The sequence below is a fragment of the Oncorhynchus clarkii genome, chromosome 12 (genome assembly GCF_045791955.1).
Source record: "Oncorhynchus clarkii lewisi isolate Uvic-CL-2024 chromosome 12, UVic_Ocla_1.0, whole genome shotgun sequence".
Lineage (NCBI taxonomy): Eukaryota > Metazoa > Chordata > Actinopteri > Salmoniformes > Salmonidae > Oncorhynchus > Oncorhynchus clarkii.
Genome location: NC_092158.1, coordinates 39758063 through 39879560, shown reverse-complemented (window position 1 = coordinate 39879560; position 121498 = coordinate 39758063). Strand labels below are relative to the sequence as shown.

The following is a 121498-nucleotide window of genomic DNA, read 5'->3' as shown; positions in this document are numbered from 1 at the left end:
CACATGCGTACAACAAGGCCTGAATATAGGATACCCTCTAGAATATATTTCTATCAAGCCAAGTATTTTTCATAACAGGTAGTGTTATGTAGTTTACGATGGTTCAATCAGTAAGGCTGGTCTGAATGGCTAGCTCGCTTTATCCTAATACAGTAAGCATACTATAATTAACATAGTTTCCTATTCTACAGGCATAGTGGGAATATATATATTAGTGATTACAAAAGTTATCATAATCAGCATTGCTTAATGTTTTTCCTCTTTTCTATTAGCAACGCGTGTTATGTCATTCACCTATTTACCTTATAGTCTATCAGCACGGCACAATAATGCATATTCCTCACGTTTGCTGTTTAACCTATGGGCACACTCTTGCAGATATCACCTTCCCCTCTTTCAACCAATGGGCATAAGTCTTGGGATGCATTTAAATGTTACCCATGTTCTCTTACTTGCTGTGTTACGGAAAAAGGTACCCAACAACCGTCTACCACCTCACCACCACCGGCTAAGGTCCATCATTGGAACTCCTTTCTCTCAGCGGTTGGTTTCTATGCCAGCTGCTCCGCATATGGCTACCTGCCATCAAAGCATCTGGCCCTGATGATCATCCCTGAGAGATGAGGCCATTCCTCAAACTATACTGAATTTAAAAAATATACGCAAAATGAAACAATTTCATCTATTTTACTGAGTTAGAGTTCATATAAGGAAATCAGACAATTTAAATTAATTCATTAGGCCCTAATCTATGGATTTCACATAACTGGGCAGTGGTGCAGCCATGGGTAGGCATGGGAGGGCATAGGCCCACCCACTAGGGAGCCAGTCCCAGCCAATCAGAATGAGTTTTCCTCCTCAAAAGGGCTTTATTAGAGATAGAAATACCCCCCAGTTTCATCGGCTGTCCGGGTGGCTGGTCTCAGATGATCCCACAGGTGAAGAAGCCGGATGTGAAGGTCCTGGGCTAGCGTTGTTACATGTGGTCTGTTGTTGGACGTAATGCCAAATTCTCTACGGTGAAGAATTGTGGTGGCCGCATCATGCTGTGGGGATGTTTTTCAGCAGCAGGGACTGGGAGACTAGTCAGATTGAGGGAAAGAGGGATAAAACAAAGTACAGAGAGATCTTTGATGAAAATCTACTCCCCTAAGCACACAGCCAAGACAATGCACACCATAGTACCCTCAAAGCTCATCACTAATCTAAGGACCCTGGAACTCAACACCTACCTCTGCAACTGGATCCTGGTCTTCCTGACAGGCCGCCCCCAGGTGATAAGGGTAGGTAACATCCGCCACACTGATCCTCAACACGGGGGCCCCTCAGGGGTGCGTGCTCAGTCCCCTCCTGTACTCCTTGTTCACTCATGACTGCACGGCCAGGCACGACTCCAACACCATCATTAAGTTTGCTGACAACACAACAGTGGTAGGCCTGATCACCGACAACGATGAGACAGCCTATAGGGAGGAGGTCAGAGACCTGACCTTGTGGTGCAAGGACAACAACATCTCCTTCAACAACAACCTCTCCCTCAAAATTCTCATTGACGGAGCTGTAGTGGAACAGGTTGAGAGCTTCAAGTTCCTTGGCGTCCACATCACCAACAAACTAACATGGTCCAAATACACCAAGACAGTCGCGAAGAGGGCACAGCAAAACCTTTTCCTCTCAGGAGACTAAAAAGATTTGGCATAGGTCCTCAGATCCTCAAAAGGTTTTACAGCTGCACCATTGAGAGCATCATGACGGGTTGCATCACTGCCTGGTATGAACTGCTCCAACCGCAAGGCACTGCAGAGGGTAGTGCGTATGGCCCAGTACATCCCCGGGGTCAAGCTTCCTGCCATCCAGGACCTCTATACCAGGCAGTGTCAAAGGAAGGTCCTAAAAATGTTCAAAGACTCCAGCCAACCTAGTCATAGATTGTTCTCTCTGCTACCACATGGGAAGCGATACCGGAGCACCAAGTCTAGGTCCAAGAGGCTTCTAAACCGCTTCTACCCCAATCCATAAGACTGCTACTCTCTGTTATTATCTATGCATCGTCACTTTAATAACTCTACCTACATGTACATATTACCTCAATTACCTCAACACAGGTGCCCCCACACATTGACTCTGTACCGGTACCCCCTGTATATAGCCCCGCTACTGTTATTTACTGCTCCTCTTTAACTATTTGTTATTCTTATCTCTTACTTTTTTTTAATGTCATTTCTTAGAACTGCGTTGTTGGTTAAGGGCTTGTAAGTAAGAATTTCACTGTGAGGTCTGTTGTATTCAGCGCATGTGACAAATACAATTAATTTTGATTTGATGTGCTCTCTAATGTCACAACGGCCATTAATAACCTCCATGCTGCATCACGCTCCATCATTATCCAGTAGCAAAGTGAGGCCTTCTGCTGTACCCACCACTTGGTAGGGTAATTTAACCCTTGATGGAGAGCGGCGTAGGCCTATGAGTCAGCAAATACTGTCTTTATCTTTGCCATTAAATAGAGTGGGTGATGACTGTCATGAGTTACTGGGTAGACCAACTTGTGTTGTTTGGTCTTTACTTCTGAAGTGACAGACACTTGAACACAAATGTAAGCTGCTGACCGCTTACTCCATGCATCACTTTTCAGTTCCAGGAATGGAATATGAGCAGCATAATCCTTTCTCTCCCCCCTGTCTGATGGTACATAATTACATAATGTGCAACATTAGAGGGTAAAGTGGTATTGTTGAATAGTGTCTTATGAACGTTAAAGTCTTGGGACAAGAGAGGATTATTCCTGCAAGTCATCATTTAATAGAAGGCGGTTATTGATCAAGATCTCTTACCTACTTTTAATAAGGCCCGGCTAGCCTGTAGCAATGCATTCTCTCATTAGCACTGGCCCTGAATAGTGCATACCGTCAGTTTGTGATATCACTGCTATCGGGGTAATATGAATTTGCTCCTACTGCACATTCATTTTAAAGGCAGTCCTTATTCCCTCCACTCCACCTAACGGTTAATGTTATACATTGGGGAGGGTAAACTAATCCTAATTTTGGAAGAAACTGCAGTCTGACTTGCTTTTCAAGCTATGGTGTTGACTAGAAACATATTTTTAGAGAAGAGCTCCCTCTGCTGCCTTCCATGCAGACTTACAATTGATATGGCATTACTTAAAGAAAATGTTCCAATGCTGGCCCATGTTGAATCCAATGCGTCCCATGTTGACTCCAATGCTTGCACAGTTGTGTCAAGTTGGCTGGATGTCCTTTGAGTGGTGGACCATGCTTGATACACACTGGAAACTGTTGAGTGTGGAAAAACCCAGCACCATTGCAGTTCTTGACACAAACTTGTGCTCCTGGAACCAACAACCATACCCCGTTCAAAGGCACTTACATCTTCTTTTTTGGCCATTCAGCCTCTGAATGGCACACATACACAATCCATGTCTCAATTGTCTCAAAAAATCATTCTTTAACCTGTCTCCTCCCCTTCATCTACACTTATTGAAGTGGATTTAATAGGTGGCATTAATAAGGGATTATAGCTTTCACCGTAGATTCACCTGGTCAGTCTATATAATGTAAATTTAAACCTTTAACCTAACTCCTAACCTTAACCCTAACGCTAGCCCCTATCATAGCTAACGTTAGCCACCTAGCTAACATTAGCCACAACGATTTGGAATTCGTAACATATTATACAGTTCTCACATTCTGTTTTGCAAATTTGTAACACATCATATAAATTGTTATTCGTAAAATATATTAAATGCATCATGGACATCCACAAATTAATACATACGTTACGTAACATATCACACTAAATGTGTCTCGGATTTACGTACGGAATAATAGTAAATGCACCGAGACCAGGTTGTTAGATGGCAAAATGCCCTGTTGAACAGGTCAAGTCACAGTGAATAGCCGGGGCTGAAATACTACACAGATTCTACGCAGATAATCACTGTAATTTCTTGCAGACATTCTTTTTAATTGGCGTCAAAATGTTTCAAAAAAAAGAAAGTCTGTTTTGGACAGTTTTGAACAGCGTGTAATTGGACTCACATTTATTAATAGGAACCAGAAAATGAGCCTGACAGCTATATCCCCCCCTCCCCACTTACGGCTATAGGAAATAGATCTGGTGTAATTTAATGATCTGTTTATTTTAACCTTAATAAATCTTAATGGCTGGGCTTGTTCTCTAATCTGGGAGGCTGAGCAGTAGGCACTGTGTGTTTATTGTAAATGTGCGAGAGGACCCAAATTAGGGCGAAAGCTAGTGCAGTTGAGAGGAGGGTGGAGAGGGCTTGAGTACGGATAGACCTGTTATTGTTATCTTTAGCACGACGTAGCGGATGGAAGCCTGAGAGGCAGCCCCAAAAATTTCTTGGGGGGGGGCTAACAGGGAGTATGGCTACGCCAGGTAGGAGACCTGGGCAGACTCCCTGTGCTTACCGGGGGGCTAGAGAGACCGGACAGGCACCGTGTTATGCAGTGGTGCGCACGGTGTCTCCAGTGCGGGTGCATAGCCCGGTGCGGTATATTCCAGCTCCGCGTGTCTGTCGGGCTAGATTGAGCGTCGAGCCTAATGCCATGAAGCCGGCTCTACGCAGCTGGTCCCCAGTGCGTCTCCTTGGGCCGGCTTACATGGCACCAGCCTTGCGCTCGGTGTCTCCGGTTCGCCTGCATAGCCCAGTGCGGGCTATTCCACCTTGCCGCACTGGCAGGGCGACCGTGAGCATTCAACCAGGTAAGGTTGGGCAGGCTCGGTGCTCAAGAGCTCCAGTGCGCCTGCACGGTCCGGTTTTTCCAGTACTGCCAGCACCACGCATCAGGCCTACAGTGCGCCTCGCCTGTCCAGCGCTGCCAGAGCCTTCCTCCTCTCCAGCGCTGTCGGAGTCTCCCGCCTGTTTAGCGCTGTCAGAGCTTTCCGCCTCTACAGCGCTGCCGGAGTCTCCCGCCTGTTCAGAACTGCCAGTTAGCATAGAGCTGCCAGTTAGCATAGAGCTGCCAGTTAGCATAGAGCTGCCAGTTAGCAAGGAGCTGCCAGTTAGCAAGGAGCTGCCAGTTAGCAAGGAGCTGCCAGTCTGCATAGAGCTGCCGGTCTGCATGGAGCTGCCAGTCTGCAAGGAGCTGCCAGTCTGCATAGAGCTGCCAGTCTGCAGTCTGCAAGGAGCCGCCAGAGCTGCCTTTCTGCAGGATGCCGCCAAAGCTGCCAGTCTGCAAGGAGCCGCCAGAGCTGCCAGTCTGCAAGGAGCCGCCAGAGCTGCCAGTTAGCATGGAGCAGCCAGGGCCGCCAGTGGGAGCAGCAGGGCCGCCAGTCAGCATGGAGCAGCCAGGGCCGCCAGTGCAGCCAGTCAGCATGGAGCAGCCAGTCAGCATTGCCAGTCAGCATGGAGCAGCCAGTCAGCATGGAGCAGACAGAGCTGCCAGTCGTCCAGACTCTTCCAGAGCTGCCAGTCGTCCAGACTCTTCCAGAGCTGGCGTCCAGACTCTTCCAGATCTGCCAGTCGTCCAGACTCTCTCAGATCTGCCAGTCGTCCAGATTCTCCCAGATCCGCCAGTCGACCAGATTCTCCCAGATCCGCCAGTCGACCAGATTCTCCCAGATCCGCCAGTCGACCAGATTCTCCCAGATCCGCCAGTCGACCAGATTCTCCCAGATCCGCCAGTCGACCAGATTCTCCCAGATCCGCCAGTCGACCAGATTCTCCCAGATCCGCCAGTCGACCAGATTCTCCCAGATCCGCCAGTCGACCAGATTCTCCCAGATCCGCCAGTCGACCAGATTCTCCCAGATCCGCCAGTCGACCAGATTCTCCCAGATCCGCCAGTCGACCAGATTCTCCCAGATCCGCCAGTCGACCAGATTCTCCCAGATCTGCTAGTCGACCAGGATCTGCTGAAACCGCCAGCCAGCCAGGTTCTGGTAGTTTCTACTACCTGCCTGGGCTTCCTCTCAGTGCTGAGCTTCTTCTCAGTGCTGAGCTTCCTCTCAGTGCTGAGCTATAAATGGTGGGTAACCTACACTGTTGGTGTTTACTTTGTATTTTCTATGTTTTGATTGGTCAGGGTGTGCTAACCCAAAGTACTTTGCAGGTGGTCGATCACGTTCTTTAAGTGTTTGCATTGATTCGTGTTTTACGTTTGTTCATTAAAACATGAAGCAAAACAAGTGAGGTAAAGAAGGAAAGGAATAATTATATTCCTAACACAAACGTTACGACATTTCAACGAAACGTTTCAACTGACTTAATTAAAGCTGAATTTGGAAAAAATGTTTTGATTGCATGGCTACCCAAATCACTTCCATTTATTTTTTAGCTAGCTGTGGCTCAATTAAACTGATTGAATCAGCGTTGTTTCAACGTAATTTGTCAATGTATTGTGACGTGGAACTATGTGGAAAATACATTGGATTTGAAAAAAGTATCAAAATGTTGTTTTGAGGGTGAAATTTCAACCACAGGATTATGTCATCACGGTAACCATTTTTTAACATAGCCAAACCTTGCAGTTTGCAGTTCTTGACACAAACCAGTGTGCCTGGCATCTACTACCATACCCAAAACATGTCTCAATTGTCTCAAGGCTTAAAAATCCTTCTTTAACCGGTCTCCTCCCCTTCATCTACACTGATTGAAGTGGATTTAACAGCATTAATAAGGGATCATAGCTTTCACCTGGATTTATCTGGTCAGTCTGGGTGGAAAGTGATATTAGAGACACACAGAAAATGCTAAATACAATAACAATAAATACAATAATCATGAAAAAACTTTTTACATGAAAGAGATTTTAACCACAACTATAAAATAATGAAGGAATTTTATGGCTTATATTTCTTGTTGAAGTTGATAAATAACACTAATAATAAATGCCACTAAAATGTGCACTTTTGTCACACAACACAATGTCACAGATGTGTCAAGTTTTGAGGGAGCATGGAATTGGCATGCTGACTGCAGGGATGTTAACCCGAGCTGTTAACAATGTCATTTTAAAGAATTTGGCAGTATGTCCAACCGGCCTCACAACTGCAGACCAGGTGTAACCACACCAGCACAGGACCTCCACATCAAGCTTCTTCACCTGCAGGATCATCTGAGACCAGCCAAATCAAAGAATTTCTGCACAAACTGTCAGAAACCGTCTCAGGGAAGTTCATCTGCCTCGTCCTCACCAAGGTCTTGACCTGATTGCAGCAAAAGCTCATCTTCGAATGCCATTGGCAAGCTGGAGAAGTGTTCTCTTCACCGATGAATCCCAGTCTCAACTGTACTGGGTAGATGGCAGACAGCATGTATGGTGTTGTGTGGGTGAGCGGTTTGCTGCTGTCAATGTTGTGAACAGAGTGCCCATAGTGGCGTAGGGGTTATGGTATGGACAGGCATAAGCTACGGACAACAAACACAATTGCATTTTATCGATGGCAATTTCAATGCACAGAGACACTGTGACGAGATCCTGAGGTTCATTGTCGTGCCATTCATCCGCCACCGTCACCTCATGTTTCAGGATAATAATGCACGGCCCCATGTCTCAAGGATTTGCACACAATTCCTGAAAGCTGAACATTTGCCAGTTTTTCCATGGGCTGCATACTCACTAGACATGTCACCCATTGAGAATGTTTGGGATGCTCAGGGTAAACGTGTATGACAGCGTGTTTCAGTTCCCAACAATATCCAGCAACTTCGCACAGCCATTGAAGAGGTGTGGGACAACATTCCACAGGCCACAATCAACAGCCTGATCAACTTTATGGAAAGGAGATGTGTCGCACTGCATGAGGCAAATAGTGGTCACACCAGATACTGACTGGTTTTCTGATCCACACACCTACTTTTTTTAAAGGTACAGTTTATGAACATAAAATAAATCTGAGTTTGTGCATTTTTAAATTGATAAGCTCGAAAGGAATTTGTTTTTTTCTCTTCTGTAAATCCTAAAACAGTCTGATAAACCTGTTTATAAGCGCAAGAGTTTATCTATTTCAGTGATGAAGACATCATGAGTTCATTTATGGGCTGCTTTGCCCAAAGATGACATCTGTTGTATGGCGCACAAAAAACTGGAAGCCCTATGTCTGCCATTGGGAGGAGAGCAGGGTCTAGGGGCCCCCTAACTGACTAATAACTATTATTCCCCAGGGTGTATGGGCCCCAGGATCAAACAGAGGCCACAATATTATAGATGCAGAACTTCATTTTCCAGAGCAAGTCTTCCATCCCGTAGAGTATTGATAGGAGGGTCTGGATTTCATCAGAACTAATACCCCAGCTCTTCGCAGAGAAAGGACCACTTGTTAAATGTTATACCAGTGACAATTAGTTACCAGTGACTATTGTTTTTCTTCAGCAATCAGAGAGTGTGTGTGTGTGTGTGTGTGTGTGTGTGTGTGTGTGTGTGTGTGTGTGTGTGGCAAGACTAATGAAAACATTCTTTCATTTCAGGATTTGTCTTTTTCCTTTTCCCTTATTTTCTCTTCTGATTCGGGGAACAAGTTATTCAGCTCTGGCTGCCGTCGTCTGCTCTCTGATCAGTGCCTGAGTCATTTGGACACTGGCCTGTGGAGTTTGGGTGTACCTGTGTGATGGTGTGTCTGTGTGTGTCTCTGTGTGCGTTAATAGCCTGTGGTCTGTGAAAACACACTCCCCGTCGGCGAGGTTAAGTAAGGCTAATTAGACAGGGCTTTGCACATGGGTTGGTTCAGAGGCAAAGCGCTGGTTCTGGATTCACACAGGATTTCCACGGCCTGAGCTCTAAATGTGTTCCACATGCCCCACAGATGGGCTACCATCTCTAACATTGTGAGATGAGGGACATCGACCTCCCTGAGAGAAAGAGAACTTGGGTGAGAGAAAGACACAAGAGAATGTGTTTTGTGTAAGAGAGGGAGAGAGGTTGTGTGTTTGAGAGAAAAAGAGTGAGAGGGAGAGAGAGAACGAGGTCCACCCTGTAACACCCAACACAAGCCAGCTGGCCAGCCCCAATAAACCCAACCCTCACTGCAGCCTGCAGGCATGTCTCAACACGCACATGAAAGGGCCTATAATACGGCACAGGTGCAAACCTGACCTGCCATACATTTCTACTCATTACATCCCTTTAGTGAATTAATGACTTCAATTAAATGACACTCTTTATGGAGAAATAATACCGCATCATTGGAAAAATCGACCAAGCACCTAGTTATCGGTCACGAACGCGTGCGTTGCAACATTAGGCGCAAGCCACTTAAGGTTCATCAAACGGCCCTAAATGACCAGTGTAATGGTTAAAAAACAAACCATGACCACTTGTATGGCTGCGTAAACAGCCAATGGAGCTCTTTAGCACTGAGGCCCTGGAAGGCATGGCACAGTCCATTAGCTAATCATTAGGATTAACAGATGGGTAAATGCATCACTAACACAGCTTGTAATAACCACATTACATAGCCATGTTTTGCTTATTTTATGTGTTCACGGGTCTGGAGGGCGGCAAAAGCAACATGGTGGACGCCAGAACGACAAAACCATTAAGGCAGCCAACTCATTCCAAGAGAGCGAGAGAGTTGTTTTATCTGATGAGACACTAAGGTGAGGCATGGTGACCTAACAACCCCCTCTAGGCAATATAGAGGTTGAAACTGAAACAAAAAGGTTCTATAGAAAATCAGACGTGTTCGTCACTCATAGGCCTTATTTTCACATTGTTCTTCCCAGCACGATTACAGCAACTATGGCAGATGCTTAACCAGGCCAGCTCAGTAGCTCAACTTGGGTTGGCTAGGTTTGGATCAGTAATGTGGAAAAGGTATAAGGCATGGTAGTAGGCAACCCTTGTCCGGGAGTGCCAGTTCTTGTTTTTGATTGAACCAACCTGGAAGACCAGGTGTGTTGAATTTAGGCAATTACTGAACTGATCAATTAGCTCAGTTAGTCAGGCGTGGTGCCTAGTTGGAAGAAAATCCTTCAGTACTGTACTTGCGACACTCCAGGAACAGGGCTGCCTACCCCTGGTGTAAGGGGTATAAAAGGGTGGTATGAGTTTCACCCAGGTAAACAGCAAAAGTTGGCTCTTGTGGAATTACTCAGTTCAAGTCATATAATTCTGTAACAATTAAATGAGGATCATTATCAGATTTCCAGGCCACAATTATGTCATTGTGTGCAGTTGAACATGTGATGTTGATCTTCAAACATTTACCCTATTAAAGATGAAAGAGTAGTGGATTTATTGACAATGCCCAAATACAGTAAAATGTATTTCATAAGAGGCTATTATGAACGTTGTATCCACTAGGGGGAACCCTTGTTTAAAGTACTGTTTAAAGTCCTACTCCAGTCTCCTTTTCACCTCATTTAACACTTGATTTACATAACAAAAGGTACATCTCAACAGGTGGTCCAGGTATGTCATGACGTGGCATAAGTGGGGGGGTGGGCCTTTCCTCTTTTCTACTCTATTGCTCCTTTATCGTTCCTCAAGCCTATGACATTAGTCACCATCAGACCAACTCCTTGAATGCCCTACTCCTTGAAGTTTGCAGGTGTGTCTAAAAAACGTTATTTTTCTCAAAACATATAGATTTTTTACCTTTAGTGTGTGTACAATACTTTATACTTGGAATATTGCTTTTACATTTGTATTTTTTTAAATAAAAACTTCAAGAAATGTGTCAGTGTATGCATGTGCGTGTGCAGTAGCCAGTTATATACCATCACTCACAATGTTTCATAACTGATAGCACATTTGATAAAACTTGAATGGGCATCTTTGAAAAGCACCAGAAATACTGCCACAAGGCTTATCAGTGGCCTAATCAGTGGCCACTTATCAGTGGCCTAATGTTCAATTTGACCTCACTGATCCCGTTCAATCACTGATTTAGGACTATCCAAAGTAGTACAAATCTATAGCCTACCCACCATGAAGTCAGAATCCTGAGTAAGAACACTTGAGCAAGCATTTATTTATTTTCTTTATCTTACCTTATTGATGAGCATGTGAATTGGTGTAGTGTGAGTAAGTGGGCTACTGTGCTGCACTGTCAGGGTTGGCCAGAGGCTGAGATGGAACTGAAGGCTGTCTCAATCTAAGCTCAATAAAAATGGATATCAAAAGTTTGACACAAGAATGTGGATTATTAACAAGGCTATAGTAGCCTACATCAGCACTATTACAGAAGCATTGGGCTATATTACCAATATTATTAAATCAAATCAAATTTTATTTGTCACATACACATGGTTAGCAGATGTTAATGCGAGTGTAGCGAAATGCTTGTGCTTCTAGTTCCGACAATGCAGTAATAACAAGTAATCTAACTAACAATTCCAAAACTACTGTCTTGTACACAGTGTAAGGGGATAAAGAATATGTACATAAGGATATATGAATGAGTGATGGTACAGAGCAGCATAGGCAAGATACAGTAGATGGTATCGAGTACAGTATGTACAAATGAGATGAGTATGTAAACAAAGTGGCATAGTTTAAAGTGGCTAGTGATACATGTATTACATAAGGATACAGTCGATGATATAGAGTACAGTATATACGTATGCATATGAGATGAATAATGTAGGGTAAGTAACATTATATAAGGTAGCATTGTTTAAAGTGGCTAGTGATATATTTACATAATTTCCCATCAATTCCCATTATTAAAGTGGCTGGAGTTGAGTCAGTGTCAGTGTGTTGGCAGCAGCCACTCAGTGTTAGTGGTGGCTGTTTAACAGAGTTATATATGGACACATTAGTAAGATATTATTAATATTGTTATTATTATTATAACAATAATAATAGTAGATTAGTCTAAATCATCAGCATCATTGTTTGTTATTATTTTACCATCACTATTTATTATTCATGTAATTGTTAAAGTTGAACAATTTAGTCAATGTAATACAGAAAAATACTTTTCCCACAAGTAAAATCATGGATTTATGTGATGTGAAAAAATATCTAGGCATAAATGCATGCATTGTTTTCAACCCTTTAAGTTAATATTCAGTTTATGTGAGGTTATATCCTTTGTGTAAAATCAGTAGCTCCAAAAAGTGGCCTAAATTATGCAAACATTTAAATTCTGCATCGGATGTGACTTTTTATATCTTACATGGACTATATATATTTTTTTTTATTATCTAGAAATGTATTATTTTAAAGTATTAATTAATACAGGCCCATTGTGTGTGAAATTATAAACATAAGAGGACATTCCTTGAGTGTATGTCAATGTTTGAGTGTATGGTCAAAGTCGATGCTTGAGTGTATGGTCAAAGTCAATGTTCGCCAAAATATAGCCTAGCTCTACAGGGCTACATCGGAATTATACATCAACAAGGCCTACATAATTTCCGGCATAATGACTGTTGCAAAATCGCACTGATGAATCACTGCGCAATGTAGGCCTTGCCTAGCTGACACAGCAGACTGCGGAAAAGTTTACAGTTCACATAGATCATTTGACCTCTCTCTGAAGTAGGCTACTCCCGTGTCCACAGGTGTGCAAAGACGTTGTCACTACATTTCAGCACAGTTTACATTTAAGAGTTATATATGGACACATTCAAACAAAAGTCAACTGAGGGGCAAAAGTTTTAATCATGTGGTGCATGATTTCATGTAACCTAGAAATTACATTTCAAATTAGAGAAAAGTTCCTTAAAGCCGAATACCCTCTATGCGTTAAATACCTTTGCACTACTTTGGTAAATTGAACCTTTCAGTGAGAAAGACTGATTATTGTTTGTCCAATATCCATGTTTACAGGAGAGCATAGTGTCTCTGTTCACCTTAATATGCTGTGAGGTCATTTATGGAAGAATCTTCCTCGCAAACTGGGATTGCAGCTGTGCAATTATTATCTATATAAACTTGGCTCATTTTCTAAAGGTTTTAATAAAACTACCCTGGGGATCACTGTGTGTGTGTGTGTGTTTAGAAAGAGAGATATTTTCTCCCTTTAGAACTGAAACATATCTCCAATCTTTCTTGTTATGTCTAACTCTTTTAATTAATTAATTCCACATGGATCATCATCCATTGAAACAGAGGAGGATGCTTGAAGGCTATTTATAATATTGCCACACACTAAACCGTTACCCTTATCAAATGCCATGCCCCTAAATTTACAGGAGCTATTGGACAGATACAAATCATGTGAACAGTCCCAGAATACAAACAACATATACATCAATCTTTACTTTAAAAATGTTTTCTTCAGTTGCCGGATGCAGATTTTATGACAAATATTATAACTTTTCAAATCAAATATTGACTTAACTTTCTGGTACTGTCATGGGGCTATTTCCTTGGTATTCAACCACAGGAAGGGCCAACTGTGTGTAATCAGTCAAGTTCAAGTATAGAACATTCCCCACTATCACCAGGAAGCGTTTTGACATCCCTGACTTGCCAGAGCTGTAGGTATGATTCCTCCAAGACTTCACACAAGCTAAATGACATACTCATACCCTGTGGGCGGCATTACAGCAGGAATGGACATTGTTAATGGACTCAACTCTTGGACCCCGGAGACTCAAAAAAGGTATTTCAAAAAATCCTGCTTAGGAAAGTTAGAGTATTGCGTTTTCTTCTAACTGTTTGTCATTGGACTGCCTGTATTTCATCCTTTGAGTTTGAGTTTATTTTTACGGAGACAGTGCACATGAATTAACGTTTTAGTAAAAGTGACGATTTTAGTCAGCCGGCTAATTTTCAACCGCAGTCCCTGGGCAGGTTATTAAAAACAATTACAATACAGACAATCATTGAGCAGTGAGCACATGCAGAGCAACATAGGACAAGCAAGATGTAGCATGCAGACAGAGCAACATAGCACAAAAAGCAACCAAACAAAATCCATAAAAGCAACAAAGTGTTTCCACCCCTCACAAGCTACAGACAACAGACAACATGGAAAGCGGCAATACACAGCTATGGATTAGGTTCACAAATCTGATTGACCTTTAGCCATGTCTTCATGTTTTTTGTGAAAGTGTGGTAGGTGGTGCAGTTGTGTGTCTGATGGCAGTGCATTCCAGACATGGGAAGCTCTCACAGAGAAAGCAGATTGACTAAAGGTGTTTTTCCTTAAGGGAACTATACAGTCACCTCTCATGGCAGACCTTGTGGATCTGCTGGCACATGTTTGGGTTTTCTGTTTAACTGAAGTACTGAGTTGAGGGGGAGCCAGTTGAATACAAGACATGCGTCGGTGTATTGCACAAGATTTTCCCAACTCGGGAGCTCATGCTTTCTGAGGATGTAACGGTGATGATGGCTATTGGGCTTCCTATCAAGCACTTTGAGAGCCTGTTTGTAGACAGACTGAATGGGCTTTAATGTTGTACAGCAAGCTTGGCCCAAACTAGTCAAGCAGTATGTTAAGTGGAGGAGTATCGTAGATTTGAAGTACGTTTTTGCTACGTCTGTAGTCAAACAATTTCATATAAATCGAAATTAGCTAGGTTGAATTTGGTTATTTGAAATACCTTTTTCACCTGCTTTTTATAAGAGAGGTTGGAATCAAGTATGATGTAAAGGTACTTAAAATAAGATACCACCTGGAGCTTCTCCCCTGACACATAGACATCTGGCTCAGTAGCATCTGTTGCCCTCTTTGTGAAGAACATGCAGACAGTTTTTTTCACATTGAGATGCAAACACGGGTCACTGAGCCACTTTGTAACCTGAACCAATACAGTAGTGAGTTCCTGTGCAGCTTGTTGTTTGCTCTTTGAATGCACTATCATCTGCATACATTTGAACGTCAGACCCAGTACAGACAGAAGGCAGATCATTAATGTACAGGCTGAACAGGAGGGGCCCCAGTATTGACCCTTGGGGCACGCTCACATCATAGCTAAGAGTGGGTGACAGCTCATTGCTCACTCTGACACACTGAGTTCTGCCTTCAAGGTATGATTTCATCCATATCAAGGCATCGGGGGAAAAGTTGAGCTTGGACAATTTTGTGATGAGAACCTCATGGTTAACAGTATCAAAATCCTTCCTTAGGTCTAGAAACACAGCCCCAACAACGCCCCCTTTGTCCATCTTGGACTTCACATTTTCCAGAAGAAAGCAGTTGGCCGTTTCTGTGGAGTGTTTCTCTCTGAAGCCAAACTGCAAGGAGTGTAATGTGAAGGGGCTGTTGTTGAGGTGGGTAATCAGATGCTCTGCTACACACTTTTCAACAACCTTCGACACCACAGGTAGTATACTAATGGACCTGTAGTTACTCACGTCAGCAGGGTCAACCGATTTAAAGATGGCGGTCATTATGGCCGACTTCCATACCCTTGGAAACACCCCCTGACCAATAGATTTGTTGATGACCTTAGTAATGGTGCCAATGAGTGACTCTTTGTAGTTTGTAAGAAAGGTAGAATCCAGCCCAAACACATCTTTGGCTTTAGAGTTCTTTAGTGAGCTAATCACCTTGTTCACCTTTGACTCAGAAACCTCCCTTATGATGAAGACAGGTTGAGCGTCGTTCGCTAGCACTGAGCCCAAGAAACCAGTGGAGGGGTTCTGTGTCAGTACCCTGACAGAGTCAATAAAGTAGGAATTGAAGGCTATTGCTATTTCGACTGTATCCTGTGTTAGATTGTTATTCACCATGATTTCTAGTCTTTTTGCAGTGTTACTATGGTCTTTCCCTGTTCACTTTTTTAGATTCTCCCAGATCAATTAAGAATTTTCCTTTGCTTCACCAATTATGTTAATTAAAAAAGTTTGCCTTGGCCTGTCTGATTTCCTTCATCACCTTATTTCTCAACCTTGTAAACCTACGTCTGTCATGCTCTAATTTGGATTGTAGGTCTGTTTTTAGAGCATAATCTCGTTCTTTCATAAATTTCCAGATTTCTCCATTTAGCCAAGGAAGAGTGCTCTTTTGGCCAGGTTTGGATTTGATTTTCTTTAGGAAGCCATTTATTGTAGTCTGGATTGTGGATAGAAAAATCTGACTATCAGCTTCCACACCTGTGTAGGCCAAGAGATCATTCTAGTTAATTCCCTTAATTGCGTTTTCCAAATAATTTAATTCACTCAGGTATTCTTTGTTGATCTTTGCTCAAGGAACTTTCTGTTTTTCTATTAGGCCAGTTGGTCCGTACAGTATGAATGGGGTGGGTTGCATGCAGCAGGAATGAGTGAGTGAGTGTACGAAGTCCTTCTCTTTCTCACAGGACTGTGAAGACGTTTCCTCAGGGAAATCTGACACACATAAGCACCAATTTCCAGTCTTGCTGATAATGTGTGACTGAGAAATGCCACACATGCAACTAGAGGGGCATAAGAATCTTTAGTCAAAAAGTGAGTTTTCGGCTGTTCGGCAACGTTGAGTATTTAAAGGGAGGCCCCTTGGAGAGGTTACAGATGCCCCCAACGTCATGCGGGTGCAGATGGCTCTATGTGTCTGTGGATGTGGCCAGTCAGGGCTGCCTGATACTTTGGGGTCTTTATATCATGGAGGGGAACACATAGAGACTTCCCAGATAGTCTGCGTCATATTCAGTTTCTGCCCTCGCCTTCAGAATGACTTGAGGAATGAATTTCTTCAATGGAAGAGACTAGCAGTAATACAGCAATCTTACACCACTGGGCAAAAAATGGTTCAATCAACATTGTTTCCACATCATTGCAACCAAAAAATGTAATGGGATGACGTTAAATCAATGTGGAAAACATCAACGTAAAATTATTGTATATTTTTTTTTCACCCAATTTTTAACCTAAATCCAATGACATGGTGAAATGTTTTATTGATTTCACATTGAATTCACATTAGTTGACAACTCAACGAAATGTATATCAAAACTAGACGTTGAACTGGTGTCTGTGGCCGGTGGGACTGTACTGTTTTCTCAAGGTACTTTATGGCCTTGTAGAAATATTATCTTAGGCTGCAGATTTCTTGTTTTTAATAGTGGAAAACATACATAAACTTATTTTCCTACAATAGCAACATCTTATCTCTGCCTACTGATGTTCTGTATCTAACAAACACTCAACACCTTCAAAATACTAACACCTTCAAAATACTAACAAATTATAGTACAATTCCACGAAACCACCAGTTCTTCAGGAAACATCAGTCTTTTATAACTGACAAGTTATTGATTTATTTGGTTGACCTATCCTCAGACAAGCATTTGTGAAATGTTTGTGATGGCAAATCAAGCACCTCAGAATTAGCTATGTAAAGTGGCTCACAAGAACATCAGTTATGTCTGTTTTCATAATTAGTGGCGCGTCTAAGTTTACAGGCTGTGCGATGGCCAGGGTACCTGAAATCTTTCTACTTTTCTCTGTATCCATCACCAGCTGGACGGTGAATCAAGTCAACCCCCTACAACCACCCAAAACATTCCTATTACCACTACAAACCACTCTTATAGCCAGATGCAAGACTTAGCTGGGCAAAGAGAAAGAGAGAAAGGGAGAGAGAGAGAGAGCGAGAGAGCCTATTTGTTTGGCTTGATAGCTAGCTAGCTAGGGTATTTGGATTTAAATAATGCAGCACTGGCTTTTTTTGTTTCATTTGCTGAGAATGACAACAACAAATACATGCAGTGTCCGGGGATAGCAGAGAAGGGACTGTTCCTAACCACTGTCGATGCGTGATGGCTTTTGAACGGTTTTTCAGCAGCCGTGGCATCACCCAAATGGGTGCCACATTGTCAGCAATGGATGACCAGTACCTGTGCAGGAACTGAATGTCGGAGAAGCAGGTGTGGTGCACTGACAAAGAGCTCAGGGTCTGTTTGTTAGACTGTCTTTGTTTCTCTCTGGCTGTACCATCGATGCCCCTTCCACTCAAGCTATACTGCTTTTCCAGCCCACTGCCTCAACTCCATTTACATCACCCGGAACCGACTGCTAGAATGACTTTTCAATCCTCCTCACCATCAAAGAGGACCACTTTTCATTTAGGGACCACAATGGAAATAAGTCTAACTTTTTTGAGATATCCCTGTCACGTTTTTAAAATGTGTGTACTGTGTGTATGTGTGTTTTTTAACTGAAGAATAAAATACATCAATTTATCACTAACAAGCTCTCACAGTCTCACGTCAGAATTAGATGTTCATCCATGTTTCTCATGTATTCCAAACGTCAAATTTCTAAGTGTTTGGTTCCTTCTCTGTATCGTTCAAAGGATAAGTTTAGGCATTAACACCGAATTCTTAAGGTTAGGCATTAACTCCGAATGGTAAAGATCAGGGTTAAGGTTTGGGAAAGGCTTGAAAACAAAAATAACTTTCTATCGCAGGATTCAAACATGCAACCTTTGGAACCAGTGACAAGTGCTTACTCTCATTCTCCATCCCGTCCCTAGCAAAAACCAAAGTCTACACTGTTGCCCCCAGTGGCCAGTTTACACGTCATCTCCCGATGTCCTCTGAAAGGGATGGATGTCGAATACTGATTTGTATCATGGGTGACCTGCCTGCTGTCACACACTGTGCTATTCTCCATCTCTGATCTCTCCCCCTCTCCAGCCATCTGTGCTAAAAACCAATTAACCATCACCATACATTAACCATCACCATCTACCTCATCCCCATACTGTATTTATTTATTTAGCTCCTTTTGCACCACAGTATCTCTACATGCACATCCATCTTTTGCACATCTACCATTCCAGTGTTTAATTGCCATATTGTAATTACTTCGCCACCATGGCCTATTTATTGCCTTAACTCCCTAATTTGACCTAATTTCCACTCACTGTATATAGACTTTGTTTTCTTTTTTTTCTACTGTATTATTGACTGTATGTTTTGTTCATTCCATGTGTAACTCTGTGTTGTTGTATGTGTCGAACTGCTATGCTTTATCTTGGCCAGGTCGCAGTTGCAAATGAGAACTTGTTCTCAACTAGCTTACCTGGTTAAATAAAGGTGGGGGAAAAAAATGAGCACCACTAATCTTCTGGCCATGTACCTAATAAACCATACAGAATTCCATAGCAAAGGTACAGTCAGTTGAATTCAATTTCTGGTAAAATGAACACGGAATTTGCTCATAATAATTCTCTAGTTATTCTCTGCAGCTCCACAGGCTACAGTAGGCTATACCCAGGCTGTCTTTGCATATCTTAGGCCTAGTCTAAAGATCCACCATTCTAAAACAAGCTCCTTTGGAATCCACAACAGGCACTGTAGAGTGTAATTATAGGAGTGCTCGGCTCCCATGGACCGTATGGCTCAGCTGGGCGCACATGCTCCGTTATTGCAAGATAAGCATAACAGGAAATCAAGTGTTGATGGGGGGAGAATGATCTCCAGATGTTCATTTGGGAATCAAACCCAGTCATATATCATCAATCATCTCTCTCCCCGATGGCTCGTATATTTAGTTTTTCAAACAAATTCACCCAAGAACCAGAGAGACGTCCTGATCGAACTGGGCATATGCGTGTTTACCCCACTGCTTACTTTGACCAAGATGGAAGTTGTTTTGCTGTATTCAAAAGATTTTTAGGCTAAAAAAATGTAGGAAATAAACGTACAGTATTGAAATTCTAAAGACGTTTAGGCTTACTACATTAACTATCGTATATGTACATCAGGAGTATTCAACAGGGGGTCCTCGGCCCTAAGGTACTGCAGGGGGTCCATCAAAAAAATATATATATGTATTTCAATGTTTTTATGAATATCACGAGCAACAAAATAATAAAATGTTTTTGAATTACATACAGTACAAGTCAAATGTTTGGACACATCTACTCATTCAAGGGTTTTCCTTTATTTTTACTATTTTCTACATTGTAGAATAATAGTGAAGACATCAAACTATGAAATAACACATATGGAATCAACTAGTAACTAAAAAAGGTGTTAAACAAATCAAAATATATTTCAAATTTGAGATTCTTCAAAGTAGCCACCCTTTGCCTTGATGACAGCTTTGCACACTCTTGGCATTCTCTCAACCAGCTTCATGAGGTAGTCACCTGGAATGCTTTTCAATTAACAGGTTTATTTATTTATTATTTATTCATTTATTTAACTAGGAATGTTGTTATTTTACAATGACGGCCTACCCCGGCCCAACCCTAACCCTGACGACGCTGGGCCAATTGTGCGTTGCCCTATGGGACTCCCAATCACAGCTGGTTGTGATACAGCCCGGGATCGAATCAGGGTCTGTAGTGAAGCCTCTAGCAATGAGAACTGAAATGCAGTGGCTTAGACCACTGCGCCACTCTGGAGCCTTTTAAAAAGTTTATTTGTGGAATTTCTTTCCTTCTTAATGCCTTTTAGCCAATCAGTTGTGTTGTGACAAGGTAGGGTTGCTATACAGAATATAGCCCTATTTGGTAAAAGACCAAGTCCATATTATGGCAAGAACAGCTCAAATAAGCAAAGAGAAATTACTTTAAGACATGAAGGTCAGTCAATACAGAACATTTCAAGAACTTTGAAAGTTTCTTCAAGTGCAGTCGCAAAACCATCAAGCACTATGATGAAACTGTCTCATGAGGACCGCCACAGGAATGGAAGAACCAGAGTTACCTCTGCTGCAGAGGATAAGTTCATTAGATTTACCAGCCTCAGAAATTGCAGCCCAAATAAATGCTTCACAGAGTTCAAGTAACAGACACATCTCAACATCAACTGTTCAGAGGAGACTGCGTGAATCTGGCCTTCATGGTCTCAGAAGAAGAAACCACTACTAAAGGACACCAATAAGAAGAAGAGACTTGCTTGGGTCAAGAAACACGAGCAATGGACATTAGACCAATGGAAATATGTCCTTTGATTTTATGAGTTCAAATTTGAGTTTTACTGTTCTAACCACTGTGTCTTTGGGAGACACTGAGTAGGTGAACATATGGCTCTGTTAGGGATATTTGACCAAGAAGTAGAGTGATGGTGTGCTGCATCAGATGACCTGGCCTCCACAATCACCCGACCTCAACCCAAATGAGATGGTTTAGGATGAGTTGGACCGCAGAGTGAAGGAAAAGCAGCCAACAAGTGCTCAGCATATGTGGGAACTCCTTCAAGACTGTTGGAAAAGCATTCCAGGTGAAGCTGATCATCAAGGCAAAGGGTAGCTACTTTGAAGAATCTAAAATCTAAAACATATTTTGATTGTTTAACATGTTTTTGGTTACGACATGATTCCATGTGTTATTTCATAGTTTTGTTATCTTCAATATTATTCTACAATGTATAATAAAAATAAAGATAAACCCTTGAATGAGTAGGTGTGTCTAAACTTTTGACTGGTACTGTACCTACAGTAGAAAAGATGAGAATACCCACAGGGCAAAAACTGGTTGAATTAATGTTGTTTCCATGTCATTTCAACCAAAAAAAGGAATTTGATGACGTTGAATCAACGTGGAAAACTGATTGGATTTTCAAAAAGTTCGGGAATTCCATATTTTTTTCATTTATGTTAGTTGACAACTCAATCAAATGTAAACCAAAACTACACTATGAAATGAAGTCTATGCACAGTGTGTATCTTCTTTCGAAAGGGTTATACTTGGAATCAAAAAGGGTTCTACCTGGAATCAAAAAGGGTTCTCCTATGGGGACAGCCAAAGAACCCTTTAAGTTTCTAGATAGCACCTTTTTATCTAATCGTGTAATATTGAGCCAATTACAGTCATTGGAACAAATTACACTCACTGGAGTATCTGACATAGACTTTGAAAAAGCAGCTGTGAATAGGCTACAAATGTGGCAAGTGCCACTGGCTGCTGGTAAGCATTTTTTTTTACTTGGACATACATTTTTGATAACACAAAAAGGCTAGAGTTACATGTCTAGCTAATAGGCTATGTTATAGTGTTGGGAGGTCAAAATAATTATAAATGATCTACCAAATCTATTCATTTTTAAAATGTTAATTACTTCTTCTTTCCATTATCATTCACCTGAAGATAAGACAAGATGTGAGAAAAAACAATGTTTTGCTATTGTATGATGGGGGTCCCTGGGTTGCCGGTGTTCCTGGTGTACACTATAAAGCTTCAACATAACATTTACTGCAGTCAGAGTCAAACTTGTAAAGCTCTCTCATTTAAAATGTTGGGGATTGCACACTTTCCAATTCACTTATGCACTCCAACACTGTCTTTAGTGAAACTGACTGAGCAGAACTGTTTAAATGTTTCCTTTGTAGTTAAACTCCATAAGTAGCCAATCTTTGTTCCTTCAAACTACAGCAGCAACAGTTTCCTGCAGTAGAGACTATATGCCCAGAACTCAATGATGTACGAACCAAGTCTCAAGAGAGCATGTTCCTCCTGCCAGAATTGGATTTTACTTTACTTACTGGTGAAAAACAACTTTTCTGCATTAGTGAGTGAAGGCAGACTAAAATGCAATCTGAGAGAAGACTGACTAGGGGAAAGCAAAGTGCATACTAATACCATTTTGCATTTAGCTCCATTTTGTATCCTCATCACTCATCCCTCCCCGGCTGTTTCTTTTCATGCACTATTTATTTTCATAATCTATTTTATATTATTCCCCACCAGCCTAAACTAAATAATAAGCAATGTGTTCCACCTCAATTAATCTGAATGTCAATGAGATAAACATTGACAGCATGGAAACCCTCGAGAAAAAAACATCTCATGTGAGCGGGAGAATCCAAATGAATTCACTCTTTTATAAAAGTGATATGGTATTAAATCATGTAAAATGACATGTACATTTCCATGGCCATTTCTCCACACGTTTCAATTTATTGAGCTGCTCCAAATATTGTAACGTGCTTCTTTGTAAGAATCTGCTACCACAGTGAGTGGCATTAGAACGTAATAATATTTCTGTAGTCCCAAACATATCCTTCAACTTGCATGCTCATTATCAACTGTAGTCGAAAATGATGTAGTATGGAATACGTGTGTGTCACGCCCTGACCGTAGAGAACTTTTTATTCTCTGTTTGGGTGGGAAACTCTATGTTCTTTATTTCTATGTTTTGGCCGGGTATGGTTCTCAATCAGGGACAGCTGTCTATCGTTGTCTCTGATTGGGAATCATACTTAGGCAGCCTGTTTTGACACCTTAGTTTTGTGGGATGTTGTTTTTGTTTAGCTCTGTGAAGCCTACAGAACGTGACGTTCGTTATTCTTTTGTTGTTGTGTTCTGAGAAATAAAGAATCATGAACACGTACCACGCTGCACCTTGGTCCAATTCTTCTGACGGGTGTTACAGGGTGTGGACAATCCACATTTCTGTTACATCGCATAACTAATTTATATAGAATGGTATTCTGCTGATACAAGGGCTGCAGTACTGTGGTTCATATTGGCTGTACTTGTGAATGTTGGTGTGTGTGCAGTAGTCTGTGTGATATCAGGTTGAGGTGAGGCTAAGCTCAGAAGCTGCTGTGAACAAAATGACCTGGGCAGGAGCTGCACACATGGAAGTGTGAAAGTTAAATTAGTGTATAAAATTCCCCAAACAGAGGTTAATAAGGGGTTAAACTACTCAGTCTCTGCTCCATTTCATTCTCCAGCACTCTTCAAGCTTCCTCTGTTACTCGCTCCCTCTCACACACACACACTATAAGGGCACAAGGTGAGACCCAGATACAGACACAGGAGGCAGATGGTTAGAGTCCAGGATGGTTATTAACAATCCAAAAGGGGTAGACAAGAGAATGGTTGTGGACAGGCAAAAGGACAAAACCAGTTCAGAGTTCCAGAATCGCAGGCAGAATGGTCAGGCAGGTGGGAATGGAGTCCAGAAAAACAGACAAGGGTCAAAACTGGGAGGACTAGTAAAAGAGAATAGACAAACAAGAGCACGGGAAAACCACACTGGTTGATTTGACATTACAAGACGAACTGCCACAGAGAGACAGGAAACACAGGGATAAGTACACCAGGGAAAATAAGTGACACCTGGAGAAGGTGGAGACAATCACAAGGACAGGTGAAATGGATCAGGGCGTGACACACACACACACACCTACTTATCAGACTTTTATTCAAGTTAGTGTCTTAGTACAACATGTAGGGTGATGACTGCTGGGATCACATTTTATCTTGGAACACAGCTTGGTTTTGTACCCTCACACCCTCCAGGCCAGGGATGGGCAACTTTTACGGAGGTGATGACCACAAAAAATCTGAGCTCATCATGAGGGGCAGCAGTTGCTCGCTGGTCTGTGTACCCACATCCATAACCCACCTCCTCCCACATTGAGAGCAAAACATTTTAGCTTCCCCCCCTCTTGACAGCGGAGAGAAAACATTTGAAGTTTTAGAGTTAGTTTTGTGCAATTCTACACATTTTGCCATGGGACATAGAGAAAATGTTGCCGTTTTAAAGCAAGTTTGCTGCAATTTTACACATTTTGCCATGGGGCGGAGAGACAATTTAGTAATTTCTTAACTAATTCCCTGCAATTCTACACATTTTGCCATATGGTGGAGAGAAATGATTGCAATTTTTTATATGATATCTGAGTGAAACTAACTAACAAAATCAGTGGGGGCCCCAGCTGGTAATTCAACCATGATTACTAAGTTTGGATAGCTGACCACTAGACTAATTTACCAATCATTTCTTTTTTAGCTGAAATAGGCTAATTTAGTGACTATCAATGACTGACATAGCAAGAGAAAAACTGGTGATGCAAAACAAAATAAAACAATTCAGCCTTAGTGTATTCTACTATTCTACTATTCTAACTCGCAACAGTAAGTTGAGACTGCGACTGAGTTCCTAAAGAAAAAATACAAATAAATCCAAGGGCCTTCAAAAAGGGGTTGCCAATCCCAGCTCCAGGCAGTACAACTCACTATCCTCCATTCACAGTTATTCTAGAGTCCAATAGATCCACATTGGCCAGTCCAGGAACATAGATGGACGTCTTGGATGGGGAGGGCGAGACGATCGTGCGGGCAGATGGGGGAAACCACAAGTGTTGGCCTTTAGCGTCTACTCCAAGTTCCTCTTCCAGCAGGATTTTCCATATCGGCACAGCGCTCTGTTAATCCATCAGCGGTGACAGCCAGGCAGAAAGCGATAGCCTGAGTATCACAGCCAACACTGGAACATAAATAAATGAGCTGATTAGGCCCTTTTCAAAAGGCTGCACTTCACACTGTGAAGAACTGAAGGGATGAAGGACTCCCATGTTTTATTTTCTCAAGGAGCAATTATCCATCTCATTTTATAGTGCCATATGTGTGATAATGTGTTAAATGTCAGGTTAAGGAAAAGATGAGAGGCGTTGCGGAGTCTTCTATGTGTATTGGATTTTTTTTTTAATTGACCTGCCTGATAAAATAAAGGTAAATAAAAAAAATACACACACACAGCTTCCAGTTTGCACAGCTCTTTCGTGTGAGCGGTACAGTAGTGTGCCAGGTATGAAAACCATATTCAGCATTTTTGTTGAAGCTGGCACATTGGTGAGGACACAGGGTTGGTGGTTACAGAGTCAACGTGTTGGTATACGAGGTAGTTTAGTTAATTGAGGTCATATGTCGATGTAGGTAGGGGTAAAAGTGACTAGGTAATAAGAATAGATAATAAACAAAGTAGCAGCAGCGTATGTGAAGAGTGTGAAAGAGTGTTTATGTGTGTGTAGTCATATGTAATCTGTGTGTGTGTGTGTGTGTGTGTGTGTGTGTGTGTGTGTGTGTGTGTGTGTGTGTGTGTGTGTGTGTGTGTGTGTGTGTGCGTGCGTGCGTGCGTGCGTGCGTGTGTGTGTGTGATTGTCAGTGTAGTATGTGTAAGTGTGTGGATAGAGCCAGTGCAAGAGATTCAGTGCAAATAAATAGGGGGTCAATGCAAATAGTTAAGACAGCTATTTGATTATGGCTTGGGGGTAGAAACTGTCAATGAGCCTTTTGGTCAGTATCAGATTAAATTGCTCTTAAACCTAAGCTATGTTTGAAAGATTATTTGTTTGCTGAATGGATTTTGAATGAATGCACAGATTTTTTAAAAGTATTTTATATTAGCCTACCACAGTTACTTTGATTTCATCCTTAATTTTCATAACTTTACCTGACTGCATTATCTTTTGCCAAGGGACTTCTTGTCAAACGTTTGGGCTGATTTCATGTGTACAGCTGCAAGTTGACCAAATACTAAACATGTTCTATTTGATATCAAGCTAGAGCATTTCGCCATATACAGACATCAATACAACTTGCATGCTTTAGAATTAGGTGATGTTCCGTAAACATAATCTTGGTGTATTTAGTTGTAGACTACAATAGATTTTTATTGGATCATTAATTGCATAAATAGTGGTAGGCATATGTGAATTATTTTGGCAACCGTAAACATAAATATGTATGAACCAAAAATATAAAGCCAATGCCATTTGAAAAGATATCTAAATAATTAATTTAATTTGTTGATTAAATATTGAGCATTTAAGAACTTTTCCAGTTCACCAAACTACAAGCCTATTAAAACGGAATTCAGTTTTCTTTTAGGCCTATGGATCCGGAATAGATGTAGGCTATCCTAATGAGAAGAGATCTAGTGGCAAATTAGTTGAATTAACATTTTCATGTTTATTATGACCCTAAAAGCGCCATTATATTTATGACCCTAAAAGTGGCAACAAGGGTCATTGTTTACCCCATATCGGTAATGATTGCAGAGATACTGTCTGTCAAGCAGTAACACTTTTTCTTGGATTCATCTTTGGTAACACAAGTAAATGGTTTTAATTCCCCAAATAAGCATACATTTTTAAATGTTCACATATTTATAGACACATTTGATGTAAAAAATATATATATATATTTTAAAAGGTTTTGAACAGTTATTTTTATATATTTCATCAATAGCAACTTGTCATTAACATTTTTGTGTTATTTGTTGAAAGTGTTGTGTTTCTGTGATACTCAGAGGCTGAGAAATTGGTGATTGAGCTCATCTGATATACCGGTATGACCTAAGATGACCGCCCATGTGGGCGATATAGACAATATGGGCACCGGTGCCATTAATCTTTTATCTCTAATTTTGGAACGCTATAGGCTATCAACTCAGTTCCAATATCATCTGAAAGATGAGACTCTCACCTTGGTATAGAAGCATTGGCTGAAAGCTAAATATTAATTTACAATTTTATTTTTTTGGGGTTGGCTCCATATTTACAGTTGAAGTCAGACGTTTACATACACTTAGGTTGGAGTCATTAAAACTCGTTTTTCAACCACTCGACTTTGGCAAGTCGGTTAGGACATCTACTTTTTGCATGACACAAGTAATCTTTCCAACAATTGTTTACAGGCAGGAAGGAAACAGGAAGGGAAATCATGTGGATATATTGAAGGAACATCTCAATACTTCAGTGAGGAAGTTAAAGCTTGGTCGCAAATGGGTCTTCCAAATGGACAATGACCCCAAGCATACTTCCAAAGTTGTGGAAAAATGGCTTAAGGACAACAAAGTCAAGGTATTGGAGTGGCCATAACAAAGCCCTGACTTCAGTCCTATGGCAAATTTGTGGGCAGAACTGAAAAAGCATGTGCGAGCAAGGAGGCCTACAAACCTGACTCATTTACACCAGCTCTGCCAGGAGGAATGGGCCAAAATTCACCCAATATATTGTGGGAAGCTTGTGGAAGGCTAACCGAAACGTTTGACACAAGTTAAACAATTTATAGGCAATGCTACCAAATAGTAATTGAGTGTATGTCAACTTCTGACCCACTGGGAATGTGATGAAAGACATAAAAGCTGAAATAAATCATTCTCTTTACTATTAGACTGACATTTCACATTCTTAAAATCAAGTGTTGACCTTGAATTTTTACTACGATTAAATGTCAGGAATTGTGAAAAACGTAGTTCAAATGTATTTGGCTAAGGTGTATGTAACTTCCGACTTCAACTGTATATATTTTCAGGGTACTTACATCTACCTCTGTGCCAAATTTAGTGCTTTTATCACAAAGTTTACTATTGAGTCAAAATGGACTCACTCTGTGTGCAATAACAGTTTTTAACATGATTTTTAAATTACTACCTCATCTCTGTACCTTACACATACAATTATCTGTAAAGTCCCTCAGTCGAGCAGTGAATTTAAAACTCAGATTCAACCAGAGACCAGGAACGTTTTCGAATGCCTCGCAAAGAATGGCACCTATTGGTAGATGGGTAAAAAGTCAAGGAAAAAAACAGACATTTAATATCCCTTGGAGCATTGTGAAGTTATTAATTACACTTTGGATATTGTATCAATACACCCAGTCACTAGAAAGATACAGGTGTCCTTTCTAACTCAGTTGCCGGAGAGGAGGAAAACCACTCAGGGATTTCACCATCAATCAATCAATTTTTTAACAAAGCCCTTTTTACATCTGCAGATGTCACAAAGTCCTATACAGATACCAAACCTAAAACCCCAAACAACAAGCAATGCAGATGTAGAAGCACATGAGGCCAATGGTGACTTTAAAACAGTTACTGAGTGTAATGGCTATGACAGGAGAAAACTGAGGATGGTTCTCCACAATACTAACCTAATTGACAGAGTGAAAAAAAGGAAGGCTGTACAGAATAAAACATATTCCAAAGAATGCATCCTGTTTGCAACAAGTCGCTAAAGTAATACTGCAAAAAATGTTGCAAAGCAATTCACTTTTTGTCCTGAATACAAAGTGTTATGTTTGGTGCTAAATAATGAACTCTCACAATGCTTGTTTTAGTACATTACAAGGTTAATTACATTTTTAATCAGGGTACACAGTAGGCCTGCAAAACAGAAATTACAGGCTAACAACAAAATAGAAAATGAATGACAGACCTAGATCTATAGCCTAGGTAATGGTTTTCCTGCTTCTTACATCGCATTGAAATTGACACAATGTGGCAGGGGTGGGGGGGGTTCTCGAATTTGAATCATTCTCCTATTTGTTTAAAATACAATGTTGTACTGCTACAGTGGTAAATATTAAAACAAAAGCGTATTCCAAATTAAACCAACCCCCTCACCTCTCTCTCATGGTTTAAACCAGGGATAGTTGGCTCTGTGTCTTTCAATCACATTCTACTCTCTTCCCCGCACCAATGACCTCCAGACAGACACAGCTGTATTTGTGTCCCATAGGCTTTTCTAGACCCTTTTCAGGTGTCCCAACTTTTCTTTTTACAAGAAAGGTCCACTTGTCAGCAAGACACATCAATCAATTCAGGCTACAAGATCGTAGGCCTAATGACAATCACAGAATGGCATATCACTTTTTGGTGTTTTGTAACAGATGTCTATTTCCATTCATCAAATGGCGGGTGCACGGTGAACTGTTTGGATGCTGGAGTGTGCAGTTCAAGATTCTGAGCAGATTATTACAGCAATTGAGAAGATTTCACAGACCTGCGACAACCTATGCATGCTATCTTGAACATGAACAATTTATATAATTAGCCTACAGAAGAAATGTATAGTTACAGTAACCTCAAATTGTGGCCATGGATGTGTTACTCATTTTAATGTTGAATGTTACATTAGTTTGTAAGATCGCCTTAACTTTAGGCTATTTAGGCCTACTATAAAAGCAATGTTGAATTTGGTTGACAATGCGACAACATATAAACATTTAATTAAAGGAGTTGTATCTACTGTTTGCATAGTTCCATTTGAGCTACTGGCTTAATCCCATTCTTCAATTTACATTTTTGGTTGAGTTGGAGAAGTGAATCCAACATATAATTTGTTAACAAGTTAATAGGCTATTTATTGCATTTCAAAAGTGATATTGAAGTGTGTTTGGTTGTCAAAGCAACAAAATATCAACATTTGAAGGACATTAATCTCCTGCTTGGATAGTTCCATCTGTACCACTGACTTAGTCTGGCTTTAATTCCAATTTGTCTACAAATTAATCATTGATAGGCCTATGTTTTTTTCAAGTCTCCATCTCAACCAAAAATCAAAGTTAAAGAATAGGACCAAATCAAATCAAACTATAAATGTGCTTTAATCAAAGATTGATTTGATTCAGTCCTTTTCTTTAACTTAGATTTTTGGTTGAGATGCAGACCTTAATTCAACATATCAATGATTCATTTGCAGACCAAATGGAATTAAAGCCAGACTAAGTCAGTGGCACAGGTGTAACTATCCAAGCAGAATATGAATCTCCTTCAAAGGTAGATATTTGGTTGTTGGCAACCAAACACAATTCAATATCACAAAATATCATAACATTTGAAAGGTTGAAACCCTTGGCATATTGTATTGTCTATTTATTTATTTTTTAATTCTGGGTTGAATTGAAACTAACTCTTGATGACTTTGCAAATGCTATATAAGCCTAAATAACATAATTGGCGATAAAGCCTACTGTATAAGTGATCAAGTATGGTCACATTTGTTAAACTTACCCTTAGGAATTACTTCGACAGCAACAGTGAATATATTTCGTTTTTAAGTGGAAAGAAAACAACAATCATTCTCATGATAGAACATTGGTAATAGTCAGTGACACATGTCATAGCTAAGCAGGGCTGAGCTTGGGTACAACCCTGGGTGGGAGACCAAAGGGTAGCAGTTGATATATTTACTCTCCAGTAAGATGCGCTACCCAGCCTATATATATAAAACAATATATAGTGGGTATAACATTTAAGATATGACGTTGTTCTAAAGATACAAATTCAATATAGTTTATACACGGGTTGTCTTTGTTGAAATATGGTTACCATGATGACATGATCCTGTGTAAGAGGTTTCACCCTCAAAACAACAGTTTACCTTTATTACTTTTTTCAAATTCAATGTATTTTCAATGTAGATTCCACATCACAATATTTTGAGAAATTACGTTGAAACAACCTTGACTCATCCAGTTTGTGCCCAGGAGCCTACATGTGACCAGATGAATTAGGAGGAGACATGCAGTCTATTGTCATGTATTCAGCCCCACACTAGAGTTGATGCATAGTATTATTATTTTTGTACAATTTATTTGCACTGAAGCTACCTTGCTTTGATCCAGGCGGTAGAGATTCCGTGATGTAACTGTGCCCTCTTGCCTGCGCACCGCCCCTCTCCCTCAGTCCGCATTTGGTTCTGCAAAAGGAATTGACGGGTGCTGTTTGGAAAATCGGTCTGTCTTTAAGGATTACTGAAGCCAAAAAACGAGACTTCTTGAAGACGAAAAGGTTGCTTTACTATTCCTAGCACTGTCTGAGTCAACTGAGACAACTTCGCATGCTCTCCATTGGTAGCCTAGTTATGTATCCTTATCCTGGCGTTGAAATAAGGAAATGGAGAACTCAGTTGATGTCTTCCCGAGTCGATTAAACAAGGTGGACATTACATGGGAAGGACATATAGTCGTTATTCACTAATCATCATAACTGCAGTGCCCGTGCGTCATCGAAGACAGGTTTCTGGTGGTTATGGCAGCTAACACTCTGGAATGAAGTGTGAAAAATAACATTGCAGGCGCAGGTAACTTCAAATTGATATGCTGTAAAACATCTACATCATGGATGTCTTTAAATGTGTCTTGGGCATGGATGTTGTAGTTATTCGACAAGTTGAATAGTTGGATAGCCTACACATTGCCATTACGCACGAATATTTTCGCGTCCAATTCTTTACAAACGTTAACAGTATGCTATAGTGTTTATATGGGTTTGTTTTCGTTAATGAAAATATTAAAATGAGCCTTTTATTTACGCAAATGAATAGGCCTACACCTTCGCACCGATGAGGTATAGCGAATCCAACCAAATCGTCTTTTGATGGTGTGCCTGAACTTGAGAGGTTTTCTGATACTTCAAGGGAGTCTTTTCTGTTTAAACGGGGCGTTCATCCGTGTGATATTTGACAGTCTACATATTCCGGAGTTTACTTGCTCGGTAGAGGGCAACCTGTTTCTCATGCCACCACTTGGAGACTGAAGGGATCCTACCCAAGATTTGACCTCACAGACTCTTTTGAATGAAAAGTAGCCTAGTCGAAGAAAAAGCTTTTCAAATGATTACAGGGCTCTGGTAACTTTAACGTTGTTTACCACCTAAATTGTGTTATGCACAGGCGTCGGAAAGCAATGTTTTGGAGACCAACATTTCGAACATTCAATACATATCAACATGTAGGCTAATGGTTGTAATATTTAATTGGAATTAATTACATGCAACAGGTTGTTTTTAGTGAACATGCAAGTTTCTGCAATCTATAAGGAGACAGGAGAGTGATTATTTTTCACTAGATCGTTCAATAAATTGTAAAAATATGTTACAATATCGTTATGATGTAATTGGTAAGTGCATTTTCTGATTCAAAGATAAAAAGGAAAAATCTACGTTTTGAGGGCGAAGAGGAAGGTGTTCTGTGTTGCAACAGGAATTAATTTACAACAGTCAGAGATGAAGGAAAAGTCCAAGAATGCGGCGAAGACGAGACGAGAGAAAGAAAATGGAGAATTTTATGAACTGGCGAAATTACTGCCTTTACCTTCAGCCATCACCTCACAACTGGATAAGGCTTCAATAATTCGGCTGACAACCAGTTACTTGAAGATGAGAGCCGTGTTTCCGGATGGTAAGTTATGCTACCACTATCAATTATGATTAATCATAATTAGGCCTATGTCTTCAGGAGAAGAGGCACATGTCAGGTTTTAAAACATAATATTAGTCTTTGTATTATACTTTTAACAAATACATATTAGAAAGGGCCAGAAAATATAAGAAAATGTATGCCTTTTCATTGTGTTAATTTTGAAATATATGTACATTTTCGGGGTCATGTAGGTTACCATTGTCACTTCCCCTAGTTAATGTTTCTATGGACAAGGAGAGTGATTTGTCGGAAATGAATCTCCAGTAGAATTTGCCAATTATAAATATCTAAAAGATATGCATGCATCCCACTGAGCACAGACATCAGTTCAACGTCTAGTTGTGATTTACATTTGGATGAGTTGTCAACTAATGTGAATTCAATGTGAAATCAAAAAAATGTCAACATGTTAATGGCTTTATACTAAATGTTGGGTACACAATTACGACAATTACAATTACATTGATGACTTTTTGCAAATCCAACCAATTTTCCATTTTGATTCAACGTCATCACATAGATTTTTTTTGGCCAGGAAACAGCGTTGATTCACCCAGTGTTTGCCCAGTGGGATATGACCATGCATGCCTAAAAGTGCCTTTATAATTGTCACCAACTTTCCTCTTTCCCACCTGGTCATACAATTTAAAAAAATACTCATTTTACAAGTTTGTAACTTCACATTAATAATGTTTCACTGCTATACATGTGGCTCTAGATTAGGAGTTATAATAAATCATCCAATTATGGTCAATAAAAGGAGCACTTCGACAGGCTAAACCTGAGGAAAACAGCCCTCTTCCTCCCTTGGAATTGATCTGTCATCACTCATAAAGTCACAGAAACCTTTAGGCACGGACTAAAAGGGCCACCCGTTAGTTCTGGATAATAGTAGCTAAATGTATGACCATTTCACCATTAAAATATTGTGGAATCTATAAATAATTAACCTGTATAACAATATTACAAAAATAAAAAGTGTAATCCTACATCTATTATAGTCTTGATCATATTTAATTATAGTAATCAAAAATGTGATTGATGTAATTTCAAATATTTGGAAATCAATTAAATTAATATTCTCTTAAATGATTAGGCCAATTCGTTGTTTTTTTATGGAGCAAAATCAGACACTACCCTAAAACAACTAAATAGCATTACTATTGTAATTTAAAATAAACGCAACTATCATGACAAAACAGAAATGGATTTATGAACTAATTAATAAGCTATGAACCTACTTCGAGAAAATGATTATGCTGCCTCTTTCAAAAGTACAGACCATAGGCCTCCGTTTTAAATTACATTAACTTACAGGTTAAATATTATTTAAGCACTCCAAGGTATAGCAAATATGATTAGATAGGATTGTTTAATCTTAATTACAATGTTTCACACGAAATATAGGCCTTCGTTTTAATTAACTGTAGAAATTAACAGTCACTTCAAATTAATAAATAGGCCAAGGCTAGGCCAAACTACAGTCTGCCGTAACATTTTTGTTTTTACTTTCTCGTTTGACATTTTGATTATTCTAACATCAGATGTATTGAATATTTTTGGGGTTTACATGTAATTCACGACATCCTGGTACTGAGAGAGATGTGACCTCCGTCCAACGAGTCTATTAATGGCCACTGTCCCTCACATTGTCAAATCTGTAGGCTTATTTTGCAAGTAACCAATGCTTGATTTGGGGATGACCTCATCGGAGCTGAGTACCGGCACCATCATTTTTCTACTGGTTGAGCGAGCTCCTGTTCCGATTCTAGAATAGTAAATCAAAGTATTGTGGGGCACCTGCACCTAAATATAAACAGTAGGCCTACTGGAACCCAAATAGAGTACCGGCACCTATTTCAGTCCAAGTCAAGCACTGCAAATAACTATTCTGGGGATTCAGAAACTTGGACCCGAGGCAGATTTCAATATGATGCGCAAAAGTTTGTGAAATATAGGCCTATCACCTCACGCAAATTATGCATGTTTATCTCGTGCATTCCATGTGCAAAGTGTGCAAATTACGCAAATATAGGCCTAATTTATTTTAGTTTGAGGCAGTTCTTTTCTTTAAAAAGAGTAATAAACACATTTTTTTCACACCACCTCAAATTGCTTCCATTTATGCCTATAGCGGGGGTGCAAGTGCAACGTCTGTTGCAGCCACTTACGTGATTTGGGTCTACAGATCCGTAAAAGGCCTGTCCTGCACAGCACCTAATCCCGTCTATCAAACCAAGACACAGGGAATTAAATGGATATTGATGGTGAAAAGTATGAAAATATAAGAGTTAAAACTGTGACCTATTAACCCTGAATGTTTGTCCAAAACATATTGTGCAATAGCCACTATTTTGCATATTTTCCCCAGTTTTGCAACTCAGTCAAATCAAAGCACTCAAAGCAAAGTTAAATTGAGAAAATGTAGGGTGCTCAATGCTCATATGTTTTTCTGAGAACCCAGACTATACAGTGCATTTGGAAAGTATTCAGACCCCTTGACTTTTTCACCATTTTATTACATTACAGCCTTTATTAAAATTTTTTCCCCTCATCAATCTACTCACAATACCCCATAATAATGACGAAGCAAAAACAGATTTATAGAAATGTTTGCAAGTTAAAAAAAATTTAAACTACTGAAATATCACATTTACATAAGTATTAAGACCCTTTACTCAGTCATTTGTTGAAGCACCTTTGGCAGCAATTACAGCCCCGTGTCTTCTTGGGATTATGCTACAAGCTTCGCACACCTGTATTTGGGGAGTTTCTCCCATTCTTCTCTGCAAATCCTATTTTCAGGTCTCTCCAGAGATGTTTGATCGGGTTCAAGTCTGGGCTCTGGCTGGACCACTCAAGTACATTCAGAGACTTGTCCTGAAGCCACTCATGCGTTGTCTTGGCTGTGTGCTTAGCATAGTTGTCCTGTTGGAAGGCCTGAGGTCCTGAGCACTCAGGAGCATGTTTTCATCAAGGATCTCTCTGTACTTTGCTCCGTTCATCTATTCCTTGATCCTGAGTCTCCCATTCCCTGCCACTGAAAAACATCCTCACAGCATGATGCTGCCACCACCATGCTTCACCGTAGGGTTTCCTCCAGACGTGACGCTTGGCATTCAGGCCAAAGAATTCAATCTCGGTTTCATCAGACCAGAAAATCTTGTTTCTCATAGTCTGAGAGTCCTTTAGTTGCCTTTTGGTAAACTCCAAGCTGGCTGTCATGTGCCTTTTACTGAGGAGAGGCTCCCGTCTGGCCACTCTACCATAAAGGCCTGATTGGTGGAGTGCTGCAGACATGGTTGTTGGTTGCCTCCCTGACAAAGGCCTCTTCTCCCCCGATTGCTCAGTTTGGCCGGGCGGCCAGCTCTAGGAAGAGTCTTGGTGTTTCCAAACTTCTTCCATTTAAGAATGATGGAGGCCACTGTGTTCTTGGGGACCTTCAATGCCGCAGAGATTTTCTGGTACCCATCCCCAGATCTGTGCATTGACACAATCCTGTCTCGGAGCTCTATAGACAATTCCCTAGACCTCATGGTTTGGTTTTTGCTCTGGCATGCACTGTCAACTGTGGGACCTCATATAGACAGACGTGTGCCTTTCCAAATCATGTCCAATCAATTGAATTTACCACAGGTGAACTCCAATCAAGTTGTAGAAACATCTCAAGGATGATCAATGGAAGTAGGATGCACCGGAGCTCAATTTCGGGTCTTATAGTGAAGGATCTGAATACGTATGTAAATAAGTTATTTCTGTTTTGAATTTTTTATACATTTGCGAACATTTCTAAAAACCTGGTTTCACTTTGTCATTATTGTATGTAGATTGATGAGGAAAATGTTTTATTGAATCCATTTTAGAATAAGGCTGTAACGTAACAAAATGTGGAAAAAGTGAAGGGGTTTGAATACTTTCTGAATACACTGTATATGAAATAAGTGACACTGGCCATTGAGTTCACAGCATATGACAAATTCCACCCTTCTACAAATTAATAAGATGGACAACCTGGCATGCTAATATTCAACTTCATCACACATCATAATACATTTCAAATGTAGGTTTTATATTTTCAGATGACAGTTTCTTTTAAAACATGTTTCACATGTTTATTTTTCTTTTCTTTTTTCTGGTGATTTTGTCAAGTCATAATTTGCAAACAGACTTATTGAGTATAAACACACAAAGGTTCCCACTGAGCACACCATGTCATTTCAACGTGGATATTTGGGAAATATTTGGTTGAGATGTTGATCAATGAGATTAAAACCTATATTCACCCACTCAAAAAGAAAGACAAAAGTTAGTTACATTTCCAATGTGTTATCATTATGTTTCAACCATCTAAAAGCACAACCAAATTCCAATTCTTTGATGTGTTATTCTGGTCACGATTTACATAGCTAGTTTGATAGCTAAGCAAGCCACTTGTAGCTAGACAGTAACTCCTCTAGTATGTGTTGTTGTCATTTCACAGGATTTGTTTTTGGTTACAGTTTAAAGCCGTAACTTTGAGTTTTTGCCGAAAGTCGATCTTTAAAGTAACTGTCCAGTGTTTCCAGATTTGTATGAAATATGACCTTTGATAAATTACAATATGAGTGAAATAGTTTTCCTTCCAAAAAATGGCAATTAAGTGTGTTAAAAAGCAGCTTCTCTGTGTTGGAATGGTGTGGGTGTATACCGGTCATTTAAAATATTAATGCCAGCTCATTACCTCTAGGAGGAAATAGCAAGCATTTTTGAAACGATCTGTTTGAGATACAAGCTTGAAGTGGGGTTTTTGAAGTGTTTTCTTTTTCTTCAATTAATGCTTTGGTCACAAAAATGAGTATAGGATGAGTCAACAACGTTATTTGGGTGTAAGTTAACAATATATGAACTTTTTCACTGGACAGTTACTTTAAAACTGCAACATTTTCTCTCTGCCTCATGGAAAAATGTGAATAATAGCATGAGATGAGCTATAAAACAGCACACTTGTCTTCGTGCCCCATGGCAAAATGTGTAGAATTGCAGGAAATTAGCTTTAAAATGGCAACATTTTCTCTCAGACTCATGACAAAATTTGTAAAATAGCATTATAAAACGGCACTTTATAAAACTGTAAAATGTGTTGAAATGCAGGAAGTTAGCTGTTTCCCCCTCAAAAAAATCAGTCCCCACCTCAAAAAAACATATTTTAATTTTTATGAGGGTTGGAGGGCCTTCCAATTATCCTTCCACTTATACCGTTTTTTCAAAATACCCTTCCATATAACCCCCATAGGACCACTCAAGAGAGACATAATACTGTATGCCATGTCAAACTGTGGAATTGCAGGAAATAGGTTCTTAAAATGTACTACATAAATCTGGGGGCTGAATTTTCTGTTAATACATACACCCCAATTTTGCCTGTGTTTCAACCATTTAAAAGCACAGCAAAGTTCAAATAGGAATACAATAACAGATTGTTTTATGTTCTCCCGATTGGCGCAGTAGTCTAAGGAACTGCATCTCAGTGGCGTCACTACAGACCCTAGTTCAATTCTAGGCTGTATCACAACTGGCTGGGATTGAGCGGCACACAATTGGCCCAGCGTGGTCCAGGTTAGGGTTTGGTCAGGGTAAGCCGTCATTGTAAATAAGAATTTGTTCTTAACTGACATGCCTAGTAAAATAAATTGGAGATTCATGTGTTATATCTGTGCTTCATATAATAGCAGAACCAAATTATTGGGATTGCAGTTGAGACTACATTAAAAATACATGGTGCAAGTGATCAGTGCCATTTGAGTTTCAGCAGATTAATTGTAAAAATCTCCACAGACCTGCAATGGCCTATGCATGCTATTGATGAAATGAAAATACATCTTCATCAATCTACACACAATACTCCACAATGACGAAGCGAAAACAGGTTTTTAGCAAATGTATATAAAATAAAAAACAGAAATACCTTACTTACGTAAGTATCCAGACCCTTTGCAATGAGACTCAAAATTGAGCTCAGGTGCATCCTGTTTCCATTGATCATCCTTAATAAGTTTCTACAACTTGATTGGAGTCCACTTGTGGAAAATTCAATTGATTAGACATGATTTGGAAAGGCACACATCTGTCTATATAAAGGTCCCACAGCTGACAGTGCATATCAGAGCAAATACCAAGCAACGAGGTCGAAGGAATTGTCCGTAGAGCTCTTAGACAGGATGTCTGCAGCATTGAAGGTCCCCAAGAACACTGTGGCCTCCATCATTCTTAAATGGAAGAAGTTTGGAACCACCAAACTGCACTCCATTAATCAGGCCTTGGTGGTAGAGTGGCCAGACAGAAGCCACTCCTCAGTAAAAGGCACATGACACCCCACTTGGAGTTTTCCAAAAGGCACCCAAAGGACTCTCAGATCATGAGAAATAAGATTCTCTGGTCTGACGAAACCAGGGTTGAACTCTTTGGCCTGAATGCCAAGCGTCACGGCTGGAGGAAACCTGGCACCATCCCTACGGTGAAGCATGGTGGTGGCAGCATCATGCTATGGGGATGTTTTTCAGCGGCAGGGACTGAGAGACTAGTCAGGATCGAGGGAAAGATAAACAGAGCAAAGTTCAGAGAGATCCTCAATGAAAACCTGCTCCAGAGCGCTCACGACCTAAGACTGGGGTGAAGGTTCACCTTCCAACAGGACAACGACACTAAGCACACAGTCAAGAACGCGCAGGAATGGCTTCGGGACAAGTCTCTGAATGTCCTTGAGTGGCCCAGCCAGACTCTCCCCATTCAACCTGACAGATCTTGGGAGGATCTGCAGAGAAGAATGGGAGAAACTCCCCAAATACAGGTGTGCCAAGCTTGTAGCATAATACCCAAGAAGACTCGAGGCTGTAATTGCTGCCAAAGGTGCTTCAACAAATTACTGAGTAAAGGGTCTTAATACTTATGTAAATGTGATATTTAATCTTTTTTCTAAAAACTGTTTTAGCTTTGTCATTATGGGGTATTGCGAGTAGATTGATGAGGGAAAACATCAGTTTAATCAATTTTAGAATAAGGCTGTAACGTTACAAAATGTGGAAAAAGTCAAGGGGTCTGAATACTTTCCAAATGCACTGAATATGATAAGAAGAAATGTATAGTTACAGTAACCTCAAAATATGGCCATGGATGTGTTACTCATTTAAAGGGATACTTCAGGATTTGGGTTTATCTTACTCTTCCCCAGAGTAAGATACACTCGTGGATACAATTTTTATGTCCCAGTGTGCAGTTTGAAGGAAGTTGCTAACTAGCATTAGCTCAATTGCTAACTAGCGTTAGCGCAATGACTGGAAGTATATGGTAACTGCTATCATGCAAGTAGATACCATAGACTTCCAGTCACTGTGCTAACACTAGTTAGCATTGGCTAGCGAAACTACCTATAACATCCTTCATACAGTATGCAGACATAAAAATTGTATAATCAAAATGAGTTCATCTAACTCTGGGGAAGTAAATAGTGGGCTTCACTGCCATAATACTGAAGTATCCCATTGTTTAACTTTAGGCTATTTACTGTATTTATAAAGTTATATATCGAACTGTGTTTGGTTGACAGAGCAACCAAATATCAGCATTTAAAGGAGATGTATCTACTCCTTGGATAGTTCCATCTGAACCAATGGATTAATCTCATTCTTCAACTTTTATTTTTGGTTGAGTTGGAGACGTGAATCCAACATATCATTTCTTAACTTGTCAACAAGTTAATAGGCTATTTATTGTATTGCAAAAGTGATATTGAATTGTGTTTAGTTGTCAAAGCAACCAAATATCAACATTTGAAGGAGATGTATCTTCTGCTTGGATAGTTATATCTATGCTACTGATTTAGTCTGGCTTTAATTCTAGTTTGTCTACAAATTAATAATTGATATGTTGAATTCACATCTCCATCTCAACCAAACATATAAGTTAAAGAATAAGACTGAATCAAATAAAACTTTAAATTCACTTTAAATAAAGTTTGATTTGATTTAATCCTATTCTTTAACTTAGATTTTCAGCTGAAATGGAGACGTGAATCCAATATATTAATTATTAGTGATGGAACTATTGAAGCAGAAGATACATCTCCTTCAAACGTTGATATTTGGTTGCGCTGACAACTGAACACAAGTCAACATCACTATATATTGCTAGATTTGATATAAACCAGAGCTTGAAACCCAAGGCCTATTGTATTGTTTATTTTAAGTAAAATTCTGGGTTGAATTGAAACAATAGCTGTTGATGACATTATAAATGCTATATCGGGCTAAATAGCATCATTGAGTGATAAGGTATGGTCACACTTCATTTGCTCTGTTATACCTACCCCATGGAATGACTATTTAGTGAATCTATTTAGTTTTTTAAAAGTGGAGCTCTCTTATCAATCATTCTAACAAAATCACAATAATAGTCAGTAACAAATATAAAGCAACCTGTTTGTGTCCAGTAGGTTGTTTGCATGTCCCAGTGTCCAGCATAATAGACATATAATATCACAGCAAGTGAGAGTGACTGTAGGAAAAATATATCTTGTTCTTAGTGACATAGGGGATTATGGATGTGGGCATGAGCAAATAATGGGATCTGAGTCAAGCACAAACTAAAATAAAATATTTAAATACAGCAAAAGTACTGCATAAGGGTGTGTTTCTGAAATCTACTCTCATATGTGACATCTCCCATTAGTCCAACCTTATACAGGACTGGTGGACATGTGTGCTTGTAGGATTCTGTGCACTCACTTTGCATCAGCTGCAAATACATACACTACTTTCAACCTATGTGATTTAAAACAAATACACACAACATAATGAGACAGGATGGAGCAGCTTGAAATCCTTTAGTATTACCATGGTTCAATATTTCTCAAACCTTTATGAGCAGCATCTCAAGGGACAGTTGTCGTGATTGATGTCCCCTTTAACGCTGGCTGGTGTCCATCTTTTCATTTGGCGTAGAAGACATTGTGTCATTAACCCGTACCATTGAGATTGCAGTATCTGATCAGACCAGTCAAAAAATAATGTAAGGCTATATATTGGGTCCTCTTCATAGTGTCCTCTTCTCCTGGAAGCAGCTCGGTAATGTATTCTACACCTATTGTGTGTTTCATCTACAGGGCTGGGGGAGGCCTGGGGCCAGCCTACCAGAATCAGCCCTCTGGACAACATGGCAAAAGAACTGGGATCCCATCTACTGCAGGTGGGATATTTTTAACACAGATATATGACCCAATATACACAACACAAATATGTAACACAATATTTCAGTACTATATATACACAATATACAGTACCAGTCAAACGTTTGGACACACCTACTCATTCAAGGGTTTTTCTTTATTTTTTATTATTTTCTACATTGTAGAATAATAGTGAAGACATCAAAACTATGAAATAACACATATGGAATCATGTGGTAACCACAAAAGTGTTAAACAAATCAAATTATATTTTATATTTGAGAAAAGTAGCCACCCTTTGCCTTGATGACAGCTTTGCACACTCTTGGCCTTTCCTTCAACAGCTTTAAGGAAAGGCCAAGAGGTTAATGCATTTGAGCCAATATGTTGTGTTGTGAGGTAATGGTGGTATACAGAAGACAGCCTTATTTGTATGGTACTGTATGTATTTAGGACAATTGTAGTGTTCTGAAGAGAAAATGCCATTGATGTTACAATGTTTTTGCTATGGAATTTGTAGTGGATTTCATGCCATGATTAGAGCCAGATGTGATAGAACAGAGTGTGGTTTTTGAAAGACTACAAAATAGTAGGCATAGAAGGCACTCTTAAGCATACGCTTATGCTGATTTATGCACAATGCAATGTCTATATATCTACAAATCTAACTGACCTTCTATGTATGTTATTATCCAAAATGGATGGTATATTTTTGGGTCTAAAACGTTTTGTTCCCCAGACTCTGGACGGCTTCGTATTCGTTGTCGCTTCAGACGGCAAAATCATGTACATCTCTGAGACTGCATCAGTCCACCTCGGCCTATCCCAGGTAAGACATCACTCTGCCTCCATTTTGGTCCTGGGCCATTGCGTATGCCATGAGCTTTGTGTCTGCCTCTCTCAACACAACCAAGGTCAACTAAAGGGCATCTGCCTCCTGAAATGCCTGTTCAACCATTGATTTGACAGTCAGTAAAACAGACTGCAGAATGTTACATAAAGTTTGCCTAAGTTCACCTAGCACAGATAATTGAGAAGGTATAGGGTGGACACAGAATATGATCTGTCAGTCTATTCTAGGTGTTGAGTTATTTTCCTTTGTGCTTGGGCGCTGTTCATTTCACAATTTGTAGGCAGTCCACCCACTCTGCCCAGAGAGGGTGAAAACGGGCTTTGGTGATGAAATTTCACTTTACATTTTACCCAGACAAATATGATTCTTCATGTTCTGAATCTATCAGTGGGGTCTTTCTCTAAAATATCATTACCAATCCAAAAAGTCGGATTCCGTAACCTAATACATCCGATAAGAAGCACCAAGCTCTGTTGAAAGAGTGGTGCCACTTCTCGCAGTGACTTTTGAGGATTTTCATTGTTGTGGTGGTCTTCTGCAAAAAGTGAAATGAACATGGTAGCCGCTTGCGCTCACTTCTCACAGAGATATGCTTGTTTTTCTGATACATTTTTACGAAATAACAGGAATTTTGCATTAATATGAAAAGTGTATACTAAAATATGAAAACAATACATGTCATGTGGTGGTCTTCCCATGAGCCTGTTAGTTTGCCTTACCCACAACATCCAACTTGTTATTTTCCAGATTTTTGACCACTTTGATCTTGGCCATCCTACAAGGGTAAAAACCCCAATAACTTTCGAACAGATTATGATAGAGAAATTTGGTGTGGACCATCAGTTTTTCTTAGCGGAGTATCTACACAATTATACTGAACAAAAATATAAACGCAACATGTAAAGTGTTGGTCCCATGTTTCATGAACTGAAATAAAAGATCCCAGAAATTGTCCATACGCACAAAAAGCTTATTTCTCTCAATTTTTCTGCACAAATGTGTTTACATCCCTGTTAGTGACCTTTCTCCTTTACCAAGATAATCCATCCACCTGACAGGTGTGGCCTATCAAGAATCTGATTAAACAGCATGATCATTACACAGGTGCACCTTGTGCTGAGGACAATAATAGGCCACTCTAAAATATGCAGTTTGTCACACAACACAAAGCCACAGATGTCTCAAGTTTTGAGGATGATTTTACCCGCTTCAGCACTCAGTGGTCCCGTTCTGTGAGCTTGTGTGGCCTACCACTTCGTGGCTGAGCCATTGTTACCCCTAGACGTTTCCACTTCACAATAACAGCTGACAAACTGACTTGTTGGAAAGGTGGCATCCTATGACGGTGCCACTTTGAAAGTCACTGAGCTTTTCAGTAAGGCCATTCAATGTTTGTCTATGGAGATTGCATGGCGGTGTGCTCAATTTTATACATCTGTCAGCAACGGGTGTGGCTGAAATAGCCGAATCCGCTAATTTGAAGGGGTGTCCACATACTTTTGTATGTGTATTTGTATACTGTATTTTATTCTGTTTACCCTGCCTTAACTGAGGTCCAGGCAGTTTGACTGAGAAGCAATGTATCATTGCTGGTTTGGCTTATATATATATTCCATTAGGACAGTGTGATCAGCATTCTTTGCTGCTTGACATGCCCACTTCATCAGTATTGGTGTTCCCCCAGAGAGAGATGCTCTGTCTATCTAACCCACTCTCCACACGTGGACTCCCACTGAATCATCTCATTATTCACACGCAGTGACTGAGAATAGCGAAATGGAGTCAGCGGCAGCCTCCCTCAAAACAGAGGTTTATCCTTAAAGTACTGTCTCTGATGTGTTATACTCTTGGCCTCCACTTTCAGCATACCGTCATTCTATCTGGTTCACTTTCCAAAAGGGTGGAACATAGACATTTGGGGGTGCCCTAGAAGTAGTGGTCCTGACCAAAGCAACAATTTTATGAATCAGTTTTTTTAAATGGAGGTGCCCACATTGATTTTAGTTGAGCTACTTACAGTATAGGGGTGTTCTGCTTACAAAAGTGTCCAGAACCTAAATTATGGAACCGCTGTCATCCTAACACTGCACTCATGTAAAGAGATTGTGTACTGAGCTGTGGATAGCAAACAGAAATGCTGATGTCTTGAATGTACCTCCCCTAAGCAAACTTGGACAGACACATTGACGGCTGTGCTCAGAAAGCAGTCGAGAGAACAGGGGGGCTGAGCAACAGCAATAACTCAATCCAATAAAAACAGCCCAACCACCCACTCTGAATGTAGCACTGCACGCAGACCTGATGTAAATTATGCTTGTGCACACCTGTGTACGCTGTCAAGCTTATTCAAATGGACCATCCATTGTTGTTGATATCTTGTGTGTGTGTGTGTGTGTGTGTGTGTGTGTGTGTGTGTGTGTGTGTGTGTGTGTGTGTGTGTGTGTGTGTGTGTGTTGGAGTGTCAGTGTAGTATGTGTGAGTGTGTGGGTAGAGTTCAGTGAGTGTGCAGGGCCAGTGCAAGTCAGTGTGTGTGTGTGTGTGTGTGTGTTTAGTGTTGTTTTAAAATTAACTGTGAAAGACAAAACAGTATGTTGAGAATGCTTCTGTTTAAACACTGAGGTTAACCCATCTTCCGTTATAAAATCTAGATGCCTGTTAAGTATCAGTAACCCACATATCTTAACTTACATTGGTGCTTTTACACACCAGTGGCGGTCAGCGCCGTTTAAGATGAGGTCCGATTTTTTTTTTTCATGACCATGGCCTTATTTCTATTACATCATATTGTATGGCTCTCATTCACATTCCATTCACCCAGTTCAATGTAACAGCGATAGGTTTAGGCTACTACATGATACTCAAATTTTCCATATACCCATCATAAGGTTACAACCTAGCCTATGAATGAAAGTTAACAACCTCGGTGCACACAGGTCGAGAAACAAATTTGAGGTGACAGACAGTGAGACATGGACAGACAGTGATATTCAATACCGTTTTGCACAATCTTGCCTGCAGTTGCAAACAAGAGTTTATATTGGACAAATTCAGGTATGTTTAGCCCTGTTTTGTGCCGTTTGCTTCCATTTAAGAAATGTTTTTCAACAGAATCAGCGGAATGAATACACCCCTGATCACTCGTAAACACAATTCACTTTCGTAGCAGCCACGTTGTATTCCTTCTCACATCTATGCGCTCTCCTCTCACCTCTTCCCTTCACTTGTGAACTTCAATGCACAACACATCAGCTGTATGTGACCAGGCAGAAAAAACTTTCCAAGCTAAACCACTACGCACAGCCTACATCGTTGTCACCATATTAGCTAAAGTAAAGTTATAGTCAGCATAGCTAATAGCACTAACGTGTTAGTAAACCCACAGTCAGTAAGCAGTTACACTGATGGGCCCCGGTGGTAATAAATTAGTAATACCAAAAGCTTACCTTGACTTGGAAGAGTTCCAGTGTCATGTTGGGAAAGTCATAGCCAGCTAGCTAACATAGCATCCCTCTGTTTGAGCAGGGTGTTTCAGTAGGCTAAATTAACTAGCTGCATTTGCTAGCAAAGTAAGTGAAACTGAAAGTGAAAAAAAGTATGAAATCTATATTTCTGTCTTGCTTCTCCTTCATTTTGGAAGATATTAATTCGTTCAAAAATGTTCAACTATTGTCTTTCTCTCTCTTTAAGTCAACTACTCACCACATTTTATACACAGTAGTGCTAGCAAGCTGTAGCTTATGCTTTCAGTACTAGATGAATTCTCTGATCCTTTGATTGGTTGGACATCATGTCAGTTCATGCTGCAGTTCATGCTGATTGTCACGTTCGTCGTATTGAGGAGACCAAGGCGCAGCGTGATATGAATACATACTTCCTTTAATAAAGAAAGAATACTAAACAAACTAACAAAATAACAAAACTAACGTGACGCTATATAAACCGAGTGCTGACAGGCAACGACACATAGACAATAACCCACAAAACCAAAATGGAAGATGGCAACCTAAATAGGATCCCCAATCAGAGACAACGATAAACAGCTGCCTCTGATTGGGAACTATTTCAGGCCACCATAGACCTACAATAAACCTGGAATAACAAACACCCGTAGATATACAAAAAACCCTAGACAGGGCAAACAAGTATACCCACCCTCGTCACACCCTGACCTGACCAAAATAATACATAAAACATAGAAAACTAAGGTCAGGGCGTGACACTGATAGGCTGGAGGACGTCCTCCGGAAGTTATCATAATTACTGTGTCTATGGAAGGGGGTGAGAAACAAGCGCCTCCTAGGTTTTGTATTGAAGTCAATGTACCCAGAGGAGGACGGAAGCTAGCTGTCCTCCGGCTACACCATGGTGCCACCCGAAAGAATGCTGTTGAGGCTACTGTAGACCTTCTTTGCAAAATAGTGTGTTTTAATCAATTATTTATGATGTGATTAAATTTAGTATAGTTTTATCTAAAAAGGATAGCTTTTTACATTTTTTACAATAAAACATTTTATGAAATTCACTGAGGAGGATGGTCCTCCCCTTTCTCCTCTGAGGAGCCTCCACTGTTACACACATATTTCACTTGTTGCTCCTGAACACCATTTCTGTGACACCAAAAAGCAGAGCAGTCCTCTATGCTCAGTCCCAATGCTCTCTCACTACAAAGCATGGATTACCCGAGCCTAACTGAAGAAACCAATTTGTTGTTGAAGTGGGGAGCAGTGACCCGCTCGCTGAGTGACCCAGCCCCCAAATTTGAGAGGTAAAATAGATCAGAGAGGAGCCTAGACGGTGTTCTGTGTTGTCATGCAAATGATTGGTTCTTTCATAAATTAACCCGAGTGTTTCCTGACATCATCCGCCTTTGAGGCGGAGCTGAAAGTGATGCAGAGATCGATTTTTGTCCCCTTCCTCACTTCCAACACACACACATATGCATGCAGGCACAGGCACTCACACACACACACACTCACATGTACGCACGCGAGCACACACATGTACGCACGCGTGCACACACAAACACACACACACAAAGTCAGTGCCCCCCTTCAATAGGCATTTCTCTTTGATAATGTAATCACTTGTAATGACAGAGTATCATCCTGCTAAATGATCAAAAGACCTCAAAACACCATTCAGAAAGACTGTCTTCTTCACTGTTGTTTTAAGATGGAACCAGAGAAGAAGGCAGACATTTTACGTGTCCCCAACCGATTGTGTTTTCTTGTTTGTTTGTTTGCGTTGTTTATAACTTTTTTTTTCTTATTCTTATCCATATTTTTTTTTAAACTGCGTTGTTGGTTAGTTAGGGGCTCGTAAGTAAACATTTCACTGTAACCTGTTGTATTCGGCGCATGTGACTAATAACATTTGATTTGATTTGTTAGGGGTGACATGTCACTGAAGAAATGATATGCTGGTCTCTAACGTATATAATGCAACTTGTCATCTTCTCAAATTTCAGGCTGATAAAGCTTGATGTGATGTGATTAACCGGTGCCCCCACACATTGACTCTGTACCGGTACCCCCTGTATATAGCCTCCACATTGACTCTGTACCGGTACCCCCTGTATATAGCCTCCACATTGACTCTGTACCATAACACCCTGTATATAGCCTCCACATTGACTCTGTACCCCCTGTATATAGCCTCCACATTGACTCTGTACCGTAACACCCTGTATATAACCTCCACAATGACTCTGTACCGGTACCACCTGTATATAGCCTCCACATTGACTCTGTACCGTAACACCCTGTATATAGCCTCCACATTGACTCTGTACCGGTACCCCCTGTATATAGCCTCCACATTGACTCTGTACCGGTACCCCCTGTATATAGCCTCCACATTGACTCTGTACCGGTACCCCCTGTATATAGCCTCCACATTGACTCTGTACCGGTACCCCCTGTATATAGCCTCCACATTGACTCTGTACCGGTACCCCCTGTATATAGCCTCCACATTGACTCTGTACCGGTACCCCCTGTATATCGCCTCCACATTGACTCTGTACCGGTACCCCCTGTATATGGCCTCCACATTGACTCTGTACCGGTACCCCCTGTATATAGCCTCCACATTGACTCTGTACCGGTACCCCCTGTATATCGCCTCCACATTGACTCTGTACCGGTACCCCCTGTATATAGCCTCCACATTGACTCTGTACCGGTACCCCCTGTATGTAGCCTCGCTATTGGTATTTTACTGCTGCCGTTTAATTATTTGTTATTTTATTTTCTATTTTTTATACATCTATTTTTTACTTAACACTTATTTTTCTTAAAACTTCTTAAGCATGGTTCGTTTAGGGCTTGTAAGTAAGCATTTCACCTGTTGTATTCGGCTCATGTGACAAATAACATTTGATTTGATTGATTTGTTTCTGTCAGGTGGAGCTGACGGGCAACAGTATATTTGAGTACATCCACCAATCAGACCATGATGAGATGACGGCCGTGCTCAGCGCCCATCAGCCCCTCCACCATCACTTCCTGCAAGGTGCCTAACATGCTAGATTCATTCACTCTCCTTTTCTATTTTCTCTTTCTCCTTTTTTCTTCCTCTCTTTCTGTCTTTCTTATTCTTTCTCTGTCTCTGTCTTTCTTTCCATTTCCTTTCCCTTTCTACTTCTGTCTCTCTCTCTCCGAACCAAGTCAGTTGATCACGATTTTCCCTCATGCAAAATGTACTCAACTCTCTGTACGTTTCTAAGTAACAGTGTTGCTACTTCAATGAGGTCTACCTCTACCGTAAGAAGGAAGGCAACTATAACAACATAGTACAAAGTACAATGTGTAGCACCATGATGCATAATACAAGATAATACTCAGGCAGTCTCTCTCTCTCTCTCTCTCTCTCTCTCTCTCTCTCTCTCTCTCTCTCTCAGAGCAGCAGGCAGGTTTTCATTATCTTAGTCTAGGAGCAGCATCTTAAGTTTTATGTGATAACAGCACTCGACATTCTGTGGAGTACCATCTTTGGGGGAGTTTAATAAGACCAAAAGCAGCAGCTACTCTTCCTGGGGTCCACACAAAACATGACATAATACAGAATATTAATAGACAAGAACAGCTCAAGGACATTTAACCAGGGTTTGTGTGTGTGACTGTGGTGGTGAAATGTTTTTATTTTGTCTATGTCTCCTCTCTCTGTCTGTGTCTGTGTCTGTGTCTGTGTCTGTGTGTGTGTGTGTGTGTGTGTGTGTGTGTGTGTGTGTGTGTGTGTGTGTGTGTGTTACAGAGTACGAAATTGAGCGCTCTTTTTTCCTGAGGATGAAGTGTGTATTGGCCAAGCGTAATGCAGGACTGACGTGTGGAGGATATAAGGTACTACTATAATGAAATTAAATATTTGAAATCACATTTCCTAGTTACTGTATTCCATGATAATCTGCGACTCTGGAAGTAGTAAACATGAATATCAATATAAGAGAGAAATATAAGAGAGAAAGTAACTAATTCAAATTAAACACCTACAATTGAAATGTGTCAGTTCAAAACAAATATTTCTTCTTTCTTCTATTTTGAGATTAAAATGTTGTTGTTCAATTGAGGCTATAATGTTATTATAGTGTTATTACAGTGTTAACAAGTTATTTGAAACTGCATATTGTTTGTCTGAGAGTCTCAGCAGCTGCAGCATTTCCACTTGACTCACTCAAATCTCCAACAACAACTACCTCTTCTAAAACCCTCCTCTCTGGATGCAACGGCAATATTCTTCACTCCCTACTTCTTCCCTCTCTTCCCCTCGTCCCCTATAATATACATCGCCTAGCAGATTGCAATTGAGATCTGTTGTAAATTTACAGTTGAAGTCGGAACTTTAGCCAAATATATTTAAAATCAGTTTCACAATTCCTGACATTTGATCAGAGTAAAAATGCCCTCTTAGGTCAGTTAGGAGCACCGCTTTATTTTAAGGATGTGAAATGTCAGAATAATAGTAGAGAGAATTATTTATTTCAGCTTTTATTTCTTTCATCACATTCCCAGTGGGTCAGAAGTTTACATACACTCAATTAGTATTTGGTAGCATTGCCTTTCAATTGTTTAACTTGGGTCAAACGTTTTGGGTAGCCTTCCATAAACTTCCCACAATAAGTTGAATGAATTTTTGCCCATTCCTCCTGACAGAGATGGTGTAACTGAATCAGGTTTGTATGCCTCATTGCTCGCACACTCTTTTTCAGTTCTGCCCACAAATGTTCTATGGGATTGAGGTCAGGGCTTTGTGATGGCCACTCCAATACCTTGACTTTGTTGTCCTTAAGCAATTTCAAACAGTTCTATTTTTGTTTCATCAGGCCAGAGAACATTTCTTCAAAGTACAATCTTTGTACCCATGTGCAGTTGCAAACCTTTGTCGGGCTTTTTTATGGCGGTTTTGGAGCAGTGGCTTCTTCCTTGCTGAGCGGCCTTTCAGGTTATGTCGAGATAGGACTCGTTTTACTGTGGATATAAATACTTTTGTACCTGTTTCCTCCAGCATCTTCACAAGGTTCTTTGCTGTTGTTCTGGGATTGGTTTGAACTTTTCACACCAAAGTACGTGGTACCTTCAGGGGTTTGGAAATTGCTCCCAAGGATGAACCAGACTTCTGGAGGTCTACAATGTTTTTTTCTGAGGTCTTGGCTGATTTCTTTAGATTTTCCCATGATGTCAAGCAAAGAGGCACTGAGTTTGAAGGTAGGCCTTGAAATACATCCACAGGTACACCTCCAATTGACTCAAATTATGTCAATTAGCCTATCAGAAGCTTCTAAAGCCATTACATCATTTTCTGGAATTTTCCAAGCTGTTTAAAGGCACAGTCAACTTAGTGTATGCAAACTTCTGACCCACTGGAATTGTGATACAGTGAATTATAAGTGAAATAATCTGTCTGTAAACAATTGTTGGAAAAATTACTTGTGTCATGCACTAAGTAGATGTCCTAACCGACTTGCCAAAACTATAGTTTGTTAACAAGAAATTTGTGGTGGTTGAAAAGCGAGTTTTAATGACTCCAACCTAAGTGTATGTAATCTTCCGACTTCAACTGTACATTGCCAATAAACAAGCCGTTTATGTTAAGTAGTAGAATAAATCATCTGTGTGAACTGGGCGGCCGCTACTGAATGGCCGGACAAGTATAGGTTAGCAGGAAGTGAGGAAGATAAATAGAGCCATTAGCATCTAGGCACGTGGCTGTTCCAGGGAGGGAGGGCTGGAGGGGAGCAGTGGAGGAGGGGGGAGTGGAGAGGGGCACTTAGTGGGGTGCAGGCTGAGTTTGAGCCTGCTCTTGCTTTCATGGAGTTAGTGAGAGCAAGTTTGCTGCATTACCAACTATGTTGTATCTCAATCTACCGTATCTAACTCTCTGCTCCACCTAAATATGGACACAAAACCACATTCTGGACACATAAGGCAAGGTGTAAAGCCTCTCTGTCTAGCTATATCTATGTCTGTATCTGTATCTATCTCTATATTGCTGTGTAAAGCCCCTCTCATCTCTCTGCTCCGCAGGTGATCCACTGCAGTGGGTATTTGAAGATCCGTCAGTACGTGATGGACATGGCGCTGTTTGACTCGTGTTATCAGATCGTGGGTCTGGTGGCGGTGGGCCACTCCCTGCCTCCCAGTGGTATCACAGAGATCAAGCTCCATAGTAACATGTTCATGTTCAGGGCCAGCCTGGACCTCAAGCTCATCTTCCTGGACTCTAGGTATGGGAGTGAGTGGGCAGCAGCTACTCTTCCTGGGGTCCTGCGAAATTAAGGCAGTTTATACAGTCTCTTATGGCATGTCTTGTGGGGTATGCATGGGTGTCCCAGCTGTGCGCCAGTAGTTCAAACAGACAGCCCAGTGCATTCAACATGTCAATACCTCTCACAAATACAAGTAGTGATGAAGTCAATCTCTCCTCCACTTTGAGCCAGGAGAGATTGATATGCACATTATTAATATTAGCTCTCTGTGTACATCCAAGGGCCAGCCGTGCTGCCCTGTTCTGAGCCAATTGCAATTTTCCTAAGTCCCTCTTTGTAGCACCTGACCATACGACTGAACAGTAGTCCAGGTGCGAAAAAACTATGGCCTGTAGGACCTGCCTTGTTGATAGCGCTGTTAAGAAGGTAGAGCAGAGCTTTATTATGGACAGACTTCTCCCCGTTTTAGCTACTGTTGTATTAATATGAGGGAGGGAGGGAGGGAGGGAGGGAGGGAGGGAGGGAGGGAGGGAGGGAGGGAGGGAGGGAGGGAGGGAGGGAGGGAGGGAGGGAGGGAGGGAGGGGAAAAAACATACCCTATGTAAAATGAGACAGAAAAATATAATTAAAATAAAAAACAAACACAACAAAGGATGTGAACATCATGATTTAAAATGTTTTGCTTTTGACTCCTGAACTCTGGATTCAAGGGTGGCTGAGTTGACGGGACACGAACCCCAGGACCTGATCGAGAAGACACTATACCACCACGTGCACGGCTGTGACGCTTTCCATCTACGCTTCGCTCACCACCTCTGTGAGTCAGTCCCCCTCTGTGGCCACATTGTGACACTTCTAACTAAACAACCCACACTCTCCTTGAGAGGGTTAGGGTTTCTGTAAGTGGCAACTGTGGAGTTTCTCACAGAATATGCATGCAGGTTTAAGAGGAAAATAAAAATAATACAGTATTCATGACTCAAGGTATTCATGAGTATGTCAATGGAGCTGAGCCTTTTGCAGTCACTCTCTCCCAAGCATTCTATGGCTATGTGCACTTCTCTTTCTCTCCCTCAGTCTTTTACCCAGGCACAGTGCAGTCTGGGATTTAATCTCTCACCCCCATCTTTCTCTCTCACCCCTCCCTCTTCTGCAGTGTTGGTGAAAGGGCAGGTCACCACTAAGTACTACCGTATGTTGTCCAAGCACGGGGGCTGGGTGTGGGTGCAGAGCTACGCCACCATCGTCCACAACAGCCGCTCCTCCAGACCCCACTGCATCGTCAGCGTCAACTATGTCCTCACGTGAGTCAACACTTTCACCTTTCGACCTGAGTGGTGCTGTGACAGGTGAATCATGTCCTAAAAAAAAAGTCCTTTTAATAGTCTTGGACATTTTGGGGAAGAAAGTCTGGGTTTGTAAGGTGGTGCACCCGGTGTGTGTGTGTGTTATGCTAATCCAAGCTGTTCTGTGCTGTATGTATATGTCTCGCCACAGGGACGTAGAGTATAAAGATATGCAGCTGTCTCAGGAGCAGAGTCGAGCGGCCAAATCCAGCTTGGTCTTTAAGAGTGGCCCGGCCTCCTCTCAGGACCCCCACAAACAACATAAGGCCAAAGCAGTCAAGATCAAGAGCAAACTCAAAACAGCCCCCTACCCTCAGGTACTACTGCTCCTCACACCGAGTTACTAATACTGTTCATATGCACATACAGTAGCCGATATTATGATGAATAGCTTTTGCCAGTTTGGAAAAAGAGGAGACACTATTCACAATCAGTAACTTTCCTCTTGAAAAGGAAAATATAACAAAGTGACTTGATTCTTTGTCATAGCTCAACAAATGAGCTGTACTCAGCACTGTCTTCATTGCCTGTCGTTGATAGAAAAGAACAACACCACCATAACCTGCTGTCTATTACCTCCACCTCCAGCCCAACATCACCTACCATCCAGACAAGCTGGACTGCTCCCCCAAAGGAGAGGCCTGGAAGGAGAGCCCCCCGTACACCCTGACCCCCTGCCAGGGGCAGAGCTCTGGCCCCTCTGGAGGCCCAGAAGCTGAAGAGGTCCTGTTTAGCATCAGCGCCCCGTATGGCCTCTCCTTCCCCAACCCATATGGGCACCTACCCCACACGGACTCCCAGAGGAGGGTGCGACCCACCCAGGGTTCCTCTTCCGCCTCGCCCTCCCCGGCTTCCCCCAGCCTGGCCGCCCGGCAGCTGCTCAGCTCCCTGCAGGATCGAGGGGGCGAGGAGCGCTGGAGCTGTGCCAATGCCAAAACCCATCCCGGTCACGCCCCGAGGCCCTCTGTTGCATCGTGTGCCATCACCACTGCCACTGCAGCAGCGTATTCCGGTATGGCTCTGGCTCAAAAGCATGGGGAAAGGCGCGCTCCCAATCAGTGCTGAGGAACGCAGAGCTCTTTCCACAAGCTTTTAAATGCACCACTAACTGATATAATCAGTTTACACTAGCAATGCTACATTTAACCAGAAATGGTACACTGTAACTGAAAACTGTAATTGATACGGAAATTTGGGGTATTATCAACAGTCAAATACTGAGAAACATTTTACTGCAGCATACTGTAAATGAGGGTGCATTCTGGGAACATTTGTGGGTGGGGAATGAATTGCTATATTTCAAATGATACTGTAATTCAGTCTCACAGAATACAGTACCGTACCGTATTTTTTGAGCGCCAAAAACCTTTTGACCACTAGTGGATGCATGGTATTATTGTCTCTGGCTCATTAACATATTTTGAGACGTGCCTTGTAAGAGGCTATATTTGTTGCACCATTACTGAAAGTGCTGTACCAATTGAATTGCTATGTGGTAGTAGTGCCCCATCATTTAAAAATGTATAAGGGACAGATTGGTGTGGCAGCAAGTCTTAAACCAGCGACTTACCAAACTTCTAGAGGTGTCTGGCTATAGCCTCTATAGCATTTTAGTCTGAATCTCATGGAGCATTTAATTTCTTCACAGGCCCTACAGCGAGCAGGGGGTACCCCCCCAGCGAACCCCTCCATGGCGTCCTCTCCAGCTGCGCGACCCTGCGCCCTATCAGCAGGTACAAGGAAGAGCCCTACGAGCATCACACACTTGGCCAGAGGAAGACCACAGAGGACCGCCTGCCCTCCCAGTCACAGGCCACAAAAGAGGACAGCAAGCTGCCGTTCAACCGAGACCACCTCCACAAGGTCTCAGAGGGAGGTGGTTGCATAGTAGGGGAGAAGCCTTTGTCCTGTCCTCTGCTGAGTAGCTCTGTGCTAGAGAAGGCGAGCTATAAGCAGTCCGGGTCTCTCCACGGCCTGGGCCAGCCCTTCCCCATGCAGGTGGTGCTGGAGCAGCACAGGAGGCTGTGTATGATGGAGTCCCCCTACAGCCACAGTGCCACTGGCCCCTTGGAGCACACGGACAGCAATTGGGAGCGGAGGACCCCCAAGCTGCTGGAGCCTGAGGCGGGGGAGAGGAGGATGTGGATGGGGGTTGGAGTTGAAGTTGGGGTTGGGATGGGGGTGGGAGTTGAAGTTGGGGTTGGGATGGGGGTGGGAGTTGGGGCAGGCCTGCCGGCCCAGGCTCCGTACATGTCTTTGAACCTCCACCACGTCTTGGCCAAACACAGCTCCTTCCAGGCCCCGCCCTACGCTGCCCTCGGCCATTTGTCGGACAGCTACGGTTACCGTGGTGATGAAATGGGTTCTTATGGCTACAAGAGCCAAAGCCCTGCCTCTGGCTCCTCCCCTGAGACCCACAGGGAGATCCCTCATTACATCGGCACGTCCGTCATCATCACCAACGAGAGGTGACACGGCCTGGGATTGAAGGTCAAGAAGGGACAGACACCCTTAGACTTCAGCCTTTTTGGTCAGAAACAGACCATGACCAAAAGCTGTATCAGTGACTATGTTACTGCGTCAGACATAAGTCAAGTCACTTTCTGGGGACCCCCATTTCTGTTTTTCCCGATGCTTTCTACACAGATAAACCAACGTCAGTAAGGAGCAGCCAGGAATTTCAGGTTTCTTGAATACATTATATTTTTGGCATACAGTTTAGCCAATAGCATATGTAATGCATTGCCACATTCTAGATCAAAGCCATTTCTTTTGATAAGACCTCAATCACCTTTGAGCCATACAGTACATCATTTGAGGTACAAATTGCCTGTGAAGAATACACCCCTCTAATGTTGTAACTCATAGAGGTACCTATCCTACAGACCTGAACAAGAAGAGACTATAGAATGTAGCATGAGTTCAACCCAATTCGCAAGCTAGTTCAAGTGCAAACTGTTTCCAATGCGCGTATAAATTATGCCAACAGAAAAATTACAGTTGCAAAAGTATTGAACGTGGACAATGTCTTGCACACAGTAATGAGGGAAAATATCCTTCATCCTCTTTTGAAGTTGGAATTAATTTGGTATATTCTACCCATGGCAGAGATTGGACACGTAATGTGTTTATTTATTATTGTGCAACACAAAGCAGCTTGCTTATTTATGAAGGAAACTAGGGTCTAACAAGTATAATGAAAAAATATATACTGCATTGGGGGAAATGAAATGAAATAAAACAAGGTAGTTTGCTTTCATTCTGAATAAACAATTCAAATGAAATGTCATGCCAGACAGTCATTGTCCATTTCTATTTTCAGCTCTTCTTTATTCCTCAGAATGCATTGTGACTATCATCTGGTTATTGAAGAGGTCTGTGGACATCGCTGTGATATCAATCACGTCAAATGTCCAAATATGGAGCACTTTTATATAATAGTTACATATAACCTTCTTACTTTCTTTCTATGAGGTCATCTTGAAGTACACCTTACGTCCGTTCTCCTGCCTGTATCCCATCAACCTGGTAAAATGGGCCCTACAAATACAGTGCCTTGAGAAAGTATTCGGCCCCCTTGAACTTTGCGACCTTTTGCCACATTTCAGGCTTCAAACATAAAGATATAAAACTGTATTTTTTTGTGAAGAATCAACAACAAGTGGGACACAATCATGAAGTGGAACGACATTTATTGGATATTTCAAACTTTTTTAACAAATCAAAAACTGAAAAATTGGGCGTGCAAAATTATTCAGCCCCCTTAAGTTAATACTTTGTAGCGCCACCTTTTGCTGCGATTACAGCTGTAAGTCGCTTGGGGTATGTCTCTATCAGTTTTGCACATCGAGAGACTGAAATTTTTTCCCATTCCTCCTTGCAAAACAGCTCGAGCTCAGTGAGGTTGGATGGAGAGCATTTGTGAACAGCAGTTTTCAGTTCTTTCCACAGATTCTCGATTGGATTCAGGTCTGAACTTTGACTTGGCCATTCTAACACCTGGATATGTTTATTTTTGAACCATTCCATTGTAGATTTTGCTTTATGTTTTGGATCATTGTCTTGTTGGAAGACAAATCTCCGTCCCAGTCTCAGGTCTTTTGCAGACTCCATCAGGTTTTCTTCCAGAATGGTCCTGTATTTAGCTCCATCCATCTTCCCATAAATTTTAACCATCTTCCCTGTCCCTGCTGAAGAAAAGCAGGCCCAAACCATGATGCTGCCACCACCATGTTTGACAGTGGGGATGGTGTGTTCAGCTGTGTTGCTTTTACGCCAAACATAACGTTTTGCATTGTTGCCAAAAAGTTCAATTTTGGTTTCATCTGACCAGAGCACCTTCTTCCACATGTTTGGTGTGTCTCCCAGGTGGCTTGTGGCAAACTTTAAACGACACTTTTTATGGATATCTTTAAGAAATGGCTTTCTTCTTGCCACTCTTCCTTAAAGGCCAGATTTGTGCAATATACGACTGATTGTTGTCCTATGGACAGAGTCTCCCACCTCAGCTGTAGATCTCTGCAGTTCATCCAGAGTGATCATGGGCCTCTTGGCTGCATCTCTGATCAGTCTTCTCCTTGTATGAGCTGAAAGTTTAGAGGGACGGCCAGGTCTTGGTAGATTTGCAGTGGTCTGATACTCCTTCCATTTCAATATTATCGCTTGCACAGTGCTCCTTGGGATGTTTAAAGCTTGGGAAATCTTTTTGTATCCAAATCCGGCTTTAAACTTCTTCACAACAGTATCTCGGACCTGCCTGGTGTGTTCCTTGTTCTTCATGATGCTCTCTGCGCTTTTGACGGACCTCTGAGACTATCACAGTGCAGGTGCATTTATACGGAGACTTGATTACACACAGGTGGATTGTATTTATCATCATTAGTCATTTAGGTCAAAATTGGATCATTCAGAGATCCTCACTGAACTTCTGGAGAGAGTTTGCTGCACTGAAAGTAAAGGGGCTGAATAATTTTGCACGCCCAATTTTTCAGTTTTTGATTTGTTAAAAAAGTTTGAAATATCCAATAAATGTCGTTCCACTTCATGATTGTGTCCCACTTGTTGTTGATTCTTCACAAAAAAATACAGTTTTATATCTTTATGTTTGAAGCCTGAAATGTGGCAAAAGGTCGCAAAGTTCAAGGGGCCGAATACTTTCTCAAGGCACTGTATATGTATGTGGGAGTGTGTAACTGTCCATCCACTGTGGTCTTCTGTATCCATACATCCCTCCACATTCCACTTAGGACACATATAGACAGTCAGGGAGTTATTTGGACAAGCCCGTCACACATCCAGGGGTCCACATCTACACAGTCCGATGACAGCCAAGGACCACTGGAGACACTCCATGTTAACACCTAAACTCAAACACAAATCAGCAGAAGCTCTGAAAGTATTAGGCACTTCAATAAAAACAGTATTATTCTCATATCAGTGTTATGTACAGTATATCAACAATGATCTCATTTATTTCTAAAGCAACCTAAAAGAGCCACAGTGTAATTTGTGCTTTATGAATTTCAGAGGTCAGAAAATGTACAATGTAACACCAAATAAACATTATAGGTAACCACTGGGTATTTGCATGTTTCAAATAGAGCATAAAACCATTCAAATACAATAATGCACCTTTCACTAGTTTTCAAAGCCTCTTCAAAGTTTATGTAAACACTGTATGTCCTCTCCATATGCTTGTTTTCCCTGCTAGTCTTTTATGTTTCATCACGATGGGATATGAAGTCAGTCAACCATTCCCTATCTAACCAGTACATATGTCAGAATGCTTGTCAAACAAAGTTCAGCAAACATATCAGCTCTCAACCATTATTTTCTCAATCGTACATCCTTCACTTCATTCTGTTTTCTATAACTCAAAGAATAGAGTTAGCGTAAACATAGAAGCCAAGGATTCCCATCTAACTATCCTTTAAAACAACATGTTTTTCTTGAAGAAAAGCTGATATTTGAAGGTGAGCCAAATGGCTCTGCTGTCTCTCTGGGGAGGCTGGATTGAGATGTGGTATTATGCAGCCAATATTAAAGAGGATAGATCCCTTTTGTTCCTTGAGACCTGCCACTGAGATTGTTAAAACAGGATATTGAGGAGGCGCCATTTATGGATCCAGAGGTAAGCTATTTGCTTAATGAACTTTAGGCTTGAGAAACTCTGGAGTCTTTGTAGCTGATGCTCCAGAGTGTACACACCATCAGCTACATCAGAACGGTACAGCTAAGACCTAAATCTTCATTGATCAAAATCGCTACATTGGAAGCCAGTTGTTTTCAACAGAGTTCAGAGGACCATGTTGTTTCCTCAAAAAGTAACAGTACTCAAAACCAGGCACTGTAAATACCTCAATGTTGCCATTGAATACATTGTTAGCGCACTGCTAAACTTTGATGAAACCATATTGGGTACATTTATTAAAATCCGAGAAGGTGGGAATGAGCTTGTAATGGAGCTGAGGGCTGTATCCAGTTTGTGGAGTTTGCATGCATATTTTCTCCTTACCCAGCCCCCCCCCCCACTCCCCCCAATCCTCACTCCCTCCTGGTCACCTGCACCAAGGGGCTCACCCACACCTCCTCACTCCCCCACCGGACGAGGGAGGGAATCTACTTCCCTCCCTCCCTCTCCCACTCTACAGCCACTGCTGGGCAAAGCTGGACTCAATCAACAGTGTCTTTCTCTTTAGTACAGTTTAAGGAACATGGAGAAAGGAGAGCAGAGCAAAGAAAGCAACAGGAAACCTGTTGTCCAATGACATGTCTTTAGATGGGAGACTGGGTTGTTGCAAACAACATTATTTTGAGGCAGACTTGAAAGCCAATTCCGCTCTAGGGGATTCGTTCATGCTTATGCCTAATACCCATGCAAAGGTATCATGGTCTACAAACTATTGCTAGTCAGAAAAATTATATATCCATGGCCATTTATTTCAGTATAGGTTTTTAATAATAGCTCTTATTGGAATGACAAGATAATTCATATTTATATATGTTTACCAAACAGTTTTTCATCATACAACTGCAACCAGTATTCGTTTATTACATAATTACATAGTTATAGAGTGCTGATGTTTTACATCAATTGTGTGTGTTATCAAAATATACAGATCACCTCTTTATCTTACAAATATCTATCTATTGTTAGACATTGAGTATTAGTTATAGTCTGAAACTTAAAGTAAGGAATGCAATCCAGCATGCCTGTCCTAAAGAGTAACAAAAACATCTCACTCTAACCTCCAAAACATCAAATGCAATGCTTAAAGTAAGTGATATGAACTTACAGTTCTTAAATTGATGGAGTTCTAAGATAACATAAGTTAATACATGACTCAGCGCAACAGGCTTGGGTTATCCCGTAGCTCAGTAGCAACCAATAATAAACAGTCCAGCAATTGGGATTAGGTGCCAGCCTTCGGGCAGTCTATCACATTGTGTTTGCACTCAGTGAATACATTTGCATCTAAGTGTGACCTCCCATGTCAATATAGCATCACAACGTCTTTATGCAAAGCAGATTTGGTACATTTCCAAGCGATAAGCTAAAGACGTGTTTTAACATGTTAACAGGACTCGCGTCAACACCTCTGGAAAAGACTGTTTCGACCTCTAGCACTTTCTCGAGAGCCTTTGAGTGTTGTAACTAAAGATATTACATGGAATACTACATTACAAAAGGAAATAATCAGTGTTGACAATTTGACTTCACAACCTTTGCACAAAATTACTGGTAAATTACACTTAAACCATGCTATTGTACAATTGAATATAAGTGAGTTCGGTGAATAACTAATTTTGTATTCTTCATAAACTACTGTATTTTAGAAATCCTGTAGCTGCCAACTATAATTTGATCATGTAATAAAGATGTGCTTGTCTGGGGCTACAACAAAAATGTATGCTGTTAGGAAACCCTGATGTAATACATGAACTAGTCAAGTAATTCCACTACCACCGCACTACACTAAACAGGCCAACTTTTAAAAACAGCTACCCAAATACCATGGGATGGTATCCTAACAAACGATTTCAGATGCTTCCCAATAGGTTTCAGCCAATCTATCAAGTAAAATAAGCAAACATTTGTATTTATACTTGCAGATAAGTAATTGATAGGTCAATTAGTTATTTTCTCAAGTAAAAAACAAGAAAAAATTAAGTAGTATTTTTCCCTAGCAGATTAGTTGTGTGAGATCTCACAAATAGTTAAGAGTATCTCCAACTCAAGCTACGTAGGAGCTGGCTAATCTTCTTTCATGATGCCCCTGGCTAAAATGCCCTTCAGGCAACCAGGTGGGGCTACTCTATAGGGATCCACACAGGATCCTAGCGTTGCTTGGTGACCACCAGGTTCCTTAGCATGTCAAAGGAGTTGCCGTCAGGCTGCACGGACACCACGCCCTGCTCCTCGGAGCGCACCTGCAGGAAGCCGTTGTCATCGAGGCCCACCACGACAGCCTGGGGGCCATCCTCACTCCACAGACGCACCTGGGTCCCACTGAGACAGGACGGAGGGCACAGCAAGGTCAATGTAGTGTAAACACAATTTCCATGATTAGATGTTATGTCTGAAGAGTGAGAGGTGTTTATTAATATGTCTGTGTGGGAAAGAAGTTCCTCTTGAATGACAATTAATATTATGATCAGCAGTAGCAACTGCAGCAGCGGGAGTAGATTTTACAGGTAGCCTACAGAGTATAAAATAATATCCATCCAAGTTCTTACTTGTGCATCCATCTCTTGTAGTAGAGGGGTAGGACGGCCTCTGACCCCCGTTCTTGGAAGTCAGAGATGAGCTGCTCCAGGCAGGTGAGGGTGCGGCCGATGAGCTGGGCTGAGCTAAGTGCCTCCAGGCTTGTGCCATGCTCTCGGTTGTGCTGCATCACCAGGTCGTTGATGGCAATGGTGGGGTTGCTGTTGCTGACGTTAAAGCCACAGCCTGGAGAAACAGATTGTTTAAAGACAATCATTGAGAAGACACTTCACCAAGAATAACAAATGGTATTTTATTCAAACACTGTTTTTTTCTATAAGTTAACAGGTTAAGTCCTCAACAGAAGCTCCATTATACTGCACTTGGATAAATATAAGTAGAAGAGGATTCTGACCAATGAGGAGATGGAAGGTTGGTCCCATGACTGTTGATGTCACCAACACTCCTCCTAGCTTCATCAGGTTACCGTAGTAAATGTCATTAGGCCACTTCACCCTTAGGTCGATGTCCTACAACGAGACCAAAACTGACGTTGAGATACACTTCTATATCACATATACACTGGGGCGGCAGGTAGCCTAGTGGTTAGAGCATTGGACTAGTGAACGAATGGTTGTAATATAGAATCCCTGAGCTGACAACGTAAAAAAAATATGTTGTTCTGCCCCTGAACAAGGCAGTTAACCCAATGTTCCTAGACCGTCATTGAAAATAAGAATTTTCTCTTAACTGACTTGCCTAGTTAAATAGAGGTAAAATACGTTTATTTTTGGTGTAACACATCAATACATGAAAGCACTATTAAATACGTAGATATAGTACACTACACCGTATCCACTTTTATACAACGGGTGGGTCTAATCCTGAATGATGATTAGTTAAAACCGCATTCCAGCCAGTGTCTATTCCACAAGTTACCACCAGCTAAATCTATGACGTTAAATGCCTATTTACTCTGTTCCATCGGACTGCTAATCCACTGTCTCATCAGCCCAGCCAGGCAATTTATAAACTTAATTTCCACTATTAAAAGCATCAAGACATTCTCACATTTATTTTACACTAACATGTAGTTTTCAACAATGGAGATTTGTATAAACCTTGCTGTCTGTCTCTCCGACATTTGCAACATTGTTTCAATATTCAAATTCGATCTCCAGCTGTCCCAATGTAATGAACGTGTCAGGAGAAGGGATGTGGCAGACAGGCAGGCAGCTTTTCTCAGCCAGTCAAAATCACGAATCAGCATAATTTTTATGGATATATACAAAGAACTATCAATAGAAAACAGGTAAAAACAAAATGAAGTGCAGCTACTTTGCGGTCTTCAAGATTCAGTTTGAAGTGATTGTGTTAGTTGTGTTGTTGGCTAGCTCCTCTGAACAACAGTGTCCTTATGAGATAGCACAATTTCTATGCCAGGCAAATCGTGCATCATTAGCTCATTGTTATGGATGTATCCAAATAAATGTCATTAGAAAACAGTTCAAACAAATGCAAATCCAGCTACTTTGCTGTTATTCTGGCAGCACTGTTTGACATGACTGTAAGTTAGATATAGTTGGCTAGCTAGCAAGGGATAAGAATATTACCAGCCAGTATGGTAATAGCCATTCAGAACGAAGGACTGTAGATACAGAACAAAAAGACTGAACAACTGGGTCGTGTCTCTGGAAACCGAACCAATAGAACAAACAACCAGCCAGCTTGGGTAGCAACCCTAGATTTGTGTCGGAACTATATCTTGTGGAAGGATGAAATAGTATGAATAAATTCATCAAAATAAAATGTTTAATGATATATGTCAATCATTATTTGAATATGTTGGTAACCAATGTATAAAAGTGATAATGCCCTTGAAGCCGGTGTTTGGAGGACCGTGCCAATATGTCCTCCAAACACCAGATTCTCGGGCATTATTACTTAAATAATCAAATATGTAGTATTACATGTGAGACATGACATGCTATACATGGAAATAGTTAGTTCTAGAACAAGCTAAGACAGAGATCAAAATAATTAGTTTTACATGCCCTGTCTGTAAAAACAATCTGTACAAGAAATGACATAATCGTGCAAATGTAGCGTCTACACGGGTTCAAAATACCATACTGTATGTCTGTCAACCTGAACAGCTCTTCTGAGTCTGGCCTGCTTTGAAAGTTAGGTTCTCCCCATCTGCAGCACATCCCTTAAAACGGCCACCATGTCTGTTTATATTTTACCATAACTCATGGCACACATCTACAATGGCTTTGACAGACCTACATTACCTCCAAAAATGGCATATCCAGCTACATGTAAACCTGGCCTCTAGTCTTGATTAAGAGAGAAATATTTAGGCAAAATGTTGGCTGTTATTTCTTCATGTTCAGTACTATTTCCTGTGCCATGCATAGGCTTGTTCTACACTTTGGCTGACTGGCCAGAGCCCATAAACAACTGGGCAGTGTGACACCAGTGTGTTTCTCATCACAGACCCCCACACTGCAGCACATATATTTTCTCACACACACACACAAACACTCCTGGAAGCAAAATCGGGCCCTTACACCATGTAAAATAGATGCTTAATGAGAGAGGGGGAGAAAGGAGAGTTCTAGCACAGAACCCTTTGATCGGTGAGTTAGACATACCATCCATTTGGAGAGGGAAGTGCATTGCGTTGAACAGAACAAGGAGGAGGGACACCTGACTGGCCATAAATAGCTGTGTGAAACCTGGAGCCCTTTATTCGGCATAAGGAGTGCTCCCAATGGTAAATGTATCAGTGCAGTAAGTAAAGTATTCTAGTGATGACAGGCTTAACCTCAGTGACATGGATTGGGATTAGGGCAGGTCTATGGCTGTAGCTTGGAGATGCACTACATGTCCAAAAGTAAGTGGACACCTGCTTGTTGAACATCTCATTCCAAAATCATGGGTATTAATATGGAGTTGGTCCCCCCTTTGCTGCTATAACAGCCTCCACTATTCTGGGAAGGCTTTCCACTAGATGGAACATTGCATTGGAACATTGCTGCGGGGACTTGCCTCCATTCAGCCACAAGAGCATTAGTGAGGTTGGGCACTGATGTTGGGCGATCAGGCCTGGCTTGCAGTCGGTGTTCCAATTCACCCCAAAGGTTTTTGATGGGGTTGAGGTCAGGGCACTGTGCAGGCCAGTCAAGTTCTTCCACACCGATCTCGACAAACCATTTATGTATGGACCTTGCTTTGTGCACGGGGGCATTGTCATGCTGAAACAGGAATAGGGCCTTCCCCAAACTGTTGGCACATCTAGAATGTCATTGTATGCTGTAGCGTTAAGATTTCCCTTCACTGGAATTAAGGGGACTAGCCTGAAACATAAAAAACAGCCCCAGAACATTACTCCTCCTCCACCAAACTTTATAGTTGGCACTATGCATTCAAGCAGGTAGCGTTCTCCTGGCATCCACCAAACCCAGATTCGTCCATCTGACTGCCAGATTGTGAAGCGTGAGACATCACTCCACAGAACGTGTTTCTACTGCTCCAGATTCCAATGGCGGCTTGTGTGCGGCTGCTCGGCCATGGAAACCCATTTCATGAAGCTCCCGACAAACAGGTATTGTGCTGACGTTGCTTCCAGAGGCAGTTTGGAACTTCGTAGTGAGTGTTGCAACCCGAGGACATGCGATTTTTATTCTGTGAGCTTTTGTGGCCTACCACTTCACGGCTGAGCCGTTGTTGCTCATAGACGTTTCAACCTCACAATACCAGCACTTACAGTTGACCGGGGCAGCTCTAGCAGGACATAGATTTGACGAACTGACTTGTTAGAAAGGTGGCATCCTATGACGGTGCCACTTTGAAAGTCACTGAGCTCTTCAGTAAGGCCATTCAACAGCCAATGTTTGTTTATGGAGATTGCATGGCGGTGTGCTCGATTTTATACACCTGTCAGCAACGGGTGTGGCTGAAATACCCAAATCTACTAATTGAAGGGGTGTCCACATACTTTTGTATATATAGTGTAGCTTGGTGGTAACCATGCAGCAGTAGTATGTAGTGTTTGTACCTGGTAACCGGGAAGGGTGCGTACGGCCTCCACCACAGCCAGGGCAGCCAGGTGCTGCAGGAAGGGGATCCTCTGGCCCAGTCTGGAACTCACAGCCACTTGCACATGCACACTAAACATGGCACACCCTAGAGGACTCAGCCACGCATTCCCCCCACGGCCTGACATACGGAAAATGCAACAAAAAACACAGTAAGAGGCGACATGATGTAACAATCCACCTTTAGGTTGTTCATTGGAACGAGGTACAAAAACGTACCAATGTAGGTGAATTGAAAAGTAGTAGCTAAGTGAGGGAGAGAGAGCAAGAAAAAAAGCGAGTGAGAGAGCGTTGTGTTGGAAACTGACCTCTACCCTGGGTCTGTCGAGCCGCTACAGCAGTTAACCCCATTTTCTCAGGCAGCTGGAGCATCAACCTGAAGGACAGGAGGGAAGGAAGGTGTAAGAATATGAAAGTGTTGCCTTCACATAACTGATTAGTGATAAGAGTGTTATTCATACACTGACAACACTCTGTAAATGACACCCTTTGAGAAAAATAGTAGATGAGTCACTAGTTTAGTTCTGCATTCAATCATTGGTGTCACATAAATCATTTCTCAAACTATTAGCTAGCAGAGGAGGACGGTCCTTCCATCACTTTCTCTCACACCCCCCCCGTCAGTGCTGGGCCCTTAGCCCTGCTACACTGCGTGTGACGTGTCTACTTCAACAACTCACCAAAAACATAGGCTCATTTCATGTGTGATTAGTCAAACACAAAAACACAAGAAACTGCCTTTGCACTGAGAGTAAAAAAAGGACCCTGTTGATCAATCATTTTCAAATATTTTCTCCTCTCTCTCAAGTAGCTTGGCTGCAGATGCCTGGTAGTTAATATTTCCTTTCTAGAAGGCCCAGAGCTACTAGTGTCGCTTTGGATGGCCACCCTGCATTAATCACACTCAGTTAAAGATAAACTACTCAGGTAGGTGGTGTTAACTCTGCACCTCTCCTTTAACCCCAAACACACACCACAAACACACACAGGCCCAGGTGCTAATGCTTTTTAAACACAATCGTTTTACATTTTAGTCATTTAGCAGACGCTCTTATCCAGAGTGACTTACAGGAGCAATTACGGTTAAGTGACTTGCTCAAGGGCACATCAATAGACTTAACTTAGTTGGCTCAGGGATTTGAACCAGCAACCTTTTGGTTACGGACCCAAAGCTCTTAACCGCTAGGCTACCTACCTGTTCTTATCTAATCATTTGGTCAGCAATTAATCAATTAAAATGAAATGTTACTTGTCACATATGCCGGATACAACAGGTGTGGACTTTACCATGAAATGCTTACTTACGAGCCCTTTATCAACAATGCAGAGTTAAAAAGTTTTTTAAAAATAGCTAAATAAAAAACAATAAAAAAACAGTAACACAAAAACAATGAGGTTACAGTGCCTTTGGAAAGTATTCAGACCCCTTGATTTACCACATTGGTACACTACAGCTTTAGTCTAAAAAGTATTAAATGAAAAAACATTCTCATCAATCTACACACAATACCCAATAATGACAAAGTAAAAATAAAAACAGAAATACCTTATTTACATAAGTATTCATACTCTTTGCTATGAGACTTGAAATTGAGCTCAGGTACATCCTGTTTCCATTGATCATCCTTGATTGGAGTCCACATGAGTTCGAAGGAATTGTCCGTAGAGCTCCAAGACAGGATTGTGTCGAGGCACAGATCTGGGGGAGGGTACAAAACAAGGTCTGCAGCATTGAAGGTCCCCAAGAACACACCGGCCTCCATCATTCTTAAATGGAAAAAGTTTGGAACCACCAAGAGTCTGGCCACCCAGCTAAACTGAACAATCGGGTGAGATGGGCCTTGGTCAGGGAAGTGACCAAGAACCCGATGGTCACTCTGACAGAGCTCCAGAGTTCCTCTGTGGAGATGGGAGAACCTTCCAGAAGGACAACCATCTCTGCAGCACTCCACCAATCAGGCCTTTATGGTAGAGTGACCAGAAGGAAGCCACTCCTCACTAAAAGGCAGGACAGCCCGCTTGGAGTTTGCCAAAAGGCCCCTAAAAGACTCTCTGACCATGAGAAACAAGATTCTCTGGTCTGATGAAACCAAGATTGAACTCTTTGCTCTGCATGCCAAGCGTTACGTCTGGATGAAACCTGCCATCCTCCCTAAGGTGAAGCATGGTGGTGGCAGCATCTCTGCAGTTCTCCACCAATCAGGCCTTTGTGATAGTGGCCAGACGGAAGCCACTCAGTAAAAGGCAGAGGCCAATAACATCCCTATTTTGAAGCATGATGGCGGCAGAAACATGCTGTGGGGATGTTTTTAGTGGCAGGGACTGGGAGACTAGTCAGGATCCAGGGAAAGATGAACGGAACAAAGTACAGAGAGATCCTTGATGAAAACCTGATCCAGAGTGCTCAGGACCTCAGACTGGGGCGAAGGTTCACTTTCCAACAGGACAATGACCCTAAGCACACAGCCAAGATAACGCAGGAGTGACTGAAGCCGAACTGACTGCAGTTTGGCGTAACTGACTTTAGTGGGCAAATGCTCACCTTCGATGCTGGAGAAGTATGCTCTTCACTGATGAATTCCAATTTGAACTGTATCGGGCAGATGGCAGACAACATGTATGGTGTCGTGTGTGCGAGCGGATTGCTGATGTCAACGTTGTGAACAGAGTGCCCATAGTGGCGGTGGTGTTATGGTATGTGCGGGCATAAGCAACGGACAACGAAAACAATTGCATTTTAGCGATGGCAATTTGAATGCAGACATACCATGACGAGATCTTGAGGTCCATTGTTCATCTGCCTCCATCATCTTATGTTTCAGCATGATAATGCACGGCCCCATGTTGTAAGGACCTGTACACAATTCCTGGAAGCTGAAAATGTCCCAGTTCTTCCTTGGCCTGCATACTCACCAGACATGTCACCCATTGAGAATGTTTGGGATGCTTTGGATTGACGTGTATGACAGCATGTTCCAGTTCCCGCAAATATCCAGCAACTTCGCACAGCCACTGAAGAGGAGTGGGACAACATTCCACAGGCCACAATCAACAGCCTGATCAACTCTATGTGAAGGACATGTGACGCACTGCATGAGGTCACACCAGATACTGACTGGTTTTCTGATCTACGCCACTTCCTTTTTATTAAGGCATATCTGTATTCCCAGTCATGTGAAATCTATAGATTAGGGCCTAATTAATTTATTTCAATTGACTGATTTCCTTATATAAACTGTACATTCTTGCATGATGGGTTTATATTTTGGTTTAGTGTATATTTTAACAAATGAATGTTTCATGAATGCTAATCTTATCTGTTTCTGACAACAGAAACGATTTCAGAACAATCAGATGGTGGGTGTCGAAATCCGTTTTCTTGTGCTTTTTGAGGTGGAATTACTATTGTTTGCAGCAAATTCCTTGATCTACGCAAATATGACAGAGATATGCATGGCGGAGAGTGGTGGAAGTAAAAAAGAAAAATGAGAGAAAATGTTAAAAAAATAAAATAAAAAAAAAACGCTGATTAGCAGATGTAGGAATTTGTTATCTCAAACTGATAGTAATTCAATTGGACGTGGTATAATGGCCCAACGGCAAAAAAAACTGCCATCCCTTGCTCAACAAAAACCTGTGTGGTCAAAAAACTGAAGCCTTCAAAAAGTTCTAGACACAGGGAAAATGTTTTAAATAACTTGAATATTAAGTATTCTGCTGTACTTTCTTCGCCAAACTAAGATTAATAAAATGTTGACTGAATAAAAATAAAAGTAGCAACATGCAATTTATGTTAATCAATTATGATGATGTTGAGTAATGCTTGGGTATGAACCTGTGTTAAGAAAATAGCTTTCATGCATGGTTTAGTTTAAAAAAGGCATGAAATCCTGTATACTGCCATGTCATAGTAAATCTCGCACTGCTTTTCCAAATCTTCCCTCACACAGACACGCACACAGTATTTGTGTGCCGCAGTGTGAGCTGTGAGAGTCATGTCTTTGAACCATGTTAGCAGGAGCATGACCTCTCCGCGTCTGAGGCCAGTTAGGAGGTGGCCAGGCTCGGAGCACCGCGCAGGTGCCCTAATTGAGCGCTGACGCTGTTTGGCAGGACCAGGGAGAACCCTGTGCGCCGCTCCGTGACGACGGCCGCCCCCTCGCCAATCAAGGCGTGAGGTGAAGCGAACAGGGGGCCCAGCTGGCTCTCTGGAGTCCTTCAGCCACAGAAATTTGCTTTTAATAAGAACATCAGTGCCTTAACTAGGCTAGGAAGACTTTCGCTGACCTCCTCACCAGGTTGCCAGGGTACCGCTGTCCACCATTAAGTGTCTGATAAAGTGTCTGATACAGCTGGGGGTGTGGGTCGCGTGTGGGTGTGCATGTTTTCTTCAATTTGTGTGTAAGAGGTGTGTGTGTGAGTGTGTTTTTCCGTTGTTTACAGCCGAGGAGGAAGATAATGGCTGAGATGCAATGGGAAGTGGGTGAATGAAGAGATGTACTACTGGTAATGTGAAAAGATGCCTTGTAAATAGGAAACAGCCTACACATACTCGACTGACTACTGTGGAAGTGTAGAAAATGTGAAGCACTTCATGAAAACATCATCTGGATGAATACTCAAAGCACTTTCGCAATATCCATAAGGAAGTCAACCTTCAGAATAGGCCATTTCCACCCCAAATCGTGGGCCACTGATTCAAACAGTGCAGTCGGAGAGTATTCCGACCCCTTGACTTTTTCTACATTTTGTTCCGTTACTGCCTTATTCTAAAACAGATTGAATCATTCCCCCCCCATCAATCTACACACAATAACCCAGAATGACAAAGCATAAACAGGTTAAGAAATGTTTTCTAATGTATTCAAAATAAAAAAATGAAATATCATATTTACATATTTATTCTGACACTTTACTAAGTACTTTGTTGAAGTACTTTTGGCAGTGATTACAGCCTCAAGTCTTCTTGGGTATGACGCCACAGGCTTGGCACACCTGTATTTTGGGAGTTTGTCCCATTTTTCTCTGCATATCCTCTCAAGCTCTGTCAGGTTAGATGGGGAGAGTCACTGCAGAGGTATTTTTAGGTCTCTCCAGAGATGTTCGATTGGGTTCAAGTGCGGGCTCTGGCTGGGCCACTCAAGGACATTCAGAAACTTGTCCCAAAGCCACTCCTGCGTTGTCTTGGCTGTGTGCTTAGGCTTGTTGTCCTGTTGGAAGGTGAACCTTTGCCCCGCTCGGAGGTCCTGAGTGCTCTGGAGCAGGTTTTCATCAAGGATCTCTCTGTACTTTGCTCTGTTCATCTTGCCTTCAATCTTGACTAGTCTCCCCATCTCTGCCGCTGAAAAACATCCCCACAGCATGTTTCGGCCACCATCATGCTACAAAATAGGGATGTTATTGGCCTCTGCCTTTTACTGAGTGGCTTCCGTCTGGCCACTATCATAAAGGCCTGATTGGTGGAGAACTGCAGAGATGGTTGTCCTTCTGGAAGGTTCTCCCATCTCCACAGAGGAACTCTAGAGTGACCATTGGGTTCTTGGTCACCTCCCTGACCAAGGCCACTGGTACCCTTTCCTAGATCTGTGCCTCGACACAATCCTGTCTTGGAGCTCTACTGACAATTCCTTCAACCTTATGGCTTGGTTTTTGCTCTGTAATGTACTGTCAACTGTGGGACCTTATATAGACAGGTGTGTGCCTTTCCAAATCATGTCCAATCAATTGAATTTACCACAGATGGATTCCAATCAAGTTGCAGAAACATCAAGGATGATCAATGGAAACAGGATGCACCTGAGCTCAATTCCGAGTCTCATAGCAAAAGGTCTGAATTGTTATGTAAATAAGGTATCAGTTTTTTAGGTCTTAAAACATTTTGAAAAAATTCTAAAAACCCGTTTTCGCTTTTTCATTATGGGGTAGTGTGTAGATTGAGGGGAAAAAAAGATTTAATCAATTTTACAAATGTGGAAAAAGTCCAGCATCATTATTAGTCCAAGGTCTCAAAAGCACCTTTTAAAAAACATAATTGTAGTCAAAATAGGCCTACTGAATGGTGGAATATTAGGAGTGAGAGAGTGCCATAGGGAGAGACAGAGAGAAAGAAAGGGAGAGCCACTTCAAGTCTGTCTCCTCCTCCCAGACTGCTCTGGTCTCTATTATAGAGTCAGTACAGAGCCCAGCCACAGAGAGAGAAGAGAGAAAAGCTGCATTGTCCCAAAGCTGGGAACCAAAATTAACCGTGTCTGGGTGGAGGGTGTTTTACCCCCCCCCCCCCCCATGTATTTTTTTCTTGGGCTTTGTCACATCTAAAATAAGTTCCCCCTCTTCTCCCTGGGCCAGCTTAGCATGCAAAGCAGCGTGAAATACATTTCTACAATGCAAATATGAGATCACACAAAACAACTCAGTCCTAAACATGGTAATGCTCTTATACGCTCAATGAGAGATTGTCAATAAAGAAGGAGGTGGGGGGTATGGGTGTTTGTGTGTGTGCTGCGTGTGTGCGTATGAGTGTGTAGAAGCAAGTGCATGTGTGTGTGTGCGTGCGTTTGAATGAAGAGCCATCTCTAATAAGGGCCAGCTCAGCCAGTCCAGGGCTGTAAAGCTTGGGGGGCTAATGCATTCCTCTAGAAAGTCAATCTAATTTTGAAAGCACATACACAGAGTACCACAGAGGTCGCCGCTGGCTCAGAAAAGCCCAAACACATTAGAAGAATTCTCAATAACGTCCATAAAAAACAGAAAGAAAACCCCCACAATTAACAATTAGACGGCTACAATGGCAGGGTTTTCACCTTAAAGTGAAACAAATGGACAAGGAAACTAAGCTTGGGCGGTATACAGGGGTATTTGGAAATAGACACGGGATGGTTTGTCAATACGTCAACTATTTCTTTGAAGTTTACCAATGCATTTTTATATTTGTAGCTACTTTATAAGTAAAATACCTGCAGTCAACTAGAGCAGAAGTTAGGAAATAAAGCAGATCACGTTGTTCATTTCACCGGTCACATTATTTTACATTATGAAGCTTACCGTAGTTCGCCAAAACAGTTGAGCCAGTCATGTGTTTGTTTGTAAATAGCACAATGGGAGAAAGCTTTTTATACTGAAAGTCAAGTTTTTTTCTTCTTCCCCCAATAAGAGTGATCAGGGGTGTGCAACTATAGAAAATACATTTGTGCAACATATTCCGCCTCAAATAGCTCCATTTTTATCAGATGACAACAGAAGTGCAACGCTATTTGGCTGGCAGCCACGAAAGCAAAAAGGCTTACAATGAAAAAGCAAAGTATTTTTTGTAAAAAATCTTCATGGATTTTTATTAGTGCTTTGGTTTCCTGTCTTGCTGGAAGATCCACTCCTGGCAGAGGCAACCAGGTATTGCTAATCTTAATCAAGAGTGCCAATAATTATGGACCTGACAGTATGTACAGTGCATTCACTTTTTACACATTTTGTTAAATTATTTGTTATAAGTTAAGCTTATTTGACTGATTGGCTCAAATGCATTAAGAAGGAAAGAAATTCCACAAATTAACAAGGCACACCTGTTAATTGAAATGCATTCCTGGTGACTATCTCATGAAGCTGGTTGAGAAAACGCCAATAATGTGCAAAGCTGTCATAAAGGCAAAGGGTGGCTACTTTGAAGAATCTCAAATATACAATTTTGAATTGTTTAACACTTTTTTGCTTACTACATGATTCCATGTGTGTTATTTAATCGTTTTGATATATTCACTATTATTATACAATATAGAATAGAGTAAAAATAAAGAAAAACCCTTAAATGAGTAGGTTTTTATTTTGTATTTAGTCAGTTGAGAACAAACTCTTATTTACAGACCTCAGACCTCTGTGCCACTTGGGAGCCCATAGGTGTGTCCAAACTTTTGACTGGTACTGTAGGAATATAAAACACTTAGGATGCAGGACTATAAAAACGTAGATATAAAACTCCCCAACTCCCCGTGTACTGCAGCAATAAGATTGCAACGTCCCCTTGAGCCAGAAAACATGTGACTCAGACAAAAAACTGTATTCGAAATATGAAAGAAATTCTTGTCTTTAAACAAGACAGATTGCACACCTCCCTCCAATCTATCTGGGTTGCTGGCGGCGGCCAAACGATATGGCCTGCTTCTCCCTGAGCCAAGGCCAGTAGCACAAAACAGCTGTGTTACTCCAGGTTGGTCTCTTCAAAATCAGCAGCATGGCCCTGATTAGAAACAGCAGTGGCCACAAGTGCAGGGACTACCTCCTCAACCTGCACTGTGCACCCACTCAGACTCACACTCCTTTCCCTCCCTCTCTCTATATATTTCTCACTCTCCCCCTCTATCTCTGTACACTTTAACCTATTCAAATCAAAACAATGCTGTGACTTTCAAAACAAGGAACTGACGTCTTAAGACCGAATAGTTACAGGTCAACTATTGCCAATCCTGAATGATCAATACCTTCAAGTAGGGGAAGGAGAGGTACAGTTGATTAAGATTAGGAGAGCGGCAGACACGGGTAGAGCAAGAGAGCGAGAGAGAGGAGGAAGAGACTGAGTGCCAACACCGCAGCAGCAGTAACCCACCCTATCCAGCAGCAGTAACCCTTACTACTCAACCACCCTATCCAGCAGCAGTAACCCACCCTATCCAGCAGCAGTAACCCCTACTACTCAACCACCCTATCCAGCAGCAGTAACCCCTACTACTCAACCACCCCATCCAGCAGCAGTAACCCCTACTACTCAACCACCATATCCAGCAGCAGTAACCCACCCTATCCAGCAGCAGTAACCCCTACTACTCAACCACCCTATCCAGCAGCAGTAACCCATCCCATCCAGCAGCAGTAACCCCTTCTACTCAACCACCCTATCCAGCAGCAGTAACCCCTACTACTCAACCACCCTATCCAGCAGCAGTAACCCCTTCTACTCAACCACCCTATCCAGCAGCAGTAACCCCTTCTACTCAACCACCCTATCCAGCAGCAGTAACCCCTACTACTCAACCACCCTATCCAGCAGCAGTAACCCCTTCTACTCAACCACCCTATCCAGCAGCAGTAACCCCTTCTACTCAACCATCCCATCCAGCAGCAGTAACCCCTACTACTCAACCACCCCATCCAGCAGCAGTAACCCCTTCTACTCAACCACCCCATCCAGCAGCAGTAATCCCTTCTACTCAACCACCTCCTCCAGCAGCAGTAACCCCTACTACTTAACCACCCCATCCAGCAGCAGCATTCATTTCATCGTCACTGACCAGGCTGGGACCATTGTCCAGCTCATAATTACAACAAGCCCAGGAAAAAGACATTACAAAGTAACACGTCTGGGGATGAAAGATGGGACCACCTCTCCCAGAAGAGCAGGGCCCTTTTAAGTCCGGCCAGGCCTTTGTTTGGCTGGCCGGACCAGAGATAGGCTCCCAGAGCTTTGTCTTGGGGGGGCAGCTGAGCCAGAGGGGTCACTTACTCAGCGCCAATAGGTCAGAGGGACAAGAGGGGAGGAGCAGTAACTCATACCTCCCTAGACTGACATATAGTGTGTGTGTGTGTGTGTTTGTGCGCCGGTCCTGGATTAGTGTAAAGGCCCAGTCACTAAACTTGTTTTCGGGGGTATAGGAGAGAATGGTGTGGGGTACACATTACACATAGCAGACAAAAAGAGGATTTTCAGCCCAAAAGGTTATCCCTAGGCCTAGGGGTGAAGCTATGCTCTGTTGATTCTTAAACAGGCCAGGTGAAGATGTTTCTCAACAGCATGCTGCCTGTCACAGGGAATGGCTGTTGGGGTGACAGCAAATAAACAGTAACTCGATTTTGCCCACACTGACGTGGATGACTGCCTCCAAGTCATTATAGTAATTTTCAATGACAAAATTAATTGACTTGACTGGATTTTATTTTCTGATAAAACTTCAATTCAAATCATAACTCATCAGGCAGAGTGATATAGGCCTAAATCTCTAATTTGGGGACCTTTTACTGAAAGCCATTTATCATAAAAACACTCTCCCATCCCATCCAATCCCTAACCAATCCCCCAGATCAAAATATCTCAAATTAAGAGATTATTTCTGCCGTCGATGCTCTTTTTCACAATTGGATTTGCCGTGGTTAGCCTAAACTAGTTTGCATTGATCATCAGCCGAAATAAAGGTGATGATCGATAGGAGAGGAAAAACTAATCTGCAAATGTGATTAATTGAGGTAATCCTGTTGGCACAAATTATCATTTTCAAATAGCACCCTTAGAGGTGATCAATGGGAGGCGTTGTCCATTACTGAGGGCAGGCGAGGGCAGGTCGCCCTCTTTTCCCTGACTCTGCTGGACCCTGTAAAATGGCCCTAGAGGTTTAGTCAGAAACACTTGTCATCAGAACATACAGAGGAACGCCACTCGATTTCTTTCTTTAGCGCTGTGATGTCTTTGTTTAAAGAACGATGTCTTGGACAGGATGTCAGTCTTTCCTTGGAGCTTGTGTTTTCATGACATATGTAGAACCTTTATCACATAGTGTTGAGCAACTATTCTCCTCCACCCTGATGATGCCTATTGAATTTCCGATGACAAAATATGTTCATCATTTTAACTCCTGTTGTTCATCTGTGCCGGAGGGTGTTTCTCTATTCTCCCACTTGTGCGAGTGTGTGTCTCTCTCTCTCTTTCTCCCGCTCCACTTGAACGCTTCTATGGGGCCTGTGCCCTGCAGGGTCCTCTCCTCAAAGCCTGACCTGCAGACTCCAGCTCCTTAGAATGCCGACTTGCTGGAGATGTAAACTTTAACTCTGGTCAGCCACGCCAGATGTTCACCAGAATATGAAATGAGGACTTTAGGCATCTGCTTACAATTTTAGATAATTGCAGGTAGAGCATGCAAGGTCAATTGGACCAATTCGATTTTTATGTACATACCTGCTGCTGCAGTTATGGGGCGTCCATTTTCTCTCTCTTTCTCGCTCCCCTTTCTCGTTTTCTACCCGTACACGGTTCATATTTTGCACAGGAAACACGACCCTAATTCCATACAGTGTCAGTTTGGATTTTTGGATTCCCTGTCAAAACAAACACTGATTGCCGGGGCTTTGGCCCGACAACGGGGCTGCTTTAACCAGAAGAGCCCCTTATTCACTGTGTTTGTCTTATTCCCACTTCCAGAGGACGAAAGTGTTATGCTCCCATTAGCTTAACAGGGTCCTGTTTATGTCCCTGCAACTCAAACCAAATATGGCATGGGTTTTCACTGCTAAATTACACCGCTGGTGGTCATCTTTCAAGTCATTTGCATTTTACGTCCATCACTTGTTCCTCTCACCAGGCCCAACTTCTCTGCTTAATGAAAAAAAAAAGAGAAGTTAGAGGAGAGGAAAAGTGGGCCCTGGGGTTTTTCTTGACGGACCTGCCGCCTGGGCTCAGATAGAGAGAATGAGAGAAACCGGGACAAAAAGAAGCGTAGCGCTCCAGGCGCTGGGATCAGGTTCACCTGAGCAGGAAAAGCATCATTATGGCTCAGTGGACCCAGTGGATTAGCATTCAGGAACACCATAGGTCTTATCTCACCTTGTTCACAAATAAACACTTCCACAAAACAGTCGGGTTTAAATGTCAGTCGGATGGAGAACGCCCCCCCCCCCCCCAGTGTACCGCGAGGAAAATGTCTGTCTGGGTGATAGTTTGCTACTGATCTGTCTTGATGCCCCACACCACCATCTCCCACGAGGAATGATTATGGACTATCAAACATTGCAGCAAACTAATGAACTGACACTTTTATGAAACCATTTTCACAGTCTGACTGTGGCCAAAGTATCACACATATACAATAATAGAGATGACGAATGCGACGAGGAGCAAAGTTGAAGTCAGAAGTTTACATACACTTAGGTTGGAGTCATTAAAACTCATTTTTCAACCACTCCACACATTTCTTGTTAATTAACAAACGTTTTCGTTTTTGCAAGTCGGTTGGGACATCTACTTTGTGCATGACACAAGTAATTTTCCCCAAAATTGTTTACAGACAGATTATTTCACATATAATTCACTGTATCACAATTCCAGTCGGTCAGAAGTTTACATACACTAAGTTGACTGTGTCTTTAAACAGTTTTGAAAATTCCAGAAAATTATGTCATGGCTTCAGAAGCTTCTGATAGGCTAATTGACATCATTTGAGTCAATTGGAGGTGTACCTGTGGATGTATTTCAAGGCCTACCTTCAAACTCATGCCTATTTGCTTGACATCATGTGAAAACCAAAATAAATCAGCTAAGCCCCATTGTAGACCTCCACAAGTCTGGTTCATCCTTGGGAGCAATTTCCAAACCCCTGAAGGTACCAAGTTTATCTGTACAAACAATAGTACACAAGTATAAACACTATGGGACCAGGCAGCTGTCATACCGCTCAGGAAGGAAACAATATAACAATATCCTAGAGATGAACGTACTTTGGTGCGAAAAGTGCAACTCAGACCCAGAACAACAGCAAAGTACCTTGTGAAGATGCTGGAGGAAACAGGTACCAAATTTGGAGGAAAAAGGGGGAGGCTTGCAAGCCGAAGAACACCCTCCCAACCGTGAAGCACGGGGGTGGCAGCATCATGTTGTGGGGGTGCTTTGTTGCAGGAGGGACTGGTGCACTTCACAAAATAGATCGCATCATGAGGAAAGAAAATGATGTGGATATATTGAAGCAACATCTCAAGACATCAGTCAGGAAAGTTAAAGCTTGGTCGCAAATGGGTCTTTCCAAATGGACAATGACCTCAAGCATACGATCAAAGTTGTGGAAAAATGGCTTAAGAACAACAAAGTCAAGGTATTGGAGTGGCCATCACAAAACCCTGACCTCAATCCTATAGAAAAATATGTGGGCAGAACTGAAAAAGCGTGTGCGAGCAAGGAGGCCTTACAAACCTGACTCAGTTATACCAGCTCTGTCAGGAGGAATGGGCCAAAATTCACCCAACTTGTTGTGGGAAGCTTGTGGAAGGTTACCAGAAACGTTTGACCGAAGTTAAACAATTGAAAGGCAATGCTACCAAATACTAATTGAGTGTATGTAAACTTGTGACCCACTGGGAATGTGATGAAATAAATAAAACATTAAATAAATCATTCTCTACTATTATTCTCACATTTCACAGGAATTGTGAAAAACTGAGTTGAATTGTATTTGGCTAAGGTGTACATAAACTTCCGACTTCAACTGTATGTGCAAGATATCTGCGTCCTTGTAAAATGTCTCAAAGGCCTTCGGTTTGATAAGTCATGAGACGTGTTTTAGTAGCGAATTGAGTAGCAATTGAATAATAATTATACAATATGACTGTGATGGGTATCTAGCCTCTCTGTAATCTATCAGACTGTATGAGAAGCGTTAGAAAGTGTGAGTATCTGCCTAGCGATGGGGTTAGGGAGTGTGAAGTGGCGGGGTTAGGGAGTATGAAACGGCGGGGTTAGTATCCCAATGCCCCAGGGCAGTGATTGGGGACACTGCCCTGTGTAGGGTGCTGTCTTTCGGATGGGACGTTAAACGGGTGTCCTGACTCTCTGAGGTCATTAAAGATCCCATGGCACTTATCGTAAGAGTAGGGGTGTTAACCCCGAGGGGGGCGCATTCTCCATCCGACTGACATTTAAACCCGACTGTGTCCTGGCTAAATTCCCAATCTGGCCCTCAAACCATCACGGTCATCTAATAATCCCCAGTTTACAATTGGCTCATTCATCCCCCTCCTCTCCCCTGTACATATTCCCCAGGTCATTGCTGCAAATGAGTACATGTTCTCAGTCAACCGACCTGGTAAAATAACGGATAAATAAAGTGAGTGTGAAGCGGCGGGGTTAGTGAGTGTGAAGCAGCGGGGTTAGGGAGTGTGAAGCGGCGGGGTTAGTGAGTGTGAAGCGGCAGGGTTAGGGAGTGTGAAGCGGCGGGGTTAGTGAGTGTGAAGCGGCGGGGTTAGTGAGTGTGAAGCGGCGGGGTTAGTGAGTGTGAAGCGGCGGGGTTAGTGAGTGTGAAGCAGCGGGGTTAGGGAGTGTGAAGCGGCGGGGTTAGGGAGTGTGAAGCGGCGGGGTTAGGGTGTGTGAAGCGGCGGGGTTAGTGAGTGTGAAGCGGCGGGGTTAGTGAGTGTGAAGCGGCGGGGTTAGTGAGTGTGAAGCGGCGGGGTCAGTGAGTGTGAGGCGGCGGGGTTAGGGAGTGTGAAGCGGCGAGGTCAGTGAGTGTGAAGCGGCGGGGTTAGTGAGTGTGAAACGCAGGGGTTAGTGAGTGTGTAACCTGCTCACAACCCAGCGGTCCTGGCTAAGGGCATTGATATTCTAGCTTTGTTGTGACCTTGTGATCTGTCTTGGGGCCAGCCTATTATTAGCTGCTACTGGCCAAACAAAGCACTAATACTCTGGACAAACACACCGCCTCCCCACTGAGCTCAGACCCAGCCTGGCCGTCAATATATTCCCCACCCCCTATACCAATCCTCCATCAGCTCTCCCAGCCGATGAGCCAGGCACTTTACCCCCCAACCAATTCCCCTTTTAATAAGGTCCCCCTCAATGGCCTATTACTTATTACTTATAAAAGAAATGCTCCACCATTGAGTTGAAGAACTGATTAATCTATAATTAAAGTTGCATTTGGGGGAAGGTTTAAAGGTTTATATATACACACACACACACAAAAGTTTGGGTTCACTTAGAAATGTCCTTGTTTTCCATGAAAACATACATGAAATCAGTTGCAAAATGAATAGGAAATATAGTCAAGACTTTGACAAGGTTATAAATAATGATTTTTAATTGAAATAATAATCGTGTCCTTTAAACTTTGCTTTCGTCAAAGCATCCTCCATTTACATCCTTGCAGAGCTTTGGCGTTCTAGTTGTCAGATTGTGGAGGTAATCTGAAGAGATTTCACCACATGCTTCCTGAAGTACCTACCACAAGTTGGATTGGCTTGATGGGCAATTCTTACGTACCATACGGTCAAGCTGCTCCCACAACAGCTTGATAGGTTTGAGATCCGGTGACTGTGCTGGCCACTCCATTACAGACAGAATACCAGCTGACTGCTTCTTCCCTAAATAGTTATTGCATAGTTTGGAACTTTGGGTCATTGTCCTGTTGCAGGAGGAAATTGGCTCCTATTAAGCGCAGTCCACAGGGTATGGCATGGCGTTGCAAAATGGAGTGATAGCCTTCCTTCTTCAAGATCCCTTTTACCCTGCACAAATCTGTGAAGGGATCAGTACACAGCGTTGTATGAGATCTTCCGTTTCTTGGCAATTTCTCACATGGAATAGCCTTAATTTCTGAGAACAAGAATAGACTGACGAGTTTCAGAAGAAAGGTCTTTGTTTCTGGACATTTTGAGCCTGTAGTCAAACCCACAAATGCTGATGCTCCAGATACTCAACTAGTCTCAAGAAAGCAAGTTTTATTGCTTCTTTAAATCAGAACAACAGTTTTCAGCTGTGCTAACATAATTGGAAAAAGGGTTTTCTAATGATAGATTAGCCTTTTAAAATTATAAACTTGGATTAGCTAACACAATGTGCCATTGGAACACAGGAGTGATGGTTGCTGATAATGGGCCTCTGTACGCCTAAGAGATATTCCATTTAAAAAAAAAACGAATAATGAAAATAAAAGAAAGCAGTTTCCAGCTACAATAGTCATTTACAACATTAATGTTTACACTGTATTTCTGGTCAATTTGATGTTATTTTCATGGACAGATTTTTTTGATTTTCTTTCAAAAACAAGGACATTTCTAAGTGACCCCAAACTTTTGAACAGTAGTATTGCGCTAAATTGTAATTATTTTCACCTATATGGCCTATTTATTGCCTACCTCACTACATTTGCACGCACTGTACATAGATTTTTAAATTTTTATTTTGTGTTATTGACTATACGTTTGTTTATGTGTAACTCTGTGTTGTTGTTTTTGTCACACTGCTTTACTTCATCTTGGCCAGGTCGCAGTTGTAAATGAGAACTTGTTTTCAACTGGCCTACCTGGTTAAATAAAGGTGAAATAAAAAAGATATATCTTTGTATATTATTATTAGCTTTCGTATATTAATAAGGTTGTTACATCCTCAGGATTTTTCTTCCCACTGCTTTAACTCATTTATTTGTGAACTAAAATATTGATTAACATACTATTGAAAGTGACATGGATAGTCTAGGATTAAATATACTTCAGTTGAGGAAGAGGTGCAAAAAATAGTTTTAGACATTTTACTGTATGCTAAAAGATATGCATACAACAATGCCATAATTTTGTTGAACAATAAGTTCAAGTAAAATACGTCAAACTAAACATTCGAATACACTCCATCATTTATTTATTTTTTGCTTGAGTAATACATTGGTCAGAACATTTCTTGCCAGCGGCAACTCATTTGAATTTACATTTCCTTGCCGACACTGAGCACTACACCACCATAAAAAAGTATTTACATAGGAATGTGCAGCTAATTGTTGTTTTATGCCAGTTCAATTATAACCATGAATTATTCAGCCTATTTTCACTTCCTGTCTTACTTTGGCTTATAACAGAAAAACAAAATATCTGCTTTTTGGACGAATAACAGTTATTGGTTTTGCATTTACTGTGGGTCTTTTACTCTCTCTCCATGCATCAAAAATAGTCCCTCTTGAATTAAATAGTTTCTAATAAAGGAAATGCTTATTAAATCCACTGTACTGGTGGCCCTCCAAAGAAAACTGAAAAGCTATACTTGACTAGCTCCTAAACTGCCGTGGTATTCCACTACCATCTGCACAAAAACAGACCCCACAGCTAAGAACAGGCCTGCAAACAAATTGAGAAAAGCATGTTGTACAGACTAAATGAAGACCTATTGAGTATAAATGAGAGTCATACATACTTGATACCTACAGTAGTTTCACTATCACCACCAGTCCATATCAGAATGCAAAAACACACTCAATACTGAATAGGAAGACAGTTGCCTATATGGTTAGTGTCAGGTAGTACCAGGACCGTGTTCATTAGGTCACAGCGTAGAAAAACATTTTGGAATGGAAAAATAAAATGAGAGTTTCTTATTGAACAAGTACAGATAATACCTCCCCGTTTCGGAGCATTTTCTTCCTTTTGGTGCCTAATGAACACAACCCAGGTGTTCCCTTTTGATAGGAGCAAGAGCGGTCCAGATAAACAATGACAATCCTCCCATAGTCATCCTATAATGACTATGCTTGACTCAGGCTCCCGTGTGGCGCAGCGGTCTAAGACACTGCATCTCAGTGCTAGAGGCGTCACTACAGATCCTGGTTCAATCCCGGGCTGTATCACAACCAGCAGTGATCGAGAGTCCCATAGGGTGGTGCACAATTGGCCCATTGTCGTCCGGGCTAGGGGAGGGTTTGGCCGGGGTAGGCGTTCTTTGTAAAATAAGAATTTGTTCTTAACTGACTTGCCTGGTTAAATAAAAAATAACTACATGTGCTTGAGGGAATATAGGCTAAAACAAAGAAAAGGACTCCAACAAGAGGCTTTCATCTAGAATAATCCCACTTAATCAAGACTAACGGGACCATCTGGAAATTAAACCGCCAGAAAATCAGAGGGAGCGAAATCAAAACTCGCAACTGGAGAACTGTTTTTTTCACGCGTCCTCCCTCCCTTTTCGTTACCTTACTACCTTAATGACAACACTGTCAGTTCCAATCAATTCTGCGCAGGTCCAGAATCCATTTTTCAAACTTCATGACAGCTCTAATAGCTTCCACCTGTCCCTGGGATCCGCCTGTTGACTGGCAAGTTCCCAATGAGATGTGGGATATAGACAAAGACCTGTATTAGGTACAGCCTGCCTCTGCTGCAGTAAGGTCACTCAGCCATTAAATTAGTTCCAGCCCAGCGGAATGCCCCCCCACCCCACAGCATGGTTGGTGGACCAACCACTCACTCTCAATCGAATTTGCTTTCTCTCTCTTTTTATCGCTCTCACGCTGCACTGGTGTCTGACAACTTCACTTTCATTTAGACACCACTACTAAACCCGGAATCACCTTGTGGTGCTACGCTGACAAGGGTATCACAGTGCGTATGTCATCGTATGTGTCCATGTTACTTTAACAATGACTGTAAACTGAACATCTTCCCCTGAAAACACCCACACCCGATAAACCCCAGATGCTAACTGGAGATATGAGTGCAGCCAACTCAAACTTCTGCTTAAGTCATGCATCGATGTCAATGGAGAGTTCTGTCAAACTTTGAGTTGGACTAATTCTTAGGTTAGGATTTGGCCCTTACTTACAGACTACCCCACTCCCTCCTGTCCGAGAGCCAAGTGCAGGTAATGTTAACTTACCCCTCTAGTAGGTCCATGGTGGTAGGGGTGACCTGAGTGTAGAGAAGGGTGCGTCCCAGCGTGCGGGTCTCCAGGTGCTGGCTGTAGGTCTGCAGGCTGAACTGCTCCCAGCTCTGGGCCTCTGGGGCATCTGTGACCAGGGCCAGGGTCCCCTTGGGCAGCAGGGGGGGCCCAGCCTGAAGCTCTGTGCTGGGGACCACTTTAAGGAATGCCTTGGAACACTTGAGCAGCCCTTCCTTGTCCAACTGGGTGTGCAGCCACTTGAGGAAGCTGGCCCTGCGCTCCTGGGGACAGAGGAACACAAGGCCGGTGTGATGAGAGACTGAATAAATCCTCTGTGATTTCACTACCATTCACTTCACTCATTTCAATGAAATATATTTTTCTTCATATCCTAATGGCTCCCATCCTTCCATGAAAACGTATAAAACAGACAATTATGATGCCATCTTTTTCAATTATATATATTTACAGTATAGAGTTAAAGAGCCAAGGCGAAGTCCAGCCTTAAATAAGATAATCAATGGCTGCTGATAATCAATCACATGGCTTAATTAGGCGCTGGTTCCCAGAGTAGTGAAACATTCTGTTCCAGTCACTTCTCCTCCATCAAAAGGATCAGACACTTTGACTCCCACCAGAAACCATCTCCTCAGTGTTTTAGATCAATGCGTAACACTAAAAACATGTTGCTCAAGAAGTCAGAGGAAGCCCCTTCTCCACAGAGGGATTTGACATGATCCTCATCTAATATGATGCTGTACATGAATGCTACGCAGACAGGGAATTCTTCCATTGCATTCGCCGCAGGCTAGATCATTTGTACTCAGCCAAGAACAGTAAAGTGAATTGTCTGTATTTAAAGTAATCTGTTGCTTTGATGAATTTTATCAGACACGGGTTCAAAAAGAAAAAAGGTCATTCTTTATAGTAACTATCTGAGACGGTACTAACTAAGTCACAATTTAGCAAGTCCGAAGCAAGTCTCAAGTCTTAACCTTTGAGTCTCGAGTCAACTCCCAAGTAATAATGGGCAAGTCTTAAGTTAAGTCCCAGAGCTCAGGTCAAGTCACAAGTGTTGTGTTTTGAGTCTTCAAATATATGGTTAAGTCAAGGTTCTCCCCAGGATTGTTTAATAAGGTGGTGCTGATGGGTAAGGCAGAGGGAGACTTAGAGATTGTTGAGCACCTGTAAGTGACATTTCCTGCAATCTAGAGCCTTAAAGGGCCAATCTGCAGTTGCTACATCCATTTTTGGACTTATATGATATGTACCCATTGATTCTTAAAGGATAGAACTTATGCCTCATTAGCTTTGTTAAACTGTCATACCCCCATCAGAACCCCAAATATAAGCTTGTTTTACGCCAATGTTTGTAAACAAAGTAGATGTAAACAAACACTATATAGACTAATATCAAAATTATTGTTTTAACCATGTTATTAGGGATGGTCAGTCCTTGCTTTCATAGCTGTCTATGAATTTGAGTTTGGTTACATTTCCCCAGCCTCTTCCCTCAGCTTTCTACCGTAACAGGAACTGGCAGAACTTTGTTTTACTGCTGATTGCCTCTTTAAATCAGTGGTGTCAAACTCATTTTGCCCCAGGGGCAGCATTCTGTCTTCAACAAGGTCCGGAAGGATACACTGAAAATTGCCTATATTTCTTTGCTGTAATTTGTATAATTAAAAAAAATATATTCCTCTATCCATCGTTTTTGGAACTGTCGATGCGCCTCGACTGTCTAGCTTTCATTTGGGTGAGCAGGCTATTAGCGAGCTGGACACAGTCAAGAAACTGCATGAATGTTCAGTAGGTCCATTATCATTTATACACAGTTTCAAGTTGGTTTTATTCATTTTTAAAGTGTATATAAAAAAAATGACAGGCACATTCTTTGGTGAGAACTCTGTTAAGTGTATTATACAAATTTTAATGCAATTTTTTAATTCAGGTTATATTATCTGTTTACCTTACACTAGGCATACTTGTACAGTACATAGGCCTACATAATAAACTTAACGGATGAATAAATAAATGGTTTTTGAATCATTACTAATAGAAAGGCCATCCAAATGACAATTTACAGCTAGTGTTAATAGTACAGCTAAAGCTTGATTGACATTTTGAAATCTCCAATTAGAATCAAGTGTTGTTTTCCCCCTGCCCACTACATGCACATTGAGAGGTCAGAATAAATATTAAAGGAAACTCTTGCTAAGAGCACATATTTTCAAGTGACAAGCGCTGAAAATATAGGACAGTGCTCTGCCTTTCCGCACCTGTCGGCACAGCAGCGCTAGGCAGAACAGAATTTAAGTCATTTTCCATATAACCCAATGCAATTCTCAGCTTTGAGCAACGGAACTGCCAGAAATGTATGTTCACGGTGTAATAACAGAATTGCTGCTCTTTTAGGAGGGGGTAATCCAAGTCTCAAGTATTTTGATAGTTCCAGTCCAAGTTAAATCCTGAGTCATTGATGCTCAAGTGAAAGTCAAGTCGCAAAATTTGCAACTCGGGTGGTACTTGAGTCCAAGTCACGTGACTCAAGTCCACATCTCTGGTAGCTACCAATTTAAAGTATATCATGTCGCTATTTAATCATGTTATGGTCATTCAAACATTTGACTAATTCTTATTTATTTTCAGCTAAATATAGTTTAAGTATCCCATCAAGTATTATTCAGTATCCATGTTCTGTTCCATGTTACTAATAAATGAAAAAAATACATGCACATTTCTAGTGGTGTTCTGTAGTTTCCTTTCCATTTATTTATATTTCCTCATAATATAATAACTAGGGGAAGTGAAAATGGACAGCTAATCCTCCAATTTGGGGAAAGTTACTAGAATTTTGAGTGAGTGGATTAATAGTCATTTCTGCCACCCCACACCCACAGAAGATACTCGGTTTAGTAAAGAGGATACGTGGTGCTCCTTTCATCTCCTCAAATTAGGTCATTTTTTTAACCTCTCAAGGCACCATCTGCTACGCAAATGTATGTGTTTAGCACCCCCTTGGCAATGAGAGAGGACAAGGATGACGGCCTAATTAGCCAAAATCCATATTTAGCAAATACAGTGATGGTTAATCAATTAGAGTCGCTGATCTGCATGCCTCAATTATCTGCTTTGTGCCAATCACAAAGGAGAGGGCGGTCACTGGAGACTGGTTGGGCCACTTAACAAGTTTGACATCTCTGGACTTACAGGGATAAGGAGCAGGGAGCTCAGTAGGTTTCTCTATTGAAAGCACTGCCAGTGTGTCTGCTGTTGTATCTTAAAAATTGCATAACCGGACTAGTTCGAACTGAAAACATCTAAGTCATATTTAAGACAAAGAAAAAAAAATGTAGGTGCACAACTCCATTTTGCTCCTCCCTTCCTATAAGTAGAAACAGGAAGTACCCGTTCTAAGGTCTATACAATGCTGGTATGACCAATCGGAATCCATGCTTCAAGATTGTTTTGATGACGCGGACTGGGATATGTTCCCGGGTAGCCTCTGAGAATAACATCGACAAATAAACGGATACGCTGACTGAGTTTATCAGAAAGTGTATACAAGATGTTGTACCCACTGTGACTATTAAAACCTACCCAAACCAGAAACCGTTGATAGATGGCAGCATTCACACAAAACTAAACTACACCCACAATAACGTATGCAAAATATGTGACCAATAAAATTTGATTTTGATAATTGGTTTGTCAGATTAGAGAAAGAATAGCAGGGAAATCAGAGAGGGATGAGAGAGTAAGGAGATAGGGAGAGAAGAAGTGAGCAGTAGAGGGGAAAAGGGAAATAAACGCTCCCTTGATGAATCTGTCTGAGCACAGAGTTCCTCTGAGCAAGCCCATGCCATGTGATGGGCTAGAGCAAAGGAACCTGGGTAATAACAATAACACCAGGGTCTCCACTACAAATTCCAGAGGTAGCATTGACAGATGCACACAGTCCATCCGCTCTAGCCAATGTGCACAGAATACACTCTATAGAGTGCATTCTATTTCTGTGGTACACTATCTAATCCCCTCCAATTCCTCAAAGCACCTTCCATTTTCCAAGAACAATCTGGAAGCGATCCTGCATGCCCTCGCTTTCATCATCCTCGTGTATGTTTTAAAGTTGCTGGGGCAGTGGGGTGAAGAAGTCACAGCCCAGTCCAAACACAACAGTCATAATTAAACTACATTTTAGGCCTTTTCGGAAACACTTTTGCATTGTCGGGCAGAGGGAGGCCAACTAGGGCCAAGTGTATGGATAAATAAGTAACTTAACAGTAACTTAACTTAAATAAGTAACTTAACAGAGTCGTTCAAGTGGGCCCATACGATTTCCTAAGCGGAGGGCAACGGGTGTGACATCTCTCCTGTCCAGGGTACATTGAGGTCTTTATCTGGCATTATGAGATAATGCATTGGTTTTGGGGCTCACAAATCGCAGGCAAAGTGAATTTTATTGTACTGTACTGGGGTATTACGTTCTTTGATTTATTTTTCAGTAAGTGTACACTTTGATAAAGAATACTCAAGAAAGTTCATTAAAGTGACTGAATTATTTGCTTTTTGCTAAGACGAATCACCACAACAAACACTATGAAATACCAGAGAGATGGAGTTGTAGTACTCATAAGGAGCAAAATAGAGATTTTCTGCCACCTAGTGGAGAGTTATTTCACCACAGGTGCGTAGGAAAACTTCTGCTGTCATTTGTATCCCCTGCCAAGAGGGTACAGCAGACTAGAGTAACATAACACCTGGGCTGCGTTCTTAAGACCCAGGCTGAAATAATGACATTTTCACAATCTTTTCCCAACTCAAGTGCTGCATTTCAGCACTTCTCCCTATCTGACAGACCTACTCTAGACTCTATAGCCATTGTGAATTTATCTAGATTACACATAACTGCTAAGGCTGAAGCCTTCAGAAACAGCCTGGCTGTCTATATAGAAATGTAGACAGCATCCAAGACGTCCGACCGTAGTTTTCAACGTAATGTTGATATCTTCGGCTGTGAGCGATAGAGAAAATAAAAGAATTGACCTCAGCAACAATCATTTGAATAATTCAATGGATGTTTTGTGCACAAAGGTGATGACTAAAGTGTCTTATTGGGAATTTTCGAATCTGACTTCTCTATGTGGCCGTCAATGGAAATTGTGTTTCTTGGCCAGGCCTCAGTTAAACTGCAGTACCGAAGCAAGACTGTAGTTGCAGTCGAAACCATGCTTCTAGACCGGAACCCTGGCCTCTTGGTGTGTGGTCCTGAGGCGTTTCACTTCCTGCTCTCAGAGGCCTGTTAGGCCAATCAGTGGCGAGAGCCTGGCATAACCCTCCGAGATCCCTCTGAAGTGGGTGAGTAAACGGTCAGTGATCCATCTCAAACACTGATTAACTCCCAGAGCTAATTCCCCACATACCACAGCAGAGCACAGCACTTTGCTGGCGGGCCTTTTCGAATGTCAATGAAAGAGTCAGGGGCCTCATCATCAAACACAATGGAGTAATAGCCTCAGCCTGCCAGGAAGCAAGTTGACTGGGAGTAATAGCCTCAGCCTGCCAGGCAGCAAGTTGACTGGGAGTAATAGCCTCAGCCTGCCAGGCAGCAAGTTGACTGGGAGTAATAGCCTCAGCCTGCCAGGAAGCAAGTTGACTGGGAGTAATAGCCTCAGCCTGCCAGGCAGCAAGTTGACTGGGAGTAATAGCCTGCAGCCTGCCAGGCAGCAAGTTGACTGGGAGTAATAGCCTCAGCCTGCCAGGCAGCAAGTTGACTGGGAGTAATAGCCTCAGCCTGCCAGGCAGCAAGTTGACTGGGAGTAATAGCCTCAGCCTGCCAGGCAGCAAGTTGACTGGGAGTAATAGCCTCAGCCTGCCAGGCAGCAAGTTGACTGGGAGTAATAGCCTCAGCCTGCCAGGCAGCAAGTTGACTGGGAGTAATAGCCTCAGCCTGCCAGGCAGCAAGTTGACTGGGAGTAATAGCCTCAGCCTGCCAGGCAGAAAGTTGACTGGGAGTAATAGCATTAATAGCCTCAGCCTGCTAGTAAGCGACTGGGTGCTCACAGACTAGTGGCACTTATTGAACTGTCACCACTGACATCACATAGAGAAACTGCATTGTGCACTGAGCAATAGGGTGTGTGTGTGTGTGTGTGAGAGACTCTTGCGTCCATGTCAGGCCTTTTCTTGGCCACACACCCCCCCCCCCGACCATAATTGCCTGGGTAAATGTTTATTGTGGCAGCCCTAGTCCAGACACGCCCCAGACGGGTCTGAACATGTGGAAACCATTTTCATTCTTAATACATGCAAATGTATGTCCAATATATGCAACAGGCTTGGAGCAGGTTTATGTGTCCAGAGGGCCAGTCAAAATAAGTGAGGGCAGGGCTCCACAAGAACACAAACAGTAGAGCTAAAACAGACCTTTGATCAGCAGTCAGCCTCACGGCATATCTAGAGGGACTGATGAGCTAACATTGCTAAAGCAATAGGATATTTTTTTTATCCAACTTGAGGACTGGAGTAATGTGAGAGCTCTAATAACAGACAAGAGAGTTGAAGGTTTCCATACCCAATTGTCTGGATATTGTGGGGCAGGCTAGCCAGCCATGTTCACACCACAGGCCAATGTGGAAATATAGAATGTTACTGATCAAATGTAGGGGGGGAAGCTTAGGTCACGTTTAGTCAGGTGCATACACTATATGCAACATACTGACCGATGAAGATAGAAATACCATGAATAGAGCAGTCGTGACTCCTTACTCTGTCAGAAGCATGTCTGTTCTACACAATAGATTTCTGAATAAATATCTGCACATTCCAAAAACCTTGTGCATACTGAACGCGGCCCTGGCTGGGAGAGGCCTTAGCTTTAACGAAGAGGTAGCAAGGGACGAGTCAGGTACGTACCTCAGAGGTGGCGAGGAGGTAGACAGGGCTGGCGGGCGGGGCCTGACTCTGCTCACAGCTCAGGCCCAGGGAGGTGAGGATCTCTGTCAGGACCTCATAGCGCCGCGCATTGCTCATCTTCAACTCATCAAAACCCTGAGACGACACAATATCTTCAGAGTTGGGGGCCGTCTCCAGGTGCACCTGAGGTCAGTGGTGAGAGGGCAAAGGTCAGCTGAAAGGTTAAGTGGTTGTAAAATGCACATTCATCTAAATGAATGAATACTATATATTAATTGCTAAATAAGTTAGTTAAATGAGCAGCAGCAATTCTTTCCATTTATAGAGCATTTTATTTACAAATCTAGTGCTTTACATGTGAAATTACATCTTTGACTGATCGAGACAGTGGAGTGCAAACCTGACACAGCACAGCCTCCCCTCGGTCCTCTCCACGCGTCACCCTGACGATGACCATGTCCTTGTCTCCACCATCTCCGTCCCACTTCAGCTCCCCCCAGACTTCCGTCTCTCCAGGGACCCCACCACTCTGCAGCTCCCTGACAAACACACTCCCGCTGGCAAGCACGCTCAGATCCAGCTCTGTGGTATCAGCCTTGGTGAAGCTTAGCCTGCAGATCTGGCTCCTCCTGCTCTTCCTGGGCACCAGGGCCAGCCCCGTGGGGCAGAGGGTGGAGGAGAGCCCCAGGACCCTGCCACCCTGCTCCAGGTATGCAAGGAAACGGGCCTGGAGCTGGGGGGTAAGGGGTTCGTCTGAGGCCAGCACTAGCAGGGTGGCACTCTCCAGCCAGGGTTCACTGAGGGCTTGCTGGGGCCTCAGGGGGTACACCGTGTAGCTGTCCATGTCGATGCACTCGCCCAGCAGCGAACGCACCCTCTGGAACCTCTCCTGGCAGCCACCCGTGAACACCAGCACGTTGGGGGGCTTCCCGGTAACATTGACCCGCCGGCTTTGACCAACAAAGCTCTCTGCCTCATCCTCCTCAAACTCGTCCAGAGTCTCGTCCCCGCTGTCCGTGCACGTGGCGTAGTCGTCGGGAAGGTCAGGGATGTTGTCGACCGAGGCGTACTTGACGGAGAGGATGGTGCTGTTCTCCAGCTCCAGGCACTCGTGGCAGCTGGAGAGGTGGAGGTGGCGGCCGTGGCCCTCCATGTGCTGGTGGTTGACGCCAAGTGAGTTGTCCCCGCTGTCCACCCCAGGGCTGGCTCCTCGTAGGGGCTCGGAGCCTCGTCTTTCCACTAAAGCCCTCTGGATCTCTGGCGGTTGGAGCAGGCTGCACTTCCTATTTTGTGTTAGCTGGAGGTCGCCTCTCACTGAGAGTACCTCACACTCGCAGGGAGAAGGCTCAGAGAGTATGATCTCAGTCTGTTTTTTGAGGGAGAGGGAAGTGATGTGCTTTTCCGACTTTCCTTTCTCCAGAAGTTCTTTGAACGCAGATTCTCGGAGCAGGACAGCTGGGGAAATTAGTACAAAGGGCAATATTTGAATTGCAAAATATGTCCCTCTCTCAGTTTTAAGCAATGTGAAAAAAATTCACAATAGACTTGGAAAACTGATTTGTATCATGTGTTTGGATATAGCCTAGCTAAGTGAAGTTCTGAGATGGCATTGGCCAAGAACTGAAACTTATCTGCAGTTAGGAAACAAATGGCCTCTTTTTAAAAATAGCCTTAAAAATACTAAAAATTGTATTTTAAATATCCTAGGTTTACAATAAAGTTGAGGATAGGTATAAAACTGTATATACACACACGAGATGAGAAACCATTGACATTTTTGCAATAACGACACTCACAGACTATCTTTGAAGGCACTAGTCCATTGTCCAGCTGAAGGCGATCTTCCATAAACGCCACCCCAAGGCGGCTGAAGTTGTCAACGCTGGCCTGAGCCACGGCCCTGAACGGATGCAATGGGCTACAGGCCAGAGGGAGACAGTAGTCTGACCACTTCAGCACCTAGACAACACAGCATAGTACACAGGTCAGTAGGATTTAACTGTTAGTGGACGGTGGAAGGAAAAGAGGATCATATCAGACTTAGTTTTCTAGATTAGTTGGGATCGGGATTAGTTCAACAATCAACAGAACATTGATACTGCACTAAGCAAAATCTACCTGCTGCCCGAGAGTAAAATAACAATTTGTGTGTTTAAAGGGACCTTTAAATGGCTGAAGGGGAATTAAGGATTTCCTCTCCAACCAAAACATTTTGGCTCCAGGATCTTAACATGGCATCTCAAGTGTCAGTTGACCCTCCATATTAAAGACCTGCTTTTTAAAGCATGACTTCCAAAAGGCCAGAGGCTCTCTTTCCTTGAGCCTTTTGAAGGAAAACAGCCCAATCGAACAGAGTGGGGTTTCACTGCCCAGTGCAGTCCCACCCACACGTGAGGAACAATGGAGCGGAAGTAAACACTCAGAAGGAAAGAAAGTGACCTGTCTAAGGTTCAAATCCTCTGTCCAGTCAGCAAAAGAGAGCATCCCCCCCCGAACTATACAAGGATCGTCTCAAAAACCTGACCCTAGGCAACAGTGACTAGTGCAGGGGTCTCCAACCAGTCGATCGATCGCAAGCTACCAGTAGCTCATAGCCCACCTATGAGTAGCTCGCCAAACAATTCTAAAAGTATGTGCAATTTTCACGTGTTCCACCGCAAACTGTCATAAAGAAATCTCACAAGCATCCAACACCACAAGCTACTATCTAATCAATGCAACAGTGACATTATCCCGCCACACCTGGTTAAGCACCACTGGCTTAAAAGCCAAACACAATATCTGCCAATTCATTTCCAGCAATATTGCCCGTCTGTCTGTGTGGTGCACGCGTTTGTCTATCACTCTATGTGTAGCCAAGTTGATGTGATAACCGTCTTGTGGGTTGATTGAAATACTTTCCCCAAAACTTTCTCAATTAAAATGTTAACTGCAAAGTAGACTTACCTGGCAGAAGTAAATCATTTGCATCGATTATTTACAAACTTTGCTATGAAACGAGCAGCAAAACATTAGACTGCACATTCCTCACTTGCTACAGTGAACAAAAACATAAATGCAGCATGTAAAGTGTTGGTCTCATGATTCATGAAATTAAACAACCCAGAAATGTTCCATAAGCACAACTGAAGAATTTCTGCACATACTGTCAGAAAACGTCTCAGGGAAACTCATCTGTGTGCTGGTCATGCACACCAGGGTCTTGACCTGACTGCAGTTCGGCGTTGTCACGGACTTCAGTAGGACAATGCTCTCCTTCGATGGCCACTGGCATAGAAGTGTGCTCTTCATGGATGAATCACAGTTTCAACTGTAACGGGCAGATGGCAGATAGCGTGTATGGAGTCGTGTGGGCGAGCGCTTGCTGATGTCAACGTTGTGAACAGAGTGCCCCATTTTATTGATGGCAATTTGAATGCACAGAGATACCATGATGAGATCCTGAGGCCCATTGTCATGCCATTCATCCGCCGCCATCACCTCATGTTTCAGCATGATAATTAGAGGTCGGACGATTAATTAGGGCCGATTTGAAGTTTCCATAACAATCGGAAATCTGTATTTTTGGACACCGATTTTGCCTATTTTTAAAATGATTTTTTACAACTTTATTTAACGAGGCAAGTCAGTTAAGAACACATTCTTATTTTCAATGACGGCTTAGGAACGGTGGGTTAACTGCCTTGTTCAGGGGCAGAACGACAGATTTTTTACCTTGTCAGCTCAGGGATTCAATCTTGCCACCTTACGGTTAACTAGTCCAACGCTCTAACCACCTGCCTCACGAGGAGCCTGCCTGTTACGCGAATGCAGTAAGAAGCCAAGGTAAGTTGCTAGCTAGCATTAAACTTAATCATAATCACTAGTTATAACTAACTACACATGGTTGATGATATTACTAGTTTATCTAGCGTGTCCTGCGTTGCATATAATCGATGCGGTGCGCATTCGCGAAAAAGGACTGTCGTTGCTCCAACGTGTACCTAACCATAAACATCAATGCCCTTCTTAAAATAAATACACAGAAGTATATATTTTTAAACCTGCATATTAAGCTAAAAGAAAGGTTAGCAGGCAATATTAACCAGGTGAAATTGTGTCACTTCTCTTGCGTTCATTGCACGCAGAGTCAGGGTATATGCAACAGTTTGGGCCGCCTGGCTCATTGCGAACTAATTTGCCAGAATTTTACGTAATTATGACATAACATTGAAGGTTGTGCAATGTAACAGCAATATTTAGACTTAGGGATGCCATGCGTTAGAAAAAATACGGAACGGTTCCGTATATCGCTGAAAGAATAAACGTTTTGTTTTCGAAATTATAGTTTCCGGATTCGACCATATTAATGACCTAAGGCTCGTATTTCTGTGTGTTACTATGTTAGAATTAAGTCTATGATTTGATAGAGCAGTCTGACTGAGCGATGGTAGGCAACAGCAGGCTCGTAAGCATTCATTCAAACAGCACTTTTGTGTGTTTTGCCAGCAGCTCTTTGCAATGCTTCAAGTATTGCGCTGTTTATAACTTCAAGCCTATCAACTCCCGAGATTAAGCTGGTGTAACCGATGTGAAATGGCTAGCTAGTTAGCGGGGTGCGCGCTAATAGCGTTTCAAACGTCACTCGCTCTGAGACTTGGAGTGGTTGTTCCCCTTGCTCTGCATGGGTAACGATGCTTCGAGGGTGGCTGTTGTCGATGTGTTCCTGGTTCAAGCCCAGGTAGCGGCGAGGAGAGGGATGGAAGCTATACTGTTACACTGGCAATACTAAAGTGCCTATAAGAACATACAATAGTCAAAGGTATATGAAATACAAATCGTATAGAGAGAAATAGTCCTATAATTCCTATAATACACTGCTAAAAAAAATAAAGGGAACACTTAAACAACACAATCTAACTCCAAGTCAATCACACTTCTGTGAAATCAAACTGTCCACTTAGGAAGCACCACTGATTGACAATAAATGTCACATGATGTTATGCAAATGGTATAGACAACAGGTGGAAATTATAGGCAATTAGCAAGACCCCCCCAATAAAGGAGTGGTTCTGCAGGTGATAACCACAGACCACTTCTCAGTTCCTATGCTTCCTGGCTGATGTTTTGGTCACTTTTGAATGCTGGCGGTGCTTTCACTCTAGTGGTAGCATGAGACGGAGTCTACAACCCACACAAGTGGCTCAGGTAGTGCAGCTCATCCAGGATGGCACATCAATGCAAGATGTGGCAAGAAGGTTTGCTGTGTCTGTCAGCGTAGTGTCCAGAGCATGGAGGCGCTACCAGGAAACAGGCCAGTACATCAGGAGACGTGGAGGAGGCCGTAAGAGGGCAACAACCCAGCAGCAGGTTCGCTACCTCCACCTTTGTACAAGGAGGTGCAGGAGGAGCACTGCCAGAGCCCTGCAAAATGACCTCCAGCAGGCCACAAATGTGCATGTGTCTGCTCAAACGGTCAGAAACAGACTCCATGAGGGTGGTATGAGGGCCCGACGTCCACAGGTGGGGGTTGTGCTTACAGCCCAACACCGTGCAGGACGTTTGGCATTTGCCAGAGAACACCAAGATTGGCAAATTCGCCACTGGCGCCCTGTGCTCTTCACAGATGAAAGCAAGTTCACACTGAGCACGTGACAGACGTGACAGTCTGGAGACGCCGTGGAGAACGTTCTGCTGCCTGCAACATCCTCCAGCATGACCGGTTTGGCGGTGGGTCAGTCATGGTGTGGGGTGGCATTTATTTGGAGGGCTGCACAGCGCTCCATGTGCTCGCCAGAGGTAGCCTGACTGCCATTAGGTACCGAGATGAGATCCTCAGACCTCTTGTGAGACCATATGCTGGTGTGGTTGGCCCTGGGTTCCTCCTAATGCAAGACAATGCTAGACCTCATGTGGCTGGAGTGCCACAGCAGTTCCTGCAAGAGGAAGGCATTGATGCTATGGACTGGCCCGCCCGTTCCCCAGACCTGAATCCAATTGAGCACATCTGGGACATCATGTCTCGCTCCATCCACCAACGCCACGTTGCACCACAGACTGTCCAGGAGTTGGTGGATGCTTTAGTCCAGGTCTGGGAGGAGATCCCTCAGGAGACCATCCGCCACCTCATCAGGAGCATGCCCAGGCGTTGTAGGGAGGTCATACAGGCACGTGGAGGCCACACACACTACTGAGCCTCATTTTGACTTGTTTTAAGGACATTACATCAAAGTTGGATCAGCCTGTAGTGTGGTTTTCCACTTTAATCTTGAGTGTGACTCCAAATCCAGACCTCCATGAGTTGATAAATTTGATTTCCATTGATAATTTTTGTGTGATTTTGTTGTCAGCACATTCAACTATGTAAAGAAAAAAGTATTTAATAAGAATATTTAATTCATTTGGATGTGTTATTTTAGTGTTCCCTTTATTTTTTGGAGCAGTGTAAATACAACCTAAAACTTATTACCTGGGAATATTGAAGACTCATGTTAAAAGGAACCACCAGCTTTCATATGTTCTCATGTTCTGAGCAAGGAACTTAAGCGTTAGCTTTCTTACATGGCACATATTGCACTTTTACTTTCTTCTCCAACACTTTGTTTTTGCATTATTTAAACCAAATTGAGCATGTTTCATTATTTATTTGAGGCTAAATTGATTTTATTGATGTATTATATTAAGTTAAATAAGTGTTCATTCAGTATTGTTGTAATTGTCATTATTACAAATAAATGTTAAAAAAAATAAAACAAATTAAATAGTCCGATTAATCAGTATCGGCTTTTTTGGCCCTCCAATAATCTGCATCGGTATCGGAAAATCATAATCGGTCGACCTCCAATGATAATGCACGGCCCCATGTCGCAAAGATCTGTACACAATTCCTGGAAGCTAAAAATGTCTCAGTTCTTCCATGGCCTGTATACTCACCAGACATGTCAACCATTGCGCATGTCTGGGATGCTTTGGATCGATGTGTACGAACGAGTGTGTTCCAGTTCCAGGCCAATATCCAGAAACTTTGCACAGCCGTTGAAGAGGAGTGATACAACATTCCACAGGCCACAATCTACAGCCTGATCAACTATATGCCAAAGAGATGTGTCACACTGCATGAGGGGAAACAAATGGTGGTCACACCAGATACTGACTGGCTTTCTGATCCACGCCACTACCTTAAGGTATCTGTGACCTATCCCCACCCATTACATTTTTACTTGTTGCATTTATATTTTTGTTCAGTGTTAGTTGTCACATACAGTGCCTTGCAAATGTATTCATCCCCCTTGGCGTTTTTCCTATTTTGTTGCATTACAACCTGTAATTTAAATGTATTTGTATTTGTATTTTATGTAATGAACATAAACAAAATAGTCCAAATTGATGAAGTGAAATTGTTTCAAAAAAATAACAAACAGAAAAGTGGTGTGCGCATATGTATTCACCCCCTTTGCTATGAAGCCCCTAAATAAGATCTGGTGCAACCAATTAACTTCAGAAGTCACATAATTAGTTAAATAAAGTCCACCTGTGTGCAATCTAAGTTTCACATGATCTGTCACATGATCTGAGTAGCTATACACCTGTCCTGAAAGGCTCCAGAGTCTGCAACACCATGAAGACCAAAGAGCTCTCAAAACAGGTCAAGAAATATCCAAAACTTTGAACATCCCATGGAGCACCATTAAATCCATTATTTTAAAAAATGGAAAGAAAATGGCACCACAACAAACCTGCCAAGAGCTAACGTTACTTGCATTGGTTTTGCTCCCCCCGCCCACCAAAACTCACGGACAAGCAAGGATGACATTAATCAGAGGCAACAAAGAGACTGAAGATGACCCTGAAGGAGCAGCAAAGCTCCACAGCAGAGATTTGAGTATCTGTCCAAAGGACCACTTTAAGCCATACACTCCACAGAGCTGGGCTTTATGGAAGAGTGGCCAGAAAATGCCATTCCTTAAAGAAAACACGTTTGGTGTTCGCCAAAAGGCATGTGGGAGACTCCCCAAACATATGGAAGAAAATACTCTGGTCAGACGACACTAAACTGAGCTTTTTGGCCATCAAGGAATACGCTGTCTGGCGCAAACCCAACACCTCATCACCCCAAGAACCTCATCCCCAGAGTGAAGCATGGTGGTGGCAGCATCATGCTGTGGGGATGTCAAATTCTTGAGGGAAACCTGTTTCGGTCTTCCAGAGGTTTGAGACTGGGACGGGGGTTCACCTTCCAGCAGGACAATGACCCTAAGCATACTGCTAAAGCAACACTTGAGTGGTATAAGGAAAAGCCTTTAAATGTCTTTGAATGGCCTAGTCAAAGCCCAGACCTCAATCCAATTGAGAATCTGTGGTATGACTTAAAAGACTGCTGTACACCAGCGAACCCATCCAACTTGAAGGAGCTGGAGCAGTTTTGCCTTGAAGAATGGGCAAAAATCCCAGTGGCTAGATGTGCCAAGCTTATTGAGACATACCCCAAGATGCTTGCAGCTGTAATTTCTGCAAAGGGTAAAGTATTGACTTTCTTTGGGGGGGGGGGGGTGTAAGTTATGAATAGTTATGCGCACTCAAGTCATGTTTGTTTTCTTGTCTTATTTCACAAAATATTTTGCATCTTCAAAGAGGTAGGCATGTTGTGCAAATCAAATGATAACCCCCCCCATGTTTTTATTTTTTTATTCCAGGTTGTAAGGCAACAAAATAGGAAAAATGCCAAGTGGGTGAATACTTTCGCAAGCCACTGTAAATTCTTGACAGTCTACAAAACTGACAGTTTCTTTGCTTCTCAATAAATATACTTGTGATCCATACTTTTTTATTTTCTGTAGTGTGATGAGCCTGGCTGCCCACTCTTTGTCCTGATGTAGCCTCTATGATGAAAGAAATGTTCTCTATCCGTGGGCCACAACTCAGAGAGGACCCCCACAAAAGAGTCCACTTGCTGAGGTCCTCACATGCCTAGGAACAATAATACAAACAACATATACACTGATCTACAGTATGGACACTGATGGTATGGATAGATATTAAAGCATGTTTTAGAAAGTTAGTATGATCGTTAGACATTAGTAAGACTACATAACAAACTATGTAAAATGACTAACATATCATGTAAGTTAATGTGCACCAAAAATATATAACCAATTCACATCAGAATTGACTGGTTTTTTGACGGATTAGCTATTCACCTCAAAGCATGCACAAACTGATAGCTAATAACGGAGGCGTATTTCACATGTCGTGCTCTGAATGGAACTGAGCAGCAGAATGCGTAACGTTACCTTCACGCCTGTCATTTTAGCTGGCAAGCTGATCTTGCCCATTCATTGATAGTGGAGTAGCTTATGTTTTTTGACAAGTGAAGGCCTCGGATGGTAGCTAACATACTAGCTAGCTAGCTATATCAAACAAACGTGTCACCTGAGGTTCGGTTATGTAAATAGCCTTGTCGCCCAACTTGAGAAAAACGTCCTCCTCAGGCAGAGGTGGACTGAGCTGCTTATTGACACTTTGCAGGCAGGTTGGTTGTCCTTTCTGAAGTCGAGGCTTCCCCAGTGGATTCAAGGCACAGAATGTGAAGCTAACGTTACTTGCATTGGTTTTGCTCCCCCCGCACAATTTGTGCAGGGTGCTCCGAATTACCACTGTGTAGCACTTTTGAAAGCGCACCCAAAGGTAGACGTAGCACAACGTTATTAGCATTTTCTTTACATTTGGAAAGCCGTTTTTGAGCCCATATGGTATGGCCTCTCTGCTCAGTTTCGACCCGACCGTGGCTTCCCTGTTGTTGACAGAATGGCTCTTCCCACTACAAATTGTCATTACGCATGCTCGCAGTCTGTGCAGGCGAGTGGCACAGTTTCTAAACCCAGAGGCACAACCTCGCGAGACTTCCGAGAACAAGACTTGCTAAACAGACTAAACAGACCAGCCTGGGGTTCTGGGGTTTGAGAAGTGAACACATCTTCTTTAGTTATTCATTTTCTCTCAAATTAAAAGCATATCCTAGATTCAAACCAATGTTTTAAGTATATAGGCTTGTTATTACTCCAACCACATGAGAACAACAAACTGATATTCAGTTTCGTAAAAAACAACTTTATATCGAAGGAGAGCCTTTGATCAGACGGTTAGCACATGCGCAGTTTGGAGCGAGCAGTTTTAGTCTTATCTTCGGACTGTAATGTCTTTGCTAGTGGTGCTCGGGTCAGCTGTTTGCTCACCCGCAACCGCCCGACTAGGCCTATGAGACAGTGAAAATCTGAAGCTCCCCAACAGACCCAACCGCTAAAATCGAAAGTGCACTGTAGGCTACAGTCAGACAGCGGAACGATTTTTTTGACATGGCTTGATTTAGATATGTTTTTGCTTATAATTTCCGATTTTTTGGTAGACTATTTGCTAGTCAACTTGTCTATAATTGTACCGAACAAAAATATAAATGCAACAATTACAGTTACAGTTCAGTTGGAAATTAGTCGATATAAGTGAATTCATTAGGCCTTAATCTATGGATTACATGACTGAGAATACAGATATGCATATGTTGGTCACAGATACAGTGCATTTGGAAAATATTCAGACCCCTTGACCTTTTCCAAATTTTGTTATGTTACAGCCTTATTCTAAAATGCATAAAATAGTTGTTTGCCCTCATCAATCTACATGATTTTAGAAATGTTTGCAAATGTATAAAAAAAAAATACAACTGAAATATTACAATTACTTAAGTATTAAGACCTTAAATAAAGGTTCAATTAAGAAAGCCGCATACAAACAGGCAGCTCCAAAATGCAGGTGTTTCAGCCTAGCTCAGTGCTTTCTGTGGTGGTGGGGCACTTGTTGGGATGCATTTGTTGAGTAAGGATGAATATGTTGGAGACCCATTTGATGTGTCGAAATGGTGAAGTTTGCGCTGGGAAAAGTGGAGTCTCAGAGTGACCAGGATTTTTGAAGAACAGAGGCAGCCTCAAAAGAATCTGGACAACAGAAGTTTTGTGTTTTGAACATCAGTGTAGAGCACCCGTCAAAGGAGTCATCTCAGGGGTGACGACAGATGTTCCGGTTGAAAACCTGAAGATAATTCCTGGTGTGGTTGGTGCCCGGTGTCTGACCCACTGGGTGAAAGGAGAAAAAGTGTCGGTCCTGTTTTTTAATAAAGAGCAAATAACTACGCATGAGAAGCTTGGTTAAGTAAGATACGCTGTTAGAGCTTTCGTCCCCAAACTATTGCAGTGTAAGAATTGTAAAGGATTTGGCCATGTTTCAAATGTGTGCAGATGGACAGAGTATTGAAGAATGATGTGTAGAAGGACGACAGTGTTGCAATTGTGATGGGGATCATGATCCCCAATTCCTGGAGTGTGCTATAAGGGTGAAGGAGATTGAGGTGGCAAGTTAGAGCAGTGAATCGAATCTCCTATGCAGATGCGATTAAAATAATTGAGAAAACATGTGATGCTAGGGAAGATATGTTAGTGTTAAAAAGGTGGATTTTGTGGAGTTCATTGCTATAGTTAAACTGTACGTGCCGTACACGTCTCAAAGAAATCTAAGAAACTGGACATTAAGGTTTTTACATTTGAAGACCTGGAAGACCTGACCTTTCAGGTTCCCCTTGAGCCTGTGTCAAATCTGTTTTATTATTTTTTTTAACAGAAAAGTAGTTTTTTTTTTTTTTTTTGCATTTTATTCAATTTTTGGAATCCTGTTTCCAACCTGCACATTAGGTGGCGGAAAGCACATTCAATTGTGCGATCGCAAATATACCATAGTAGAAGTAGTTTTGGGGTGTGTTAGAAGTTAGATATTTATTTGGTTTTGAATTTTATTTTCATGGTAGTACAGAATTGGGCAGATCATGATTGATCGTACATTCCAGCACAGTAGGTCCCGGCATTCACTTAAACGATTGTTTGCGGACTGCCATGATATCGTAGAAGTATTCGGGCCTGGGAATTTAGCGGAGAATGTCTCTCCGTGGGGACTGGTCCCCTATGCAAGTTTCCATGTCTTGTCTGTTTGGGTGTTTGCTGTGATCGCAATGGACCAGTGTCTGGGGAATGCAAATTCTTACTGGCGAATTCGAGTGAAGAAGTGGGTGGCTGCGCTGACGACGAACTGGAGCTAAAATGGTGATCCAAGAGCAGAGGACCGAGAGAGGCATTGGAACAACACAAATCTAGGAGCTTTAGCTCCTCTAAGTAAGGGACGTGATTCTTCCTGTGTTCCCCTTACAGGCTGACTTCACCGGTCGTATCGCATGCGCGAGCGTTGCATAAGTAGATGTAGATATCTAAATATTATTCAATAATTGCACTCACCATGCTCGCTCGCGCGCGCCAACGAGCGTCTGCGTTGTCAAGGGCTAAAATAGAAGTCAGTTCTATTTCTGACGCAGATCCGCTGCAAGTCCTGCCTCTCCCATCTCCCCATTGGTTTATAGAAGCAGGTACCCACATGCCATCTCCTCATTGGTTATACCCATGTAGGTGACTGAAAGACGAACAAGGTCAGTGGAGGTAATGCACCTAATTTATGAAAGTTGCCAATCGCAATATAAAGTCAAGAGAAGAAAAAGCGTAGGAAGAGAAATGACTAGACACGATTCGTTTGATGGTTTTATGTGTGGATTAATTGTCAGAGTAGAGGACCTTGTGCATTTCAGGTAAAATAACAACTCAATGTTTATATCCCAGGACAAATTAGCTAGCAAATGCAAGCTAGCCAAATAGGACAAATTAGTTAGCAAGTGTAAGCTAGCTAGCTAAATTTCCATAAATGTTTAATGCTTTTTGGCCTGTCCCCAAAATAATGTAATTGGTTCAGAGTTTGTTTTGATATTTTAATCTGCGTGTCGTTATCGCATTTGGTGTGGGGGGCCAAAATAAATGTATGCGTGATGGCGCACGTGCATAGCCGGTTTGGATTCCGTGTCAGACCGGGCGCGTTCCAGGACAGGGAGCTGTGCGGATCTGGATATCACCATACAGAGGTTTATTTTGTGGGAATATGCTTCTCGTCAGGCCCTAGAAATCAAGAGCCTATCCCCACCCTGTTGTCTTGTCTGTCCTCCCTATTTTGTCCTATAGTAGAACGTCCGTTAGAGGGGTTGGCAGATTAGAGCAGGGCCAAGGGTGGGTCCCATATTGTGTACAGCTCCAGAGTGGGATTGTAGTGCCTTTCACCATATTGTTTGCAGTGCCTTCCCTTAGAATAACTATTTTGTTGCAGTGCCATATAATACTTCAGTGGTGTGAGCTTTGCTGTGACATATCAAAATAATTCCGTGTGCAGCTGATCTTTTGCATGGCCGATATACCTGAGAGAGTCAGGGGGAGGGTAACCTATCTGAGGGGAGGCCTTATTGTCTCGACACAGTCCGGGAAATTGTGCAGTCTGCTGTGGGAGGTGGAGAAACGGGGTCCGATCCATGTTAACCCATGAATTTAAAATAAAACTTACCATTAGCATACTTACCTGTCCTGGTCATCTGTGTTGGTTGTGTGCTGGAAAACATTAAATCCTGTGTTGGGTGGCGAGAAAAGGGGTTCACACTAAACTGTGACAGACGTACTGTGAAATTCTCTAAAATTATGTTGGAGGTGGCTTATGGTAAAAATATTAACATTTAAATTCTCTGGCAACAGTTCTGGTGGACATTCCTTCAGTCAGCATGCCAATTGCATGCTCCCTCAACTTGCGATATCTGTGGCATGGTGTGGTGTGACAAAACTACACATTTTATAGTGTCCTTTTATTGTCCCCCGCACAAGGTGCACCTGTGTAATGATCATGCTTTTTAATCAGCTTCTTGATATGACACACCTGTTAGGCAGATGGATAGTCTTGGCAAAGGCAAAATGCTCACTAACTGGTATGTAAACAAAATTGTGCAGAGAATTTGAGAAGATTTTTGTGAATATGGAAAATGTCTGATTTTATTTCAGCTCATGAAACATGGGACCAACATTTTACATGTTGCGTTTTATATTTTTGTTCAGTGCAAATACATGCAGCTTATCTTCTGTCATTAGCCTAGTCCATATGTTTTTCTAGAAGACTAAATAAACCCTTGCTCACCAGAATGTTATAAATCGATAGAATGAATGCTTGACATTGGTAAGGTTTTCTGTAATCTCTGCTTTTGTGGAGCAAAGACGTTTACGTATCGGGGAGAACATGCAATCAAAAACTGGAAAGATTTTCTGAGCAAAATGTCCAAATTACATCAGTTTGACTTGTAAAGAAATAAAAAGCTGTGAAAACGACCCAACATTTTGTGCTGCCTGTGCCCAATGTTTGTTTGTAACATGTTTTGTGCTGCTGCTATATGTTGCTACTGTACCATGTTGTCATGTTGTGTTGCCGCCATGCTATGTTGTCTTAGGTCTCTCTCTTTATGTAGGGTTGTGGTGTCTCTTGTCGTGATGTGTGTTTTGTCCTATAATTGTATTTTTAATCCCAGCCCCCGTCTCCGCAGGTGGCCTTTTGGTAGGCCGCCATTGTAAAAATAATTTGTTGTTAACTGACTTGCCTTAAAATAAATATTGTTTGATAAGATTTCAGTTCAGCTGGATGCATAGCCTATTTTATGTGGTGTAAATACTGATTTTTATGATGCTGATAGCGCCTCTACAGACTGTATCTAACTCTGCATTCCCATTCTCTCAAGATGCTGAAAGAAAGACATCTTTCTCCACTCCTCTTCCCGAGTCAAAATTTAGCCTACATTTGGATAAATTTACTGCAAAAAATGCTTAATTCTGCAGGAGTTAATATTAAGGCTGTGTGAGGTTATAGACCTTCAGTCAGTGTCCAGATTTCAGTTTCCATTGAACCCATCTGAACTGTAGTTCCCTTGATGTTCCATAAGCCTATTTGAAGTCCAGTCTTGTGACTGTCAACTTTGTATAGCGCCTCATATCACACAACATTGCACACACTGCTATCATCCTCTTTCACCACTTCACCAAACCTTTCCCAAACATGATTTTTCTGGCCGTCCCTTGTCTTTATTTTCAAGTCAACATATCGCAGCTTTTCTCTTATTGAAATAAACCAAGACATTGTCCTTCTTGCCTCAGTGGATTTACTTTTTCTGCCTGTTCTCAAAAGCGTTTGGTGATTGACTGTAGGTTATTTGGCACGCATAAAGTTAGGCCCTAAAGTTTAGGCTTACCCACTATTGCCAGAGAGCCTAAAATAATGAAAGGAAAAAATGTAGCCTATAGATATAGATTGCACAATAATTATATTTTTATGGATTTTTAAAGGCATTCTCTTTATTCAGCCCGCCTGCCATCCACACAATATGTCATGACCTTAAACCCACGCGCCCGGCAGATATAACCTCGGGGACTACGGGTTATGAGTCAACCCACCCATCACTAGTGCAGACATACTGTATATACAGTCATTGGTGCAGACTGCAGCACAAACTTTCACTGTGCGAGGCCGAGGCCATGTGAGAGAAAGAATTTGAAACACTCAGGGAAAGAAAAACTTCAATATCTATTAGGAGAACATAATGTGAGAGGCTATTTGCATATCCCTTAACTCACCAAATGTTATACAAATTCTTATACAGTTTCTTCCTTAAATGAGAATTAAACTAATTATATTCCATTTAATCTAAATGTACCCAGTACAAATGCATATTACCAGTAAACTTACCAAGAACTATAGGATAGGTCTATAAAATAAATGGAAGGACAGCCAGGGCCTTAAAGTTCCATAACAACATGAAAAAGATAACAAAAAATATTGTTTATCTGAATAACTAACTTTTCATGATCCATCTTTGAAAAGCTTCAATTCAGTGGAGGAAGGCGACCTGCAATTTGAGAGCCGAAGACAGATCTCAAAGACTCCCCCCACCCAAATCCACTTTTGTTTATTCAAGTGAACAGTCAAGATGGGAAAGCCTTGATAAACAGCATACCTGACCGTGTCCCTCAGTCTAGGAGTTTGCAGGTAGTGAGTCAGTCGAAGACAGAATATGCTCCCTCTTGGTCAGGATATGCAGTTGCCGTTGCTCGCAGTGAAAGACCAATTAATGAGATGCATGGGAAGATACAGGGAGTCTGAAGAGCCTCTCCTAAGGTATGAATGTTATATTTAGTTTGGAATATGGAAATAAAAACCAGTTCAATAAACACATTTCTACTTTTGCAGTTTTCCAGTGATATGGAGACCATGGATTTCCTGTCATAGAGAAACTGGATGTCTAGAAAAAGTAAGGACATTATGCAATTACTTTAGGCCTACTATTAGATTATGAAGTAATTCAATTTGATCCAACCTATCATCACAAGAAACCTGTAACCTAGTTAACAAGATTATTCAATACTTTACTGACACAGGTCCTTAGAAATGCTGTATTTGGTATTGTATAGGCTTATTAATTTAAGTTGAAAATGAACATGCCTACTTGTCCTGTTTAGTTTGTCCAAGGGAATGTGTCATCAAAAACCAGACAGATGTCCAAAGGTGCCCATGGATTCCAGCACCCTGTCAGGTATGTAGCAGTTGAGAGAAGATAGTATATTGGAATTGTTACTACATTTACACTAATTTGGGGAAAAGACCTGTGTTGTGAATACATTTTATGATTTGATGTTATCACTTTCATGAAGACCATTTTTGTATACCGGTATGCTAATTTCTTTGAATAGTAAAAAACAGATGTATTTTAAAATACTTAATACAGTAATCTGATCCGTAGGCTCTTCATGCCCAAGTCCAGGACTGAGGAATATGTGTCTCATTTGGGGAAGAAGGTCTTGGACAGTTTCCCTGTCCAAGCCACTCTCCACTTCTACAACGATGACTCCAGCTCTGAGGATGATGAAGATATGGAGAAAGAGCTGGAGGTTCATTCGCACAGTTTGGATCACAGGTCCCATCCACTCAGAGAGAATTCAGAGAGGTAGCTAAGTCTTTACTGTTTTGGAAACAAGTGGGTGTGATTAGACAAGGGAGACGGACAGTGCAGCAGGTCACAGGAGACACGTTACTTCCATGGTGAGTGTCCAGTAGGACCCAATGTGTTCACCTGAGACAGCCACAGAAAGCCGGGAAGGGCCAGGTCACTGGCTGCATGTGGCCTCACTGAGGTGATTCTGTTTACACCAGTTCAGCGTCAACACACCTTTAAACTGGATATGGCCATTTTCCTTGACAACGTCCTATGTTCTCAGGACCTTGTCACGCAAACTCAAGTTGGCTTTGTGCTGGTCCCTTCTTTTTGTTTGTAGTGAAACATTTTCTATGCTTTCTATGTTTTGTATTTATAATAATTTTTTATGTATGTAATACATTACTGGACGTATGAGTTACTGTGTATATGGTTTGTTGGTTGAAATGTAAATAATGTATGTGCATATAATTGAATATTACTGTTATGGGCTTAGCTAGTGAGTGAATATGTTGGTATGGATGCCAAGTGGAATGTAAAAGTATTTCATTTTATATCATTTTAGTTAAGTAATAAACATTTATTTCAAAATCATAATTTTCCTACCCTTCTTGTGGATGTGGACTTATACTTTTGTTCAGGATCAATTCACATGTTCATTGAGGTATTTGCTATTCACATTACTCCTATTTGGGAGTAAACTAGTAAGTAACCTACTCCTAAGCAAAAACAACAGTGAATATAAATGATTTAATATTGGCTGACCAATACTCTAAAATGCTTGAAAGTGACAGTACAGTGCATGCAAAACAAGGGAAAATAGAATAAGATGGCATGAACCTATCAAAATGTAGGGTTTGAGGTCATAGAAGGCCACGCTAACCACTAGGACAAGCCAGTACAGGCTCATGCTGCAAGGGGAAGAGACAGACCCCTTGAGACAGACCCAATGAACCCTGACAAGTAAAAGGAAAATAGATCATGAAGGTCAGGGATACTGTATGTCAGTGCAAATCAACTGACTCTTTCAGTACATATAAAAGAACATCTCTCTCATGAATCATATTGTGAATTTCAATGGCAGAAAAAGAGTATAAGCACCCCAAACCTCATCCATTTAAGGTGACCAAAGTTGTGATCTTATATGGGATCTTCTAAACATTATGGTCCACCATTGAATATTTCCCTGGAACTCAGAGAGATCAGAAAACAGCTGGAAAACCATTGGAAATAAGTCGAATCGGTCACTTCCTAATCACTCCTAATGACACTGGGTCCAGTGATCAAAGCCTGGGCTGAGGTTGAGCCTGGGGGCAAGTTTAGCCCTCAAACATCCGGCACATCCCCTCCCTCTAGGGTTGGGTAGGTTATTTTCTACATGTAATCCGTTAGTACCTAGTTACCTGTCCAAAATTGTAATCACATTACTTTTGATTACCCAAACTCAATGATGTAATCTGATTACTTTCAGTTATTTTTTGGATTACTTTCCGAAAGGCATTAGAATAAGACAAAAAGGATCCATCCAACCATTTGGTGTGTCATCATAGCGGTCTCTGACTTGCGGTCAGACTCGCTCAGCTGGAACAAATTTAAACTTGCGGCTTTTTTTAATGCTGAATTGAACTTCATTGAGAAAACAGAAAGGTGTCATATTTTTTTGCAAACATCCTTTCTGAATTTAAAAGTAATCAGTAAGCTGATTACAATATTTTTTGATAGTAATGTAACTGATCGCAGTAATTGTTTTGTAGTCAGATTACATGTAATCAGTTACTCCTAATCCATGACCCCCCCCTCCCCTCCCCACACACACGAACACACACAGGGAATGGTATAGTTCCAGAGCTCTCCATCATCAGGTCCAGCTTGGCTTACGAACAGGGCAGAAGGATCTGGTGGTCCTCCAGAGGTTAAACACTGGCCAGCAATCTGATCCCAACCTCTTGTTTGTTTATGATGGTTTATCTGTGCAGCCTGGCTGAGGTGGCCGGCTGACCCGTCTGGTGGGTTGGCTGGGACAGGCTAGGGGAGAGGGGATGGGGACAGGGGGTTGTCAGTCCCCAGTGGGTGGCTAGGTCACTGAGGTGGGCAGCAGACTGATTGAGGAGTCTCAGCGAAATCCTGAAGAGGAGAAGATAGTGCTGTGGCCAATTCACTTGCAGTCTGACAAGTTCAGGAGGTCATAAACCTACTGACCTCACCCCAACTGAAAAGAGCACATCATACTGTAGAAGCACAGGCACAATGCATGATTTACATCACCCAAAGGCTTAAGCATTATAAAATCGAGAAGTTGTTGAGCTCATATTTTTGACTGATTAATACTAATAGTCATTGGATAAATATAAGACTAATTAATCTCGTTCCACACAGCACCACTAATTTGACATGTTCCATTACACAACATTTTCTATCTGCATTTTCATTAGTTAGTCGAGGGGCTGTGATGACGGATTATCACAAGAGGTTGAAGAGCAAATGATGTGCGAGCTGCTGTGGTCAGGTCACCTCACTTCCCAGGGTTCATATACAAGTCAGATCTTTGTCCTGTCACAAGTGATGGAAAAGGTGCATCTAAAACCTCTGCAAATTCCCACGGTGAGGAGAGATGCCAGTTATGGTGACAAAACTGCCCTCTGCTTGCCCTGAGCCTTCAAATAAGACCACTGGCTCAACACAGTGGATGGTGGACAATTATAACGTACAGATATGTTGCAGGATTAATACAATTGATCAACAGTGTTGAATTATAATAAACAATGTTAAAATACTAAATAAACTAAACAAAATATGCAGCAAATAGATGTAAATTGGTTGTCTACCCTCAGCTCAGCAGCATATTGAAACATTTTGCATATAGAATTTACATTTGTGCTGTACTTCCAGTTACCTTTGGCAGGCGTTGAATGGACTATAGACAGCAAATATTGGGAGTGAGAAAGATAGCAAGATAAGACAACTGACTTTTCTCTGAGAAAAGCATATCAACAGGAGTACTATTGAAGTTAAACCAAAACACACAAATATAATCATTAACATCAGTTCACATGGTTTTAACAGACATTATTATGAAACCTAAATTGGTGTCTTCTCAACTTCTTAAAATTGAAAATGTGTGAAGTTGGTGATAAATGTTCAGGAATTGCATTTAATAACTTTCTAAGGAACTTTCTTCTTGATGAGCTTCTAAGCTTTTTTTTCAGACAACTTGTGAATCAAGGCTGAAATCATTCATATCCCCAAACAAAATGTAAAAATGAAATAATTTTCAAGACATTTACAATAGTAAGGGGACCCCTTCAAAGCGATAGTGCTCGACAAATACTAAATAAGTATCATATGACATACCACACTTATGTCAAGCCATTATTATTGCAGTACATATAAAACAGCATCAGCTATTTGTTAATTTTCTTAGTGAGCATCCTCACTGAGGTAATGCCATACTTGTTAGTGCCGTATGCCCGCACCTGCCCGCCAGACTAGCATCACTACTCTGGACGGTTCTGACTTAGAATATGTGGACAACTACAAATACCTACGTGTCTGGTAAGACTGTAAACTCTCCTTCCAGACTCACATTAAGCATCTCCAATCCAAAATTAAATCTAGAATTGGCTTACTATTTTGCAACCAAGCCTCCTTCACTCATGCTGCCAAACATACCCTCGTAAAACTGACTATCCTACCGATCCTTGACTTTGGCGATATCATTTACAAAATAGCCTCCAACACTCTACTCAGCAAACTGGATGTAGTCTATCACAGTGCCACCCGTTTTGCGTATACTACCCACCACTGCGACCTGTATGATCTCGTTGGCTGGCCCTCACTACATATTCGTCGCCAAACACCACTGGCTCCAGGTCATCTATAAGTCTTTGCTAGGTAAAGCTCCGCCTTATCTCAGCTCACTGGTCACCATAGCAACACCCACCCGTAGCACATGCTCCATCAGGTATATTTCACTGGTCATCCCCAAAGCCAACACTTCCTTTGTCCGCCTTTCCTTCTAGTTCTCTGCTGAAAATAACGAATTGCAAATATCTCCCTCTCTAACTTTAAGCATTAGCTGTCAGAGCAGCTCACTGTACCTGTACACAGCCAATCTGTAAATAGCACAGCCAATCTGTAAATAGCACACCCAACTACCTCATCCCCATATTATTATTTATCTTCTATCTATTAGGGAACCTTTGGCAGAGATTACAGCCTCGATTCTTCTTGGGTATGACGTGGCACACCTGTATTTGGGGAGTTGATCCCATTCTCTCAAGCTCTGTCAGGTTGGATGGGAGCGTCGCTGCACAGCTATTTTCAGGTCTCTCCAGAGATGTTCGATCGGGTTAAAGTCAGGACTCTGGCTGGGCCACTCAAGGACGTTCAGAGACTTGTCTCGAAGCCACTCCTGCGTTGTCCCCCAATTGCTCAGATTGGCAGGGCGGCCAGCTCTAGGAAGAGCTTTGGTGATTCCAAACTTCTTCCATTTAAGAATGGAAGGCCACTGTGTTATTGGGGACCTTCAACGTTTTTTTGGTACCCTTCCCCAGATCTGTGTCTCGACACAATCCTGTCTCAGAGCTCTACAGACAATTAATTTGACCTCATGGCTTGGGTTTTGCTATGACATGCACTGTCAACTGTGGGACCTTATATAGACAGGTGTGTGCCTTTACAAATCATGTTCAATCAATTAAATTACCACAGGTGGACTCCAATCAAGTTGTAGAAACATCTCAAGGATGATCAACAGAAACAGGATGCACCTGAGCTAAATTTCAAGTCTAATAGCAAAGGGTCTGAATACTTATGTAAATATGATATTTCCGTTTTGTATTTTTTATTTTATTTGCACAAAATGTCTAAAAGCCTGTTTTCGCTTTTGAATTATGGGGTATTGTGTGTAGATTGATGAGGGGGAAAAAACGATTTAATAAATTTATGAATAAGGCTGTAATGTAATAAAATGTGGAAAAAGTCAAGGGGTCTGAAAACTTTCCAAATGCACTGTATATAGCGCTATAAAATAAAAATCAGTTGGAGATTTGTATTACATATTTTAATAATATAATGTTTACATAAATCCAGTTAGTTGCATTTTATTGAGATAAAAAAAGTATTAGAGGTTGTTACTTTACATGGTGTGATCTGATACTTTGGGTCTATCAAATACAGTACAAGTCAAAAATTTGGACACACCTACTCATTCCAGGGTTGTTATTTATTTTGTACTATTTGCTACATTGTAGAACAATAGTGAAGACATCAAAACTTTGAAATAACACATATGGAATCATGTGGTAACCAAAAAAAGTGTTAAACAAATCAAAATATTGTTTATATTTGAGATTCTTCAAAGTAGCCACCCATTGCCTTGATGACAGCTTTGCACACTCTTGGCATTCTCTCAAACTCAGAAAGGTGAGGTACCTTGAATGTATTTCAATTAACAGGTGTGCCTTTTGTGAAATCTCTTTCCTTCTTAATGCGTTTGAGCCAATCAGTTGTGTTGTGAAAAGGTACGGGTGGTATACAGAAGATAGCCCTATTTGGTAAAAGACCAAGTTCATATTATGGCAAGAACAGCTCAAATAAGCAAAGAGAAACGACAGTCCATCATGACTTGAAGACATGAAGGTCAGTCAATCCAAAAGGTCAGTCAATTTTGACAGTGCAGTCGCAAAGTGCAGTCACAAAAACCATCAAGCGCTATGATGAAACTAGCTCTCATGAGGACCACCACAGGAAAGGAAGACCCAGAGTTACTGCTGCAGAGAATAAGTTAGTTACCAGTCTCAGAAATTGCAGCCCAAATAAATGTTTCAGAGTTCAAGTAACAGACACATCTCAAGATCAACTGTTCAGAGGAGACTGTGTGAATCAGGCCTTCATGATTGAATTGCTGCAACCACTACTAAAGGAGACCAATAATAAGAAGATACTTGCTTGGGCCAAGAAACACGAGCAATGGACATTAGACTGGTGGAAATCTGTCCTTTCGTCTGATGAGTCCAAATTTGAGATTTTTGTGAGTCTTTGTATCTTTGTGAGACGCAGAGTAGATGAACGGTTGATGTGTGGTTCCCACCGTGAAGCATGGAGGAGGAGTTGTGATAATGTGGGGGTGCTTCGCTCCTGATACTGTCAGTGATTAATTTAGAATTCAAGGAACACTTAATCAGCATGGCTACCACAGCATTCTGCAGTGATACACCATCCAATCTGGTTTGTGCCTAGTGGGACTATCATTTGTTTTCAACAGGACAATGACCCAACACACCTCCAGGCTGTGTACGGGCTATTTGACCAAGAAGGAGAGTGGTGGACTGCCGCATCAGATGAGGCCAGTAAGTAAGCCCTACTGAATGAAGCCATTTATCTGGAACATAGGCCCACACCAAATATAAAACTGGGGAAGGAGTAGAAAATTGCCAAAAACATAAAGTACATCGAAAAGTCAGACTAACACACTCCATTTGAGAACACATTTGGCTTTTTCACATAGTCTACAGAGAGTAATATGGCATTAAGTCCCCAGTCTTCTTCTTCGATGGGGTTAACGGCGGTTGGCATCCAATGTTAATGGTGCATTACCGCCACCAGCTGGACGGGGTATTGAATTAAAAAAACATTTTGGGAAAGGGGGAAAACGACATCATACAAAATAAACTGTCAACTAAGGAAACCCATCACACTTCTTCACTCATAGTCCACTACAAAATACATCCTTACACAGGCTCGGGGGCCTGTGATGAGGGTACATTCACCGACAGGATTTTTTGCATGGCCTCAGCTGTGAAATCAAGGAGACCCAAAAAACGTTCAGCGGCATTCACAATGATTACAATTTTCTTAAAATTATTCTCTGCTTGTGCCGTACAGTTTATGACCATTGCCATACATAACACAAAGTCCATATTTTTTAACATGTAGCATTCCACTATCCCTCGGTTGATGAGAAACCTTTCACTGGTCGTGGTGATTCGAATACGATTGCTTCTTCCCTGCCACTCGTTCCCGTCCAATCTTCTCACCACCTCCAGATAGAAGATATACTGGACACTCCTTAACCTTGCCACCTCATTCTCCCTCAGGGCACTCCAAGAATTCAGGCGCATGTTCACCTGCAGTTACAGCATTTCCCTTCATCTGGCATACGATTCCTTTCCCTTCTGCACACACTTGACACATTATCAAATCTTTTACATTTATGACACTGAAGGGGCTTGTGCACAAAAGCTCTTACTGGGTATCTCATGAATCCTAACTTTATATGGTAAGGGAGAGACTCATCAAAGAACAGTAGCATGGATGAAGTTAATTTATTTTCTCCATCCACCATACAGGTCAGTCGATGTGCACCAACCACTCTATCGATGTATTCAGTTATATCTTCTGTCTTTACTTCTTGCGCCACCCTAGAAAAAAAACCTTGATAGGCACCCTGCTATGAAAATCCATGCAGGAAAGATTCCACTCCAATATCTTTTTGAGTCATGCTGCTTCTGCTCCGCAGACCCACAAAAATCAAAATAAGACCATGTCTTGTGACTCTCAACCGACTCCACGCTTTCCTCCAACTCGTTCCAGATTTTCCTGGAGACGGTAAACAGATAAGTAGCATTGATCCAAAACCCTGACTCCAACTAAAAACGAGTCTACTGGTTTCCTGTAGCATTGATCCAAAACCCTGACACCGACTAAAACGAGTCTACTGGTTTCCTGTTTTCCAACATAGCTTTAATTCTCGTTTCTCTTTTTCTTCACCAATGTAACCCATTCATTCTCACTTTCTGTACTATTAGCTTCACCAGACTCACTAGTAGTTTCAAACAAAACCTCATGTTCTGCCATCTTCCGTCACATTCCAATCCCAACTTCAGTCATCGACATAGCCTAAACTCAAGTCACTCAATTGTGATTTACAGAAGCCAACTTGTGAGCCAAGGAACAGAACAAAGCCGTTTCTGTCAGGGGAGAGGGCAAATTTTCCACCACATAATCTGAATTCATAGAAAAGAGAGGGAGATAGTGATAAATATGACACATAGACAGATTCATTGCTTGGTTATAACAGGCTAATGTATAATTAGAGATATTCACCACAACATCAGCATGCTTCATTTGAAGATAACTTTATGCTTTTTCGTAAGGCTAGGGGGGGGAATTTAGAACCATATTCTAAATCTTGTACCCATCTTTATTACTTCCATATTCCCGGAAGTGGGTGTTGGTAACTTTGTCATGAGACTTCAAGCGAGTGGGAAGTGGAACAAGCAACTGATTAGCAATGAACGAGAAACACAAGCTGTGTTCAAATACCCATTCCTTTCATACTGTATCCTAAATACTTGATAAGTATATCCGACATACTATATACTATTAGTTCATTGTAATATACTGTAAATTAACGTTATCGTTTCAGTTGAGCGTACTAGCGCTTCGCCTCTACTTGAAGTTGATGCTGTTGCTATGCAACCTCTTGCTAGCATAACAAATTACTAGCCAGACATTTAACGATTTTGGGTGTGTTCGTACATTTAATCTGGAGTGCCAGTGTGCACTCTGGGCGTTCCTAAATCAAGAGTTGTCAGATTGTCGTTTGGCTCTTGGAGCTTTCGGCACACTGGACGCTCTGGCTGAGGAGTAGGGTTGATCTGAGCGTTCTGACCTCACAACAACAGTCAAGCACCCAGCTAACGTTGGCTTGCTACTTCCAGACACAACTGAGAGAACATCTCACTCTGACCATTTTACTTGCCCTAGCAGAGCTGTTTAGGCTGTTTTCATGTTAACTAAAGCATTGGTGACTGTAACTGTGCTGCTGGCAACAATTGAATTAAGCGTTCTGTTTGCCAACGTTTACTGACACAGCCATTTTCAACGGGTATTATTCTGTGCTCTGGCACATTCAGAGTGCTCTGAAATCAGAGTTGATAGCCAGAATGAACTATGTCCATTGAAAACGCACATTGAAAACGACTATACCACTTAGCTAAGAAGGATGTGAATAATCAAGTCAATAAATGTTGGGTAGTTCGTTAGATAGCATATAGTTAATATACTCTCTGGCTAGTTAAAATGTATTATTGAAAAGTCATTCATGTATTACCTTGCTCAACATTGTCTTAACATTTGTCATAATTAGTTAAAGCAATACATTTCTATCCGCTCTTGTCGGACATCGGCTGCATATTTTCCGCCATTTCCCTCAAATCTGAAAACGTTGTGAAGCCGCGCCCGTTTTCTGAAGAATTGCATTACGGTCCCTAAAAGCACGGAAATAGTGTCCATTGCTTGCATACTTCGTATTTTGTCGAATTTAGTACGACGTCCAGGAATTTTTGGCATAGTGCGGTTAGTATGAGTGTTCGAACACAGCTACTCTTTTCACGCCAGCTCCGTGAAATCAGCGACATTAACTGGTCCGACATCGCGCAAACAGCTTCAAAATAAAGGTCCTCCATTTTCTTGAAATTGAGTTTGTTTCAAGATGCGTTCTATTTTTCTGATCCTATCCTCCCCGTTCATGCTATTTGGAGAGGTATTGAGGCTCATTGTTCAGATCGAGTGGTTATTTAAGCAATAATGCACGAGGTGGTGTGGTATGACCATATAACACGGCTAAGGGTTGTTCTTGTGCAAAACACAGCTGCTCGCCAACGTAATTAGAACAGTCAAAAGTTGTGTTTTTTTTCATACTTGTGGTATACGGTCTCATATACCACGCTTTCAGGCAATCAGCATTCAGGGCTCGAACTACCCAGTTTATAATTGTAAATAGGTACTCACTCTACCAAGGTGGGTAAATGAAATAAATCATGCAATCAGTCAGTACATGTTCAAAAACGCTATTATTCTTATAAGTGAAATGTGTATTAAACAGCCATGTTAAATATACATGAGTTGAAAAGGAGTTAATAGAAATGTCAATATTCTTCATTTAATAATATCTGGAATAATAGTTTCATTTATATTCCACTAGATGGCACTGTCCCCCATGCTACTCCCCGTCAGAGGTCTGGTGGTTCTGAAACAAAATGGTTTAGGGTTTTGAAACTGAAGTATTAGTGGTTTTTAACTGCTGACAACTCATGTTTATCAAAAGTGTTGGAATAACTTGTCAATAATCAACTGACTGGCTTTCTTGATGTCTATAGTATTCTCTCTGGTAAGCAATATGGTTTCTCCTCAGGTTTTGGATGCGTCACTGCAACCTTAAAGGTCTTCAGTGATGTCACCATTGCCCTTGATTCTAAGCAATGTTGTGCTGCTATTTTTATTGACTTGGCCAAAGCTTTTGATACAGTAGACCATTCCATTCTTGTGGGCCGGCTAATGTGTATTGGGGTCTCTGAAGGGTCTTTGGTCTGGTTTGCTAACTACCTCTCTCAAAGAGAGCAGTGTATAAAGTCAGAACATCTGCTGTCTCAGCCACTGCCTGTCACCAAGGGAGTACCACAAGGCTTGATCCTAGGCCCCACGCTCTTCTCAATTTACATCAACAACATAGCTCAGGCAGTAGGAAGCTCTCTCATCCATTTATATGCCGATGATACAGTCTTATACTCATCTGGCACCTCCCCGGATTTGGTGTTAAACGCTCTACAACAAAGCTTTCTTAGTGTCCAACAAGTTTTTTCTACCCTTAACCTTGTTCTGAACACCTCCAAAACAAAGGTCATGTGGTTTGGTAAGAAGAATGCACCTCTCCCCACAGGTGTGATTACTACCTCTGAGGATTTAGAGGTTGAGGTAGTCACCTCATACAAGTACTTGGGAGCATGGCTAGATGGTACACTGTCCTTCTCTCAGCACATATCAAAGCTGCAGGCTAAAGTTAAATTTATACTTGGTTTCCCCTATCATAATCTCTCCTCTTTCACCCCAGATGCCAAACTAACCCTGATTCAGATGACCATCCTACCCATGCTAGATTACGTAGACGTAATTTATAGATCGGCAGGTAACGGTGCTCTTGAGTGGCTAAATGTTCTTTACCATTCGGCCATCAGATTTGCCACCAATGCTCCTGACAGGACACATCACTGCACTCTACACTCCTCTGTAAACTGGTCATCTCTGTATACCAATCACAAGACCCACTGGTTGATGCTCATTTATAAAACCCTCTTAGGCCTCACTCCCCCCTATCAGAAATATTTACTGCAGGCCTCATCCTCCACATGTTCTGCCAGTCACATTCTGTTAAAGGTCCCCAAAGCACAGACATCCCTGGGTCGCACGTCTTTTCAGGTCACTACAGCTAGCGACTGGAACGAGCTGCAACAAACACTCAAACTGGGTAGTTTTATCTCAATCTCTTCATTCAAAGACTAAATCATGGACACTCTTACTGACAGTTGTGGATGCTTTGCGTGACGTATTGTTGTCTATACCTTTTTGTCCTTTGTGCTGTTGTCTGTGCCCAATAATGTTTGTACCATGTTTTGTGCTGCTACCATGTTGTGCTGATGCCATGTTGTGTTGCTACCATGTTGGTGTTTTGTTGTTTTGCTATCATGCTTTGTTATCACGTGTTGCTGCCATGCTATGTTGTTGTCTTAGGTTTCTCTTTATGTACTGTTGTGTTGTCTCTCTTGTCGTGATGTGTGTTTTGTCCTATGTTTACATTTTTTATAAAGCCCCCGTCCCCGCAGGAGACCTTTTGGTAGGCCCTCATTGTAAAGAAGAATTTGTTCTTAACTGACTTGCCTAGTTAAATAAAGGTTAAATAACTATTTAAAAAATAACAGAACAGGATTAAATCATGTTTTGAAGAGAACAATTTTAAATTGGCCCTGTTTTTTATAAAGCTCTTCACAATGCTTTTTCAGGTACCCAGCCAACAACCTCAAAGAGCAAGCAACGCAGATGCAAAAGCACAGTGGCTAGGAAAAACTCCCCAGAAGGCAGGAACCTAAGAAAAAACCTATAGAGGAACCAGGCTCGGAGGGGTGGCAAACACTGGCTAATTACCATTGGGCAGAAGAGCCTCAGGCCTCACATCGTCAAGGGGCCTCATGAGTTGGGCATAATATTCTCCTTATTATGTTTTTATTAAAATAATTTCTCTGCTTGAGGCCCCCCCCCATGTTCCACTCGAGGCATACAAAAACAAATCCCCATCTGTCTGTTTAAGCTGGATATTTTTTTTAAAAGAGACCATGTTTGTATGCAGCTTTACTTTTATTTATTTTTTTACTTTGTTTGCAAACTGATATGTGACAGGTATTAATGTCAAAATAACATACAAAACAGAAGATGTTTTATTTTGTATTATATAAACAGCATTGCCACCGAGAGAGCATGCCTAAAATCACACAATACACCAGTTAAGGATTGACAGTAGTTTAAAACCATTAACACTTCCAACAACAGCGTTGGTATTGTGTTGTTATTTTTTAAACTACTGTTAACTCTACCTCTATGGGATTGGTGTGTCCCCCGCGGGACAGTTGAGCTAACTTAGGCGAATGTGATTAGCATGAGGTTGTAAGCAACAACAACAACAACAAAAAAAATCCCAGGACATAGACATATCTGATATGGGCTGAAAGCTTACATTCTTGTTCATCTAACTGCACTGTCCAATGTACAGTAGCTATTACAGTGAAATAATACCATGCTATTGTTTGAGGAGAGTGCACACTTATGAACTTGAAAATGTAATAATAAACCAATTAGGCACATTTGGGCAGTCTTGATAAAACATTTTGAACAGACACATTTTGAACAGATACTTTGCACATACACTGATGACACCTAGTGGCCAACATCAAATTGTGCCTGGGCTGGAATAATACATTATGGCCTTTCTCTTGCATTTCAAAGATGATGGTACAAAAAAAATAAG

The 121498-nt window shown here is 41.9% G+C and overlaps 2 protein-coding genes across 4 annotated transcripts; one reads left to right on the top strand and one right to left on the bottom strand.

Moving 5' to 3' along the window:
• Nucleotides 1–32344: 32344 nt before the first annotated feature.
• On the top strand, nucleotides 32345–56113 carry LOC139422030 (single-minded homolog 2-like). The gene is made up of 11 exons (XM_071173172.1): nucleotides 32345–32519; nucleotides 41677–41759; nucleotides 42479–42568; nucleotides 48997–49105; nucleotides 49847–49932; nucleotides 52114–52313; nucleotides 53006–53112; nucleotides 53452–53599; nucleotides 53793–53958; nucleotides 54230–54653; nucleotides 55272–56113. The coding sequence occupies exons 1-11, from the start codon at nucleotides 32345–32347 to the stop codon at nucleotides 56111–56113; spliced, it is 2430 nt and encodes an 809-aa protein (XP_071029273.1).
• A 4463-nt stretch (nucleotides 56114–60576) lies between these two features.
• LOC139423181 (holocarboxylase synthetase (biotin-(proprionyl-CoA-carboxylase (ATP-hydrolysing)) ligase)) lies at nucleotides 60577–101596 on the bottom strand. Of its 3 annotated transcripts, none has more exons than XM_071174907.1 (11): nucleotides 101142–101596; nucleotides 100533–100679; nucleotides 93530–93692; nucleotides 92134–93188; nucleotides 91734–91916; nucleotides 84816–85099; nucleotides 66757–66824; nucleotides 66409–66569; nucleotides 62761–62875; nucleotides 62378–62591; nucleotides 60577–62150 (listed from the first exon to the last, which is right to left on the bottom strand). In XM_071174907.1, the coding sequence occupies exons 1-11, from the start codon at nucleotides 101541–101543 to the stop codon at nucleotides 61979–61981; spliced, it is 2964 nt and encodes a 987-aa protein (XP_071031008.1). In that variant the 5' UTR covers nucleotides 101544–101596; the 3' UTR covers nucleotides 60577–61978. The 3 variants fall into 3 exon arrangements, with proteins under 3 accessions (XP_071031008.1, XP_071031010.1, XP_071031009.1); XM_071174909.1 differs by having other exon boundaries at nucleotides 101003–101531; XM_071174908.1 differs by lacking the exon at nucleotides 100533–100679 and having other exon boundaries at nucleotides 101142–101527.
• Between the last annotated feature and the right edge of the window lie 19902 nt (nucleotides 101597–121498).

What these genes read in the sequence shown, in the direction of transcription:
- LOC139422030 (XM_071173172.1), top strand. Translation starts at nt 32,345, where the DNA reads ATGAAGGAAAAGTCCAAGAATGCGGCGAAGACGAGACGAGAGAAAGAA. An exon ending in GAGAGCCGTGTTTCCGGATG is followed by an intron (nt 32,520 to 41,676) that starts GTAAGTTATGCT and finishes TTTCATCTACAG; the next exon opens with GGCTGGGGGAGGCCTGGGGC. An exon ending in ACGCTTCGCTCACCACCTCT is followed by an intron (nt 53,113 to 53,451) that starts GTGAGTCAGTCC and finishes CCTCTTCTGCAG; the next exon opens with TGTTGGTGAAAGGGCAGGTC.
- LOC139423181 (XM_071174907.1), bottom strand. Translation starts at nt 101,543, where the DNA reads ATGACAATTTGTAGTGGGAAGAGCCATTCTGTCAACAACAGGGAAGCC. An exon ending in TTTACATAACCGAACCTCAG is followed by an intron (nt 100,680 to 101,141) that starts GTGACACGTTTG and finishes TATTGTTCCTAG; the next exon opens with GCATGTGAGGACCTCAGCAA. An exon ending in ACCTCCTCGCCACCTCTGAG is followed by an intron (nt 85,100 to 91,733) that starts GTACGTACCTGA and finishes CTCTGTCCCCAG; the next exon opens with GAGCGCAGGGCCAGCTTCCT.